Source organism: Salmo salar, chromosome ssa12 (genome assembly GCF_905237065.1).
Source record: "Salmo salar chromosome ssa12, Ssal_v3.1, whole genome shotgun sequence".
Classification (NCBI taxonomy): Eukaryota; Metazoa; Chordata; class Actinopteri; order Salmoniformes; family Salmonidae; genus Salmo; species Salmo salar.
In genome coordinates this window covers 49,079,890-49,224,068 of record NC_059453.1, presented here as the reverse complement: position 1 = coordinate 49,224,068, position 144,179 = coordinate 49,079,890, and the positions used below count along the sequence as shown (strand labels likewise).

The following is a 144,179-nucleotide window of genomic DNA, read 5'->3' as shown; positions in this document are numbered from 1 at the left end:
TAGCATATAATGTCACAAAAAAACAAAACCACAGCTAAATGCAGCACTAACCTTTGATGATCTTCATCAGATGACACACCTAGGACATTATGTTATACAATACATGCATGTTTTGTTCAATCAAGTTCATATTTATATCAAAAACCAGCTTTTTACATTAGCATGTGACGTTCAGAACTAGCATACCCCCCGCAAACCTCCCGTGAATTTACTAAATTACTCACGATAAACGTTCACAAAAAACATAACAATTATGTTAAGAATTATAGATACAGAACTCCTTTGTGCAATCGAGGTGTCCGATTTTAAAATAGCTTTTCGGTGAAAGCACATTTTGCAATATTCTGAGTAGATAGCCCAGCCATCACGGCTAGCTATTTAGACACCCACCAAGTTTAGCCCTGACCAAACTCCGATTTACTATTAGAAAAGTTTGATTACCTTTGGTGTTCTTCGTCAGAATGTACTCCCAGGACTGCTACTTCAATAACAAATGTTGGTTTGGTTCAAAATAATCCATTGTTATATCCAAATAGCGGCGTTTTGTTTGTGCGTTCAAGACACTATCCGAAGTGTAAATAAGGGTCACGAGCATGGCGCATTTCGTGACACAAGATTTCTAAATATTCCATTACCGTACTTCGAAGCATGTCAACCGCTGTTTAAAATCAATTTTTATGCCATTGTTCTCGTAAAAAAGCGATAATATTCCGACCGGGAATCTGCGTTTAGGTAAAAAGACGAAAGAAAATAAAGCATGGGGTCGACTCGGGCACGAGCCTGAGTCTCACAGTACTGTGACCAGCCACTATCCAAACGCGCTACTTTTTTTCAGCCAGAGCCTGCAAAGCCACGATTCAGCTTTTTGCCGCCTTCTGAGAGCCCATGGGAGCCGTAGGAAGTGTCACGTAACAGCAGAGATCCCCTGTATTGGATAGAGATAATCAAGAAGGGCAAGAAATTGTCAGACAGGGCACTTCCTGCATGGAATCTTCTCAGGTTTTGGCCTGCCAAATGAGTTCTGTTATACTCACAGACACCATTCAAACAGTTTTAGAAACTTTGGAGTGTTTTCTATCCGAAGCTAATAATTATATGCATATTCTAGTTTCTGGGCAGGAGTAATAATCAGATTAAATCGGGTACGTTTTTTATCCGGCCGTGAAAATACTGCCCCCTAGCCATAACAGGTTAAGAGGGTGTGAACAATGCTGAATGGCTGTTGACAAAGGGGAGTTCTCCAGTAGGTACCAAAATATTCAAAGGCCCTTTTCTCAAAAGTGAGTTTACAAGTGTATCAACTTTCAAAGTAGAAATACTTTCCCATTGTTCCTCAAAAATGCTGTGTATGATATTCCATTTTGTAGTTCTGAGTCATTACTTTTATCCAAAGTAAAAAAAACAATTTCAGATTTTGCTACATAACACCGAATCCAGGTGGTGAGTCACATATGTGTTATTTCATAGTTTTGATGTCTTCACTATTATTGTACAATGTAGAAAATAGTAAAAATAAAGAAAAACCCTTGAATTTGTAGGTCTGTCCAAACTTTTGACTGGTACTGTATATATATATATATATATATATATATATATATATATATATATATATATATATATATATATATATATATAACACTGCCCCAAAAAATTAAGGGAACACTAAAATAACACATCCTAGATCTGAATGAATGAAATAATCTTTAGATACTTTTTTCTTTACATAGTTGAATGTGCTGACAACAAAATCACACAAAAATAATCAATGGAAATCCAATTTATCAACCCATGGAGGTCTGGATTTGGAGTCACACTCAAAATTAAAGTGGAAAACCACACTACAGGCTGATCCAACTTTGATGTAATGTCCTTTAAAACAAGTCAAAATGAGGCTCAGTAGTGTGTGTGGCCTCCATGTGCCTGTATGACCTCCCTACAATGCCTTGGCATGCTCCTGATGAGGTGGCGGATGGTCTCCTGAGGGATCTCCTCCCAGACCTGGACTAAAGCATCCGCCAACTCCTGGACAGTCTGTGGTGCAACGTGGCGTTGGTGGATGGAGCGAGACATGATGTCCCAGATGTGCTCAATTGGATTCAGGTCTGGGGAACGGGTGGGCCAGTCCATAGCATCAATGCCTTACTCTTGCAGGAACTGCTGACACACTCCAGCCACATGAGGTCTAGCATTGTCTTGCATTAGGAGGAACCCAGGGCCAACCGCACCAGCATATGGTCTCACAAGGGGTCTGAGGATCTCATCTCAGTACCTAATGGCAGTCAGGCTACCTCTGGCGAGCACATGGAGGGCTGTGCGGCCCCCCAAAGAAATGCCACCCCACACCATGACTGACCCACCGCCAAACCGGTGTCATGACGTTGGCCTCTTTGAGTACAGGGAGGACAGTTGACCCCCTCCCCCTTGCACCATCCCCCAACCTACCTCCCCACACCCAGGCCCTGTGTGAAGGGGTGGTAAAATTCCAGAGAAGAATCTCCTGCCACATGGCCCATAGAGAGACACAGGAAATTCTTCCAACTCACAGAATTGGGGAACCGAGTGACATTTGTGTTCTGGAGAAGGTATGGAAGATTGGTGAAGAATCCAGCTACGAACTGGTCCGCTTGGTACAATTTTGTGATACTCAGAAGAGACAATATAGCCATATTACCATAAAACTGTTTATATAATAGCCTCAGCGATGGGACTTGCATCCAAATGGTTGTATAGAATGTATTAATAAGGATAAAGCTATTTGTAATACATTGAGATGCTATGTACTGATGTTAATGTGATAGAATTGTATTTCTGTACCAAGCTTAACTCAGTCATCGGCACGCCCCCAGGGACACAGACAGGATGTGTGACAAGCCTGTTCTATGTTCACTATAAAACTACACCCTGATTTACTTTCTAACAGACCAGGCCTCCACTCCATTGCGAGTTGGCCAATAGGTTTGACCATCCAATCCATCTACTGAAAGTGAACTATACCACGTGGTTAACTTTTAGACTATCGATATCGACAGAATAAGAACAAGTCTTTGATATTAATTAATAGTCTGCAGCTAGAAATTATATCATTGAACGCGAAGACAGACGAAACATCCATTCTATGACGACATTAATGAATGTCGCTTTGAAAGATTCATCCTAACCGAGAGAGAGAGAGAGAGAGAGAGAACTCTCCAACAGAACGACGCTCCAACAAGGATCCCGACGACACACTGAGCGTAAATATATATTGATTGCAATTGTTCCCGAATGAGTGAGCGTTCATGTGCAAAGGATTAGCATATCAATTGTTAATATTAATGAACTCTGTGTGCATCCTCAGCTGACCTTTTATGACCCATTGTTCTACAAGACACCAGCCATGCCTGTTTAGCCCACTAGGGAACATTCCTCTACCAATTCTTTGTGACGATAATTACTGTTTGTATGCTTTCTGTCAATTACTTAGTTTAGTAAATAAATGATTTTAAGACAATTGATGTATGGATGACTTTTAGTAAAGGCTGGGTTCGTGCAGATACAACAATTTACGACGTTTGGAATGAGACTGGATGCGAGGTAAAATACACCATTTAAACCAGAAGATAATCGGCCTATACTATAATAGAATATAATATATAATGTTATAATATAGGAAAGTTATATTAGGAAAATTATAACTTTGTAATCTGAATATTTTCCTTGGTGCCCCGATCTCCTAGTTAATTACAATTAAACGATTAATCAGTTTAATCGCGTGATAATAATTACAGGGAGTTAATTGATAAACATGTCTTCAGTTTAATGGTACCCCAAAGACACGACACCGGTCATGCTGGAGGATGTTGCAGGCAGCAGAACATTCTCCACGGCGTCTCCAGACTCTGTCACGTCTGTCACATGTGCTCAGTGTGAACCTGCTTTTATCTGTGAAGAGCACAGGGCGCCAGTGGCGAATTTGCCAATCTTGGTGTTCTCTGGCAAATGCCAAACGTCCTGCACGGTGTTGGGCTGTAAGCACAACCACCACATGTGGACGTCGGGTCCTCATACCACCCTCATGGAGTCTGTTTCTGACCGTTTGAGCAGACATATGCACATTTGTGGCCTGCTGGAGGTCATTTTGCAGGGCTCTGGCAGTGCTCCTCCTGCTCCTCCTTGCACAAAGGCGGAGGTAGCGGTCCTGCTGCTGGGTTGTTGCCCTCCTACGGCCTCCTTCACATCTCCTGATGTACTGGCCTGTCTCCTGGTAGCGCCTCCATGCTCTGGAAACTACGCTGACAGACACAGCAAACCTTCTTGCCACAGCTCGCATTGATGTGCCATCCTGGATGAGCTGCACTACCTGAGCCACTTGTGTGGGTTGTAGACTCCGTCTCATGCTACCACTAGAGTGAAAGCACCGCCAGCATTCAAAAGTGACCAAAACATCAGCCAGGAAGCATAGGAACTGAGAAGTGGTCTGTGGTCACCACCTGCAGAACCACTCCTTTATTGGGGGTGTCTTGCTAATTGCCTATAATTTCCACCTGTTTTCTATTCCATTTGCACAACAGCATGTGAAATGTATTGTCAATCAGTGTTGCTTCCTAAGTGGACAGTTTGATTTCACAGAAGTGTGATTGACTTGGAGTTACATTGTGTTGTTTAAGTGTTCCCTTTATTTTTTTGAGCAGTGTATATATCTTTTTTTTTTTTTCATTGTTAAGACTTTATGTCATCAAAACGAACATTTTCATCTAATAGCTCTGTCTATGAATTTGAGATTGGTTACATTTCTCCAACCCCATCAATGCATCAGCTGTTTACCAAAACAGTTCCTGCTTTGTTGTTGTTTGATTTGCAGATTGCCCCTTTAATGTTTCTCCTGATAATGTGTATTGGGCTACAAATTCTTGAGACTTAAGAATTGATGTATGACTTATGATTCCTAACCTCATACAGAGAACTTGGAAAGCAAAGGCTGCTGTGTAAACATTGTTTGAGTTGTTCCATTTAAACCACTTTATGTCAATGTCAATATTACAGAGTGATCTGTATTGCCATCTACTGTTGGCTTAGGGATGTATTCCCATCTACTGTTGGCTTAGGGATGTATTCCCATCTACTGTTGGTTTAGGGATGTATTCCCATCTACTGTTGGCTTAGGGATGTATTCCCATCTACTGTTGGCTTAGGGATGTATTCCCATCTACTGTTGGCTTAGGGATGTATTCCCATCTACTGTTGGCTTAGGGATGTATTGCCATCTACTGTTGGTTTAGGGATGTATTCCCATCTACTGTTGGCTTAGGGATGTATTCCCATCTACTGTTGGCTTAGGGAATTGCGTTTCATGGGACTGCATTTTGCGTCTTTAATCAAAATGTCCAAGGTTTTTCCTCAAAAGAGGCTCACTGGTAGAAATAAGGTATGAAAAGTGTTTGCCAATGTATTACATTTGACAATGCAACTGAACGATTTTAGATGCATCTACCCTCTTATTGGGGAAGACAATTAACATGTTATTTTACCCATTGGTCAAAATGTGCATTTTCGATTGGACACCCGACACATTGGCAAAACATCATCCTCCTCCCTCAGTAACTTCATGAATAGACTAGGGGTCAGCCTACTGAGCTAAACTACCCAGTAGTCTCCTCCATGTAGCATAGCGTAACACACACACACACACACCAAAACATGTTTTTTGAGCAGATTATCATGTTCAAATTGTAATTAGTATGCTTTGTTCAATCAATTAAACAATCTGTTTTGTACATATACAGACAGGTCCATAATTGTTGGCTGCCTTGATAATGATGAGCAAAAAAATACGAAAATACATAATACAAATACTGATCTATACTGTATACTACTTTTTGGGGGATATTATTTTATGCTCATGCAATTGTTCTGAGAAAGAGATTTTGTTTAATAACAAGTCATTTTAAAAAATCTCAAAGGATCAGGGCATCATGAACATTTCCCAGTAGAAGGACATCTTTGCCAAAAACCTGGTTGCCTCTGCCAGGAGGCTGAAACTTAGCTACAAGTGGATTTTCCAGCAAGACAATAACCTCAAGCACACAGCAAAATCCACTAGGAAATGGTTTATTGACCACAAAATAAATGTTTTGCAATGGCCATCTCAGTCTCCGGACTTGAACCGCATTGAAAACCTGTGGTTTGAATTAAAAAGGGCAGTCCATAAGCGCAGACAAAAGATATCAAGGATCTGGAAAGATTCTGTATGGAATGGTCTACAGTAAGAGCCATCGCAATGTGTTCTCCAACCTCGTAATTTTAAACTATATTTTTTTTAGTTCTAGGCCTAGATTCTATAACAGTAGTCACTGCAGTCAAATACATTCATTTAACTCAGGACTTTTTGCAAAGAAAGACTGTTCTGAACAGAGTGCACATTCGGAGTTTCAGGAAAATGGTGGCCTTTTTAAAAAACGCATTTCATGCAAAACTACATTATTTTAGACTGGAGACATTAGCAAAATCTTTTTATAAGAGTGTCAACATTACCAGAATGACAGGCTACTCTGACAGTGACAAACTGAGATCAATAAGAACAACCTCGTTTTGAATGCACCAATAGCCTAGGCCTATAAAAAGACGGGAGACAGACAGATTGTACAATATGACATCCATCTTGTCTGGTTGAGGAAGTTATAGTCCTAAAAAAAAAGACTTTCCAGAAGCATCTCACCCAATGGTAAAGACAGTGAAGGCTGGGATTCTGGGAATATGTGCACTCACCTGGGATGGATGTGCTCCGCTGGTCGCTCAATATTAGAAGTTAATAAATTATTTAGGTAGCCTAGCCACAGACAGATTAGAGTCTTCTCTTTTCAACAGTAACCATTTGATTTCCAAACTGTGTTTTTCCGTGATTGTATTTTAAAATATATGGTCAATTTTAGCTACTGTTCACTGAAAGCCTCAACTCCACAATCAGCTGTTAGATATAATGTACGAAGGGCTATATAAAAATAAATTTGATTTGATTTGATTTGATAACGCACGCTGCCCAATTTGCAGGCTGTAGCCTTTGCGCTGCACTTGGTGATTAAAAACAATTCACAGCTATTTTAAATCCTCTTTGGCAAAATTATCCTGTCTGGTGTAGTATTTTGAATCATTTCATTTATTCATGTACAAACAGGTTAAATTATATAATTTTGTCAATTTTACATTTACCAGGGGGTGCTGCAGCACATTCAGCAGCCATACATGTACTTACAGAGGTTATACAGGCGTCCCGCTAGTGGGAAAATATCTGGTGAAATTGGAGGGCGTGCAATTCAAATAAATAATCATAACAATTATGGATATTAAATAATTAGGTACATAGAAGTGTCTTAAATCGGTTGAAAGCTTAAAGTCTTGTTAATCTAACTGCACTGTCCGAATTACAGTAGCTATTACAGCGAAAGCATGCCATGCGATTGTTTGAGGATGGCGCCCCACAACAAAATATTTCTCCACCGGCACAGGTTTCATAAATTCACAAATAGCGATTAAATATTCACTTATTTTTTGAAAATCTTCCTCTGATTTGTCATCCAAAGGGTCCCAGCTATAACATGTAGTGTCGTTAGATAAAATCCTTCTTTATATCCCAAAAAGTCAGTTTAGTCGGTGCCATTGATTTGAGTAATCCACTTGTTCAACTTGCAGAGAAAGGAATCCGAAAATCTACACCTAAACTTTGTTTCAACAAGTCAAAATATGTTTCTATTTACTCCTCAGATACCCTAAAATGTAATTAAACTATAATATTTCTTAAGGAAAGAAGTATGTTCAATAGGAAACCAATTTTAGCAGGTGCTTCTTGTCTTCATGGCGCATGCAAACATGAATTTCCAAGACTGTCCTTCCACTAAAACTGTTATTTCTTATTCGTTTTTGAAGTTACAAGCCTGAAACCTTGAACATAGACTGCTGACACACAGTGGAAGCTATGGGAATTGCATCCTGGGAGCTAGAATTGAGTATGCCCTTATACTTTCCATTGGAAGAGCATGGTCTCTCAAAAACAAAATATTTCCGGGATGGAGTTTTGGATTTTCTCCTACCATATCTATTGTGTTATACCCTCCTACATTATTTTAACATTTCTACAAACGTCAAAGTGTTTTCTTTCCAATGGTACCAATTATATGCATATCCTGGCTTCAGGGCCTGTGTAACAAGCAGTTTACTTTGGGCACATCATTCAGGCAGAAATTTAGAAAAAAGGGGCCTAGCCCTAAGAAGATTTATGTAACCTCATGTTGCATCTAATGATGAGAGAAAACATTACTACTGGTACACAGAAAGCTACAAGCTACAATCTCAGTCATATTATAAGAATAAAAGTGGTTTAAAGCTGCAACATAGAAATGTGAGTTATAGATCTGTCATTCTCATTGAAAGGAAGTGTAAGAAGCGATAGATCTGTTCTAAGCGCACTCTCTCTATGCTTTCCGTTCTTGAGTTTTGTTTTTGCATCTTTTACTTTCGGTTTTGTACACCAGCTCCAAACAGCTGAAAATACAATATTTTAGTTATGGAAAATAATTTTCACAGTGGTTTCGATGGTATAACGATTCTCTACAGAATGACTGCTTGTTTTGTCACATAAACAGAACTATTAGAATTTTAGCAACCAGGAAATGGCGGAGCCATTTCTGCATATTGCACCTTTAATTATGAGTTTTAGGTCACATTTTATTTGGATAGTCCAGATTTTCTGTTGATAAGCAACTGCTTGCTTATCAACAGGGTTAGGTTTAGAATAAGGGTTAGAGTAAGGATTAAGGTTAGGGCTAAGGTAAGGGTTAAGTTTAGGGTTAGAATAAGGGTTACGGTTAGGGTTAGAGCTAGTGCTAGTAGATAGTTAGTTGAAATGTTACTGATAGCCTATGAAGAATCTACAGATAGACGTAATACTGAGTTTTATGACTACCTGCAATGACTCAAGATCCCGCCCCTGTTCTTCTCTCGCTCGCTGAGCTGCACCTGTTACACACACAATGTATTTCGCTTTAGCTGTGCATACTGCCTCAAAACCAAAAAGGCTTACACAGTGTGTGGAAACCATTCTCCTCATTTGGCATTTGGACGCTTAAAGTTTCAAGAGAGGCAAAACTGAGTGACAAGGTAAATAACTATATTCACTTTGTGTATCCTATTATTTTGTACAGAAAAGCTCAGTCTACATAAAAAGTTTACAGGACCTTGAAGTTTAGATAACTAATATTTTGGGGGGGGTTATAGTTATTAGGCTTATATCACATCTTTACCACAAAAAAATGTGTGTTTTCTTGTCCAAGAGCTTTAGCTACAGAACCTTTTACTGTTGGGCACTGTTTGGTTCTGAATTGGTACGTGAAACAAAGTGAGAGAAAGTGTTTATAAATATATTTAGTGTTTATAAATATGAACCAAGTAAACTAGTCCTTACACACACACACACACACACACACACACACACAACTCTGGAAATACTCAGCCTCAGGCACTGTCTGTCTTTATTAGTCACAGTCTTTTGTATTTTGAATTGTTAATATTTGCACTGTCTGACTTTATTAATCACAGTCTTTTGCATGTTTTATTGTTAATATTTAATAAAGGGTGTCACCACTGAGGTTTTCTTTGGTGTTATAATATTTATCAATTCATTTAGTCTGCTTAAGTGCAAGGAATTTCAACATTATAGTCGGTGGGAGTGTTAGGCAAAGTGGAGATGAGGCTCAAGCGACAAATATTGACAGTGCTTTCCTTTTTCATGTTCTCCACCATTTTGTGATTTTGAAAAGTTGTTTCTTTCGTATAAGGCATGGACTTTGAGTCAAATTGGTTATGTGATGCAATGAACGTGACTAAGGTGAGTTTAGTGGTGGCGTGATCACAGAAAACAGGATCCTTTTGTATGTGTGGTAGTGATCAGAGATGTGGCATGTCAAAGTAGACTTACTTTGTGCAATGCGTATAGGGTGGGAACAATACTAATGACAGTACCTACAATGGATTTGAATAGAGCTAAGTTATCTTGGAGCGATTTATCCAGATGTAGGTCCATTGTGTTTTTATGCTGAATTCACGAGTACCACTCACTGAGCTTACTACAATTGACCTTGTAATGAATTGCTAAACAAACCCTTCATTCAAATGACTATACTGAAAATGTTAATGTACTGGCTTTCTAGAATCACCACAATGTAATGAAAGCCAAAGCCCAAAGGGCGAGGTTCTAATAATATATTATATTACGGATATTTAATATTATTTTGTTCGTATCCCTAAGCCTCCTGTCATTCATGAGGTGAATTTTAATAAAAGGATAAATTTAATACCCCTCTTTTGCTGTACAATAGCCGCACTCAACATTTATTTTCTGAATAGGGGGCCTTTCTCAAATGGCTGGGAGTCTTTCAATGCAAGGTCAATTTCAGCTTTGTGTTAAACAGAGAGCCAGCATGAACCACTCATTATTTCTATTCATCTTTCAGATAACAGTGCAGTTAGGCCTGTACCATATATGACATTTCAACATGTCATATTGCCTATGAACACCAGTTCCTTCAAACACCAGTTCATGGCTCAGTGCTGGGTCTGTGAGCAAACACCATTATCTAGAGTAAATATCTTTGTGACACTCAGACTTGACTTCAGTTGTATATCAAGATTGTGTTCGTGAGATTTGAGCTGCCTCATAGAAACACCCTTACACATGAGTGGTTAGTCAGAGGATGGGCAAGGCTGGGCATATGTATCTAAATGAATACGGAAGTGACTCAGCCGCACGTCATTACTGTTATTCCCCAAATGAGGTAAGAGATCTGACTGCATCACCGGATAGACCTTGAATAAATTGCTTACTATCATAACAGATAAATTGCACTACATTTAGCGAAAGTTCAAAATGTGGCTACCTGGATCGAATTGAACACAATCGAACTGTGAGTGGACATGATAGTAGATTATACTTCGACTCTGATTAACTTTTTGGGGAAAATTGACTTAACTGACTTGTTGCCACCAATTTCCTGTTCTTTCTTAAGATTGCTCTTCGAGGCCCTGTGTTGAATGGGTGCTCTTCACAAGCCCTTTTCAATGTCAGTGTTCCAGGGGATACTTGGAGAGACAAATCAGTGGTGGGATTTTTTATGTACCTGTAATTGTTAATTTGTCTATTTTTCACTCAGCGTGTGGATTCTGCATCTACATTTTTGAAAATTGTTTTTGCTCTCACTGAGTGTAAATGAAAAGTGTTTTTGTTCCCCGTCTTTTCTTCAATGACTTTTGATTAATTTATGTTTTGTTAAAGGAGTACTCCATAAAGTGGATACAGGTACTCGGGAAGGTTATATCAATAATACAACTTTGGAAATTATTGTTCAAACGGGTTTTTGACACACCAAGCAATATGTTACAAAGTAGGCCAATGTATTTCACCTAGCAACAGGAAACAATACCCAATTTATTCCAAATAGGCTATTGCATTTCTTACCTTTATGCCTATCACCCTAAACTTTGACAGTGGCGTTAGTGGCTTCCCTATTTTGGAATGAATGTACTCCATGCAAGCAATGGCACGACAACTATTTCTTGGTGTCATCGACGCGTGTAAAGCTCCTATATGTAACCCAATTCACATGAAAATGTGAGTTATACTGTAGATCTGTTATTCTCATTGAAACCAAGTCTAAGAAGTGGTAGATCTGTTCTATGTGTGCTATTTCTATGCTTCCTGTTCTTAAGTTTCGTTTGTGCGTCTTTTACTTTCGGATTTGTACACCAGCTTCGAACAAGCTGAAAATACAATATTCTCGGTTATTTCAAAGGTATTTCACAGCGGTTTAGATGGTACAATGATTCTCTACACTATACATTGCTTGTTTTGTCACATAAACTGAAATTAGGCAAACTATTACAATTTTAGCAACCAGGAAATTGCGGAGCACATTATTAATGCCATGCACTGGTGTAAAGTACTTAAGTAAAAATACTTTAAAGCACTACTTAAGTAGTTTTTTGGGGCATCTATTTATATTTTTGGCAACTTTTACTTTTACTTCACAAAAAAAATAATCCTAGTTAAAAATCTATGAGGTTTCGGTCATATTGGCATTTATGCAGCACGTCGACAGTAGGTCAATTTGAACACTTCATTGTATTGATAAACGGGTATAACTTTACATGAACGCTCTGTCATAAAGCCTACATTACACTGTCATAATACTGACATAGATATAATAGCCATGACCCATGATTTCAATTTATGATAACTGACGTGGCCAAAACAACCACCCAAAATGTCAATTCGGGGCAAAAAAATATCTTTCAAATACATCAAGTAGGCAACAAGTCCTGCTCAGACTGAGGCTGTCCTAATATGGACACCGTACTCTCCATTTGACAATGTCTGTCCCAAACTCATTTCACCCATGATGGCTTTGGAGGGTTCGAAGGTTCCTTGGACGGAAAGCCTTTAAGCTCAGCACAAACACAGGCAGACAGGTGTGTCAGTAGAGCCTTTAAAGACATGCATACACAGGCCGTTGTGCTTTTAAACAGGAGACAACAGTAGATAGTGTCGTCGTTTTGTAGACTAATGGTAAACACACACACACACACAGACAAGTGCAGGCCTGGGTACAGTTTTCTGATACATAAATCAGTATAAAGTAGGTGCATCATGGCTTCAAAGAATGGCAGATATACAGTACCAGTCAAAAGTTTGGACATACTTACTCATTCAAGGGTTTTTATTTATTTTTGCTATTTTCTACATTGTAGAATAATAGTGAAGACATCAAAACTAAGACATAACACATATGGAATAACGTAGTAACCAAAAAAAGTGTTAAACAATTCAAATATATTTTATATTTTAGATTCTTCAAAGTAGCCACCCTTTTCCTTGATGAAAGCTTTGCACACTCTTGGCATTCTCTCAACCAGCTTCACCTGGAATACTTTTCCAAGTCTTGAAGAAGTTCCCACATATGCTGAGCACTTGTTGGCTGCTTTTCCTTCACTCATCCCAAACCATCTCAATTTGGTTGAGGTCAAGGGATTGTGGAGGCCAGGTCATCTGATGCAGCACTCCATCACTCTCCTTCACGCCCTTACACAGCCTGGAGGTGTGTTGGGTCATTGTCCTGTTGAAAAACAAATTATTTTCCTACTAAGCGTAAACCAGATGGGATGGCATGTCGCTGCAGAATGCTGTGGTAGCCATGCTGGTTAAGTGTGCCATGAATTCTAAATACATCACTGATGGTGTCACCAGCAAAGCACCCCCACACCATCACACCTCCTCCTCCATGCTTCAGATCATCCATTCACCTTCTCTGCGTCTCATAAAGACACAGCGGTTAGAACCAAAAATCTCAAATTTGGACTGATCAGACCAATGCACAGATTTCCATCGGTCTAATGTCCATTGCTCGTGTTTCTTGGTCAAAGCAAGTATATTCTTCTTATTGGTGTCCTTTAGTAGTGTTTTTTAGTTTTTGAAGCTATTCAACCATGCAGGCCGGATTCACACAGTCTCCTTTGAACAGTTGATGTTGAGATGTGTCTGTTACTTGAACTCTGTGAACCACTTATTTGGGCTGTAATTTCTGAGGATGGTAACTCTAATGAACTTATTCTCTGCAGCAGAGGTAACTCTGGGTCTTCCTTTCCTGTGGCGGTCCTCATGAGAGCCAGTTTCATCATAGCGCTTGATGGTTTTTGCGACTGCACTTGAAGAAACTTTCTCTTTGCTTTTTTGAGTTGTTCTTGCCATAACTTCTTAGGGCTAGGTGTCCAACTTCCGGTGAAACTGGAGGGCGCGCAATTCAAATAAATTATCATACATATTATGTATATTAAACATTTATGTACATATAAGTGTCTTAAATCGTCTGAAAGCTTAAATTCTTGTTAATCTAACTGCACTGTCCAATTTACAGTAGCTATTACAGCGAAAACATGCCATGCGATTGTTTGAGGACGGCGCCCCAGATCAAAATATTTTTCCACCGGCACAGGTTTCATACATTCACATATAACGATATATTCACTTATATTCACTTACTTTTTGAAAATCTTCCTCTGATTTGTCATCCAAAGGGTCCCAGCTATAACATGTAGTGTCGTTTTGTTAGATAAAAACCTACTTTATATATCTGTTTAGTTGGCGCCATCGATTTGAGTAATCTACTCGTTCAATTTGCAGAGAAAGGAATCTGAAAATCTACCCCTAAACTTTGTTCCAACAAGTCAAGTTTGTATTTACTCCTCAGATACCCTAAAATGTAATCAAACTATAATGTTTATTTCGGAAAGAAGTATGCTCAATAGGAAACCAATTTTAGCCGGTGCGTAATGTCTAATTTTCAATATGGCCTTTCTCTTGCTTTTCTATGAGGATGGTCTCTCAAAAGAAAACATTTATAGTTGGTTTTTCTTAGGATTTTTTTCTACCATATCTATTGTGTTATATTCTCCTACATTATTTAAACATTTATACAAACTTCAAAGTGTTTTCTTTCCAATGGTACCAATTATATGCATATCCTGTCTTCAGGGCCTAAGCTACAGGCAGTTTGCTTTGGGCACATCATTCAGACAGGAAGTGGAGAAAAAAGGGTCTTGCCATAATATGGACTTGGTCTTTTACAAAATAGGGCTATATTCTGTATACCAACCCTATCTTGTCACAACACAACTGATTGGCTCAAACACATTAAGAAGGAAAGAAATTCCACAAAGTAACTTTTAACAAGGACACCTGTTAATTGAAATGCATTCCAGGTGACTACCTAATGAATCTGGTTGAGGGAATGCCAAGCATGTGCAAAGCTGTCATCAAGGCAAAGGGTGTCTATTTTGAAAAATCTCAAATATAAAATATATTTAGATTTTTTTAACCCTTTTTTCACAATCTACCCTGCTTTTCTCTGCAGCTGTCTTGAACTTGTTTTAGAACACACCCTGTCGTGTGTGTGTGTGTGTGTGTGTGTGTGTGTGTGTGTGTGTGTGTGTGTGTGTGTGTGTGTGTGTGTGAGAGACAGTCAAGTGTGTGTAAACATTAGTCCTGCAGGCTCTTTGTTACCAGAGTCCCTCTGTGGTCTCCACAGCTGCAGACGGGTCGGCTCCAAACACACACACATGCAGACAGACACACACAGGTGAGGGACGGTGGCTCCTTTACTCAGACCAAACCCATGTTAGGCAACCATTGTGGCCTTCTAGAAGGCTTTAGTGCAGTTCAGTTGTGTTCAGTTCAATTCAATACAATACAATAATTCTCAATGTAGCTATTCACAACTTTTTACTTCACAATTTGAATGGCCCTATTGAACAGTAATATGTGACACTTTATAAAAGGGTGACAATAGCAGGCCCCTTACTGTCACGGTTGTCGTAGAAATGAGCGGACCAACGTGCAGCGTGTGTGTCGTTCCACATTTTATTTATACTGTGAAACTATGCAATACATAAATAAACTGAATGACAAAACAACAAACTGTGACACAGAGGTGAAACATACACTGACTCAAAGATAATCTCCCACAAACCCAGGTGGGACAAACACCAACTTAAATATGACCTCCAATTAGAGACAACGATGACCAGCTGCCTCTAATTGGAGATCATCTCAAACAAAGCCCAACATAGAAATACAAAAACTAGAACAAACCAACATAGAAATACAAAACTAGAACATAACAACATAGAAAAACTAAACTAAAAAACCCCCCTGTCACGCCCTGACCTACTCTACCATCGAAAATAACAGCTTACCATGGTCAGAACGTGACACTTACCCTGCTTTGCAAGACAGGCTACATCATTGTAGGCTGCAGCACAACTATGATTAGGATCATTAATGGGCATTTATAATTACCTTTATATAATAATTTTAATTTTTTTAAATTATTCAACCTTTATTTAACTAGGCAAGTCAGTTAAGAACACATTCTTATTTGTGACTGATTACTCCTACTAACTCAAAATTACAAAGATAAATTGATGAAGTTTAATTAAACGCTAAATTGATTACATTTAAGGGATGAGTCTAAAATTGTCTAAACGCATAGTCTTGAGTTACACTTCTTTGTCATTGTTAATTACCATGTCTTCTTTAACATTCCTGAGGATTTCTAAATGTTTCATATTTTCATTGATTACACACAATTCTGTAATTCATTTAAGCATATTAAGCACCAGCTGTCAGAGCAGCTCACAGATTACGGCACCTATACATAGCCCATCTATAACTTTGGCCCGAACAACTACCTCTTCCCCTACTATATTTATTTATTAATTTATTTTGCTCTTGTGAACCCCATTATTTCTATTTCTACTTTGCACTTTCTTCCACTGCAAATCTACCATTCCAGTGTTTTACTTGCTATATTGTATTTACTTCGCCACCTTGGCCTTTTTTTTGCCTTTACCTCCCTTATCTCACCTAATTTGCTCACGTTGTAACTCTGTGTAACTCTATGTTGTTGTATGTGTCAAACTGCTTGCTTTATCTTGGCCAGGTCACAATTGTAAATGAGAACTTGTTCTCAACTTGCCTACCTGGTTAAATAACCTCTCTAGTCAACAGCCAGTGGAATCCCGTGGCGCGATATTCAAATACCTTAGAAATGCTATTACTTCAATTTCTCAAACATATGACTATTTTACACCATTTTAAAGACAAGACTCTCGTTAATCTAGCCACACTGTCCGATTTCAAAAAGGCTTTACAACGAAAGCAAAACATTAGATTATGTCAGCAGAGTACCCAGCAAGAAATAATCAGACACCCATTTTTCAAGCTAGCATATAATGTCACAAAAACCAAAACCACAGCTAAATGCAGCACTAACCTTTGATGATCTTCATCAGATGACACTCCTAGGACATTATGTTATACAATACATGCATGTTTTGTTCAATCAAGTTCATATTTATATCAAAACCCAGCTTTTTACATTAGCATGTGACTAGCATGTGACTAGCATTCCCACCTAACAATTTACTAAATTACTCACGATAAACGTTCACAAAAAACATAACAATTATTTAAAGAATTATAGATACAGAACTCCTTTTCGGTGAAAGCACATTTTGCAATATTCTGAGTAGATAGCCCGGCCATCACAGGCTAGCTATTTTGACACCCACCAAGTTTGGTACTCAGATTTACTATAAGAAAAATTGGATTACCTTTGCTGTTCTTCGTCAGAATGCACTCCCAGGACTTCTACTTCAATAACAAATATTGGTTTGGTTCCAAATAATCCATAGTTATATCCAAATAGCGGCGTTTTGTTCGTGCGTTCAAGACACTATCTGAAGGGTAAAGAAGGGTGACGCGCCCGGCGCGTTTCGTGACAAAAAATGTCAAAATATTCCATTACCGTACTTCGAAGCATGTCAAACGCTGTTTAAAATCAATTTTTATGCGATTTTTCTCGTAAAAAAGCGATAATATTTCGACCGGGAGTCGTTGTTTTCGTTCAAAGACTGAAAATGTAAACATGGAGTCGTCTGATGCACGCGCGCTCCAGTCTCATTGTTCTCAGATCGACCACTTACCAAATGCGCTACTGTTTTTCAGCCATGGCCTGCAAAGTCATCATTCAACGTTCTGGCGCCTTCAGAGAGCCTATGGGAGCATTAGAAAATGTCACGTTACAGCAGAGATCCCCTGTTTTGGATAGAGATGATCAAGAAGGCCAAGAAATGGTCAGAGAGGGCGCTTCCTGTTTGGAATCTTCTCAGGTTTTGGCCTGCCAAATGAGTTCTGTTATACTCACAGACACCATTCAAACAGTTTTAGAAACTTTAGGGTGTTTTCTATCCAAATCAAACAATTATATGCATATTCTAGTTACTGGGCAGGAGTAGTAACCAGATTAAATCGGGTACGTTTTTTATCCGGCCGTGCAAATACTGCCCCCTATCCCCAACAGGAAAAAGGTGAAATAAATAAAATAAATAAATATTGCTGGATTGCCATTTATAAAGAGACATATTTACAGTAATAAAATAATGTCCCATTTCGCAGGCCCTTTAATCCAAAGTGATGTACAGTACAGTGAGTGCAAAATGTTTTATGTTGTCCCGATGGGAATCAAACTCCCAACCTTAGCAGTGCTAGCACCATGCTTTTACCATGCTCTTACCATCTCAGACAGAATCCGGTCAATTTCTAAAGAAATACAGGTATACAATATGCATTGAGTGGGTGTCAAAACCTTTAGAATATGCTACCTAGTGTTACAGTGGTATGAGTCTTCAAGAGTAGTGCTTTGCATGTGCTGGTGTATGGCAGTATAGGGGTATGGGTGTGCCTTGTATGTTTATACAATGTTTGTTCAGTATGTCAGTGTGTGCGTGTCTGAGTTTACCCACGCCAGGCTGATCCGTGTGTGTGTCTGTTTGGTGTGTGCGTGTAGTTGTGTGATTTCAATATATCATTTACGTTGTGGCAGGATGTGTGTGTGTACAACGTTTGTTTACTGAATTTGTATTTCTGTGTCTGCAGGCTACCTGGCAGTATGAGGTTGTCTGGTGTTTAGTTTAGTGTGTGTGTGTGTGTGTGTGTGTGTGTGTGTGTGTGTGTGTGTGTGTGTGTGTGTGTGTGTGTGTGTGTGTGTGTGTGTGTGTGTGTATTCAGTGTGCATCTGGCAGTGGGTGTGTTCAATGTTTAGTTTGGATGGGTCAGGCTGACTGGGCTCCCTATCTCCTGGACACAAACAATTGTGTTATTGATGTTTGAGGCCCCCGCCATGGTGGCCAGTAAATCTTGTTCATGTTTGTTGCGTCTGGACTGGACTGTTGCTACACTGAGGCTCTGGGTCCAGCCAAAATATCTACTGCATGCATCCCAAACCACAAACCACAGAGGAAGGGGAGTTGAGAGGTTGTAGATTGAGGGTGCGTGTGAGAGATAGAGAAGGAGAGAGGTATGGTGGCTGGGGTGGAAGAGTGAGAGTAAAGGTGAGAGAGTTGTTTCTGGGGCCAATAAAGCCTCTTGAATTGAAATTGAGAGTGGTCAATGTGGGTGTGACAGAAATATTAAGATAAGGATATAGAGTGGGACTGTTGAACAAGGAGAGAGAAACATGGAAACAAAGAGAGCAAGCAGAGGGGAAAAAGAAGAAAGTTGCATGCAGAACAGAGAGGGCGAGAGAGACTTGAGAAAATAGAGAGAGAGAGAGATTTTCACACCCTTCACATCTCTCGGTCAGGGATTAGCAGCTCCTCTCTGTTTTTAGAGGTGATAAATCACCAGGAGATTAGCAACTCCTTCCCATACTGCACTCCCTTCCTCAACAGCTGGCCTGGCAGGCCCTGTACACAGCCCACAACATACTACAATGGGGAGAAGGGACGGAGAGGAAGAGGGGGATAGAGGTGGAAAAGATGGAGATAGTGGGAAAAAGAGGGAGTGAGAGAGGCGAGGGCAGAGAGAGAGTCAGCCTGATACACCAACCACTAGATACACTGGGAAAAAGAGAGGGAGAGGCCCTGTCCAGACAACCCCTAGTATGGAGTGATTTCAGTGCCAACAGAGATTGTTTTTGAAATCTATCATTTCAAATTTGTATTTGGAAAATGAATTAGAATTTTATATTTTTGAATTTGTAATGCAGAAATTGAATCCATAAATGAACTTGTATTTCACATTTACATTTAAGTCATTTAGCAGACACTCTTATCCAGAGCAACTTACAGTTGTGAATGAATACATTTCAATTTTTTTTTTTTTTTCATACTGGTCCCCCATGGGAATCGAACCCACAACCCTGGCATTGTAAACACCATGCTCTACCAACTGAGCCACACGGAACCTGCACGATTTGACGATTTGAAACTGAATTGAATGAATATTGCATTCAGTTTTACAATTACATTTCAATTTAATTGACTATTCCAATTCAAAATGTATATATTCAGGTTCAATATGGTAGATATTGCATTCATTGTATGTGTGTCAAGTTTACAAAACCTAATTTCAAGTTAATCAAAGTTTCATACATTCAACCTTTCAGATGCATCCATATTCAGTTTTCAAATTCAGTTCTCTAAATTCAGATTCAAAACCAGAAACAACATCCTTGTACTTTCCCAGCCAGGAAAGGTACAGTAAAGCAGAACAAAGTCAATCAAACTGTCTCTGTGGTAAACAGAAACCTCTGGTCGTTTCACAAGCCAATGTGGCATGCTACATTTATTTTCGACCTATGAATTTGGCCCCCCAAGTTTTCAGAGCAAGTTATTATTATTATTTTATTGTTATTGTTGGACATAAAAGACTGTAAAAACACCAGGAAATCAACTCGAAGTCATTTAAATTGTTTATTTGTGTTCCCAAGTATTCTCACGCATAATAGAGAGACGCATGATCATATACAAATGTAAGCAAGGTTTGAACAGATTATGTTTTAGTCAAATATTATATCTGTTTTGGGCTTCTTGGGGTCAATTTGCAGTCTATGGATGATTTGTAATTGTGTTCTAATATTATTTTAATCGGCCCGTGGCTGAATATATAGTAGTTGATGATCCCTGCCGATGGCAATTGTGCACAATTATCCAGGCAGCCAGACATACTAAGTGTGGGGGATGGTGAGAGAAAGAGCGAGAGGGTGGATAGCGGAAGAGCAACAGTAGTGACAAATGTCTGATCTGCAGATGTCTAGAATACTTGTAGTGACTCAGTAGAACTTGTATAGGAGTGTTATTGTCTATGATTTCCCCAGTAAACAAAAACTCAATTTACTCATAAATCAATGTAATAAGATGATATATAAATGAACAAATATTCAGTTTTCATTTCAGTTACGCCTGTTTTTGGATGTTCTGTATCCACAAATATAATTATTGTAACATTATCCTTTATTTAGTGTTTGCACGTGCACGTGTGTGTGTGCATTTGTGTGTGTGTGAGTGTGTGTATCTGTGCGGGGGCATGTGTGCCGTGTGAGATTGACAATAAAGCTACAGTATTCTTCTATTCCATTTTACCCCAGGAGTTCCTGAGTCATCTTCTGTCTGATATTGAATTAGTAATAAGATAAACAGTCTCAGCACATCTTCAGATTGTTTGTATTTGGCCCGTCTGGGAGTAATGCTAACAGCATTTGTTGGGTGTGAGAAGGCTGTGAGAAGCACTGAGGCTGCTGCCCTTTAAACCCTTCACACCTGTTGCCCTCTACATGAACTAAAAACATGACTGTCTCTCACTAAGGTCTGTGTTTGGGCCCTGACTTTCCCATGGCTTAACAGCAGAGACATTGTGAAATATTTTCACATGCTGCTTTCCCAAACACCATTGTGTTCCCAGCTTTGCTTATTCAGCCCCAGTGCAGCTAGCAAGCATGTGCCTTCTTAGCTAGCAAGCTGAGGTCCTCTTAGCCAACTTCTTGGGTGTTCTGTTCAGAGTTTGCCTCAGCTCAATGACTGCACTGACTGTCCAAAGATTTTCATGTCATTGTGTAAGGCTGGTTAATCCGTTTTTTATATGACCACGTTTCCCAAAAACTATTAAATATCTACTCTGAATTAAGATTCACAGATCACTGCAGAAAGAAAGAGCCGAGAGAGGTGACATTAACTGGAGAGAGAGAAGAGAGAAAGGGAGAGAGAGTGGGTCCAGATGGTTTTCACACTCTTGCGTTGATCACCAGATGACAGAAAGAGAAAGAAAACAGTTATGAGCTGAACATAACAGTATGCCAGTAGCAGGTGACCTATGAATTCCCAAGAACTTGTTCTTAAGTGACTTGCCTAGTTAAATAAAGGTTAAATAAAAAATAAATAATAAACAAAATTGTTAGCAGCAAAAACACTAGCTAATTTGTAGGTCTAAACTTCACTTGTTACTTCTGTGAACTTTCATTATCCTCCCTCCTAATGAGGGACAGAAATTTGAATATTTCTTAAAGATATGTGGGGTTTTGGTAACAGAATGACAAGACACTAGGCAATATTTTCTTAAACTTGAATGTTGATATTAGTTGACAGGGGTCTTTACTTCAACATGATAGTGTTTTGTATTGCTAATATTTTAAGACTTTTTCTGGTAGATGTTTTCTAAGACCCCTTTTCCATCTGTTTGACCAGAAATCAAAGCTTTTGCTTAGTCCTAATGTTTTGGTTGAAAAAAGTATGGGAAAAAGTATATATGCCTAAATAAATAAAAATATATAGACTCTGCTTTCATTTAACAGGAAATGTTATATTCTTCTTTGAACTTCACGTTACTGCTCATGGGCCTTTTTACATGGAAATGCCCATATCTATCTCATGTTGTATTTTTCACATCCATGTTAAAGTGTCAAAGGAGTTTAGGCTAAGGAAATATGACCCATTGATTCAACTCGGCATGTGGCATTGATTTTATAAGGCTGTGCTCATTTGGAGTTGTATGGCCCGTCCGCATTTAGGAAAACACACTAGTTCGGAGGGTTATAGGGACATGACATGCAGGTGCACAAACACAGACACAGTTTCACACTAAGAATCATGTGTGGGTGTGTGTAGCGTGTGTGTGTTAGAGGGTGTGTGTGTGACTTCACAGTCCACTTTGTTCATTGAGGTGTTGTTTTATCTGTTTCTTAAAACTGAGTTTATTGCTTGCCAGAGTTACCTGAGGTGGAAGAGAATTCCATGTCATCATTGCTCTATACAGTACTGTATGTCTCCCGGCCTCTCTTCTGGACTTTGGGACTGTAAAGAGACCACTGGTTGCATGTCATGTGGGGTACGCATGGGTTTTTGAACAGAGAATTTGGTACTTTCAGCACATCAATACTTCTTACAAAGACCAGCAGTCAATCTGTCCTCCACTCTGAACTAGGAGAGACTGACATTCATGATATTGACATTGGCCCTCCATGTACATTCAAGGGCCAGACGTGCTGCTCTGTTCTGGACCAGCTGCAGCTTTTCTAGATCATTTTTTTGCAGCACCCAACCATACAACTGGGCAATAGTCAAAATCCGACAAAACCAGAGCTTGCAGCAAAACGGAGAACACCATCGTGTTCGTGAGAGTCTCAAAGTTTCATAGAGGGGTCATATAGGTTAAATGACCATATCGATGAAGATTCACTGACGCCCTGATGATGCACGTTTTGTCTACAAGGCCATGACTATGGTTATGGACAATGTCGTGAAGAATGTGGAAATGATTGTGCCTATTACAAATGTTCACTATTTCAGTGATGGCTGTGCTGGACAGTACAAGAATTGTAAAAAAATTTAAATAATGAATTTGTGCCACAATGAGAGTGATTTTGGAGTAAAGTGCCTCTGGTCTTTCTATGTGATGGAAAATCACCATATGATGGGATAGGAGGAACAATAAAATGTCTTACAGCAAGAGCAATCGAATTATTACTGCAAGACAAGTGTATGAATTTTGCACAGAGGAAATCAAAGTATATTTCATAGAACAGGACACAGAACCTTTGTGCATTGAACTCAGTGAAAGATATGGGAACACAAGAACTCTGCCAGGAACCACAGCATCCATCACTTTGTTCCACTCTCCAAAAGCCTCATAGGTGCAAAGAGTTTCCAGTGACACAGATTATGCCATTAAGTTTGACTTGGTCCTTGGAAAACCCATAGATGAGTATACAGTGGTGAATGTGGGAGCATCTGATTTTCTAGTTTGCTGCTATGATGAGGAGTACTGGATTGGAATTGCAGTTGCTGTGGATGATAAAAACATGGATGCAAAGGTGAAATTCATGCTTTCAAGTTATTCAGCAAGGTCATTTTCTTGGCCAAACAGTTATGTACCAAAAACAAGCATCATCTGCACCTGGTCGTCAATATAATTTGAGATGTAGCGACATCACTGCACTAGAAGAAATAAAGTGAAATAATTCAATGAAAAATTAGTAGTCTTCAATGCTGTTTTCATATGATTTTATTTTAGATGTATTCATACAAAGAAATTGTTGTAACTAACGCTTAAATCTACATATATAAATAATTATAATCTGAAGGTTACATTTTAAAATGACATTGGGGGAGGAATTCAAACTTAACCTCATGGCAGGAACAGCACCATCTAGTGGTCAGAATCTGATAATATCAGGTTGTATGATGGGCCATAAACCTAACGACTTCAATGACTAATTTCTCTGAACAGGAGAAAAAAAAACAGATTTACAGGAAATACATTACAAAGGATGAAGAAGCAATACTCCAAGCCACAGCTCCATACTACTTGTCAGACATAGAGAACTGATACTGGGACTTTGGTGTGGGGTGTGGGAGATCTGTGGGTGGTTTTGGGCCATTTCTTTGTATTCCTCATGTCTAACTCATTGTTAGAAAAGTTTGGTCCAAATCAGATGTTAGGTACTATACTTATTGAATATTATATGAATTCTATCAAATAAAATGGCCAATTTGGCGCAATCAATTAGCTTAATTTCTCAGAGATCAAATAACATTTCAACAATAATGTTTCAGGAATACTTATCTTATCTGTTTCTAACTACAGAAATGATTTCAGAACAATCTGAGAGGATGTGTGTTATGGCTTGCTGAAATGACATGGAATGACTCAAAACTTCACCTCTCCCACATTAACTTCACAAAATTATAATACTTTTCTTTTATTTATTAGGTATTTTTATGCATGAATATGATGGCTAAAAGCTTGTTGCCATCTAGTGCCTAAGTTTGCCAACTTTGCCAATGAAATAGTCATTAAAATAATTGGCAATGTCAAAAGATGGAGTTGAATTATTCTTTCTGCCAATAATTTAATTTAAAGTAATCCAAAGCTTTTTTTCCATCATACTTTCTATAATTATCTTAATTTCATAATACAATATCTTATTTTTGTTCAGTTTAGTCACATCATTTCTCAATTTACAATATGTCTGCCAATCAGATGAGCTGACAGACTTATTTGCCACTTTTGCTTCATTTCTCATCAGTCCAAGGGGCCTTAACAGTTTTAACAGTCAGTTTCTTAATAGGTACATGCTTATTGATAACTGGAAGAAACAATTTCATAAATGCATCAAGTGCTGTGTCTGGACGCTCCTCATTACAAACATCAGGCTAACAAATCTTCAACATAGGAATCACTACAAAACCTTTTGTATGATCTCTTATACGCTACTGTAGGCCTAGCGTTTCGAACCATGGCTTTTATGGATATAGCCACTCAATCATGGTCACTAAATCCAATGGGTGTGGATACACCTTTTGAACAACGTTCAGCACCATTAGCAAATATATGATCAATACACTTGAATTATGTAGTTCCTGTACTGTTTGTTAACACTCTGGTAGGTTGATTAATAACTTGAGCCAGTTTACAGGCACTGGTTACAATAAGAAGCTTCCTCTTGAGTTGACAGCTTGATGAAAATCAGTCTATATTTAGGTCACGCAGAAAATAGACCTCTTGACATCACACACATTATCAAGCATTTGACACATATTACCCAGATACTGACTGCTAGCACTTGGTGGCCTATATCAGCACTGATACTCATGCCCATACAAAACTCCTCAGGGACCAAAAATAGATGGAATAGCGTGTCTCACAAAACCTACCCCTGCATTAACCTACTTTAACACACATACCCTATATAAAATACCCATAAAGAAATGTGCGAAATCTCTCTCTCTCTCTCTCTTCCCAGCTATAGGAACCAGTATTCCAGAATGGGGAAAGTTTGTAATGTATCTAGTCTTCTTCAGCCAGAGCATGCATGCATGGTCCATTAATCTCTGTGTCAGATCCACCAAACTCATGCAGATTTCAGACAATGCTGCAAATTGGAATGGTTGGCTCTACAGTTTTCTGAAAGATCATCTTAGAAAAATAGAAAAACCAAGAATTCCACCAAACATGGTTTGGGGTTTCAAATGACATGAATAAAGTATAATAATAATTTATTATCCTCAGCATATATAAACTCTTGTGGAATTAAATATGGGTGTGATATGATACTGTACTGTATGTTGACAATGGATGTCATGGATTACTTATTGAGTCCTCACATATGCAAACAAACTTAGCTAGCATTCTTCAGTCATTTGAACCAGGTACTACAGAGACAACTCTTGCAAGGAGATGCAGTGCCTTCGACCACTGCACCACTCGGGAGCCCATTATGACGGAAAATGATGTTATGTATGATGTGTAAGTATAACGTGATCTATCTCTGCCATGGCAGACCTGAGATTCGATCTAGCATCCCAAACAACACACTCCGAAGCACTGTCCATGTCATTGACCCATAAAATCCAAGGCATTTATTGGTCCATGATGACAACTTAAAGTCTCAGGAAAGCCATGTCTCTGTGCAATGCTAACTTTGCCACGCGCCATATGCATGTGACATTTCTAAACAATGCATTATTTTATACTTCCTGTCATATAGGCTGAGCTCCCTGCCTGTGCCATTAAACCCCTACAACTCATCCAGAACGCCGCAGCCCGTCTGGTGTTCAACCTTCCCAAGTTCTCTCACGTCACCCCGCTCCTCCGCTCTCTCCACTGGCTTCCAGTTGAAGCTCGCATCCGCTACAAGACCATGGTGATTGCCTACGGAGCTGTGAAGGGAACGGCACCTCCATACCTTCAGGCTCTGATCAGGCCCTACACCCAAACAAGGGCACTGCGTTCATCCACCTCTGGCCTGCTGGCCCCCCTACCTCTGAGGAAGCACAGTTCCCGCTCAGCCCAGTCAAAACTGTTCGCTGCTCTGGCACCCCAATGGTGGAACAAGCTCCCTCACGACGCCAGGACAGCGGAGTCAATCACCACCTTCCGGAGACACCTGAAACCCCACCTCTTTAAGGAATACCTAGGATAGGATAAAGTAATCCTTCTACCCCCCCCCTTAAAAGATTTAGATGCACTATTGTAAAGTGGTTGTTCCACTGGATATCATAAGGTGAATGCACCAATTTGTAAGTCGCTCTGGATAAGAGCGTCTGCTAAATGACTTAAATGTAAATGTAAATATAATTACTTTCAGATATATTGGCATTGGTGGTATTTCTAAATGATGCATTCTTCTATACTTCCTTTCATATACATTGGCACATACATTGGTCCATAATATCTCTAAGACATTGTAATAGTAAAGGATAAACCAGAGTTTAAACCAGAAAAAATTATGTCTCATTATAGAAACAGAAGGGGCCGCGCAGATAAACCAGAACAGATGGGATATCAGTGTTGAATAACTCTTAAAACCTGTTATGGCTAGATGTTCCGCTAGCGGAAGCCCTCGACAACATCCGGTGAAATTGCAAAGCGCCAAATTCAAATTAAATTACTATAAATATTAAACTTTCATGAAATCACAAGTGCAATACATCAAAATAAAGCTTAACTTGTTGTTAATCCAGCCGCCGTGTCAGATTTCAAAAAGGCTTTACGGCGAAAGCAAACAGCGCCCATCATACAAATGCATAACAAATAATTTTCAACCAGGGAGGTGTGACACGAAAGTCAGAAATAGCAATATAAAAAATGCCTTACCTTTGATGATCTTCTTCTGTTGGCACTCCAAAATGTCCCAGTTACATCACAAATTATCCTTTTGTTCGATAATGTTTCCCTCCGTCAAGTTGCATACAAAATGAATCCCAAACGTTACTAATAAACTTTTCCAAACAAGTCAAACAACATTTATAATCAAAACTTAGGTATCCTATTTCGCAAATAAACAATACAATTTAAGACGAAAAATCGTTATTGTCTTTACCGGAAATGAACAAAAATAACGTGCACTCATCCATGCGCATAGAAACACTACAAGCCAAAATGGGAGCCACCTAGAAAAACTACAATTTCTGGGTTCTTTTTCCAAAAACCAGCATGAAACTCTTTCTAAATCAAATCAAATCAAATTTATTTATATAGCCCTTCGTACATCAGCTGATATCTCAAAGTGCTGTACAGAAACCCAGCCTAAAACCCCAAACAGCAAGCAATGCATGTGAAAGAAGCATGGTAGCTAGGAAAACTCCCTAGGAAAAACTCCCTAGAAAGGCCAAAAACCTAGGAAGAAACCTAGAGAGGAACCAGGCTATGAGGGGTGGCCAGTCCTCTTCTGGCTGTGCAGGGTGGATATTATAACAGAACATGGTCAAGATGTTAAAATGTTCATAAATGACCAGCATGGTCAAATAATAATAATCATAGTAGTTGTCGAGGGTGCAACAAGCACGTCCGGTGAACAGGTCAGGGTTCCATAGCCGCAGGCAGAACAGTTGAAACTGGAGCAGCAGCACGGCCAGGTGGACTGGGGACAGCAAGGAGTCATCATGCCAGGTAGTCCTGAGGCATGGTCCTAGGGCTCAGGTCCTCCGAGAGAAAGACAGAAAGTGAGAAAGAGAGAATTAGAGAGAGCATATTTAAATTCACACAGGACACCGGATAAGACAAGAGAAATACTCCAGATGTAACAGACTGACCCTAGCCCCCGACACATAAACTACTGCAGCATAAATACTGGAGGCTGAGACAGGAGGGATCAGAAGACACTGTGGCCCCATCCGATGATACCCCGGACAGGGCCAAACAGGCAGGATATAACCCCACCCACTTTGCCAAAGCACAGCCCCCACACCACTAGAGGGATGTCTCCAACCACCAACTTACCGTCCTAAGACAAGGCCGAGTATAGCCCACAACGATCTCCGCCATGGCACAACCCAAGGGGGGGGCGCCAACCCAGACAGGAAGACCACGTCAGTGACTCAACCCACTCAAGTGACGCACCCCTCCCATGGACGGCATGGAAGAACACCAGTAAGCCAGTGACTCAGCCCCTGTAATAGGGTTAGAGGCAGAGAATCCCAGTGGAAAGAGGGGAACCGGCAAGGCAGAGACAGCAAGGGCGGTTCGTTGCTCCAGCCTTTCCGTTCACCTTCACACTCCTGGGCCAGACTATACTTAATCATAGGACCTACTGAAGAGATAAAGAATAATCAAACTTTATTTGTCACATGCGCCGATTACAACAAGGTAGACCTTACCGTGAAATGCTTACTTACAAGCCCTTAACCAACAGTGCAGTTCAAGAAGAGTTAAGCAAATAAACTAAAGTAAAAAATACAAAATAATAAAAAGTAACACAATACGAGGCTATATACAGGGGGTACCGAGTCAGGGGGGTACAGGTTAGTTGAAGTAATTTGTACATGTGGTAGGGGTGAAGTGACTATGCATAGATAATAAACAGCGAGTAGCAGCAGAGTACAAAACAAATGGGGGGTTCAATGTAATAGTCCGGTTGCCATTTGATTAATTGTCTTATGGCTAGAAGCTGTTAGGGAGCCTTTTGGTCCTAGACTTGGAGCTCCAGCACCGCTTGCCAAGAAGTAGGAGAGAAAACAGTCTATGACTTGGGTGACTGGAGTCTCAGACAATTTTATGGTCTTTCCTCTGACACCGGATGAGCGATGGCCGAACAGCATAGGCAAGATGCAGTAGATGGCATAGAGTACAGTATATACATATTGTTTTTATTTTACCTTTATTTAACTAGGCAAGTCAGTTAAGAACAAATTATTCTTTTCAATGACGGCCTAGAAACAATGGGTTAACTGCCTTGTTCAGGGGCAGAACAACAGATTTGTACCTTGTCAGCTGCGGGATTCAAACTTGCAACCTTTCGGTTACTAGCCCAATGCTCTAACCACTAGGCTACCCTGCCGCCCCAAATGCATATGAGATGAGTAATGTAGGGTATGTAAACATTATATAAAGTGGCATTGTTTAAAGTGACTAGTGATACATTTATTACATCCAATTTTTAATTATTAAAGTGGCTAGAGATTTGAGTCAGTAAGTTGGCAGCAGCCACTCAATGTTAGTGATGGATGTTTAACAGTCTGATGGCCTTGAGATAGAAGCTGTTTTTCAGTCTCTTGGTCCCAGCTTTGATGCACCTGTACTGACCTCGCCTTCTGGATGATTGCGGGGTGAACAGGCAGTGGCTCAGGTGGTTGTTGTCCTTGATGATCTTTTTGGCCTTCCTGTGACATTGGATGGTCTAGGTTCTGGATGGCAGGAAGCTTGGCCCCAGTGATGTACTGGGCTGTACGCACTACCCTCTGTAGTGCCTTTCAGTCATATTTGTGAAACATGATAGATTTATGGAATTAAAATTACAGACTGCGTATATTTGGGAAACTTTAACTTCATGGCATATCACTCAAGTCTGGTTTTTAGATAGTTGACAGCAGGGGCGTCACGCATGGCAAAAATCTGAGGGGGCACAAAGTAAGTGAGGATGGCTTGGGGGTGGGTCAGCTTTTTCCTGCAATCTAGAGTCATAATCATTCTGCTTAATTTCATGTTAAAAAAACATGTTTATTGTTCTACATATCTAAGCATACCTCTTGAGCTGTCTGTATCCCCTTCACTGGTTGTTATTTTTTTTTTTAAGAAACTAAATATGCTTCTTTACTAAAATCTGGGTAAAAGATTGAAAGGAATGTCTTATTCAGTACATTTAGTACTGAAAAGCATTGCTTGGTTTTCTAAACTCTACCAGTCTTGCCAGCAGGCATGCCAGCTACAGTAAGACAGCTAGACAAGCTAGCTACTCTAACTTAAGTGATAGTCTGAAATGGCTTCTTGGTAGCTAGTTATGATTAAGAGGTTGGAAGATTGGAAACCTATCTGGGCTAGCTAAAGCCAACTTCATAACATTTCTAGGTGGCTTGTAATATTACAGAGAAACAACAAATTGAACAAAAATATAGTATTATTCATATTTCTAATACAGGACAAATCTGAGGGGGCACGTGCCCCTGTGCCCCTTATGGGCATGACACTTCTGGTTGACAGTCTACTATACCAGACTGAACAATGAAGTTATCAGGAATCAAGGTAAGACCCAGATGCAGATCGTGTTGAAGTAACAATGTTTATTACAGCAACAGGGGCAAAGGTACAGGAATGCAGGCAGGCTCAGGTTAGGCAGAGGTCGGTAATCCAGAGGTGGGGCAAAGGTACAGGACAGCAGGCAGGCTCAGTGGTCAGGCGGGCAGGTACAGGGTCAGGTCAGGCAAGGGTCAAAAACCAGGAGGATGAGAAAAGAGACTGGGGAAAAGCAGGAGCTGAATACAAAAACACTGGTTGACTTCACAAACAAGATGAACTGGCAACAGACGAACAGAGGTATAAATACACAGGGATAATGGGGAAGATGGGCGACACCTGAAGGGGGTGGAGACAATCACAAAGACAGGTGAAACAGATCAGGGTCTGACAGAAGCACAGGCACGCAAAGGCAGGCAGGCAGGCGCACATACATAAATGCAGAATTCCAGGCTGTTTTACTCAACCCTCAGGAATGCACTCCTTAGTGTTTCCTAGTACGACCTTTATAACCTATAAGAAATACAGCGAATGACACACTAGCAGTCCAAACAAGACTCTTAATCCTGTAAGCCCCTCTTAAAAGAGGTATGCCCCATGTGAATACCTCACACAAAATCACATCTGGAGTGAGGACAGATAGTAGACGACGGTCTGCTCTACTGCCTGCTGTCTGTTAAGAGAGAGAATGTAAGTTGGTTTTCATTATGCACCAAACGGAAGATAACGGACTGAAACAATTGCATTGTCCGTTGCAAACTTTTTGCAGTAGAGTGCCCTAATAAATACGACCTAGAAAGTCTAAATCACCACTATGACACCCCAGGCCAAGAAGGATATGATGTCATAGTCTATATAGCTGCTGATCTCCAGACAGAGCTAACAAGACACTCTGCCTGGGAAAAGTGAACTGAGAAGGGGAAAACAGATAACATCAGAGGAAGAGGCAAAGCGACAGGGATAAATGGGCCCAAAATCTTTCTTCTCCAGCAGGTGGCGTTTTTACTTTTTGGTATGGAGGTCAATGGGTGTCGAATTTGGTAAACAAAAATGTAATGGCTTATTTGCTACATGTGGCTTATTTGATCGAATACACGTTCCGTAATGATTAGGTTGTTACAAGTGTGCTGATATAGGTAAGACGTGACATCCTGACAACTTTGAGAAAAACCACTTTCAATCAGCGTTGTGCCTGGTCGTCACTAGTTACCACAGCTACAACATCATAAACCCTGCCTATTTCTACGTCTCCTCTTAAAGAGCGACTGCCTTTAAAAAGCAACACATCCATTTGAAAATGGCCTATGTGGCATCGATATGAGTCAGAAACAATTATTCTACTATCAAAATTGACAAAGTGTAAATAGGATACTTTTGGTCATAAGGTCCATGCTTCAGAACGGGTAAATTAAGGTTGGGTTTTGATTTGACGATGTCTATTTGCCTGCCCACTAACATGGGGTGAACAGCTGCGGCGATTGATCTCTATCCAATAGCATAGATCCTGAGACAGACTTGCCCAGCAGTTCCGACTTTGTTTACATACAGTAAGCCAACATGTCGCGCATTTTTTTACTTGAGAAATACTGGACCAAACACCGTAGTTAGATGTAAAATTGCGCAACTAAAACAACCTCGGCAAAAACTTAAGAATGCTGTAATTAATTGACGTTATCTTATATTCATTCTGGAGATTTTGAGGAAGTGCCTCATGGGGGACAAACGTCATTAACCAAATGTGGAATCGGGCAGGAAACACGCCTCCAAGACTAAAATCCCGTTTTTCAGTGGCTCTTTAAAATGTGCTTTTAAACCTAACCTTAACCACAATGCTAACCTTATGCCTAACCCTGACCTTAAATTATGACCAAAAATTACTTTTTTAATGGATTTTTACGTTACAGCCAATTGTGACGTTGTGGCTGTGGTGACTAGTGGAAACCAGAGTGCCTGTTGTTCACACGTGTACAAAACATGAAGAACACCTTCCTAATATTGAGTTGCACATTCCTTTTTGCACTCAGAACAGCCTCAATTTGTCAGGTATTGACACCAAAAGGTGTCAAGCGTTCCACAGGGATGCTGGCCCATGTTGACTCCAATGCATCCCACAGTTGTGTCAAATTGGCTGGATGCCCCTTGGGTGGTGGACCATTCTTGATACACACGGGAAACTGTTGAGTGTGAAAAGCCCAACAGCATTGCAGTTCTTGACCCAAACTGGTGCGCCTGGCACCAACTACCATACCCCGTTCAAAGGTACTTAAATATTTTGTCTTGCCCATTCACCCTCTGAAAGGCACACACACACAATCCATGCCTCAATTGTCTCAAGGCTTAAAAATCCTTCTTTAACCCGTCTCCTCCCTTTCATCTACACCAGCTATTCCCCAGGGTTACGCCCAATGCCGTCGGGGGTACGTCAAATAAAAGTGTGATTCACATTTTCAAACAGTCCATTTTGATTTTCCAATGGGGCTATACATTTGGGTGATGTTTTTTTCCTCGGCTGAGTAGCCTCGTTTCACTACCAAAAATGAAATTAAACCATCTGGTGTTCAGCAGAATAACAACACAATGTCAAATACAGGTAGCCTAGTCAAATAATTAACATCCAATCACATTAACCGCTACTCTCTCGCGGGAAACCTTGCACAGACGTTTAGAAACGAAACATGCCCATTTGAAAAATAAGCCACGGGAGTTTTTTTGAGCGAGAATTAAGATGACTTTCAAATAGTAAGACATGTATAAAAGCAACAGATACCATTAATAAGAAGGGGCTAGAAGCGTCTTATATGGTGAGCAACCGAGTGGCTAGGACAGGCAAGCCCCGTACTATTGTGGAGGACTTAATTCTTCCTGCTGCCGTGGATATGGTTGAGACAATGCTGGGTGAAAAGACACCAAAAAATATACAGACAATATCTTCATCAAACAACACTTTCACGACGCATCAGTGACATGGTAGGAGATGTTTTGAAACAATTACTGCTTCGCATACAAGCTAGTGAATTATATGGGTTACAGCTGGATGAGTCAACAGACGTGGCGGGCCTGGCACAGCTCCTGGTATGTGTCAGTTACATTTATGAGGGGTCAATTAAGGAAGACATCCTCTTCTGCAAACCACTGGAAACCAGGACAACAGGAGAGGATATTTTTAAAGTTCTGGACAGCTTTCTGACATCAAATGGACTTTGGTGGTCAAGATGTGTTGGTATCTGTACGGATGGCGCAAAAGCCATGACAGGGAGACATAGTGGAGTGGTAACGCGTGAGCAAGCAGTACACTGCAGCATTCACCGATAGGCTCTTGCTGCCCAGGGAATGCCTGACAGCTTGAAAGATGTTTTGGACACTACAGTGAAAATGGTTAACTTTGGTAAAGCATGGCCCCTGAACTCTCATGTATTTTCTGCATTATGCAATGATATGGGCAGTGACCATGGAACGCTTTTACAACATACAGAAGTGTGCTGGTTGTCAAGGTGCAAAGCATTTATATGTTTTTTTGAATTGAGAGATGAGCTTAAAGTTTTCTTTACTGACCATTTTCACTTGTCTGACCGCTTGCATGATGAGTCTCTCACACGAATGGCATATCTGGGTGATGTTCTCGCCTGAATGATCTGAATGTAGGATTACAGGGACTCTCCTCAACTATATTCAATGTGCGGGATAAAATTGAGGCTATGATTAAGAAGTTGGATCTCTTCTCTGTCTGCATTAACAAGGGCAACACACAGGTCTTTCCATCATTGAATGATTTTTTGTGTGCAAATGAACTCAAGCTTACGGACAATGTCAAATGTGATATAGCGAAGCACCTGAGTGAGCTGGGAACCAATTACCTATGTGAGAGTGGATTCTCGGCCCTCACTAGCATGAAAATGAAATATAGGCACAGACTGTGTTTGGAAAATTATTTAAGACAGAGACTCTCTCCAATTCAACCCAACATTGCAGAGTTATGTGCATCCTTTCAAGCACACCCTTATCATTAACCTGTGGTGAGTTATTCAACATTTTTTATGAACAAATAAGATTTTATATGTAAGATGGCTAATTAAAGGGCAAAATTATAGATTATTATATAATCATTTGTGCCCTGGTCCTATAAGAGCTCTTTGTCACTTCCCACGAGCCGGATTGTGACAAAAACTCACACTCATTCTTATGTTTAATAAATGTATCGTGTGTGTGGCAGGCTTACAATGATGCGCTGACCCTGGTGCTAGAGGGGGTACGCAGCTGGAGGTTGAATGTTTTAAGGGTTACTGGACTATAAAACGTTTGGGAACCACTAAGAATGAGTGATTTGAAGTGGATTTAACAAGTGACATCAATAATGATCATAGATTTCACCTGAATTCCCCAGTCTATATCAAGGAAAAAGCAGGTGCCCTTAATGTTTTGTGCACTCAGTGTATCTGATAATATGACTTGACTATTCCCTGATGTCTATCCTTTCATCTCACCTCAAGTTTTATACACACACACACACACACACACACACACACACACACACACACACACACACACACACACACACTCACAGGGACTTTGAATTGCAATTGCAGGGTATGGAAGGGAGGGGGTTATTTGTTTAAAGTAAATCACTGCAGGAAAGGGATGGAATTGGGGAGTGAAGGGTGTTTGTGTGTGTGTCTCAACCTGGTGTTTGTGTGTGCTCTCCTAGCTACGTGTCATCATCTGTATCTGGCTACCAGTATCGCTGCATGCGTTTGTCTTTCTCTGTGTCTACATTACGTCTGATTCAGTGCTTGTGTTGTGTGTCTTCATGTGTGTTGATGTCTTGTATATTTCCATGTGTGTCTGTGTGTGAAATGACTGGCCCAGCTCTGCCTCATCCCTCGCCGGCATGACCGTGGGGGGGATTTGAGATGAATGTCAGCTGGTGTGGCCTCTTTGATCCTGCACAGCCTGACCAGACAAGCATCTTTCATATTGGGCGACAGCACCAGGAGGGATCGCCTCCTAGCCGATGAGTGAAACCAAAACAAGACACAGACAACTTTCCTACATGTGCACATTGACCAGATCCATATTGAGGCACATTCAGTGAGTTAGGAAGTGCAGTGTTGAGGAATGTTTCGGTACAGAAGTAGAATGAATGGAATGGAAAATGGTTCACTGCCAGAGGATCTGAATCTTTATGGTGAATATGTACTGTGTCTTGAGCATTCCATGATGGCTTTTCAATATGCCCCCTGGTCCTTTTACCCATGCAGAAAGCTGACAGAAAGAGAGAGAGGAGGAAAACGGAGAGAGAGAGAGAGAGTGAACTTGAGATGTTTTAGAACCAGAGAGAAAACCTTTTACCTTTTAAAAAAAGCGGAAGGGAAGAAAAAGAGGTGGGAGTCGGAGTACAGTACCTGCTGGTTCTGTCGCTGGCATCCTAATCCCCTCTGCCAAAACATCTGTCCATTTAAAGGCCCTCTCTCCCCGAGTGACACACATCTGTACACACATCTGTGGAAAACCCACAAGCAGGCTCTTGTACTTCTCGGAACCAAAGATAGAGAGAGACAGCACCTGCATATTTCTACATTCCACATATAAAGTAGTTTCACCTATACTGATAAAAATGTAAATGCAACAATTTCTAAGATTCTACTGGGTTAAAGTTCATTTAAGGAAATCAGTCAATTAAAATAAATTCATTAGGCCCTAATCTATGGATTTCACATGACCGGGAATACAAATATGCATCTGTTGGTATACCTTTAAAAAAACATAGTGGCGTAGATCAGAAAACCAGTAAGTATCTAGTGTGACCACCATTTGCCTCATGCAGTGCAACATCTCTTTCGCACTGAGTTGATTAGACTGTTGATTGTGGCCTGTAGAATGTTGTACCACACCTCTTCAATGGCTGTGTGAAGTTGCTGGATATTGGCGGGAACTACAAAATGCTGTCATGCACGTTGATCCAGAGCATTCCAAACATGCTCAATCAATGACATGTCTGGTGAGTATGCAGGCTATGGAAGAACTGGGACATTTTCAGCATGCAGGAATTGATGAATGGGGACTCTGTTCACAACATTGACATCAGCAAACTGCTCGCCATCACAACGCCAAACACGTGGCGTGTGGTTGTGAGGCCGGTTGGACGTACTGACAAATTCTCTAAAACGATGTTGGAAGCTGCTTATGGTAGAGAAATTAAAATTGAATTATCTGGAAACAGCTCTGGTGGACATTACTGCAGTTAGCATGCCAATTGCACACTCCCTCAAAACATTTTAGAGGGGCTTTTTATTGTCCCCAGCACAAGGTGCACCTGTGTAATGATTATGCTGTTTAAATAGCTTCTTGATATGCCACATCTTTCAGGTGGATGGATTATCTTGGCAAAGGAGAAATGCTCAATATCAGGGATGTAAACAAATGTGTGCACAACATTTTTGAGAAATACGCTTTTTCTGAATATTGGAACATTTCTGGGATATTTTATTTCAGCTCATGAAACATGGGACCAACACTTTACATGTTGTGTTTCTATTTTTGTTCAGTATACACTACCATTCAAAAGTCTGGGGTCACTTAGAAAAGCACTTTTTTTTGTCCATTAAAATAACATCTAATTGATAAAAAATACAGTGTAGACATTGTTAATGTTGTAAATGACTATTGTAGCTGGAAACGGCAGATTTTTTATGGAATATCTACATAGGGGTACAGAGGCCCATTATCAGCAACCATCACTCCTGTGTTCCAATGGCACGTTGTGTTAGCTAATCCAAGTTATTCATTTTAAAAGGCTAGTTGATCATTAGAAAACTATTTTGCAATTATGTTAGCACAGCTGAAATCTGTTGTGCTGATTAAGAAGCAATACAACTGGCCTACTTTAGACTAGTTGAGTATCTGCAGCATAAGCATTTGTGGGTTCGATTACAGGCTACAAATGGCCAGAAACAAAGACCTTTCTTCTGAAACTCGTCAGTCTATTCTTGTTATGAGAAATGAAGGCAATTCCATGCGAGAAATTGCCAAGAAACTGAAGATCTCGTACAACGCCGTGCACTACTCCCTTCACAGAACAGCGCAAACTGGCACTAACCAGAATATATAAGAGGAGTGGGAGGCCCCTGTTCACAACTGAGCAAGAGGACAAGTACATTAGAGTGTCTAGTTTGAGAAACAGACGCCTCACAAGTCCTCAACTGGCAGCTTCATTAAATAGTACCCACAAAACACAAGTCTCAACGTCAACAATGAGGCGACTCCGGGATGCTGTTGCAAAGAGTTTCAAAGAAAAAGCCATATCTCACACTGGCCAATAAAAATAAATATTAAGATGGGTAAAATACCACAGACACCGGACAGAGGAACTCTGCCTGGAAGGCCAGCATCCCGGAGTCGCCTCTTCACTGTTGATGTTGAGACTGGTGTATTGTGGGTACTATTTAATGAACCTGTCAGTTGAGGATGTGAGGCGTCTATTTCTCAAACTAGACACTAATGTATTTGTCCTCTTGCTCAGTTGTCCACCAGTTTGCGCTGTTCTGTGAAGAAAGTAGTACACAGCGCTGTACGAGATCTTTAGTTTCTTGGCAATTTGTCGCATGGAATAGCCTTCATTTCTCATAACAAGAATAGACTGATGAGTTTCAGAAGAAAGGTCTTTGTTTCTGGCCATTTTGAGCCTGTAATCGAACCCACAAATGCCAATGCTCCAGATACTCAACTAGTCTAAAGTAGGCCAGTTGTATTGCTTCTTAATCAGCACAACAGATTTCAGCTGTGCTAACATACATTTACATTACATTTAAGTCATTTAGCAGACGCTCTTATCCAGAGCGACTTACAAAATGGTGCATTCACCTTATGATATCCAGTGGAACAACCACTTTACAATAGTGCATCTAAATCTTTTAAGGGGGGGGGTTAGAAGGATTACTTTATCCTATCCTAGGTATTCCTTAAAGAGGTGGGGTTTCAGGTGTCTCCGGAAGGTGGTGATTGACTCCGCTGTCCTGGCGTCGTGAGGGAGCTTGTTCCACCATTGGGGTGCCAGAGCAGCGAACAGTTTTGACTGGGCTGAGCGGGAACTGTGCTTCCTCAGAGGTAGGGGGGCCAGCAGGCCAGTGGTGGATGAACGCAGTGCCCTTATTTGGGTGTAGGGCCTGATCAGAGCAATAATTGCAAAATAGTTTTCTAATGATCAACTAGCCTTTTAAAATGAATAACTTGGATTAGCTAACACAACGTGCCATTGGAACACAGGAGTGATGGTTGCTGATAATGGGCCTCTGTACCCCTATGTAGATATTCCATAAAAAATCTGCCGTTTCCAGCTACAATAGTCATTTACAACATTAACAATGTCTACACTGTATTTCTGATCAATTTGATGTTATTTTAATGGAGAAAGAATTAGGACATATCTAACAAGGACATATCTAAGTGACCCCAAACTTTTGAACAGTAGTGTACATTCTTTTGATCTGTTTTTAATAAACACTATTATGCGATCTATCTATGCATTTTTCTCTCTCGCTCTTCATGACAATGTTTGCGGCATATAGTTGGGTCTTGAAGCCATATTGAACCAGATTGAGAAAGTGAACAGCTGAAATGCTCTCCATTCCACCAACTTAATCTGCATTCTTCCTGTGCGTTTGTCTGAGAGAAATAAACACTTTCTCACTTTTGTCTCCCATTACAAATGAAAATGTTTAAGGAATGCTGTTTACCGGCTCTCGAAACCATCGACTTGAGGGAGAGAGAGCAGCCATATTCAATTTCACCTTATTCTAAGTCCTTCACTTTAATTCCTTGTAGCTTTTGGCTGCTAGAAATAAACACAATTATCTTTCTCTCTCGGTCTCCCGCTACGAAATTGTTCAAACAACCCCGCCACTCACACACTAGCTCTTGGGTTTCATTCACCATAACCCTGCATTCCATCAGTCTGCTGTGGAAGAAGCTAGCTACAGCTAGCCTTGCACTCTGCTAATGTCCTGCTGGTGCCACGGGTCCTGTTCATTAGGAAACAAGTGGAATAAAACGGACTGAAACAAGGAGGGACTAGATGGACCTGGTCCAATAAGTTCAAAAATCAACATTCATTTTCAATGTCTGTTGCAAAAACATGACCCTGGATGAAGTGTTGAAACGCTGTAAGCCATTCCAAAAAGTCACCCTACAGTATTCCCTATACAGTGCATTCTTAAAATATTCAGACCCTTTGACCTTTTCCACACTTCGTTACGTTACAGCCATATTCTAAAATATATTAAATGAAACATCAATCTACACACATTACCCCATAGTGACGAAGCGAAAACAGGTTTTAAGTATTTTTTACCTTATTTACATAAGTATTTAGACCCTTTGCTATGAGACTCGAAATCCTGTTTCCATTGATCACCCTTGAGCTGTTTCTACAACTTGATTGGAGTCCACCTGTGGTAAATTCAATTGATTGTGCATGATATGGAAAGGCACACAGTTGACAGTGCATGTCAGAGCAAAAACCAAGCCTTAAGGTTGAAGGAATTGTCTGTACAGCTCCGAGACAGGATTGTGTCGAGGCACAGATCTGGGGAAGGGTACCAAAAAATGTCTGCAGCATTAAAGGTCCCCAAGAACACAATGGCCTCCATCATTCTTAAATGGAAGAAATTTGGAACCACCAAGAATCTCCCTAGAGTTGGCTACCCGGCCAAACTGAGCAATTGGGGCACCATCCCTACTGTGAAGCATGGTGGTGGCAGCATCATGCTGTGGGGATTTTTTCAGCACCAGGGATTGGGAGACTAGTCAGGATTGAGGGAAAGATGGACGAAACAAAGTACAGAGAGATCCTTGATGAAAACCTGCTCCAGAGCGCTCAGGACCTCAGACAGGGGCGAAGGTTCACCTTCCAGCAGAACAATGACCATAAGCACACAGCCAAGACAACGCAGGAGTGGCTTCAGGACAAGTCTTTGAATGTCCTTGAGTGGCCCAGCCAGAGCCCAGACTTGAACACGATCAAACATCTCTGGAGACACCTGAAAATAGCTGTGCAGCAACGCTCCCCATCCAACCTGACAGAGCTTGAGTGGATCTGCAGAGAAGAATGGGAGAAACTCCCCAAATACTGGTGTGCCAAGCTTGTAGCGTCACACCCAAGAAGCCTCGAGGATGTAATCGTTGCCAGAGGTGCTTCAACAAAGTACTGAAAATGGTCTGAATACTTATGTAAATGTGATATTTCAGTTTTTTAATTTTTAATTTACAAACATTTCTAAAAACCTGTTTTTGCTTTGTCATTAAAATATATTGTGTGTAGATTGATGAGGGATAAAAACAATGTAATACATTTTAGAATAAGGCTGTAACGTAACAAAATGTGGAAAAAGTCAAAGGGTCTGAATACTTTCCGAATGGACTCTATAATGCACTACTTTTGTCCAGAGCCCTATGGGCCCTGGTCAAAAATAGTGCACTATGTAGGGAATAGGGTGCCATTTGGGGTGCAGATATAGCCTGCAGCAGCCACTGGGTGTCTTTGGTGAAGAGAGTAAAGAGAAGAGACTCTAAAGGGGACTAAGCTATGAAGCTATACCCTACCCAAGCCCTAATGATTAAAATAGAGAGAAGGGGTCCACTAGAAGGAGGGGTTGGATTTTTCTGTTTTGTTCTCTCTGATGGTGGCTGTGTGGGGATAGAGTGTGTCTTGTAATTGTGTTGTGTGTGTGCCGACATTTGAATACTGATTTCACTTTAGATCTTAATACAGTATTCAAATGAATGTGTGAGGTGGCCCAGACACTCATTTAAATAATGTATTGAGATCCAAATTTAAATAAAGTTTTCAAGTGTGTATGTGTGAGCATGTGTGAATCCCACACTGGTCTGAAGCTGCTGCTGCCTCTGAAAAAAAGCCTGAAAAGCCTAGAGGGGATTTCCTTCTGAAAGGCAAAGCTTTTCTCCTCCCCCTTCTCCAGCAGTCTTTCCCTCTCTCACGCTCCCACTTGCTCCAAAAACACAGTGCTGCCAGAGAAGCTCAAGACTGGAGCCAGCGAAGCAACAGGAAGCAAGACACTTCATCGCTTGGAACTCAACTCACTCAAACTTGCAGAAAGTCACTAAGGGATGGGAACTTTCCTACTTACTCGCAGACCACTAACTGTCATGTGGACCTACCTTCATCAATGGCATTATCATGGCTAAGAAACATGAGAAGAAGACCTCGCTCTCACTAGAGTCAATTATCTGGACGGAATTATCAGGACAAAATGTGAAGAAACATTCTGCAGGATAGAAGAGATACTGTCAGAAAGATGGTAACTAATGATACTTTTTCTATTGAGCTGTCATGTGCTTTTGTCTCCATTGTCTCATTTTACCTCTTCCAGGTCTGTGAGTTGCGGTGCTCCACTGACCTACTGAGTGAATAACCTACGGGTTTGTCTTTCTCAGTGGCTTCTTCTGTAACGCATAAATGGAGTGTATCTTGTATGAATTTTGTATTCAAAGCACACTGTCTGCAAACTGAGACACAGAGTACATTACGGATTGCATAGATGAATAGCAAAGCAAAATACTTAATGACTTTTTAAAATGAGATTTAAATCATGGTAGCTAGCAGTTCTACTGCAGCAAGTACTGCATTTTGATATAGCCTTGATAATGTTGATTAAACACATTTATTTCAGATTAAAGTTAAGTCACTACAAGTATTGACCATTTTGCTCTCCTAAAAAAGTTACACATATTCAATATGTTGTCCCTAAAGCACAGTGTATGTTATTAGGGACACCGTTTCATGCAGCGAACTGAACACAGCATCTCAAGCCCCTCAAGTGTCCCTCCACTAGAGAGAAAAGAAGCTGCAGCAAAGAGTCTTTGTTTTGTTTGCAATGGCAATATGTAACTTTTTGGGCAATCCGACTAAATTCAAAAAGAAATGTCTGTCATTCTCATTGAAAGTATGTCTAAGAAGCGGTAGATCTGTTCTATGTGCGCTATTTCTATGCTTTCCGTTCTAAAGTTTTTCTTTTTTAAAAAAAAACTTTTTTAACTTTTACTTTCGGTTTTGTACACCAGCTTCAAACATCTGAAAATACAATATTTTTGGATATGATAAAGATATTTTCATAGCGGTTTAGATTTTACAATGATTCTCTACACTGTAGTTGCTTCTTTTGCCACATAAACTGAAATTAAGCAAACATTTATGGAGCGATTTCTGCATAGTGCATCTTTAATCATCGTTATTGTGTCAATAATCATCTACAAGTTAGTAGCAGGCTGCATTTCACACACCAAGTAGGATAGTGGGAAGACAGGCAGCACTTAATAAAATATATGGCCCTAGCAAGCAAAAAGACAGTACTAGACAACAACAGATAAAGACACAAATTATACTTATCACTCCTGGAGAGATCAGGAGTCCTCTAGCTATAGAATGAAGCACTCTTCCCAAGTTTCTGATCACGCTGCTCACACTGCTCTGATCTGGGGAAGGGTACAAAAAAATGTCTACAGCATTGAAGGTCTCCAAGAACACAGTAGCCTCCATCATTCTTAAGTGGAAGAAATCTGGAACCATCAAGACTCTTCCTAGAGCTGGCTGCCTGGCCAAATTGAGCAATCGGAGGAGAAGGGCCTTGGTTAGGGAGGTGACCAAAAACCCAATGATAACTCTGACAGAGCTCAAGAGTTCCTCTGTGAAGATGAGAGAACCTTTCAGAAGGACAACCATCTCTACAGTACTCCACCAATCAGGCCTTTATGGTAGAATGGCCAGATGGAAGCCACGTCTCAGTAAAAGGCAGACGACAGCCCACTTGGAGTTTGCCAAAAGGCACCTAAAGACTCTTAGACCATTAGAAACAAGAATCTCTGGCATAATGAATCCAAGATTGAACTCTTCGGCCTGAATGCCAAGTGTCACATCTGCAGGAAATCTGGCACCATCCCTACGGTGAAGCATGGCGGTGGCAACATCACGCTGTGGGGATGTTTTTCAGCAGTATGGACTGCGAGACTAGTCACGATCGAGGGAAAGATGAACTGAGCAAAGTACAGAGAGATCCTTGATGAAAACCTTCTCCAGAGCACTCAGGACCTCAGACTTGGGTGAAGGTTCACCTTCCAACAGGACAATGACCGTAGGCACACAGCCAAGACAACGCAGGAGTGGCTTAGGGGCAAATCTCTGAATGTCCTTGATTGGCCCAGCCAGAGCCCGGACTTGAACCCGATCAAACATCTCTGGAGAGACCTGAAAATAGTTGTGCAGCAACGCTCCCCATCCAACTTGACAGCGCTTGAGAGGATCTGCAGAGAATAATGGGAGAAACTCCCCAAATACTGGTGTGCCAAGCTTGTAGCATCATACCCAAGAAGACTCCAGGCTGTAATTGCTGACAAAGATGCTTCAACCAAGTACTGACTAAAGGGTATGAATGCTTAAGTAAGTGTATTATTTACGTTTTTTATTCTTAATACATTTGCAAAAAAAAATCTATAACCCAATTTTTTTCTTTGTCATTATGGGGTAATGTGCGTAGAATGATGAGGGGAAAAAACGATTTAATGTAATGTAACAAAATGTGGAAAAAGTCAAGGGGTCTGAATACTTTCCGAATGCACTGTATAAACTGGTTACCAACGTAATTAGAATAGTACAAATACATATTTTGTCATACCTGTAGTATACGGTCTGATATAGCATGGCTTTCAGCCAATCAGCGTTCAGGGCTTGAACCATCCAGTTTATATTTAATGGGTTCTAACTTAAAATTCTTTGTTAGTTTACAATTGTGAAATGTATGCTCCCTGCATATAAAAACCACAAAGACTGGATCCTAATTTCTATGACTCACACGGTGGAAGAACAAGTTGCCTATAGCCTACTGTACATGGTTTATTTTTGTATGGAAAATGGCTGTGAGGACTTTTTCTACAATATTCACAACATATTGACACAATTACAATCTTAATCAAATTAAAATCAAATTTATTAATTTACATAAAGAAATATGTATTTGACTGAACATAATAAACCAGCAGCAGATGAAACAGAAAGTGAATTCTCTCCTCCCTCTCTCCCTTATTTTAGCTTGCCGTCTAGCTGGCTAGGTTTCGGATATTTACTAGCCCATACCAGTGACAAACTTAGCTATGTTATCGACATATGGCAGTACACAAACAGAATCTATCTCACAAATTTTCTAGCTAGAGAGAAATAGCCACTAATTCATTCAGAAAAGGAGGAAGAGGATAGCTAGCTATAGCAAGCTAATGTTAGTAGCTGCCTCTTCAATAAGAAGCAACTCTGATAGCATTGATCCTAGTAAACTTTACCTTTGAGTAAAATCCACCCCTCCAAAGAAAGCATGGCTCTGGGGCTTCTCCGAAATGCCACTGCAATCACTCAGCAGGCTGTATAGAAAACTCCTATAGTAAGTACACCAGCATCAGCAATTAGCTACCAACAGCTGGCAGACATGTTTACATTTGGTTAGTTTCATCAGTGTTATTTAGATGGAAGAGTGAGATAAATGCGCAATGGCTAACTAACATTAGCATAGAGGTAGCAAGCTAGCTCTTTGACTTTTACTTACACGGCTGACTTCCATGGTCATTGAAGCCCATGATAATGCTTGGTCTCTGCTGGTGCTGCTGGCTGTTTCAGATGCTTTAAAGCCATATTGGTGGTAAAGACAGCATCCACTTTGAGATACATCCACTTTGAGAACTTCTTGCTGAAGCACTCCTTCCATTGTTGATAGCCGTTCCACTGTTTATGGGCGTTGTAGGATTTTTTCCGAAGTTAGAGCTGATTTGGAGAAAACCTCAAACCCAACTTTAAGAACATTATAATATTATAACGATTGATTTAAGAGTTTGTAATTTGGGATTGTTTTCTTGAGTTTCTCTAAATTACTATTATATGTGTTTCTGGCATTGATAAATAAATGCTACACTGCCTTTAAATGCATTGGGGTCATGCAGGGCCTATAGGTTGGCATGCTATCTCTCTGTATGCAGCTATTAATTAAGCCAGTGGTGCTTAAACTCTACTAAGCTAACATATGGAATTGTTTTAAGATGGTCATACCAAGGATAATTTAGCTATTTAATTTTAGGACCCCTTTAGGTATCAAAAAATCTAAAAATAAATAATTTGATGAAACATTGAATTTGGTCTTACTGCTATTAGCCCATAGAAATTCATTGAATAACAGATCAGATTCATACATGGAAAAACATCTTTCCATAAAGTGGTGAAACCATTCGGACACCACAGACGTTTTCATGAGAAGACCGACTTTCGGGATGTCTCATGGTCTGACAAACACAGGTGTAGCTAGACCACCTTCCACCACAGAGGCGGATGTGGTGGATTGAGACGTAGCCCATGCATGGGGATGTTTTTATTATGCCGATTAGATTTTTGCGGGGCACGGACATCGGCTCTAGTGGGTTAAAAGGCTATATTTGATTATTATGATATGTATTAAATAGCTGTTTAATATAATTAAACAATGTAAGTCATTACTTTATTCTTTAGACTTGAATTGTATTAATTGCATACATTTTTGTTTCTAAAGTATGTCATTTTGAGAATATTTTTTTTACATCTCAAAGTAACACTTTTAAGACAATTGTGTTCCAAAAGAGATATCAACCTGGCTACAGGAAAATGCTAATCTCTATTTTTGTAGCTTTCTTTATGCAGACTATCTGAAAGTAGCCAGCATATTGATAGTATGGTCAATAATGAAGGTTTACTTTTGTAAATCACTTTCTCTTTAATAAATAATCTCAATGAGAAGATTGATGGGCACTTATTTTTGCTCAGGACAGCTTTTGTGTGCTGTGTGAACGTAGCTATCAACTTCTGTACTGCTCAAGAAGAATGAACTGCCAATCGTATTGCTCAAATACGAATAGCACAACTTTTCTGTATGTAGTCATCAATGGTTTTCAAAGGCAGACTGCGACAGAGCAGGTAAATGTTGAAATGGAATACAAAAATATGCTAAGAAGTTACTGGCACAGTCGGTGCTGCTGCTTTGAAACTGGGGCAAATGCTGTCTCGCCACACGTTTTCCGACGGCTCTGCGTAGTATGCAATTTTCAAGGACCACTTTTGGCTTGTGAACACTACTTTCAGAACTACTGGCTAAAAAGTATACAAACGTACCGGAGAATCTCTTAAAAACTCTAAATTCTGTTACCAAATCTGTAACAGAATTTCTAAAAATCTGTAACGGCATTACTGCAGTTAGTAATTCATAGTCACAAACCACAGTTGGGCCACCTGCTACAGTCCTCCCACACAATAAAGTCGGGGACTTATTTCTATTGTGGTCCTCTTGAAACATTATGGCTAGGGAAGATCAAACACGGTATGACAGCAAGATAATAAAACAAAAATTCAAAGAAGAAGAACATCTATCTCATTGTTGCAGTTACATTATAGGGGTCATTCATACTGGCACAGAAGACAAACAGTTTTTTACTTTATTATTGAAACTGGCTAGAGAGGACGTCGTTTTTATGGGCAGAGGCAACTCATTTCACTCTGAGGCTCCAGTATACAAGAAAGTACCTTTCCCAGCATTACTCCTGAACCTGTATAAGCACACATTAGCAACACCTGATCTGGTGCTGTGATTGTGTGCATCCCTAACACAGGGAAAGTAATCAGATAGATATCTGGGCGCAGAACCTAGATACTAGATAGATATAGATACTCCTGTAAACCAAACCCAGTCTAATCTGGGACACCCTAGCCTCAACAGTTGAGTTCCTGAAAGCAGCTCCTGCCTATGTGAGTATGTGGACTCACCTTCAATACTACCCTGATCAGCTTATTCTGGGCTATCTGGAGCTTTCTAGACAAAAATGTAGTCCTGGCATTAACCTTCCCTAGCACTTTAGTGGCCATGCTCACACCTCCCAAGCTTCCGTTATGGATGCATACCAGGTAGCTAACAGAGGTTTTAGTAGTCAGCACCTCACCCCCTAACTCCACTGTGATATCAGAGGACCTACTCAATTTAAGTCTGGATAAAAAAATAATTGCCTCAGTTTTACCACAGTGCAGAGATAGCTTATTATCTCCAAGCCATTTACTAATGTTAGTAAGCTCTGTGCTCAGTATGCTCTCCAACAGAGTTTTACTTTTGTGAGACACCAGAAGTGTGGAGTCATCCGCATAAAGGAAAAGATGACAAGAACAGCATCTTTCATATTGTTAATATATAGTAAAAACAGTAGAGGCCCAAGCACGCTCCCCTGCGGAACGCCACAACTCATTAACCTCTACTACTTGCTCCCTACCTAATAAATAGGACTTTACCCAGCCTAGAGGGATATTGCTTAACCCCAGCGCCTTCAGTTTGAAGATTAGGAGACAGTGCTTAACTGTATCAAAGGCCTTTTGTAGGTCAAGTAGTACCATTCCACAGAGATTTCCTTCATCAATCTGTTTACTGATGAAGTCAGTCAAGTGAAGTAGACATGAATCAGTGAAGTATGTTTTTCCAAAACCCGACTGAAAATCATACATTAGACTTTGTTTGTTGACATATTTATAAATGCTTGAATAGATTCTAGAATCTCATGATTAAACCAAGGGCAAGACAGTCTTGACAACCCTCCCTTTCTCTCTCCCTCCCTCCAGTTAATGTCACCTCTCTCAGCTCTTACTGACACTTAGACATGAGCCACCTCTCTTTCCATTTACTGAAACCAGCATCCTTACCCACTGAGCACCAACACCGGACATCTGTGGACGTTGAACAGTAGTTGAAATTTGGTCAATCTACCCTTGCTTTGATTTCAAGGTCCACAGACATCATTTTTTGGTACAGTCCAGACTGGCTTTAATTTCGATGTCCACAGACTTTGATTTTTGTTGTGGTCCAGACCATCCTTGATTTGGCACAAACATAGACGTCCATGATTGGTTTAGATTTAGTCTAGTCTATGTTTCACAACTTTGGACAGCACAGAACAGTAGAGCACAGTAGAGTACATAAGAGTACAGTACAGTCCTGTAGAATATAGTTCAGTAATGTACAGTAGAGCACACTAGTATAATGTACTGTACTGAACTATACTCTACTTTACTCTACTCTTCTGTGCTGTGCTGTACTGTACTCTACTAATCTCTATTGTGCTGTACTTTATTGTCCAAACTTGTGAAACATGGACGTCTATGATTGGTTCAGCTTTGGTAGGGTCCGGACCAACGAAATTTGATATTGGTTGGGGGCGGTGTGTAGAATAATAACCACATATGCACAGAAGGATATTGCATTTTTCTAGCTTTGTGTCCCTATTCAGGCTATATCGACATTAAGAGAATGATATTCATATTCATAATTATGCATTTCTGTATATTACAGATCAGGGACCCATGATGAAATTCCGTTACTGTAATTCTGTTACCAGATGTCAATCCACTTCACTTACTGTAGTTCAATAACCCATTTTTTTTTTAAGTCAAGGCGTCATGTCATAGCTGCCACTGGTCACATAAACACATTTCTTTTAACCAAAATTCTGTTACCAAACTTTGCATCTGCATAGTTCTTTGAGTAACATTTTTTTGTAAAAATGTCAGTATAAGTTGTCAAGATTGGTCCTTGTGCATAGAGTTCAATGGTTTGTTAAACTTTGAAAATCAATGGTTTTTGTTTGACATACATTTTTAAGTCAAAAATCAGAGTCTCAGCAAAATGCCATTATTGTGGAATTGCCGTACCATACATTTAGGAACTCTTTCTTCTGCATGTGCATTAAGTTCTCTTTAGATGACAACACAATATTTGATTTACTGAACCAACCCTATTGGAGATACAGTATGTGAGAACTACTTTATCCATGAAGGATGTTTCACAATATCATGGCACAATACCACAACAGGATACCCATACAGTACATACTAGTAGACCGTTATTGTAAATAAGAATTTGTTCTTAACTGACATGCCTAGTTAAATAAAGGCTAAATAAAATAAAATATATTTTTTAAATACTGTAAATTCCATTATGAATGTAGTCAAAGAAGGTTTCCAAGATTCTCTACAAAGTGGCAAATGTGGCAATGATCCACATTTACAAATGCCACATTTCAGTGCAGTAACACGTGATAGGCTACATACAGTAGATCACATAATAGATGTACAGAAACAGACACACTGTGTGTGTGTGTGTGTGTGTGTGTGTGTGTGTGTGTGTGTGTGTGTGTGTGTGTGTGTGTGTTTCTGGATGCTGATTGTTCAGCAGACGTTTGAAGTGGTCATGGCATGTAAACAGCCCCGCCTGAGCCATCTAGGCCTACATCTCCCACCCCAGCCATTTGACAACTCATCGCATCTCAACAATGACGCTGTTTGTGTTCACTTTGGCAGCCAAGAGTTCAGACTACTTCAGTTCAGACCACAGGATGCATTCTATGTGTTGGCAGGGCTATGTGAAAACGTTACTAGCTGTGAAATCCTTCCCCCGTCCTGGTTTCCTGAAATGCTCTCAAAGCACACTTAAGAGGTCTGAGGGAGAAAGGGAGCTTGGATCCTCTCTTCCAATGAGCTTTCAGAGGAGTTGAGGAAACGAGTACGGAGGAAGCAAGAACTTGACAGCTAGTTTTCCGATTCAGTAAACCCATCTCAGCAGCTACAGATAAAAGTGTACAGGATGGGCATTTAGTGTAAAGTGTGTTATTGTAAAATGTGACTTTTAGTTGTCTTTCTGTTTAGCCCATTCACATAACTGACATAGGGTAGGGCAGAGTACTGGTGTTAATGTAGTGGATGGCTAAGTAAGTGAGCATCACTTAAGCCTTCCTGAAAACTGAAGAACCGTTGCCCCAGACCCAGAAATACCTTGGCTGGGGTTGAAATCTCGATAGACCATGTTATACCATGTTATATTCCAGATGTATAAACTGTATTCTACTGTATTTTGGTCAATGCCACTGCGACATTGCTCATCCTAATATTTACAGTATATATTTCTTAATTCCATTCTTATACTTTTAGATTTATGTGTATGGTTGTGACTTGTTCGATACTAATGCACTGTTGGAGTTAGGAACACAAGCATTTAGCTACACCCGTAATAACATCTGCTAAAAATGTGTATGTGACCAATAACATTTGATTTGATTAATACTACACCACTGGTGCAGTGTATTAAGGGAAAGGGGGTTACCTAGTCAGTTGTACAACTGAATGCATTCAACTGAAATGTGTCTTCTGCATTTAACCCATGGCCTCTGAATCGGGTTTACTGTCTCTAGTTCAATGTGGGTCAGGCCAGAGGAAGTCGAGACCGTTGTGATCTAAATTTACTGGCATCTATTCAGAGAAAGTATTAATATGTGGCAATAACTTTTCTAAGAGTGAGTTTCTCGTGTGAAGTCCTTCCAGGGACCGAGTGAGAGTGTAACGAAGTGATTTCCTGCCTAGACTGAGCATCAAAGGTGTTTATAGCAGTCTGTCTTTTCAGGAAGAGAATGATTGTAGGTCATTGTTGTCTTCTAAGCATACTGTGGTTTTTGCAATGGTGGGTCTTCTCCTTACTTTAAGTTAAAGTGATAGTTCACCCAAATTAGAATTTGACCTCAACTTATGAATATGTAGGAAGTCATAAACAGACCCCAAAAAAATTCAGGAGGAGACTCCATGCAACTTAGTGGTATACTTTATAAGGCCAGGACGATTCCAGTATTGCGATACTCGTTAGTATCGTGGCAAGGAAACAAAACACAAAGCTGATTTAACTTCTTTAAGAAAACAGCCTAATGTTGGAAACATACATCATTATGTTGTCATCCAGAGTCACATTTATTTATTTTCCAAGCTACAGCAGACAATATTTTACATCTAGGTTTTTAAAGGACCAGAGTTGGGTCTGCTTCGTGTTTACATTTTTGCCATAGAAAAAATATTGTGAAACTACTATTGTCCCGCCCCTAATACTTTCAGAGATGGTCGAAGTATCGCTGTCTATCCCAGTTATCAAATCAAATACATTTTTATTTGTCACATGCGCCGAATATAACCGGTGTAGACCTTACCGTGAAATGCTTACTTACCTTAACCAACAGTGCAGTGTTAAGAAAAATATGAGCTAAGAAAATATTTACTAAATAAACTAAGTTAAAAAAATTAATGATCAACAATGAAATAAACAATAACGAGTCTCTATACAGGGGGTACCGATATTGAGTCAATGTGCGGGGGTACAGATTAGTCGAGGTTATTGAGGTAATATGTAGGGGTAAAGAGACTATGCATAGATAATAAACAGTGAGTAGCAGGAGTGTACAAAAAAGTGGGGGGTCAATGAAAATAGTCCGGGTAGCCATTTGATTAGCTGTTCAGCAGTCTTATAGTTTGGTGGTAGAAGCTGTTAAGAAGCCTTTTGGACTTAGACTTGGCACTCCAATACCGCTTGACGTGTGGTAGCAGAGAGAACAGTCCATGACTAGGGTGGCTGGAGTCTTTGGTCATTTTTAGGGCCTTCCTCTGACACCGCCTGGTATAGAGGTCCTGGATGGCAGGAAGCTTGGCCCCAGTGATGCACAGGCCCATACGCACTACCCTCTGTATCTCCTTGCAGTCGGAGGCCGAGCAGTTGCCATAACAGGTGCTGATGCAACCAGTCACGATGCTCTTGATGGTGCAGCTGTAGAACTTTTTGAGGATCTGAGGACCCATGCCAAATCTTTTCAGTCTTCTGAGTAGGCATTGTCGTGCACTCTTCATGACTGTCTAAGTGTGTTTGGATCTTGATAGTTTGTTGGTGATGTGGACACCAAGGAACTTGAAGCTCTCAACCTGGTCCACTACAGCCCCATCGATGAGAATGAGGGCGTGCCTGGTCCTCTTTTTCCTGTAGTTCACGATCTCATTTGTCTTGATCAAGTTGAAGGAGAGGTTGTTGATACAGTATATTAGGCTCCAAGAAGGTCAAAATCAAAATCAAATTTTATTTGTCAGATGTTCCGAATACCAAAGGTGTAGACCTTACTGTGAAATGCTTACTTACAAGCCCTTAACCAACAATGCAGTTCAAGAAATAGAGATAAGAAAATATTTACTAAATAAACTAAAGTAATTTTTTAAATAAAAATAAACACAATAAAATAACAATAACGAGGCTACATATATATATATATATATATATATATATATATATATATATATATATATACACTTTTTTTATTTTTATATTTCACCTTTATTTAACCAGGTAGGCCAGTTGAGAACAAGTTCTCATTTACAACTGCAAAGCAGTGCGGCAAAAACAAAAACACAGAGTTACACATAAACAAACGTACAGCCAATAACACAATATAAAAATATGTACAGTGTGTGCAAATGTAGAAGAGTAGGGAGGTAAGGCAATAAATATGCCATAGAGGCAAAATAATTCCAATTTAGCATTAACACTGGAGTGATAGATGTGCAGATGATGTGCAGTAGAGATACTGGGGTGCAAAAGGGCAAGAGGATAAATAACAATATGGGGATGAGGTAGTTGGGTGTGCTATTTACAGATTGGCTATGTACAGGTACAGTGATCGGTAAGCTGCTCTGGCAGCTGATGCTTAAAGTTAGAGAGGGAGATATACATGTAAGACTCCAGCTTCAGTGATTTTTGCAATTTGTTCCAGTCATTGGCAGCAGAGAACTGGAAGGAAAGGCGGCCAAAGGAAGTGTTGGCTTTGGGGATGACCAGTGAAATATACCTGCTGGGGTGCATGCTACAGGTGGGTGTTGCTATAGTGACCAATGAGCTGAGAGAAGGTAGGGCTTTACCTAGCAAAGATATACACAGGGTACCAGTACAGAGTCAATGTGCGGCGGTACAGGTTAGTCGAGGTAATTTGTACATGTAGGTAGGAGTAAAGTGACTGTGCATAGTTAATAAATAGGGAGTAACGGCAGTTAAAAAAAGGCGGGGGGGGGGGGGTCAATGTAAATAGTTCAGGTAATCATGTTCAGCAGTCTTATATCTTGGGGATCTGAGGACCCATGCCAAATATTTTCAGTCTCCAGAGGGGGAAAAGGTGTTGTCGTGTCCTCTTCACGACTGTCTTGGTGTGTTTGGACCATGATAGTTTGTTGGTGATGTGGACACCAAGGAACTTGAAACTCTGAACCTGCTCCACTACATCAGTCATAAGTTAGCATGGTGTTATGGATCCCTATGTATCTTGTGCTCCATGTCTTGTGATACTCCAGCTGTTGGAGCAACTCCACAGCTCGCCCACTGTTAGGAACTTTTGCTCTAGGAACTTTTTGGCCTCAGAGAGAACTTGGCATGAGCAGAGAGTGACAAAAAACACAGCAACTGTCAGTGCCATTCAAATAAAATAAAATGTATTTATAAAGCCCTTTTTACATCAGCAGATGTCACAAAGTACTTAGACATTCGCTTACATAAACACACACACACACTACACCCCAGAGTCTTCACAACAGCATTTACACACGGCAAATCATTCACCGTGATATCTGGAGTGCCTAGGGTAAATGGGATGCCTTTCGGTCTAAGACCACCCCTATTGACGCTGCGTCCACTGCATTGGCCTACTTAACCTGGTGAACGGTACTCAGGGAGCCCAATACTACAACTCCCCAAAAACAAACAAACAAGTACTTTTCCTGATGTTTTTCCCGAAAAGCAAGCTCTGGGAATACTCGGAAGATGAGGAAATGTAATTGTTTTGTCATGCTAAGTGGGTCATCAGAGTTCAGCTGTAAGAAAAGTGCCATAAAAAAAGTTAAACATCTTAAAAGCTGCCAACTGTTGCTCTCACACTTGGGGCTTTTTCTTTGGGCCAGATTGCCAGATTTGAGGGTGAGGGTTGAGTGTTTGCATGCCAAACCTGTGGTGAGCCCAGTGCAAATCCTGCCCCACTTCCTGGCAACCCTGTGTCCCATTTGACCCAGTTCCACAGGTGTGCATCTATGTTGGGCATTGGTGATGGTGTTGAGATGTAAGGAGCTCACTTGGAAAGTTTTTTTTATCCTTCCTTTCTTCCAAGCAAACAAAACAGACATAATTGAATAGATGAAAGCCAGGTTGAGCTTTATATTACTTTCACCTACTGTACCATAGCATGACACTAAATTCAAGGACAGGAGAAAGGAAGGATGCAATTTCCACTATTCAGGATTCTGCATTTAAATCATAACCACTGCTGCTTTTGGCTAAAATATGACAGGGAATGCTCATCCAGAGGTGGCACTCCTTGCGGCAGGAAATCAAATCAATTTTACATCATTTCTACCAGCATGTCACCTGTGCAACTGGAGGCGAAAAAAACTCTAGATCACCTTTATTCCACAAACAGAGACACATAATACAAAGCTCTCCCTCACCCTCAATTTGTCAAATCTGACCATAACTATACCCTCCTGATTCCTGCTTACAAGCAAAAACTCAAACAGGAAGTACCAGTGATGCACTCAATACGGAAGTGGTCCGATGAAGCAGATGCTAACTACAGGACTGTTTTGCTAGCACAGACTGGAATATGTTCCTGGATTCAGTGACCATACAGTGACCATACGTATATATCCCAACCAGAAGCCATGGATTACAGGCAACATCCACACTGAGCTAAAGAGCTGCCGCTTTCAAGGAGCAGACACTAATGATTATAAAAAATCATGCTACGCCCTCCGACGAATCATTAAACATGTAAAGCATCAATACAGGACCAAGATCGAATCCTACTACACCGGCTCTGATGCTCGTAGGCCTGAAAACTATCACGGATTACAATGAGAAACCCAACCATGAGCAGTCCAGTGACGCGAGCCTACCAGATGAGCTAAATACCTTCTTTCTTCACTTCGAGGCTAGCAACACGGAACCATGCATGAGAGCTCCAGCTGTTCCGAACGACTGTGTGATCACAGATGGCTCACATCAACACCATCATCCCAGACACCCTGGACCCACTCTAATTTGCCTACCGCCCCAACAGAGCCACAGATGATGCAATCTTTATTGCACTCCACACTGCCCTTTCCCATTGGGACAAAAGGAACACCTACGTGAGAATGCTTTTCATTGACTACAACTCACCGTACAAGACTATATTGCACTCCAAGCTCATCACTAAGCTAAGGAACCTGTGCTGAGGAGTATTTCTGTCTGTAATAAAGCCCTTCTGTAGGGAAAAACTAATAGGTGGGCCTGGCTCCCAAATCGGTGGGCCTCCCAGGCTGGGCCAATTGTGCGCCACCCTATGGGACTCCCAATCACGGCCGGATGTGATACAGCCTAATTGACTGAATTACTTATTTGAACTGTATCCTAAAAATTCCTTGTCTTAGGTCAGTTAGGATCACCACTTTATTTTAAGAATGTGAAATGTCAGAATAATAGTAGAGAATGATTTATTTCAGCTTTCCTTTCTTTCATCACATTCCCAGTGGGTCAGAAGTTTACATACACTCAATTAGTATTTGGTAGCATTGCCTTTAAATTGTTTAACTTGGGTCAAACTTTTCGGGTAGCCTTCCACAAGCTTCCCACAATAAGTTGGGTGAATTTTGCCCATTCCTCCAGACAGAGCTGGTGTAACTGAGTCAGGTAACTGTAGGCCTCCTTGCTCGCACACGGTTTTTCAGTTCTGCCCACAAATGTTCTATAGGATGAGGTCAGGGCTATGTGATTGCCACTCCAATACCTTGACTTTGTTGTCCTTAAGCCATTTTGCCACAACTTTGGAAGTATGCTTGGGGTCATTGTCCATTTGGAAGACCCATTTGCGACCAAGCTTTAACTTCCTGACTGATGTCTTGGGATGTTGCTTGAATATATCCACATAATTTTCCTTCCTGATGAGGCCATCTATTTTGTGAAGTGCACCAGTCCCTCCTGCGTCAAAGCACTCCCACAAGATGATGCTGCCATCCCCGTGCTTCACGGTTGGGATGGTGTTCTTCGGCTTGCAAGCCTCCCCCTTTTTCATCCACCGGTACACCTCCAATTGACTCAAATGATCTCAATTAGCCTATCAGAAGCTTCCAAAGCCATGACATCATTTTCTGGAATTTTCCAAGCTGTTTAAAAGCACAGTCAACTTAGTGTATGTACATTTCTGACCCACTGGAGTTGTGATACAGTGAATTATAAGTGAAATAATCTGTCTGTAAACAATTGTTGGAAAAAGTACTTGTGTCATGCACAAGTCCTAACCGACTTGCCAAAACTATAGTTTGTTAACAAAATTTGCGGAGTGGTTGAAAAATTAGTTTTAATGACTACAACCTAAGTGTATGTAAACTTACGACTTCAACTGTATATAGTCAAGTTATCATTACCCATTGTGTATTTATTCCTCGTGCTATTATTTTTCAATTATTTCAATTTTTTTCTCTCTGCGTTGTTGGAAAGGGCTAGTAAGTAAGCATTTCACTGTTAGTCACCACTGCTGTTTACGAACCATGTATCAAATAAAATATGATTTGATTGAATTGTCATAAAAAGCAATCATCATGGTTTATGGTGCCATTTAATTACTCTAAGCCTATGGTCCTCAGAGCCATGGCACAATACTCACATATTTTCTGCATGACTAATGTTTACAGTACAGTAAAAGCCTATATTTTTCATCTGTAACTCAAGATTCAAATAATTTGTTTTTGAGTTGGAATCCCAGCACACCCACAGGGACCTCTTTTTAATGCTGGCCCTTCCGAGGACAAGGACAAAAAAAACATCAGACACCCAATACACTGTTTATGTGGCCTCTTAATTTCCCTAACACAGCCTGAGAGTCTTACAGGCCTGGTAAAACTAGTATTATACAGGCCCTGTCAAATCCACTTGTAGGCACCACACAAGACTTCGCAAAAGCAAGATAGATAGATAGATGAATGGGTGGAAACATGCAGGGGGCCTTGTCTTGTTGGGGTACTTTTTTATTAGGCGGTTGTGTGCCCCTTTGCCAAAGCCCTGAGCCGAGGTTTACAAGAGAGACTCAGACAAAGACATTACTGTCCCACCAACCAACAGGAGTAACCCTCTCCTGAAGAAAGGAGGAGGGGATGAGATGCTGAAAAGAGGGAAAGGGGTTGTTGCACGTCGGAAGCTGGAAATACAGGCCTTCTTATACCTTAATGCAGTCTGTTTTTGCTTCGTTTATTTATACATGTACTGCACATTTATTATACATGTCTTCACTAAAACAAGTATCTTGCCCTATATAGAGCCCATTTATATTATGCGGCGGTTGAAAGTAGCTCTACTTGCTGACACATGATGCATGAGGTATACGGTACAAGTTACACTATCAATCAATCAACCAATCAATCAAATGTATTTATAAAGCCTTTTTTACATCAGCAGTTGGCACAAAGTGCTTATACAGAAACACAGCCTAAAACCCTAAAAAGCAAGCAATGCATATATAGAAGCACGGTGGCTAGGAAAAACTCCCTAGAAAGGCAGGAACTTAGGAAGAATTGTTTTATTTAACCTCGATTTAACTAGGCAAGGCAGTTAAGAACAAATGTTTATTTACAATGACGGCCTACACTGGCCAAACCCGGAAGACACTGGGCCAATTGTGTGCCGCCCTATGGGACTCCCAATCACGGCCTGGAATCGAACGAGAGTGTCTGTAGCGACGCCTCTAGCACTGAGATGGAGTGCCTTAGACTGCTGCGCCACTCGGGAGCCCAAGAAACCTAAAGAGGAACCAGGCTCTGCAAAACCGGACAGGAAGATCACGTCAGTGACTGAACCCACTCAAGTCAAGTACAGCGAATGCGCACAAAAAGCTTATTTGTCTCAAATTTTGTGAACAAATTTGTTTACATCCCTGTTAGTGAGCATTTCCCATTGGCCAAGACAATCCAGGCATCTGACAGATGTGGCATATCAAGAAGCTTATTAAACAGCATGTTCATTACACAGGTTTTCCTTGTGCTGGGGACAATAAAAGGCCACTCTAAAATGTCCATTTTTGTCACACTACATAACATCACATATGTCTCAAGTTTTGAGGGAGCGCATGCAATTGGCATGCTCACAGCAGGAATGTCCACCAGAGATGTTGACAGATAATTTAATGTTAATTTCTCTACCATAAGCCACCTCCAACATTGTTTTAGAGAATTTGGCAGTCTGTCCAACTGGCCTTACAACAACAGTCCATGTGTAACCACACCAGTCCAGAACCTGCACAATTAGCTTCTTCACCTGCGGGATCATCTGAGACCACCCACACAGACAGCTGATGAAACTGAAGAGACATTCTGTCTGTAATAAAGCCCTTTTGTGGGGAAAAATCATTCTGATTGACTGGGCATGGCTCCCCAGTGCGTGGGCCTATGCCCTCCCAGGCCCACCCATGGCTGCACCCCTGCCCAGTCATGTGAAATCCATAGATTTTGCCCTAATGACTGATTTCCTTATATGAACTGTTGCATGTTGCTTTTATATTTTTGTTCCGTATATTTTACAATTCCCGTAAAAAAATGTTGAACCTTGAATATTTATTATCAAAAAATGTGTTAACTTGCATATGTTGTAGCATAGACCCTATTTTACATAATCTAAGGTGTTTGTGATGTGCCCACCATCGGTTGAGACACAACATGCTCTTGAATATAAGGTGTGAATGGGACCAAATCGCTATAAGCCAGAAATAATTTTAGATAGAGAGAAAGCATTGAAATACAATGCAATGGCATCAATACTAATGGAAACAAAGCAACAAAAAATGTATCCTCACTTCCCCTTACACTAAAGTATGCGGTTATTGTGGGCAGTAGGGTTTGCATTCTGGTTTCCTATTTTAGGTGATTTGCTATTGTTACCGAGTTGCTCATACCATCACATTCCATTTAATCACAACTAATTAGATATTAGATTTTAGAGTGCAGGTAACATAGCAGTTAAGAGCGTTAGGCCAGTAACCGACAGGTCGCTGGTTTGAATCCCTGAGGCACCTATGTAAAAAAAAAAAATCTGTCAATGTACCCTTGAGCAAGGCACTTAACCCTAATTGCTCATGTATGTCGCTCTGGATAAGAGTGTCTGCTAAATGACGAAAAGGTAAAGCTGCTCAAAGCCTGGTCCAAAGCTGGTCTAATTTAATGCTTAGCGTGTGGTCGGAGGCCAAAAAGGCTGCTATCAGAGCCCCATCAGAGAGATGGTTCCTTTATGCAAATACCTGACCCATCTGCCAACAAACACAACGTGTTTTCCCTGGGAAGAAGTCATGCTGAACTGCGCCTGGCCCTGGCCTGTTTAGCATGTGGCGCTGGCAGTTTGTCAAAGGTAATAGGATACAAAATAACTCATAACACCACCTCATCCTCACTCCACTTGGCTTAGGGGCAGTCTGAACTAGGTCCAGCTGCGGAGCTACACTATCTATACACAAAAGTATGTGGACACCCGTTCAAATTGGTGGATTCTGCTATTTCAGCCACACCTGTTGCTACCAGGTGTATAAAATTGAGCACACTGCCATGACATCTCCATAGACAAACATTGGCAGTAGAATGATCTTACTGAAGAGTTCAGTGACTTTCAACGTGGCATGCCACCTTTCCAACAAGTCAGTTTATCAAATGTCTGCCCTACCAGAGCTGCCCCGGTCAACTGTAAATGCTGTTATTGTGAAGTGGAAACGTCTAGGAGCAACAACAGCACAATGTGCAGTGGTAGGCCACACAGCTCACAGAACGGGACCGTCGAGTACTGAAGCGCATAGTGCGTAAAAATCGTCTGTCTGTCAATGACGGCCTAGGAACAGTGGGTTAACTGCCTTGTTCAGGGGCAGAACAACAGGTTTTTACTTTGTCAGCTTGGGGATTCGATCTTGCAACCTTTCAGTTACTAGTCCAACGCTCTAACCACTAGGCTACCTGCCGCCCCCCAAAGTGTTGATCCCATGTTTCACGAGCGTGCAATTGGCATTACGTCAAACCGGCTTCACAACCGCAGACCACGTGTATGGCGTCGTAGGGGCGAGTGGTTTGCTGATGTCAACGTTGTGAACGGAGCGTCCCATGGTGACGGTGGAGTTATGGTATGGGCAGGCATAAACTACGGACAAGAAACACAATTGCATTTTATCGGTGGCAATTTGAACGCACAGAGATACCATGACGAGATCCTGAGGCCCATTGTCGTGCCATTCATCAGCCACCATCACCTCATGTTTCAGCATGATAATGCATGGCCCCATGCCGCAAGGATTTGTACACAATTCCTGGAAGCTGAAAATGTCCCAGTTCTTCCATGGCCTGCATACTCACCAGGCATGTTACCCATTGAGCATGTTTGGGATGCTCTGGATCAACGTGTACGACAGCGTGTTCCAGTTCCCACCAATATCCAGCAACTTCGCACAGCCATTGAAGAAGAGTGGGACACCATTCTACAGGCCACAATCAACAGTCTGATCAAATCTATGCGAAGGAGATGAGGCAAATGGTGGTCACACTAGATACTGACTGGTTTTCTGATCCACGCTCCAACCTTTTTTTTAAAGGTATCTGTGACCAACAGATGCATATATGTATTCCCAGTCATGTGAAATCCATTGATTAGAACCGAATTAATTTTTTCCAATTGACGGACTTCTTTATATGAACTGTGAATCTTTATATGAATCTTTGAAATTGTTGCATGTTGCGTTTATATTTTTGTTTTAGTGTAGTATGAAAAAGGGAAAAACACAATGGTGTGTCCCCACCCCTGTTTCGATAAAAAGCTGAGGGATGGGTCTGGATAAATGTTACCACTCTCACATTCATAGACAAAGCTATGGATGCAAAGACTGATCATCCATGATATCAAAATTATTGTTTTAACCATGTTTTGAGGCTATATGCTGTTTGTTTACATATACTTTGTTTATAAACATTGGGTACAACAGGTTAGGGCAATTGAATGCAATGTTTTAAAAATGTTCACAAAAGATTTTTAAAACATTTCTAGCCTGTCTATCCGTGGAGACCCAGGGTTTACGTGTTATACTTCAACCACTCAGTTGTCCACCACAAAACGGCCAAAAAGAGTAGAACCAGCCCAGCTGCTTTTACACAATGATTTGACTATCAAATGTTTATTTTGTAAAACATTTGTTTAAGGAGTAGTTTCACCATATTAAAATGAGAGATCAGTTCACGTACTAGGTTTGACCTTAAAATGAGGGGCAGGTTATTTTTACTTGAACATGAATCACTAAATCACATGAAATAAATAATGATCTTCAGCAAATGCCTTTGTCAAGGCATCATTATAACTCGGGCTTTAGAATGGTGAAAACTTGGATTAATGTTGGGGTGAAGTGGGCTAAAATCTTACTGTAAGTCACAGAGGGTGCATGGATGGACATGTCAAAATGCCGAAATTTGGCATATTAGCAAGTCTTTATTCATAGAATAAATATATTGAATACTCCATGTGGTCTATATTAAAGGGCACTTCATTGAATATAACAGGCTTTTAAAATGTAAAATTGGTGCACAATTTCTACATAAAATATCAAAGGGACACAAAGGGCACTCATTTCATGGAACGACCCGATGGACTTTTGATTTTGCGTGTAACATCCTTTTCAACCTCTTCCCAAATTGCTTCCGTATGTTTTGTTTGTACTATTCTCCACAGCTGGTCGAAGTAGCAGAAACCGGGGCATAACCACAGATGTGACCTAGTTCCTATTGCCATGACTATCTGAAACAGACATGTGTAGCCTAGCATATATGTAGTAAACACTACCATCATGGATGACTTAAGCGCACAATGGTGTCCTTTTATACAGCCTTCTTTCTACAGGGACTTGTGATGGAGACCGTACATTTCTTCTTTCTCTCGCTCATACTTGTCCGCTTGAATCTGATCAGAACCTCACCCTTCCCCAGCTTGAAGTATACCAACTCAAATGAGGTGTATCTTGGAAGTACATGAAACACTCACAGAGGACAGAGCATATCCAGAGCACGGCAAAGGCTTTCTGATTAGTTTATTTCACTCCTCAAACAGAAACCTTGATCTTTCCAAATGTCTGTTTTTTATTTCCCTCTTGAACTAAGAATGAAGATATAGACTGAAATGTTTACATTTTAGAGGAATTTTTTGGTTTTGGGGACATTGTTCCTCCTTTGCAGCATTAAAATCACTTTTGTATGATGTGGATGTCTATGCTGAACATGAAGACAACTGAATGCTACAAAGCCCCCAAAATCACATCTGTACTGTTTACTGCACAGCAGTGGAGGCTGGTGACTTCAAAAAATGAGGAGGATGGTAGACTCTAAGTTTAAATAATATTTATCTCAAAACTGTGATTCCTAAAAAGAAATTGTCAACTCCATCAGATTTGTCTAAAATCCTGAATTAATCAGGAATGAGCAGGGGCAGCTATACCATAGTGACCCCTTCTTCATGTCCTCATTACATGTAGTGCAACAAGACCACTCATGGTCTGTAACGTTCTCTACTTTTGATAGATTTAAACAAACAATATTGAAATCACCATGGTCACGATCATAAACTGTCAACTCCAACTCCCTGATAGATTAAGAAAGGATTTTCATTTTGGTTCAAATAGGTTTATTTTAAATAGGCTTTAGAGTCATAAAGCAACTGAGGGAAAAAGTAAATTGATACTTTGTAGCTCCGTAAAACATTGACTCGGTCAGATTTTTGTCTAACGTCAACTCCGTCAGGGTGCTAAAAGATCTGATAGAAAGATTATTTAGCTATATATTTATTTTTATTAATAATAATTTTCTATATTTTACAAATGTTAGTATTGAACTTTTATTGTTAGAGACAAAAATATGTCTGTTTTGAGTTTTTGTTGTCAACTCCATCAGTGGCATGTCAACTCCGTCACTGATGGCTATCCCCCATAAGATCGATTTACTTGTAAATATAAAAAAATATATATTTTAATCACTATTCTGCAACATTATATATGCTTAAACTATTGACGTATTTGCTGTGCTGGTCTAAGGGATAATCTTTGCTTTATAAATGTTGTTTTATGTTCTGAATCTAGAAAAACATGCCAAAATGCTAACGGAATTAGCCCTGGAGCATAATATAGCGCTATAAAATAAAACCCCAAAAAGTTTGGATATTGTTATTACATATTTGAATAATCTCATGTTAGAATCAAACAATCAAGGCCTTTACACTTGTTGGACAATAGATTTAAGAATGATATCCCTTTTATGGTGTCTGATGGATTTTACATGAATCCAGTTAGTTGCGTTTTATGAAAAAATAATAAAACATTTGGAGGTTGTTCCTTTACATGGTTTGATAGCTGATAATTTAGTCTATCAAAATAGAGTATATCCTGTTAGGGCTAGGGGGCAGCATTTGCACGTCTGGATAAAAAAAATGTACCCGATTTAATCTGGTTACTAATCCTACCCAGTAACTAGAATATGCATATACTTATTATATATGGATAGAAAACACTCTAAAGTTTCTAAAACTGTTTGAATGGTGTCTGTGAGTATAACAGAACTCATTTGGCAGGCAAAACCCTGAGACATTTTCTGACAGGAAGTGGATACCTGATGTGTTGTATTACCTTTAAACCTATCCCATTGAAAAACACAGGGGCTGAGGAATATTTTGGCACTTCCTATTGCTTCCACTAGATGTCACCAGCCTTTACAAAGTGTTTTGAGTCTTCTGGAGGGAGATCTGACCGAACAAGAGCCATGGAACGATGATGTCCCATTAGACACCTGGCGCGCGAGTTCATGTTGGGTACCCTCGTTCCAATACGTTATAAAAGAGTATGCATTCGTCCACCTTGAATATTATTCATGTTCTGGTTAAAAAGGCCCTAATGATTTATGCTATACAACGTTTGACATGTTTGAACGAACGGAAATATATTTTTTCCCCTCGTTCATGACGAGAAGTCCGGCTGGCTTAGATCATGTGCTAACAAGACGGAGATTTTTGGACATAAATGATGAGCTTTTTTGAACAAAACTACATTCGTTATGGACCTGTGATACCTGGAAGTGACATCTGATGAAGAGAATCAAAGGTAATGGATTATTTACATAGTATTTTCGATTTTAGATCTCCCCAACATGACGTCTAGTCTGTATCGCAACGCGTATTTTTCTGGGCGCAGTGCTCAGATTATTGCAAAGTGTGATTTCCCAGTAAGGTTATTTTTAAATCTGGCAAGTTGATTGCGTTCAAGAGATGTAAATCTATAATTCTTTAAATGACAATATAATATTTTACCAATGTTTTCTAATTTTAATTATTTAATTTGTGACGCTGACTTGACTGCCGGTTATTGGAGGGAAACGATTTCCTCAACATCAATGCCATAGTAAAACGCTGTTTTTGGATATAAATATGAACTTGATAGAACTAAAAAATGCATGCATTGTCTAACATAATGTCCTAGGAGTGTCATCTGATGGAGATTGTAAAAGGTTAGTGCATCATTTTAGCTGGTTTTATGGTTTTGGTGACCCTGTCTTTGACTTGACAAAACATTACACACAACTCTTGTAAATGTACTGTCCTAACATACTCTAAATTTATGCTTTCGCCGTAAAACCTTTTTGAAATCGTAAAACGTGGTTAGATTAAGGAGATGTTTATCTTTCAAATGGTGTAAAATAGTTGTATTTTTGAAAAATTTGAATTTTGACATTTATTTGGATTCAAATTTGCCGCTCTTGAAATGCACCTGCTGTTGATGGAGTGCACCACGGGTGGCACGCTAGCGTCCCACCTAGCCCATAGAGGATATAATTCAAATGTTGTTATTATTATTAAGAAAAATATTTGTGGAAAAAGTTGAGATTGTCCCATCTTTCAAGATCTTTTCAAGTTACTGGTCGACTATGGTATTTTTCCAAACATGAGAGGGCTACTTACGCATGGATTGAATGACGTATGAGACATGAGTTGAGGTGTTCAGAGGCTTGACTTCAGTGCAGGACAAGGTTTGAGGTGTTCAGAGGCTTGGCTTCAGTGCTGGACAGGCTCATCATGGATGGATGGCGTTTGAGAAGAGCTCAACTCTTCCACTGAGGGCGGACAGAATTTGACTGGGAAGACAAAAAACAATGACACAACACAGTTAGACAAAATAGCTAAGAATGAGTTAGTCCAAGCAAGAAGTAAAATTATCTTGATGTGTAATAATGTGATTGTTTGTGTATGTGATTGACTCTACATGCAGTATTAAGAGAAAATCGACTGGGCTACTCACAGTGCTTGGAAAGGAAACATGAATTGCGCCAGTGGATGAGAGGGCACATGTGACATGGCTTTAGTTCATGTCAGGAGAAAATTGACACTGGGAGTGGAGCGGTCAAATACAAATAGCAGATGCATTGAGTTGCAGAGGCAGAGGATCAGGGGCTTCAGTTCTTCAGAGGGCCTTGTGTAGACCAGGAGGGCAGAGGACCAGGGGCTTGAATCTCCCCATCACAGTAAAACACTTGCAGCTCTGTTTTCAGACATGAAAAAAATGTCAAAAGGTCTGCGATAGGCTTGTCAAAGCATCATCTGGGAACTCTCTCTTGAATTAATAAAATGTACTACCATCTAACAACTCGAGGAATTGCATGGTGTCCAAGCTTTTGTACCTCTGCTATCTGAGACTTGATGTTATCGTGAATTGAGTCATACAGTGCATTGTAGGTGTACATCATCCTGAGTGCCGTGCCGATGCTTTCCCTCTGTGCATGATCTCTGGAACCTCTGTCATGCTTGCTGCCTTCTCATATGTCGCTGAATAAATATTTCATCAAAAGTGAGAAAATACAAATATCTTCCAGCTTTGCCTTGAACTCATCTGCACATGACACAGTATCATCATCCATGGTAGGGTGCTCTATAAAAGAGTGACGGTGTCCTTCAGTTGCTCACAATCTTTCGCAACAATGTTGATAATTCTAGAAGTGAAATTCCAATGCGTTTGTCCATTTTTCGTCAAGCATGCACATCCATCCTGTTCAAGCAACATCACCCTCTTGGTCGACTTCCCCCCCAAAAAAGTGGTGAAGCCGCCAAGTGTCACAAAGAAAACCTTATCTTTGAGAATGTATAGCAATGCACAAAGGTGGCCATTTAAGTCAGAAGCCATTACAGAAGCACCGTCATAGGTTTGGGCAACAAGTTTCTCCATGAACTTAAACTCTGACCTCTCAGATTTCATTAAGTCAAACACAGACTGCACATCTCGCCCACTTGACACATGAAAGTAGCCCCAAAAAAACGCTCCTGAATAAATCCCTGATCGTCCACATACCTGATGATAACTGACCACTGCTAGTGACTGCTGATGTCTGTGGTTTCTCCATTTGCCATGTGAGAAAAGGCACTGCGTCAACCTCTTTTTTTTAAATCTCTCTTTTAATGGATGATGCGATGGAAGCTATCAAATCATTCTGAATTGACTTCGACAAGACAGTAGAAACGTCCATATGGTCAGTAACTAAAGCATCATAACATGCAACTACCTCTGCAAGTTCCTTGTAGTTGCCCTGGTTAGCGGAACTTTCTCTCTCATCGTACCCCCTAAAAGCCAACTCTTGCTTGCCCAAAAATGCAGTAGTGTCGATAAGACAACACCCGTTTCTTACCTTTTTGTTGTGTTGCACAGGTGGAATACGCAGACCCCTGTCCATTACATGATCAATGCCGCTTTTTTTCCAGAAGCTTGAATCTGATGTGGGCATCTCTTTCTGTGTACTCCAGAGAATGAAAAGGGTTCTTCAACAACAACAATTCACTGTACTATTCACTATCTCAATCTCAATCTCAATCTCAATGTCAATCTATCCAACTCACCACGCTTCTTAATCACACATGCGTAGTATTAGGTTCCTTCTCTGATCCTTTGATTGGATGGACAACAAGTTAGTTCCTACTGCAAAAGCTTTGATTGGTTGGAGGACATGCTTCGGAAGTTGTCATAATTGAGGGGGTGAGGAGCACGAGCATCCTAGGTTTTGTATTGAAGTCAATGTAGCCAGAGGAGGACAGAAACTAGCTGTCCTCCGGCTACACCATGGTGCTGGCCTAGAGTGTGTTGTTGAGACTACTGTAGACCTTCATTGTAAAACAATGTGTTTTAATCAGGTATTTGGTGACGTGAATATATTTAGTATAGTTTTATCTAAAGAGGATATATTTGTATAATGTTTCAGAAAAAAAATCTAAATCGGTCCTCCCTTTCCTCCTCTGAGGAACCTCCACTACCGTACAGTACTTCAAAGTTCAACATTTGTTGGTTGCAGATGCTAAAGTGATTTGCTTAGAGACATTCCAAAGGGCCCAGTATAGGGGTAAAGGCCAAGAAAAATAGCTGTCCCGTGGCTTGACATTTACCGTGTGTTTATATTTTTGGACGTTCTGCGGTTATGTTTACTTTCTTCAAACAAAGTGGTGCTGTCAACACCAGTGGAAGTGAAAATTGACACTGACCTCTGAAGCTATTCACACACACGCACACGCACACACACACACACACATTCACACACACACGCGCACACGCGCACACACACACGCTCATATTTGCACTCTGGCAAACACACTTGCATTCCAATTTCTGCAATGGAAAAAAAGGGTCAGGGTACAATTACATTGTCATTCACTCTTTGTTCATGCTCTCCTATCTTATATGAAAGTGAAATTAAATAAAAAGGGACTTGTGTGAACATGTTAGTTGATGTGGGAGGTGACTTGAAACAAAAATATCTCTTCCGCCCCGTCCCTCAGAACCCAGAATCCCTGGACACGTCCATCCAGAGTGCCCTGTCAGCTCTGTTCCCGCCCTTTGAGGTCACAGCGCCCACCGTCCTCAGTCAGCTGTTTAGGACCATCGAGGAGCGCTTCCATGGTGACGCCCTGCACTGCTTACTGGACTTCCTCATCCCGTCCAAACACCTCTTGGAGAGTGTGCAGCAGGCGGCGTGTGTGAGTACACAGAAGCACTCACGCATGCGCACACACGCACACAGAATAGATGGAGCAACTTAGTAACAGTAAAACCGCAGAGGTTCACATTGTGGTTCTAACTGTATTGAAAAAAAGACATCAACAAAAGGTTTACTTGTCTGTTGCGGGATATATCCAGGCTGTTGTTTATGCTTTATGAATTTTCTGTGGATCCTAGCCAGACATGCAACTGAGCTGACATCGCTCAGCAAAGGATCACATTTTATTGTTTCTCCTCAAAGTGTTCAATAGAAAAGAGAAAACACAGTCTAGGATTCCATTTGTCTTTGTTTGAGGCTCAAGAAAAGTTGGGGTTAGGCCAGAATCTGGGGTTCAGTTTTTCATAACCACAGCTCAGCTATGAAGATGAATTTGAGTTATTTATCCTTCCCTCATTGCATTCCAGTCTGTAAAATGCAATTTAAAGTAAAAGTAAGCCTGATATGTTTTAGATTATAGTCTTCTCATGTCACATAATACATAGCTGAAGAACACCCCTAGTGGGAACCCCGGGAATTTAAATGTTGGATCATTTAGTATTTTTTTCTTAAAAGTCCAGCATTAACTCACCATATTAAACTCATCAAGGGAGTTGATGATTGGTTAAGATCAGTTGAGCTGGTGCTGGGCTGGAACAAAAAAGTGCCATCCTACTGCAGTACTCACGATGAGAAACTCTGACATAAGGGATCATAAATCCATGCAACTCACCCCCTCTCCAATCTCTCCCACCCCCTCCCCAGGCTGCATACTCGGATGTGCTGTTCCGTTGTGAGGGCTGGCCCCTGTGCCTCCATGACAGGACCGTGATCCAGCTGGCCCCCCTCAACCCTCTCCTGCTGCGCCCCGGAGACTTCTACCTGCAGGTGGAGCCCTTTGGCGAACAGGCAGCCCGCATCGTCCTTAAGAGTCTCCTGGAGGAGGGCTGCCACGAGGTGGAGGAGACCCCCATCCCCGACACCACTTACCCCTATATCTTTACCCTTGATTGGCTGAGGGAGGTGAACGATGGCCGCCATGGCACCCCGCTGTCCCACTGCCTGCTTTCCACCGACCAGGGAGTGATGAAGGTGCCCTGGGCGCAAGTGGCAATCCCCGAGTTTCTGGTCAAGCACAAGATCATGACTAAATCAAGTGTTACCCGGGACGTTCCGTTTGAGTCACGGCAGTTGCAGATTCCATCCTCTTCCGACTCTACCTCTTCCACCCTTTCTCTGGAGACCATGATCCTTCCTGCCAGGGATGGGATATCTGTGTCCTTGCGACTCATGGACGGTACCTCGAAACTAATCAAGGGTGACCATGAAAAATCTGTCACCAAACCGCATGTCAAACCACTAGTCAAGCCTGTGGGCTGGGTGTCGCCCAACACCTGGGACACCAGCTGGAACTACTGCGAGATTGAAGGTGACTATGTGGATTTAGTGGAGTTCTCCAAGGAGAAAGAGTCTCCTGCGGGACACAGTAGGACTCCCAAACCTTCTAATCCTCCCCCTTTGTTCAAACCGGTCAGGCCCCCTCCTCCTATACCACTTGGGAGCAGCACCCCCTGTGGGTGCACCCTCAGGTTTTCGGAGGAGCCTTGCACACCATGCAGCCAGAGGAGGCTAGGGCAGGAGCCTAGTGGACATGAACTAAAGTGCAGGTACAGGGACTCTTACCTAGCAGCACTGCGCAACCCAGTTCCCTTTGAGAGGGGGAGCGTAGGACTGCTAGCTGCTCTGGAGGAGTCCGGCCTCTGCGGAGGGGAGGAGTCGGGCTTCAAGGGTCACGCCAGAGGTCTGGGTCAGGATCACTGGGAGTGCTGTAACCACTATAAGGAGCCTATTGTAGGTCACGAGCCACACCAACATGGGCACTTTGCTAAGGAATCCCCAAACCTAAATCACATACCACGCAAATCTATCAAACCTGCCATAACTCACAAACCAGGAAAACATACTAAAGAACCTCAAGTCATTCATAAACTCTGCCAAGTCGAACCCCATAACCAGGCACTTCAAACAAACCACAAAGCCCATCAAACAGGACCTGACTCAATGCTAATGTTACCTCCGGTGGGCCATCATCAGGGCGCGGTTGATGCCTTTGACTGTGACTTCACCTCCAAGCCAGTTTGGAACCCGGAGGCAGTGAAAACCATTGGTAAACACAAGGCCAAGCCCAGGGCACTCTCCACTGTGTCCGAGACTGCCAGAGGAAGTCCTCTGGTCCATAAACTGAACAACAGGAGCCACAGTGACATCTGTCCAGAGATGACCCCCGTCTGTGTCCAGGTGGTGCAGTGTAAGAAAATCAATGCCTTCGGCCTGGTGTCCCCCAAGCTGGAGAGGCGGCAGTCTGCAAAGAATGGTAAGAGGGACTTTTGTTCCCTTTACACACTTTTGTGCTGACCTGAACCATACAGTGATGTCATTGGTATTGCAACAAAATTGCAACATAGACTAGTATTGTTGTACCCCATCCAGCTTACTGTCTTGCGTCATAAATAGTGCATGTTTCAAAGGGACACTGAAACCATCTCTGTGAACACCAATTAATTTAAACTCAACCTCGGCTCCGTTTTGCTGAAGGGAGTGTGCTGTGTTGAAGGGGGCCCTTAGGCCAGTGGCCATTGGCTATGGTAGTAAACATGACATTCCTTTTATAGAGAGAGACAGGGGGTGAGGGAGGAGAAGGCACTGTTCCCATTCCCTACACCCTCACACAAGGGCACTCAAGAGGTCTAGCAAGGGGCTAGGGAAGAAGGAGAGGGGACTGTCCCCATTCCCTATTAAACCCTTCCTCCCTACACCCTCACAAGGGCCCTCTGAGGACTCAAGACTATTGGACTGGTGAGGGAGAGGGAGCACAGACGAGCCTTTGTTGGCTCTAGAAGAAGCCAATTAGGATGCTAGAAATCAAAGCCATGCTTAACAGCCTGGCAGTGTTTGGTTACAGGGAGACAGCATGTGCAATGTTTAAAGGCTTTACATAGTGCAACTGTGGCACGTAAGGTTAAGGTTTGTATGAAAGACAGCCATTGAGATCTATGTCCAGAAAATAAATGCTCCCAGTGCTAAAAGGTCAAATCTTGACCAGGAAGACTTTACAGTAGAGCGTTGTTCTTCAATCCTGGTTAGTGAGAAATATATTATGCGTCACTGATGTCTCCTTCTGTGTTTATCATTTTAATCAACTTAATCAGTATTGTTCAAGACTGTGAGCAGGCTTTTGTTTTATCCCAGCACTAAAATACAGTATGTGATGATTAGTTGTTTAGTTGGATGCGATGTGTTGGTGTTAGTCTAGAACAGTCTAAGCACAGTCTTGAACAACATGGATTAAGTTGATTAAAATTATAAACACAGACATAATCAGAAGATGCAATAAATGACGTGAACACATTCACTTTCTGGTTGGTCAAAAGTATCTGTCATTTTTTTTTAGCTCAAGATCCCTCGCCTGGCAAAGTTGAAACGCAAGCTACTGCACCCTCCATCGGACCTGACACCAAACTCCAGAGTCCAAAGACCAAGCCCTCAGTGCCCCCAATCCTACCCCCCTCCCACATACACAGAGCTCCTCCATATCCCCCCTCCCAAGACTCCATCTTCAGAAGTATCAGTGGCCTACTTCACCTGGGCTTCGTCAGTCTACCAGGTATTGTGTTTCTTCTGCATGCCATCCAGTGTTACCCAGTGTTGTCCAATAACAAACACAAATGTAGCTACGGTGTTCCCTTATGAATACGCCCCTGGTCCACACTTGTCTTTATCTAACCTCTCCATGACACCCTCTACTGTCCGCTCCACCCCCAGGTAGCAGAGACAGGGTGGGCAGGGCCGTGCTGGAGGTCCATGGGAACAGGCAGGCCTGGATGTCTCCTCTGCTGTCTGCCCAGGAGGTGTGTAAAGTGCTACTTTACCTCCACTCCATCCCCAGGTAATACCAATCAATCCCTAAACATCTTCGGTGATAGTTAAAGGGAGTTTATTGTATGTGATTTTGTATAGGGTGTAGGTGATCAACTGGTTTGGGCCCAGTTTCCCAAAAGCAATGTTACTAAAGTTCACTATCAATACAAAGTTGCCAATGTCTTTGTAACTGTTTCAAACAAGCAAAGGATTAAAACATTTTTGGAATGAAACCGAAATGACTGCATTAATAGCCTACAGTTCTGTTTTGCAAATTGTAAGCTGCACTGTCTGTTATTTTTTACTCAATACACACTGATCAAAAATATAAACGCAACATTTAACAATTTCAAAGATTTTACTGAGTTACAGTTCACTGTTCCCCGGACACTGAAGACGTGGATGTCGATTAAGGCACCCCTTCACACCTCCCTGATTCAGAGGGGTTGGGTTAAATGCGGAAGACACATTTCAGTTGAATGCATTCAGTTTCCATATAAGGAAATCAGTCAACTGAAATAAATGAATTAGGCCCTACTCTATGGATTTCACATGACTGGGAATACAGATATGCATCTGTTGGTCACAGAAACCTTTTAAAAAAATGGTAGGGGCGTGGATCAGAAAACCAGTCAGTATCTGGTGTAACCACCATTTGCCTCATGCAGCGTAACATCGCCTTCGCATAGAGTTGATCAGGCTGTTGATTGTGTCCTGTGGAATGTTGTCCCACTTGCTTCCCACACCCTGTCGTACACATTGATCCAGAGCATCCCAAACATGCTCAATAGGTTACATGTCTATTGAGTATTCAGGCCATGGAAGAACTGGGACATTTTCAGCTTTCAGGAATTGTGTACAGATCCTTGCGACATGGGGCCATGCATTATCATGCTGAAACATGAGGTGATGGCGGCAGATGAATGGCATGACAATGGGCCTCAGGATCTCGTCACGGTATCTCTGCGCATTCAAATTGCTATTGATAAAGTGCATTTGTGTTTGTTGTCCGTAGCTTATGCTTGCCCATACCATAATTCCACCATCACTATGGGGCACTCTGTTCACAACGTTGACATCAGGAAACCACTCGCCTCTACAACGCCATACATGCTGTCTGTCATCTGCCCGGTACAGTTGAAACCGGGATTCATCTGTGAAGAGCACACTTCTCCAGCGTGCCAGTGGCCATCGAAGACGGTGGAGAATGGTATAGAAATTAACATTAAATTATCTGGCAACAGCTCTGGTGGACATTTCTACAGTCGGAATGCCAATTGCACGCTGCCTCAAAACTTGAGACATCTGTGGCATTGGGTTTTGTGACAAAACTGCACATTTTAGAGTGGCCATTTATTGTCCCCAGCACAAGGTGCACCTGTGTAATGATCATGCTGTTTAATCAATTTCTTGATATTATCTTGGCAAAGGAGAAATGCTCAATAACAAGGATGTAAATAAGCTTTTTGTGCGTATGGAAAATTCTGGGATCTTTTATTTCAGCTCATGAAACATGGGACCAACATTTTACATGTTGAATTCACATTTTTGTTCAGTATATTTCATGATGTGTAACAACATGTCTGCAAGGATGTGCCAAATCTGTGATTTCATACATTATTATTGGTTAAGCATTAGAATACGCTTCCTCAATAGTTGCAGCGATATAAGCCTGGGGGATTATATTTCTCTGATCCGAGAGCAGCAATGCTGTTTTTTTGATGATATCAGTATCAACAACACATTTAGCAAACGTTCTTTCATTGTGGTGTTTTGGGAAACACGTTACATATTCGGACATTGTAGGGATGATGCATCGTTAAAACTCTCATAAGCCTAAATTCCATCGCTATCGGGAAACCGGGCCCTGTTCTGTCCACTCTTACCTTACTATAATTGTGATTGATGCATTTTTTTGTGTGTCCTTGTAATACATATTATGAACACACTATGAAATGGAAGTAAATATTCTACATTGTTTGGAAGTCATTTAGGTAATCCTCTCATCACTTTTTAATGCATGCTGTCAAAACATTTGACATGGATTTGTGGCTATACCTTTTCACCACAGGAGGGCAGTGAAATATCACCAATCTTATGTCTCACGCAACCCTACTATGCCCTTTTCGAATACTTTGATAATGCATCCTTCCTTCCACCCTTGCTTGAACTTATCAGCGAAACTGACATGGTTTGTTGTGAAATTGTTCAGTCATATCAGTGATTACTCCAATGGAAGAAGGAAGGAAGGAAGGAAGGAAGGAAGGAAGGAAGGAAGGAAGGAAGGAAGGAAGGAAGGAAGGAAGGAAGGAAGGAAGGAAGGAAGGAAGGAAGGAAGGAAGGAAGGAAGGAAGGAAGGAAGGAAGGAAGGAAGGAGTTGTAAAGTATTTGAACAGGGCCACAGTCTCCCACTTCTAAAACGGATTAACAAATAAAGACATGTCATCCACTGTGTTCTCAGTTACCCCCAGCTGACACTGGTCTCGCAGCCAGAGCTGTTTATAAGCCAAACGTCCTCATAATACACATTTTACAATCTAATCTCTTTACACAGCTTTAATGGACACACATTGAAATTCAAGGCGACGGCCGTCTTGTTTAAACAGATTGGCCCTTTAATGTCGTCCCCGGAATGTTCCTCATTTAACCTTTTAAGAGGCATCCCGTCCTGACAAACCACAATGACAACACTATTGCCCACAGGCCTTAGGCTGACTGCCAACTGTCTGGTATGCAGGTTTGTAAAGAACAGCCAGACCCAACTGGTAACCTAAGATAGAGCAATTACGGTGAGGCGTGTGTGTGTGTGTGGGGGGGGACTTGGTGTGCATGTGCGTGCATGAGACGGACAGACACAGTCAGTGGGAGAGGAGAGGTGAAACCATTAAAACTGCTCAAATAACACTATCGATCTGATAGTGAGAATTCCAGGACAGTGTGAACAACTTTTAAATGTGCCCCAACACGCTTCCCTGTTTTTTCTTTTCTAGAAAAGAGGTCCGGGACCTGGGAATGACAGTGGTGATCAATGCCAGAAAGATGCACCCTCCCTCCCTCTTCTACAAAGCCCTAATGATGGTTCAGGTTAGGAAAATATGAGTCATCACATCGCAATAAGTCAACTCTTAAACTATAATCCACACATTTAGATTTGGAGATAGAGAGCTGATTGTGGTATATCTAGTTACTCACCGTTGAAATGCAATATGGGGGCAGGTCAAGCAGTTCATCAGTTCAGATCAGTTTAGTTTGCGTTATTGGCTCTTGCAAGATTTCTCTTGCATTCACAAGAACTGAGGTAAAAAAGACTATCAACATAGACAACATGGCATAGATGACAACAGGTCATACAACAGAGCCATACAACACAAGCTATTGCTCTGAGTAAAGTAAAGCATTGTTGCTGCAGTTCATGATAGTTTGGGGATTGCTGTGGCCTGGGAAGTCCACAAGGAGATATTGGTTGCTGCACATGACTGACTTCACCAAATGTATCCTTTATGAATTCATAGGGATTTCTGTCCACTGCACAGTAGTAGTCAATTATGTCATTGACAATGATCTATCACTTTCTATCATAGATATTTACAGACCATTTAAACACATCTTGGGGACACATACACATGTGAATCCCTAGAGTGAAGAACACATTATTATGACCTTGCATGATGCCTTGTCCTGACATGTTTCCTTATTGGTCGGCCCCAAAGGAACAAGCCCTGAATGCAGTCCATAGTGTGCTGATACTGGTGGATAAAGACACAAGCCCTCGCTCTGAAAGACACCCTGGGCTACAGGTCAGAAAGCACCTACAGTACCAGTTAAAAGTTTGGACACACCTACTCATTCCAAGGTTTTTCTTTATTTTGACTATTTTCTATATTGTAGAATAATAGTGAAGACATCACAACTTTGAAATATCACATATGGACTCATGTAGTAACCACAAAAGTGTTAAACAAATCCAAATATATTTTATATTTGAGATTCTTCAAAGTAGCCACCCTTTGCCTTGATGACAGCTTTGCACACTCTTGGCATTCTGTCAACCAGGTTCATGAGGTAGTCACCTGGAATGCATTTCAATTAACAGGTGTGCCTTGTTAAATTTAATTTGTGGAATTTATTTCCTTCTTAATGAGTTTCAGCCAATCAGTTGTGTTGTGACAAGGTAGGGTTGATATACAGAATATAGCCCTATTTGGTGAAAGGCCAAGTCTATATTATTGCAAGAACAGCTCAAATAAGCAAAGAGAAATGACAATCCATCGTTACTTTAAGACATGAAGGTCAGTCAATACAGAACATATCAAGAACTTTGAAAGTTTCTTCAAGTGCATTTGCAAAAACCATCAAGCACTGTGATGTTACTGGCTCTCATTAGGACCACCACGGGAAAGGAAGACCCAAAGTTACCTCTGCTGCAGAGGATAAGTTCATTAGAGTTACCAGCCCCAGAAATTGCAGCCCAAATAAATGCTTCAGAGTTCAAGTAACAGACACATCTCAACATCAACTGTTCAGAGGATATTGTGTGAATCAGGCCTTCATGGTCAAATTGCTGCAAAGAAAACACTACTGAAGGACACAAATAAGAAGAGACTTACTTGGGCCAAGAAACATGAGCAATGGACATTAGACCGATGGAAATCTATCCTTTGATTTGAGGAGTCCAAATCTGAGATTTTTGGTTCCAACCACTGTGTCTTTGTGAGACGCAGAGTAGATGAATGGATGATCTCTGCATGTGTGGTTCCCACCGTGAAGCACGGAGGAGGAAATGTGATGCCGTGGGGCTGCTTTGCTGGTGACACTGTCAGTGATTTATTTAGAATTCAAGGCACACTTAACCAGCATGGCTACCACAGCATTCTGCAGCATTTCACCATCTCATCTGGTTTGCAGTTAGTAGGACTATCATTTGTTTTTCAACAGAACAATGACGCAACACATCTCCAGGCTGTGTAAGGGCTATTTGACCAAGAAGGAGAGTGATGGAGTGCTGCATCAGATGACCTGGCCTCCACAATCCCCTGACCTCAACCCAATTAAGATGGTTTGGGATGAGTTGGACCACAGAGTGAAGGAAAGCAGCCAACAAGTGCTCAGCATGTGTGGGAACTCATTCAAGACTGGTGGAAAAGCATTCCAGGTGAAGCTGGCTGAGAGAATGCCAGGAGAGTGCAAAGCTGTCATCAAGGCAAAGGGTGGCTACTTTGAAGAATCTCAAATATAAAATATATTTTGATTTGTTCAACACTTTTTTGGTTACTACATGATTCCATATTTCAAAGTTTTGATGTCTTCACTATTATTCTACAATATAGAAAATTGTAAAAATAAAGAAAAACCCTTGAATGAGTAGGTGTGTCCAAACTTTTGACTGGTACTGGCACATGGCAAGCACATTCACAAGCACATATACACACACACATAATCCTGTTTTACAAGACACAATGGCTGTGTCTCAATAGTCTAATAGTCAATGTCTCCTCTCCATCTTCTCCTTCAACTAATCTGAAAGCAATTGGAGGGATGAGTCTTCAAGTATGCTATCTGTGACTATTGAGACACGTCCACATTGTCAGGCCCTCTATCTGAAATATGACTGACCCCTCCCCTCATTGTGGGGTGGCAGGAAGCCTAGTGGTTAGACATTCGGACTAGTAACCGAAAGGTTGCAAGATTGAATCCCCAAGCTGACAAGGGAAAATTCTGTCATTTTGCCTCTGAACAAGGCACTGTTCCTAGGCTGTCATTCAAAATAAGAATTTGTTCTTAACTGACTTGCCTAGTTAAATAAAGGTAAAATAATAAAAATGCCTCCTGTCAATCAGATGGAAGTGGTGACCTCTCTGAAAGCCCTGCACAAGACGGTGGAGGGACAACAGCTGACCTCTGACCTAGGTGGGAACTTTCCCTACAGCCACACTGATTGGCTGCAGTTTCACCAGGTGCAGTATAATATTTATAAATGGCTTTAGTGGGCAAGAAATCGGTTTGGAAGTGAAATTGTTTGCAATCGTGTGGCTGTTGTCTTTACTATTCTGAAGCATCAATCCACCAAATCTATTGTATCGGCCTTGTTTTGGGAAGAGTCTGGATCCTAAAATCATTTGCCTGTGTTTCAGAAACTGGTTTCCTTTGTGTCGGACTTGCAAGGGGCAGCCCATTTACTACATAGAGCAATCAAGAAGATTGATGCTAATCCAAAAACGGACACCGCCCAGGTAGCTCATTAAAATTATAAATTAAAAGTCTATAGCATAATTTTTTCGGAGCTGATTTTATTTATTTTTTACATTGGGTTGTTTTTGGTTCAGGATGTTCAGCTATCTATTCAAGATCAGAAGACCTCAATGAAAGAGGTGCTGCAGGATGCACGATTGGTCCCTTTACAGAGAGAAGGTGGGGCCATTCTGACCAGAATGAGGAGGGAGGAGTTTCGATTTACCAAGTCTGACGACTACAGGTACTGCTTTTTATCTAATTCGTAAATGGTTGCGATTAACTGTGTGTAGCACCCTTAGAGATGGAAAGAGAGCACACCTATCTTTGCCATTGATCGCTTCTATGTCCCACCTACCCAGTCGACTACTTGCCCTCCGTTGCATTGCCCATTCTAAAACAGGCTTCTTGGCAAGTGAGCCCTCTATGGTAGCAAACATCTGTGTCAGGGGTACTCAATTCTTACCCTACGCAGTCCGGAGCCAGCTGGTTTTCTGTTGTACCTGATAATGAATTGCACACACCTGGTGTCACAGGTCTAAATCAGTCCCTGATTAGAAGGGAACAATAAATAAATGCAGTGGAACTGGCTCCGAGGTCCAGAGTTGAGTTTGAGGGATCTAGGTAATATCAAGGCAGCCTTTTTCTGCCAGAACACCACTGACCACACATAATCTATCAAGTTGGAGAGGTAAGGACTGGAGTGAATGTTTGACAACGTCCACCTCTCATTACAGGGATGCCTTGGAGTCAGCGACGGTCCTATATAACCAGGTGGAGGAGAATGTTCACACCCTGGTGATGAAGTCCAATGAATCACTACAGCATCTGGACTTCCTGCTCAAACTCAGGGAGGCGGAGTCAAATCTTAACACAGTAGGTCAGGAGGTTCTAACCTTACAGAACATTCAGCTAGAAGTACTGTATATTGTGTAGTACATACCTTCTTCCTTATTACTAAGGAACTGTGCCTGCTTGCTCTTACTAAATCAAGCACACCTAACATTATTGAAAGAAAACGAATACTCTTTTCCCCCGGGTCTGTTTGTATGCCTTATGATGTATAATTCCATATCTGAATTTGTACCTTGTAGGCCAAGGCATGGTTTGATACAGAAGGAGAGCAATGGCTGAACTCCTCCAACTCCACTGAGGACACACTGGAGAGTGTGAACCAAGCCCTTCAGCACTTTGACACCGCCCTCACTCAGGCCAAGGTACAGTTGGGTTGGGGGTTAGACTATAAAATAAATAATACAAATACTGAGCTATATTGTATGCTAAGAAAAATGGGGAAATTTATATTATTTTATAATACAATTGCTCAGATAAAGAGATTTTGTTCAACAAGTAATATTCTTTTTCTCCAAAAAATGGGGGTAAAAATGATTGGCACCCCTGTTTTCAATACCTTTCAATACCTCACATTGCGAGGACAATGGCACTGAGCCTTTTCGTAAATGGTTTTAGAATATTGGAGAACACATTAGGGATATTAGACCCTTCTTCCATACAAAAGCCTTCCAGATCCTTGATATCTTTGATCTGCACTTTTCAATTCAAACCACAGGTTTTCAATGGGTTTCAAGTCCGGAGACATGCAAAATGTTGATTTTGTGTTAAATTAACAATTTCTTTGGTGATTTTTATGTGTGCTTGGGGTTGCTGGAAGTTCCACTTACAGCCAAGTTTCAGCCTCCAGACAGAGGCAACCAGGTTTTTGGCTAAAATGTCGTGGTACTGGGTAAAGTTCATGATGTCGTTGACCTTAACAAGGCCCAAGGATCAACGGAAGCAAAAGAGCCCAATTACATAAAAAATCTGGTGTGAGGTTCTTTCCTGTTTATGCATCCTTATTTCGACACCAAACCCATCACTGATGTGCATAGCCTTAGAGCTCTATTTTCATGTAATTTGACCATAGCACCGATTACAATCCTAGTACCAATGCCGTTTAGCAAACTCCAGGCTTTTACATTTGTAGGATGACATGAACTTAGAGTTCTTTGGCCATGCACACCAGTGGTGGGTTTAGCGTTGAAATAAGGGTGCATGTGCAGAAAATAACCCTACTCTAAAATATGATGGTGGAAATGTTGACATCTTTTGTTATTCATCATAGGAGAAGAAACAGAAGACCTTGACTCTGGTGATGGAGGTGGAGAAGATTCTGGGTTCCACCAACTCCAACCCCGAGACTGAGGTTTTTAGGACTGTGATGAACACCTTCAAATCTAATATGGCCGACTTTATGTTGCGAGCTGAGCAACGGCGTACCGAGCTTGACAACATGGTGTATGTCTACCGCTTCTGTGAAGAGGTTAGTTGAGGAAGACCCTGGTCCTGTCAAAATACTCTGAAAAATAGTCCATTCCTTCTCTTCCTTTCTTAAGTCCTTAGCTTCTTAATTCCATTTAAATTCCTCCCAATTGCAAGAAATGTATCTGACTTTTATGGAGGAATGTCAACTAATTCGAATTGATATGAAATTGACCTTAACTCTGCTTCATTTCTCCAACCATACTTTTACCACCATGCTGTTTGTTGTATCTCATATCACGTATGAATTGAGGAACTGAAGGAAGGATTGATACATTTTTACAATATACGGACAGGCCACCTCTTTAACCCCTAGCCACAACAGTCATCAATATTCCCATCAATCTTTTCAGAACCCTGACTCCCCATCCAAGATATACACAAATAAAAACACTTCTAACTTCTCTAACACTTCTGAAATAACACTGATCTCTGTACTGTTTTCTCTAGGCTGCTGCCCTTGCCAAGGAATGCAGGCAATATCTTGAGCAGCTAGAGACAGGGCGCTATCCTGCCAAAGCCTGTCTAAGCATGCTTAAGACCTACGAGGAGAGATTGGGTGACTGCTACTCGTCCCAACACTTCCAGAAGATCAAAGCCAAAGCCTGCAGCGTGAGGGGCTCTAGGGGGATGAATTTGTGGAATGCAGCCTGGATCCAGTGCCAGGAAGTCAGCCAGCGGCTGGGGGAGAGACTGCAGCAGCAGGGAAACGCAGCCAACAAATACCAGCAGCAGCTCACAGCTGGCGGAGCTCAAGTGAAGGACAGGGTGTTGGAGACATGGAAGGAGAGGGAGAAAGAGGAGGAAGACGAGGAGGAGGAGGTGGTTGTGGCCCCTTGCTCCCTAACGCAAGCCTCAAACTCCCCTCCAGGGGTGGCCGATATGGCCAATAACTCAGGGAGGGCCTCCGTGGAACAGATGGAGAGCAGAGACAGCCGTGCTAGGTACAGCGCTAACGTCACGCGTTTTAACCTCCCTTTCAAAGAGGACTTGAAAGAGAGCAAAGGAGCCAAAGAAGCATCCCAGTTGGCCAAATCCCCAGGCGTAGAGGGGAAACTGACACCAGCGGTGCCCCAAGATGGAGAAGGTGGACCAGGAAGGCACCACAGCGAGACGGACCTCAAAACGGGGGATCTGGTTGCTGGGTGTGAGGCGTTTCCATGGAAACATGGCACTTTGGGGGGATCCCTGAGTGAGGGTTCCTGTATCAGCTCTCCCCTGTCCTCAAAGTATGGCTCCTCCCCCTTGTCGGCAAGACACTCCCATAGTCAGCCCTTAGTAGTGGCCCTGCAGTCCCCCCAAAACACTTATGATATCTCCCATAATGGAAGTTTCTGCTCCTGCAACTCCTGCTGTAGGACAAATGGGGAAAGGGACGATGACAGAGAAGATGGTGACCCCATAGAGGTGTCTTCAGTGTCGTTCCTTGACCCCTGTGACCCCACTGGTGACAGGACCCAGAAGGTCTCATCATTGGCCGACACACAAGCTGAAGATAATGGCAACAATGTTCTGTGAGTGATGCACCTCCCCCTTCTCAACAGCTATGAGAAAAGCAATCCCAAAATGACATGCACATGTTTCCCCAGAAATTCCAACAAAACCAACATGCCAACAGTCAGAGAGTTATTAACATTCTGCAATTCAGACAAACAAAATAGCATTGTTATTGAAATGGTTCTGGGAAACAAGTCTTGATATCATGCTTACTGGCAATTTAAATAAACAAATGAATGACAAATTACATTTACAGCATGCAGTGTTAGTAGAAGGGCAGCATAGAGATGGTTTTTCTTTGGGTCTTTGTTAGATTTCAGATGAAGATTATTTGCCTGAAACGTTGACAATAACTACACTAAGTATACCAGTCACACTTTATTAGGATATACCTACATGAAAAAATACTATTGTATTCTATAGTATAAACAATATAGTATTCACTGTAGTGTTTTTGCAGGCTAAAGTCTCCAGACACTACAGTGAACACTGTAGTATGTACTGTATTATACTGTAGTATTTACAGTAAACTATAATATACAGTGCATTCGGAAAGTATTCAGACCCCTTGACATTTTCCACATTTTGTTAGATTACAGACTTATTCTAAAATGTATTAAATATTTTTTTCCCCTCATCAATTTACACACAATACCCCATAATGACAAAGCAAAAACAGGTTTTTAGAAATGTTTGCAAATGTATTAAAAATAAAAAATGTAAATTACATTTACATAAGTATTCAGACCATTTACTCAGTACTTTGTTGAAGCAACTTTTTGCAGCGATTAAAGCCTCTAGTCGTCTTTGGTATGACGCTACACGCTTGGCACCTGTATTTGAGGAGTTTCTCCCATTCTTCTCTGCAGATCCTCTCAAGTCAGGTTGGATGGGGAGCATCGCTGCACAGCTATTTTCAGGTCTCTCCAGAGATGTTTTGGCTGGGCCACTCAAGGACATTCAGAGACTTGTCCCGAAGCCACTCCTGCATTGCCTTGGCTGTGTGCTTAGGGTTGTTGTCCTGTTGGAAGGTGAACCTTCACCCCAGTCTGAGGTTCTGATTGCTCTGGAGCAGGTTTTCATCAAGGATCTCTCTGTACTTTGCTCCAGTCATCTTTCCCCTCGATCCTGACTAGTCTCCTAGTCCCTGATGTTGAAATACACCCCCACAGCATGATGCTGCCACCACCATGCTTCACCGTAGGGATGGTGCCAGGTTTACTCCAGATGTGACGCTTTGCATTCAGGCCAAAGAGTTCAATCTAGTTTTTTTGGCTTATGCCAAACGGACTGTCATGTGCTTTTATCTGAGGAGTGGTTCAGTTTGGCCAATCTACCATAAAGGCCTGATTGGTAGAGTGCTGCAGAAATTGTTGTCCTTCTGGAAGGTTCTCCCATCTCCACAGAGGAACTCTGGAGCTCTGTCAGAGTGACCATCGGGTTCTTGGTCACCTCCCTGACCAACACCCTTCTCCCTCAATTGCTCAGTTTGGCCAGGTGGGCAATTCTAGAAAGAGTCTTGGTGGATCCAAACTTCTTCCATTTAAGAATGATGGAGGCCACTGTGTTCTTGGGGACCTTCAATGCTGCAGAAATGTTTTGGTACCCTTCCCTAGATGTGTGTCTCAACACAATCCTGTCTTGGAGCTTTACAGACCATTCCTTCGACCTCATGGCTTGTTATTTGCTCTGACATGCACTGTTAACTGTGGGACCTTATATAGACCGGTGTGGGCCTTTCCAAACCATGTCCAATCAATTGAATTTATCACAGGTGAACTCCAATCAAGTTGTAGAAACATCTCAAGGATGATCAATGGAAAGAGGATGCACATGAGCTGAATTTCGAGTCTCATAGCAAAGGGTCTGAATAGTTACATAAATAAGGTATTTCTGTTTTTTATTTTTTATAAATTAGCAAAAATGTCTAAAAACCTGTTGTAACTTCGTCATTATGGGGAATTGTGTGTAGATGGATGAGGAAAATATTTAATTTAATCAATTTTAGAATATGGCTGTAATGTAACAACGTGGAAAAAGGGGTCTGAATACATTCCAAATGCACTGTATATGTGCATACTGTAGTAAAATAAAACTGTAGTATATACTGTAATAAATGTAGTGTTTTTGCTGATTGAGGTAAAATGTAGTATTACTGTAGTGTTTTTGCAGACATTACTGTAGTATTTAATATAGTGTTTTTGTTTTATTATCTTTGGCTCACAAGTGGAAGTGTTCACCTTGAGAAAACCTACTGGTGAAATACTAAAAGAGCACATTTTCCATAACCTGTAGGTAGGCAGGACTGAACGGACAGCTTCTTTTCTTTTCTATAACCTGTATGGAATGCAATATATGGTCTATATTTGGCATGTATGTTTCTTAATGTTGGGAATGCTTTGTATAAATCTTTAATAAAATCCCTATTCCATGTTTCTTGCGTGGACAGGAAGTTGCAGAGGATCATGGAGGAGCTCTTGTTGACTGAGAGGGAGTATGTACGATCTCTAGGTTATGTCCGAGAGCACTACTTCCCCGAGCTGGAGAGGCCTGACGTGCCTCAGGACCTAAGGGGCCAGAGGGGGAGCATTTTCGGCAACCTGGAGAAACTCCATGACTTCCATCGACACCACTTCCTGAAAGAGCTGGAGGGCTGCCTCCGAGAGCCCTTCAGGGTGGGACGCAGCTTCCTACGACATGTGGGTTCCCATAGTTATGTGCCTTAACCGCTTGATAACTAACCCTAACCTTAAAGGGATATTTCACACAAAACAATCTTTCATTATTTTGTTCATAAGTCCACTGTTATTACAACAATTGTTCTATAGTTTTCAAGATCAAAAACTGTGATGATGATGCGTTTAAGTGAAGGACGGCACCCTTTCCAGGGTAGTGTCCCCATCACTTCACAGAGAAGTTAAAAGGAAAGTAACACTGGTATAACAGTATCTTGTAATCCAACTGCTCTTACACAAACAATCAACAGCAACTTATTGGGGTGAGAGACGCTTTAGTCTTTTTATTGTATCTTATCTGTGATCTGCAATCACCAACAAGTGATGTGGACCGCATGCCACAAGTCAGTTCAACTAAAATCTTGTTGAATCAACAAGCAGGTAGTGTCTACCACTGTCTAAAATATTCCAGATGTGCACACTGGTGATTAGACAGAGTTCCTGGGAATTTCCTAAGATTTTTATCCCATTTCCTGTTTTCCCAACAATACGAAAAACGGGGATATTTTCTGTTGTCTTTCATTTCATTGTTTTTCCTCTATCCAGAGTGAGAGCTTTGGTCTGTACGCCCTCTACAGCAAGAACAAACCCAAGTCAGACAGCTTACTCATCAACCACGGCCATGACTTCTTCAAGGTGAGGACTTCAAACATCCCTCACAGTACACTGATATTAGATAAATTAATTTGTTGTGGAAGTGACACTGGAACAACCGGTTTTGCAAGGAATTATGAGGCCTTAATAGTATATTTTAACATGCACTTCCCAATACTCATGCATTTTCATAATATTTTCCTATTGTATGACATTCCTACTAAGACGCTGTTGAAGGAATAACTTGCATGAGCAAAGGCCTAACAAATCAATACTAAAGTAGGGTACTGATGTATTGTATCTACCATAAATCTATTGTAACCTATAAAGTGCATTCGGAAAGTATTCAGACCGCTTGACTTTTTCCACATTTTGTTACGTTACAGCCTTTACTAAAATATATTAAATAAATGTCCTCATCAATCTACACACAATACCCCATAATGACAAAGCAAAAACAGGTTTTTAGATTTAAAAAAAAAAATGTATTACAAACAAAAACAGAAATACCTTGTTTACATAAGTATTCAGACCCTTTTCTATGAGACTCGAAATTTAGCTCAGGTGCATCCTGTTTCAAATTGATCATACTTGACATGTTTCTACAACTTGATTGGAGCCCACCTGTGGTAAATTCAATTGATTGGACATGATTTGGAAAGGCCCACACCTGTCTATATAAGGTCCCACAGTTGACATTGCATGTCAGAGGAAAAACCAAGCCATGAGGTCAAAGGAATTGTCCGTAGAGCTCCGAAACAGGATTGTGTCGAGGCATAAATCTAGGGAAGGGTATCAAAACATTTCTGAAGCATTGAAGGTCCCCAAGAACACAGTGACCTCCATCATTCTTAAATGGAAGAAGTTTGGAACCACCAAGACTCTTCCTAGAGCTGGGTGCCTGACCAAACTGAGCAATTGGGGGAGAAGGACCTTGGCCAGGGAGGTGACCAAGAACCCTATGGTCAATCTGACAGAGCTCCAGAGTTCCTCTGTGGAGATGAGAGAACCTTCCAGAAGGATAACCATCTCTGCAGCACTCCACCAATCAGGCCTTTATGGTAGTGTCCAGACGGAAGCCACTCCACAGTAAAAGGCACATGACAGCTGTGGTGGAATATTCTAATCAAGTGAGAGAGACTTTGTCATTTCTTCAAACAATCATCTTTATTCAATATTGATTAATTATTGCAATAATGAGACAGGCCGAATAGCCTAACTGAAAATGAACGAAGATATTATATTGGACCTAAAAATGCTTAGTCAGGGCTGGTTCAACCCCTCCCATAAGCCACCTTGGTCCATCTCCTGGTTATCTACACGGGATGTTGTTTTACCCCCAACCCAGCTTAGTTTCCCAGATTTGAAGAAGATGAGACAATGAGAGATTGTTCTAAACTCCTCCAGACTATCTCTATCTCTGGTCACACACACCAACATCTTGTCTATGGATTGCCAGCTTATGTTTTTATCACCAAGTCGTTGTCAGCTCAAGCTATCTCTAGTAAAAACCATTTCCTTGACCCTCTGTCATGTCTGGAGGAAACCTGGCACCATCCCTACGGTGAAACATGGTGGTGGCAGCATCATGCTGTGGGGATGTTTTCCAGCGGCAGGGACTGGGAGACAAGTCGAGGGGAAAGATGAACGGAGCGAAGTACAGAGAGATCCTCGATGAAAACCTGCTCCAGAGCGCTCAGGACCTTAGACTGGGGCGAAGGTTCACCTTCCAACAGGACAACAACCCTAAGCACACAGCCAAGACAACGCAAGAGTGCCTTCGGTGGCCCAGCCAGAACCCAGACTTGAACCCTATCAAACATCTCTGGAGAGACCTAAAAATAACTGTGCAGCGACATTCCCCATCCGACCTAACAGAGCTTGAGAAGATCTGCAGAGAACAATGTGAGAAATTCCTCAAATACAGGTGTGCCAAGCTTGTACCATCATACCCAAGAAGATGCAAGGCTGTAATTGCTGCCAAAGGTGCTTCAACAAAGTACTGGGTAAAGAGTTTGAATACTTTTATTTATATGTGATATTTCAGTTTTTATCTTAAAACCTGTTTTATCTTTGTCAGTATGGGTATTGGGTGTAGATTGATGAGGGGGAAAAAACTATTTAATCAATTTTCGAATGAGGTTGTAACGTAACAAAATGTGGAAAAAGTCAAGGGGTCTGAATACTTTACGAATGCACTGTATATCTCCCCAACACTAGCAAAAACAGACACAGCTGGGCGACAAGATGGATCTGTCATCGTACCTGCTGAAGCCGGTGCAGCGGATCAGCAAGTACAGCCTGCTGCTGCAAGACATGGCGAGGGATTGCGGGCCCCACCGGGGCCGCGAGGAGGCCGAAGTTCAGCGTGCCCTTGAAGTCATCCAGTTCCAATTGCGCCATGGCAACAACCTGCTGGCCATGGACGACATACAGGACTGTGATGTGAGTGTTAGGGGGTGAAGCCAATCAATCAAATGTATTCATGAATCCCTTTTTTAGTGGGGGTTATCGGCAGTTGTCACATGTGCTTTTACAGTAACCTGGGCTAGACCCTAAAGAGCAAGCAGAGGCAGAAACTCCATCTTTATTCCATATATACTACCGGTCCAAATTTTAGTACACCTACTCATTCCAGGGTTTTTATTTATTTTTACTTTTTTCTACACTGTAGAATAATAGTGAAGACATCAAAGCTCTGAAATAACACATATGGAATTATGTAGTAACCAAAAAAGTGTAAAACATATCAAAATATACTTTATATTTGTCACGGATTCCCCCGGTACTGCTGCTCATTCCGTTCAGTTCTAAGTCACCGGCCTTCCAGGCATCACTGAACTCGATCATTACCACCAACCCCGGACTGTCTTGTCTCATTACGCACACCTGGTTCCCATTCCCCCTGATAAGCATGTGCCCTCTGTTCCCCATTGTTCTTGTTGATTATTGTTCCATGTCCATTGGTCTTGTGAGTACCTGTGCTCTGTTGTATAGGCTTGCTTGTTATTGTGCACTTGTTATTACGGGTTTCGTCCTGTGTATTTATTAGAGGTTTACACCTCGCTCTTTGTTTGGGTTACAGCCCTGTATTGTATTATATATATATATATAATATATATACAATACAGGTTTGGTTTGAGCTTCGTCCCCGTCATGTTCATGATGTACTCTATTTTGAGTAGAAGAATAAAAAACTATTTCGTATTCCTGCTCCTTTCTCATATCATTATACAACGTGACAATATTTGAGATTCTTCAAATAGCCACCCTTTGCCTTGATGACAGCTTTGCACACTCTTGGCATTCTCTCAACCTGCTTCACCTGGAATGCTTTTCCAACATTATTGAAGGAGTTCCCATATATGCTGAGCACTTGTTGGCCTCTTTTCCTTCACTCTGCGGTCCGACTCATCCCAAACCATCTCAATTTGGTTGAGGTCGGGGGATTGTGGAGGCCAGGTCATCTGATGCAGAACTCCATCACTCTCCTTCGTAAAATAGCCCTCACACAGCCTGGAGGTGTTTTGGGTCATTGTCCTGTTGAAAAACAAATGATAATCCCAGTAAGCGCAAACCAGATGGGATGGTGTAGCTCTGCAGAATGCTGTGGTAGCCACGCTGGTTAAGTGTGCCTTTTAATTCTAAATAAATCACTGACCTTGTCACCAGCAAAGCACCCCCACACTGTAACACCTCCTCCTCCATGCTTTACGGTGGAAAATACACATGCAGAGATTATCCGTTCACCCACACCGCGTCTCACAAAGACATGGAGGTTGGAACCAAAAATCTCAAATTTGGACTCCAGACCAAAGGACAAATTTCCACCGGTCTAATGTCCATTGCTCATGTTTCTTGGCCCAAGCAAGTCTCTTCTTCTTATTGGTGTCCTTTAGTAGTGGTTTATTTGCAACATTTTGACCATGAAGGCGTGATTCACGCAGTCTCTGAACAGTTGATGTTAAGATGTGTCTGTTACTTGAACTCTGAAGCATTTATTTGGGCTGGAATTTCTGAGGGTGGTAACTCTAATGAACTTATCCTCAGCAGAGGTAACTGGGTCTTCCTTTCCTGTGGCGGTCCTCATGAGAGCCAGTTTCATCATAGCGCTTGATGGTTTTTGGGACTGCACTTGAAGAAACTTTTATAGTTCTTGAAATATTCCATATTGTCTGACCTTCATGTCTTAAAGTAATGATGGACTGTCGTTTCTTATTTGAGCTGTTCTTGCAATAATATAGACTTGGTCTTTCACCAAATGGGGCTATATTCTGTATACCCCCCATCTTGTCACAACACAACTGATTGGCTCAAACACATTAAGGAAAGAAATTCCACAAACTAACTTTTAACAAGGCACACCTGTTAATTGTAATTCATTCCAGGTGACTACCTCATGAAGCTGGTTGAGAGAATGCCAAGAGTGTGCAAAGCTGTCATCAAGGCAAAAGATGGCGACTTTGAAGAATCTTGTTTAACACTTTTTTTTGTTTACTACATGATTCCATATGTGTTATTTCAAAGTTGTGATGTCTTCACTATTACAAAATAGTAAAAATAAAGAAGAACCCTTGAATGAGTAGGTGTTCTAAAACTTTTGACCGGTTGTGTATGTCCCTATCTAAACATTACGTTCCTACACATCCTCTTCTTTCTGGGTGTACCGTAGTAGGCATGTTGGGTGGGGGATGAGGTCCTCTGAGAGTAGAGGAGAGGACTGGGCAGGACAGGACTAGACTGGATTGTTGGTTATTCATTGTTGTAGTGTTGGATAGGACATACTACTCCCGAGGCGACTTTATCCTTGGAACAGTTGTGTGTGTGTGTGTGTGGAATGCTAGTTGTCTGTCTCATATCAGTTCCAATATGTAAGAACGTAAACTGTAGAATAGATAGGAAATTAAGATGGATTGGGGTACAGAGGAGTGGACAGGAGTAGTTGGTAGTCCTATATTGTTAGTTTAAAAAAAAAAAAAAGTGCTCAAAGCCGTTTTCATTGTGGCCCAGGGAACTCACTTCATCCACTACCAATGTTCTAGCACCCATCCTGGTTTTATGACAAGACATACAAAAGCAACATTTTTATCCAATATTATCTCAGCATGGGTATAATATTGAAATGTAACAGAGTACAGCTTGTATTCAAAGGATGGAATGAGAGGGAGTGGAATGGAAAGCAGAGGTATGTTGAGTGTTATTTATTCAGATTTAAAGTGTTTGTGATAAGACAGACTATCGAAGCAACATTTCTATGGATGTTTGTTCATGGGCTACCGGTTGTCCATGTCAGTGGTTTTCAAACTTTCTTTCAGAAGACCCACATTGGAAATATGATTTACCAACATGACACACATAACTATCTGTGAACCACATTTACATTTGACATTTTAGTCATTTAGCAGATCAAATCAAACTTTATTTGTCACATGCGCCAAATACAAGTGCAGACCTTATCGTGAAATGCTTACTTACAAGACCTTAACCAACAGTTAAACTCAAAAAGAGATATATATATATATATATATATACTGCTCAAAAAAATAAAGGGAACACTAAAATAACACATCCTATGTCACGGCTGTCTAGGACCAGTGGAGATGTGGAATCAGGAGCAGGAGACAGAGGGCCGGAGCAACTGTGTTTTAATAATAATAGCAACACACAATAGCCGTAGGGCGTGTGGCGAAGTCCGCCAGGGGAAAAACACCTTCCCAAAATAAGCGCACTGAAAAGAAAAAAAGCGCACGGGGCGCAGCCCGGCAATATAATAGACAATAACAGTTTTCTAATCACAACTGTCCTGAGTGGACAATAAACAATCCCGCACGAGAACCCCAACTGAAAATACACACTAAATAACCCCCCACTAATGACAAACACAAAACAGGTGCGAGATACAGACAAAACCAAAAGACACAGAAACAACGATCGGTGGCAGCTAATAGGCCGGCGACGACGACCGCCGAGCGCCGCCCGACCGAGGAGGGGCGCCACCTTCGTTAGATACTGTGACATCCTAGATCTGAATGAATGAAATAATCTTATTAAATACTTTTCTTTACATAGTTGAATGTGCTGACAACAAAATCACACACAAATAATCAATGGAAATCCAATTTATCAACCCATGGAGGTCTGGATTTGGAGTCACACTCAAAATTAAAGTGGAAAACCACACTACAGGCTGATCCAACTTTGATGTAATGTCCTTTAAAACAAGTCAAAATGAGGCTCAGTAGTGTGTGTGTGGCCTCCACGTGCCTGTATGACCTCCATACAACACCTGGGCATGCTCCTGATGAGGTGGCGGATGGTCTCCTGAGGGATCTCCTCCCAGACCTGGACTAAAGCATCCGCCAACTCCTGGACAGTCTGTGGTGCAACGTGGCGTTGGTGGATGGAGCGAGACATGATGTCCCAGATGTGCTCAATTGGATTCAGGTCTGGGGAACGGGCAGGCCAGTCCATAGCATCAATGCCTTCCTCTTGCAGGAACTGCTGACACACTCCAGCCACATGAGGTCTAACATTGCCTTGCATTAGGAGGAACCCAGGGCCAACCGCACCAGCATATGGTCTCACAAGGGTTCTGAGGATCTCATCTCGGTACCTAATGGCAGTCAGGCTACCTCTGGCGAGCACATGGAGGGCTGTGCGGCCCCCAAAGAAATGCCACCCCACACCATGACTGACCCACCGCCAAACCGGTCATGCTGGAGGATGTTGCAGGCAGCAGAACGTTCTCCACGGCGTCTCCAGACTCTGTCACGTCTGTCACATGTGCTCAGTGTGAACCTGCTTTCATCTGTGAAGAGCACAGGGTGCCAGTGCCGAATTTGCCAATCTTGGTGTTCTCTGGCAAATGCCAAACGTCCTACACGGTGTTGGGCTGTAAGCACAACCCCCACCTGTGGACGTCGGGCCCTCATTCCACCCTCATGGAGTCTGTTTGTGACCGTTTGAGCAGACACATGCACATTTGTGGCCTGCTGGAGGTCATTTTGCAGGGCTCTGGCAGTGCTCCTCCTTGCACAAAGGTGGAGGTAGCGGTCCTGCTGCTGGGTTGTTGCCCTCCTACGGCCTTCTCCACGTCTCCTGATGTACTGGCCTGTCTCCTGGTAGCACCTCCATGCTCTGGACACTACGCTGACAGACACAGCAAACCTTCTTGCCACAGCTCGCATTGATGTGCCATCCTGGATGAGCTGCACTACCTGAGCCACTTGTGTGGGTTGTAGACTCCGTCTCATGCTACCACTAGAGTGAAAGCACCGCCAGCATTCAAAAGTGACCAAAACATCAGCCAGGAAGCATAGGAACTGAGAAGTGGTCTGTGGTCACCACCTGCAGAACCACTCCTTTATTGGGGGTGTCTTGCTAATTGCCTATAATTTCCACCTGTTGTCTATTCCATTTGCACAACAGCATGTGAAATTTATTGTCAATCAGTGTTGCTTCCTAAGTGGACAGATCAATTTCACAGAAGTGTGATTGACTTGGAGTTACATTGTGTTGTTTAAGTGTTTTTTTTAGCAGTATATATATATATATATATATATATATATAATAAAATTAAAGCAACCAAACCACCTCACAAACTCGTTATCTCTCTCAGAACGATCTTCTTGACCCTAACCAGTCAGGCTTCAAGGCAGGTCACTCAACTGAGACTGCTCTTCTCTGTGTCACAGAGGCACTCCGAAAGCACCTGGAACCCTGGTCATCGTCAGCCATTTGCTAATCTGATCTGGGGCCTTGGATCCTCAGCAAGGAGAGTCATGACAGATGATATCAGAGTGTGTGCAGAGCCTGAGACGCCCAGCCCTGAGAGGGTGGAGAGGAGGATCTGATGGTTCACAATGTCGAAGGCAGTGGATTGAGCTTGGAGGATGAGAACAGAGGAGAGGGACAGTCAGCTCTGGCAGTGCTGAGAGCCTCTATGACACAGAGAAGAGCAGTCTCAGTTGAGTGACCTGCCTTGAAGCCTGACTGGTTAGGGTCAAGAAGATCGTTCTGAGAGAGATAACGAGTTTGTGAGGTGGTTTGGTTGCTTTCATTTTTTTTTTAAGATAATAAGCTTGTTTAACCCTTTCACTCCTTTTAGACCTGTATACTGCCCATGCAGTTGACCGCACTCAGTCCACAACTCTTGTTATCTCTGAACTTCAAGGCACCACTTGGCTCTGATCTACTGTGCATTGGCAACTGACCTTGCGGTCATACGGTATAGTGCAGGGGTCTTCAAACTTTTTTTCAGGTGACTCACTTTGGCATAATGATTTACCCACCTAACCCAAATAACTATTTACCACATTTGTGAGGTTGTTCAGAACCTAAAAAAACGGGGTGAACACAGTATAATGTCAAATATCAAGGTACTAAAAATGGTTTATCTTACCATAGAAATATCCTGACAGAATACAGCCCGCCCTCAATGTCATCTTTCTTTGCCTCTAGGTCAACCTGAAGGAGCAGGGGCAGCTGATTCGTCAGGACGAGTTCCTGGTGTCTTTCAGGAAGAAGAAATGTTTCCGCCACATCTTCCTCTTCCAGGACCTCATCCTCTTCAGCAAGACCAAGTGGACTGATGTGGGCAATGACACTTATGTCTACAAACAGTCATTTAAGGTATGCAGACAGTAAACAACATAGCTACTTCCATTGGCTTTCATTGAAACACATGTTTAAGTTATAAAAGGCCTTGTGTGACATGAGAGAGCATTATCTGGAGTTTCCCATTTGACCTAGCTGCACTCCTAAAGTTTCACTTCCTCTATTGCTTAGAAAAACTGTATATGATACATTAAAAAATACCCTACTTTAAAATGGAGAAGGAAAACTGTGCACTGCAGATGACCTCGTCTGTCTAGGGCAGGGGTTTCAAACTCATTCCATGGACGGCCTAGTGTCTGCGAGTTTTGGGTTTTTCCTTTCAGTTAAGACCTAGACAACCAGGTGAGGGGAGTACTTTACTAATTAGTGACCTTAATTCATCAATCAAGTACAGACTCTCGGCCCTCAGTGGAATGAGTTTGACACGTGGTCTAGGGTGACTAATTTTTGCTTAGAAATTAAAGACGAAGTTGTACACAGTAATATCCATAAAGTGTAGGCCTTTATAGTCTTTAACGTTTTTGAAGACTTCATAAGCCTTACAAGTTGTATTTAGGTAAATGCCATGTTGTCTATTTTGACAGACCTCTGACATTGGGATGACCCATAACTCGGGGGACAGCGGGCTGTGCTTTGAGATCTGGTTCCGAAGGAGGAAGTCCCAGGACACGTACACGCTGCAGGCAGGGAACAGTGAGGTGAAGGATGCCTGGACCAAAGACCTTGAGCGCATCCTCTGGGAGCAGGCTGTACACAATAGAGGTCAGAGGTCACCCAGCCAATCAGGTCTCTCAGAATCACCAGAAAGAGTCCTCAGGTGATCTGGTCTGTGTCGGAAAACATTACTAAACGTCAATTGGGAATTGAGGAAAGAAGGACGGTGGAAGCAAGGATTTGAAAGCTACAGATGTAGAATCTTAATTGGATCAGTCTTTTGTTGCTGAGAATTTTCCCTTCCCGAAGGAAATGTAGGTTCATGATTCACATAAATGCACTGAAAAAAAATGCAACAACACACGGTTATATGAACAGTATTCCCCTTTTCATGTAGCCTAATTTTGGACAGCTAATAGCCTTACCACCGATCAAGCAACATTATGGACTAAATTATAAAATCCTGTTTCTGCAGATGATTTTGCTGCTACAATACTGGTCACAATAAGATCCTACACCTGTAGTAACATTTTCAGAACTGTCATACATTTATGTGCCAGAAGTGATAGTAAGGATGTTGTAGTGGTAGTAAAGATGTTGAATCTTAATTTGACCTGTACTGCAAAATGATCCTGCAGCAACAAGATTTGAACGTTTAGTCCATAATGTTGCTTGATTGTTGGTTAGGCTATTAGCTGGCCAAAATTAGCTTACATGAAAAATGCAATACGGTTAATATAACTGTGTTAATGCATGTTTTCAGTGAATATATGTACATCTTGAAGCTCAATCATGTGGTGCAGGAACATTTTAACCAACAATAGAGTGATCAAATTAAGATCCAACACCTGTAGGTTTTATTGGTTTCTAGCAGTCATGTAGTATGTCATTCTCTTTCCTGCATTCCCCCTGATGTGAATGGAATTGATGGGTGAGTGCAATGTGATGTACACCAATCCAACACTTTCAACTGTGATCATTTGGTCAGGTGGTTATGAAGGAATAGAGGCAAGGCAAATAAAAAATGTCAGGCTTCTGGCATATAGCTCGCCTTGCCATTACTATTAACCTGGATTTTAAGTAGAAGCAGAAAGGGTCATGACGGGAAGCTCTTGCAACAAAGTAGTAAATTAAAGCACTCTACCTGATGCACTGTTCAAATACATATCTTGGAATGAGACTAGTACACAGCCATAGTATTTCTTGGGTCAATGTTTGAGTTTTGTTGTTGTGTTCCTACCCTTATAAGTCAATTACTTACTAACTAAATCCTTTTCATTCCCTTGTCACATACGTAAGGCTACAATTGTATCCTTCCACTTCTTTCTGTCCATGGTAATATGTTGTGCCTTGCTCCAAGAAAAATGTATCTGTCAGCTCATCTCTCAAAATAGGTCAATGTTTAAACGGTATTATGTTTGCTATATTCTAGAGATTCGTATGCAGGAGAGGGTGTTCATGGGTATCGGGAACAAGCCCTTCATGGACATCCAGCCTAGCGATGAGGCCATCAACGACAGGGCAGTCAATTGTGCTCTGATGGGAAGAGGTACGCACCCGTAATAGAATATTTAAATTAGACTACAATTGGAATGGTTCTTCTTAGTAATAAATTAACACCATCATAAATATGTTTTTCCGAGGTCCTGGTTGATCCACCTTTGGAATTTAAATTTTTGTCTCATTCATGTCCCGTCTTATACAATTTGATTTCATCTGGCCCTCCCAGAATCCAAGGCTTTGGCCTCCTCGGGGACATCTAGCTCGCAGGGCGGGTGTCCTGTGCTGCGGCCTAACTCCATTGGCTCGGGTAGCTGTTCGTCGTCTTCCGGCAGCCACTGCTCTTCGTCCTCTGGGAGAGGGTCCCTGTCGTCCGCCGTGGAGGGGTACCTGTGTGGCCCGAAGCGGAGGGGGGCGGGGGGTCACGGGGGCTACTCCCCGCCGCCTGGGGTCCTGGAGGAGGATGACATGGACCAGGAGAGCGGAAGTCAGAATCTACTGAGTGAGTGGATATAATGAGAAGGGTAGCTAATTTGGGGAATATACACTAAAACATGCTAATTTGGGGAGAAGTTTGCATTTGGTTTTGACAGTAGCCAGGTAAACAAATCCAAAGCATGAATTGCTGTCTCCTTGTCCGAATACTGTTTACAGGGTCAGACGCTCTTCCTATGATTCCTATTTGTTGTAAGACACAGCTACTGTTGAGAGAGGCTAGGTGGTTCTCAGAAATGTTTGTGTTATGAGTGACCCAGCCACCAAAAATGGTGGGGATTTTTCTGTGACCCCAGAAATTAAGAGAGAATGATCTATTTCTAGAGAGGACCAAATCTCATACCACAGCCCAAAATTAATCAGCCATGATCAAATCAAATTTTACTGGTCACATACATGTGTTTAGCAGATGTTATTGTGGGTGTAGCGAAATGCTTGTGTTTCTAGCTCCAACAGTACAGTAATATCTAACAGGTAATATCTAACAATTTCACAACAATATACACAATACACAAAAATCTAAGTAAAGGAATGGAATTAAGAATATATAAATATATGGATGAGCAATGTCAGAGCGGCATAGACTAAGATACAGTGGAATAGAATACAGTATATACATATGAGATGGGAAATGCAAAATATGTAAACATTATTAAAGTGACTAGTGTTCCATTGTTAAAGTGGCCAGTTATTTCAAGTCTATTTATATAGGCAGCAGCCTCTAATGTGCAAGTGGTGGCTATTTAACAGTCTGATGGCCTTGAGATAGAAGCAATTTTTCAGTCTTTCGGTCCCAGCTTTGAAGCACCTGTACTGACCTCGCCTTTGGGATGATAGCGGGGTGAACATGCAGTGGCTGGTGTGGTTGATGTCTTTGATCTTTTTGGCCTTCCTGTGATATCAGGTGCTATAGGTGTCCTGAAGGGCAGGTAGTTTACCCCCTTTGATGTGTTGGGCAGACCGCACCGGTTACGGGAGGTGGTTGCCGTACCAGGCGGTGATACAGCCCGACAGGATGCTCTCAATTGTGCATCTATAAAAGTTTTAGGGTTTTAGGTGCCAAGTCAAATTTCTTCAGCATCCTAAGGTTCAATCGGTGCTGCTGTGCTTTCACCACACTGTCTGTGTGGGTGAACCATTTTAGTTCGTCAGTGATGTGTACGCCGAGGAACTTGAAGCGTTCTACCTTCTCCACTGCTGTCCTATCGATGTGGATAGGGGGGTGCTCCCTCTGCTGTTTCCTGAAGTCCACGATCATCTCCTATGTTTTGTTGACATTGAGTGAGAGGTTATTATCCTGGCACCACACTCCCAGAGCCCTCACCACCTCCCTGTAGGCTGTCTCGTCATTGTTGGTAATCAAGCCTTCTACTGTTGTATCGTCTGCAAACTTGATGATTGAGTTGGAGGCGTGCGTGGCCATGCAGTCATGATGGTCCACCATTTGGTCCCCAACCCAACATTTGGGTATCAAAAACTGACATGGGATAATTTACTTCATAGAATAAGTCATGCACACAACCCACTGGGAAAAAACTGGTTGATTTAATGTTGTTTCCAAATAATTTTCCAAGTCATTTCAACCCCAAAATATCTGATGACATTGAATCAATGTTAAAAACTGTAAATAAATGTAGTCTTTTTTTCCCCCAAAACATTTTACTTAAATCCACAGGGCCAGATTAAGAAATCACAGGTGCTGGGGCTTTGTTTTTGTTTTTTTGGTAGCCCCCCTTCCCCAACCTCCTGTCACACCATAATTTTCTGTAAACAAATCAATAAAATTCCAATCAGCAGATGCCACAAAGTGCCTATACAGAAACCCAGCCCTAAGAGCAAGCGATGAACAGTGGCTAGAAAAAACTCCCCTAGGAAGGCAGGAACCTAGGAGGCCAGTCCTCTTCTGGCTGTGCCGGTGGAGATTATAAGAGTACATGGCCATTAAAGCGAGATCATTCTTCAAGATGTTCAAGCATTCATAGATGATCAGCAGGGTCAAATAATAGTCACAGTGGTTATAGAGGGTGCAACAGGTCAGTGCCTCAGGAGTAAATGTCTGTTGGCTTCTCATAGCTGAGCATTCAGAGGTCGAGACAGTGAGAGCGAGAGCCCCCCCTCCCTCCCCCAACGGGCCTGGGCCCAGATTCTTCAGCTGGGGTAAGCCCCTGCATTAATTTGGCCCTGTAAATCCAATAACACAGTGACATGTTTTTTTGTTGATTTCATGTTGAATTTAATCCACAAAAGAAAATGACCAAGGCTATTTTACGCCCTCTTCCAAATGGTAGCTTTAAAGGCAGAAAAAAAATGTTTGAAATGTGTTTATAAAAGGACACTTTTTTTCATGCAAAGAAAGGAAAGAAACTTACAGTATCTGTTATAACCTAGCCTAGGTCCACACCCCTACTCGCTGCTGTCTTTTCTGCAAATAGGGATTGAGTTATGTTATTATCTTAAATTATGAGCTTCCAATTTACTCATTACCTTAGCAATAGTAGCCTATCTTACATAAGTCTGCAAATGCGACGATGAATGGAATGCTTTATTATAAAGGTCAATTTGTATGGTGAAAATATGCTTCGCAAACTTGAGTCTCACTGCCAGACAGATAACTAATTGCATTTGCGAATGCTTTATTAATATCATAGAAAATCTATTTTATAATTTATGATTGAACTAAAGACAATGTGTATAAAGAATCTGTCATTTAAAAGCCCTGAGCCCATATTTACTAAGTGTCTAGTAATGTAGGACTGCTGATCTCAGATTAGTTTTGCCTTTTGAGTCACAATGAATAAGAGGTGGGACCTGATCCTAAATCAACAGTCCTCTGAGCACTCCTTTCAGGTTAGAATGTGGACAAGTCTTACGGTTTCCCCTTCCTATTCCAGTGAACAGCTCAGAGTCTTCAGGAGAGAGCGTGAGCGGCTTCAGCAGCTCCAGCCACAGCTGTCACTCCGCCATTGGTAGAGAGGCGGAGGACGCCTCCTCCGTGTGTGCCTCCGTCATCAGCCTGAAGGAGGTGCTAGCCCACAGACCCGAAGCCAACCTCCACAAGGCCAAGAGTCCCACCCGGTCCACAGAGAAAACCACCTCGCCCTCGCTCCCACACAGACCACCAGCCATGACTAAGGATCCACCTAAGGTGTGGGTTGAGCGTAACCATGAGTTGTACAATTTCGCAGGATTATAATACTATTAGGATGAATTCTAAATCAAATGTTAACCTAGTCATGCATTGAGGTGGTGTAGAGCCCGTGGTATAGTGGAAACACGGCTGGCGCTGGTATGCCTCCCCACCGAAGACCAGGCCGCCTTACCTCCTGCGTCGCCCTTCTTTACCTCCTGCATCACCATCTACTTCTGCACTGTTTGAATAAAGCATAAAAATGACTAAAAATAACAATATAAAAAATAAAGTCATACACTGATGTCAAAGGGAGGCTAAGTGAAAATTCACCTCTTTGTGATCTGGTAAGCTATACAACATGAAGTGATGTTTTATTATTTTATTTTTTCCACCACAGGTTCAAAATGTGGCCATTGGAATGTCAACTGAGGTTTGAGCTCTGAGTTTGGTAAGTTTGTCTGTCATAATGAGGTCACTATTCACCATCTATAGTTGGCCTGTATTTATGTCTGGGGATTTATAAAAAAATATATAATTCCATATGTTTGTTTTGTATGTAACTGTATGTACTGTATTTTACACATGGATGTTTCATGCTTTCAATCATTTTCCCTAAGTTATCCAACTACAATCCTATATTGTCTCTCCTCACAGAATTGGACCTATCGACAACAGAAGGACACCATGAACTGTGTCACTGTATAAAGGGGACTATTATATGACTCTTATATGACAGTTACTGTACTCTACTTTTTCTATTCCTTTTTTATCTGACCACTAAAATGTACTGTATTTCACATATGTTCTTATATTGTTTTGCAATTTAAACATGTGCGTCTGAATTATGTTTGCGTTGTGTAAGACAAGTACATTCAACATGTAATTAACCTTAGTGTTATCTCAGATTCATTAGATTACAATACAATACGGTCCCTCTTTAAACAATCTACAACTTAGCCTTTATGTAACACATGACATTACTTTTCCTATCTGGGGCCTTTCCTTAAGACTAGCAATGTCACATACATGTAATGTCATCATATGCATTGCACAATGTCACCCTATATAAAGCACAGCTTTTTAGGGGATTGACAAAATAGGTTATAGTGAATTGCAAAATGTGACAAAGGAATTGTTGCACGTGACGCAACCATCATACCTGTCCTTGAGCGTGCTCTGACCTGGAGGGGCAGGTGTGAATGTCATCCCAGGCCAAGAGAATGTTTTCTGCCAAGCTAAACCAATAACCCATGACCTCAGTAAACTGTGCAGGTAACCTTTTCATAAATACAGTGGTGAATCAATCAATGAATCAACTTCAACTGTCTTTTTATGTATACTGAAAAAAATATATAAACACTGTGTAAAGTGTTGGTCCCATGTTTCATCAGCTGAAGTAAAAGATCTGAGATTTTCCATATGCACAAAAGCTTATTTCTCTCAGATTTTGTGCACAAATGTCTTTACATTCCTGTTAGTGAGCATTTCTCCTTTTCCAATATAATCCATCCACCTGACAGGTGTGTGCGTGTGTGTGATATCAAGCAGCTGATTAAACAGAATTATCATTACACAGGTGCACCTTACATTTTTACATTTTACATTTTAGTCATTTACCAGACGCTCTTATCCAGAGCGACTTACAGTAGTGAATGCATACATTTCATACATTTTTTTTTTTTCGTACTTATGCTGGTTTTGTCACACAACACAATGCCGCCAATGTCTCAAGTTTTGAGGGAGCGTCCAATTGGCATGCTGGCTGCAGGAATGTCCACCAGAACTGATGCCAGAGAATTTCCCTACCATAAGCCGTCTCCAAAATCATTTTAGAGCATTTGGCAGTACGTCCAACTGGCATCACAACCGCAGACCACGTGTAACCACTTACAGCCCAGGACCTCCACATCCGACTTCTTCACCTGCGGTATCATCTGAGGCCAATCACCCGGACAGCTGAGGAGTATTTCTGTGTGTAATAAAGCCCTTTTGTGGGGAAAAACCAATTCTGATTGGCTGGGCTGGCTCCCAAGTGGGAGAGCCTATGCCCTCCCAGGCACACCCAAGGCTAGGCCCTTGCTCAGTCATGTGAAATCCATAGATTAGGGCCGAATTGACTGATTTCTTTATATGAACTGTAACTCGTTGAAAATGTTGCATGTTGCAGTTATATTTTTATAGATATGTTATTTTTTTTTTTTTTACATATGCTCTTATTACATGAAATATGCAGTTCTGGCATGACATTACATTTACACCTGCCATGCTTCAGACCAGAACTACACCCGAGGTATGGTGCATCACGTGCAATAACAATATTACAATAGCCAAAACTTTGATCGACAAACATTGTATCAAATGTGCAAGACCAAACATCTTTTAACAGCAGAACCATAAATTGGTTCCATGCCTTCCATGCAGTAGGAGAGCCATGACAGGATCTGTCCATGATTTTAAATCTCATGTTGAAGAGAGCTTATCAACTAAATTACATTAACGTTAACTGGTGCTTGCTTGTAATGTGTTTTATTGGATTTTATTAGTACAATTATAAGCACAGTATTGTGGCTAGCCTCGTAACAAGTTCATAATGCTGTCCGAGACTAATGAACGTTTCTCACTTTGATTCCTCAACATTAACATCTTTTTACTCTTATTTCCATGTTGTTAGCTCAATTTTATGTATTAAATTATGAAACTGGTCAAAATATTTACGCTTTGTGTGTTTGTATTTTTGGTTACTTTGATAAGATAACAAAATATTTAATTTCATTCCAAACGGAAATTGATTTGTAAAAAATAATGTGATACAGTGCCCAACATTTTAAAGGAATTAATCATCAAATAGGTAGTTTATGAAGAAAAATTAGATGTCATAGAAATTACAGTGCCTTCGGAAAGTATTCATACCCCTTGACTTTTTCCACATTTTGTTACGTTACAGCCTTATTCTAAAATTGATTCAATTGTTATTTTCCCCTCGTCAATCTACACACAATAGCCCATAATGACAAAGCAAAAACACCTTTTTTAGCATTTTTTTGCAAATGTATAAATAAATATAAACTGAAATATTAAATTTACATAAGTACTCAGACCCTTTACCCAGTACTTTGTTGAAGCACCTTTGTTGAAGCACCTTTGCCACTCCTGCGTGGTCTTGGTTGTGTGCTTAGGGTTGTTGTCCTGTTGGAAAATGAACCTTCACCCCAGTCTGAGGTCCTAAGTGCTCTGGAGAAGGTTTTCATCAAGGATCTCTCTGTACTTTGCTCAGTTCATCTTTCCCTCGATCGTGACTAGTCTCCCAGTCCATACTGCTGAAAAACATCCCCACAGCATGATGTTGCCACCACCAAGCTTCACCGTAGGGATGGTGCCAGGTTTTGTTCAGATGTAACGGTTGGCTTTCAGGACAAAGAGTTCAATCTTGGTTTCATCAGATCAGAGATTCTGGTTTCTCATGGTCTGAGAGTCTTTTGGGGCCTTTTGGCAAACTTCAAGTGGTCTGTCGTGCCTTTTACTGAGGAGTGGCTTCCGTCTGACCACTCTACAATAAAGGCCTGATTGGTGGAGTGCTACAGAGATGGTTGTCCTCATGGAAGGTTCTCCCATCTCCACAGAGGAACTCTGGAGCTCTGTCAGAGTGACCATCGGGTTCTTGGCCACGTCCCTGACCAAGGCCCTTCTCCCCTGATTGCTCCATTTGGCCAGGCGGCCAGTTCTAGGATGGTTCCAAACTACTTCCATTTAAGAATGATGGAGGCCACTGTGTTTTGGGAACCTTCAATGCTGCAGACATGTTTTGGTACCCTTCCCCAGATCTGTGCCTTGACACAATCCTGTCTCGGGAGCGCTATGTAGAATTCCTTCAACCTTATGGTTTGGTTTTTGCTCTGACATGCACTGTCAACTGTGGGACCTTATATAGACAGGTCCTGTCCGGGGGTATCATCGGATGGGGCCACAGTGTCTTCTGATCCCTCCTGTCTCAGCCTCCAGTATTTATGCTGCAGTAGTTTATGTGTCGGGGGGCTAGGGTCAGTCTGTTACATCTGGAGTATTTCTCTTGTCTTATCCGATGTCCTGTGTGAATTTAAATATGCTCTCTCTAATTCTCTCTTTCTCTCTTTCTGTCTTTCTCTCGGAGGACCTGAGCCCTAGGACCATGCCTCAGGACTACCTGGTATGATGACTCCTTGCTGTCCCCAGTCCACCTGGCCGTGCTGCTGCTCCAGTTTCAACTGTTCTGCCTGTGGCTATGGAACCCTGACCTGTTCACCGGACGTGCTAGTTGCACCCTCGACAACTACTATGATTATTATTATTTGACCATGCTGGTCATTTATGAACATTTTAACATCTTGACCATGTTCTGTTATAATATCCACCCTGCACAGCCAGAAGAGGACTGGCCACCCCTCATAGCCTGGTTCCTCTCTAGGTTTCTTCCTAGGTTTTTGGCCTTTCTAGGGAGTTTTTCCTAGGGAGTTTTTCCTAGCCACCGTGCTTCTTTCACATGCATTGCTTGCTGTTTGGGGTTTTAGGCTGGGTTTCTGTACAGCACTTTGAGAGATATCAGCTGATGTACGAAGGGCTATATAAATAAATTTGATTTGATTTGATTTGAGGTGTGTGCCTTTCCAAATCATGTCCAATCAATTGAATTTACCACAGGTTGACACCAATCAAGATGTAGAAACATCTCAAGGATGATCAATGGAAACAGGATGTACCTGAGCTCAAATCAAAGGGTCTGAATACTTATATAAATGAGGTATTTCTGTTTTTATTTGTATTAAATTTGCTAACATTTCTAAAAAACTTTTTTTGCTTTGTTGTTATGGGGTATTGTGTATAAATTGATGAGGGCATTTGTTTACTTAATCCGTTCTAGAATAAGGCTGTAACGTAACAAAATGTTGAAAAAGTCAAGGGGTCTGAATACTTTCCGCATGCACTGTACATAACATGCTATTGGTTGCAATAATTTAGTACAATCATTTAAACTGAAAAACTCTGAGTTTTGAATCTGGTGTTGTATTGTATATCAGTTCATCAACCTGAAAATAGCTGTGCAGCGACACTTCCCGTCCAACCTGGCAGCTTTTGAGAGGATCTGCAGAAGCTCCCCAAATACAGGCATTATGGTGTATTGTGTGTAGATTGATGAGGGAAAAAAACTATTTAATACATTTTAGAATAAGGCTATAACATAACAAAATGTCAAGGGGTCTGAATACTTTCCAAATGCAGCTCTGCAGATTTTTCTACAAAGAGACAGAATCAATAGATCATTTGTTTTGGTCGCCATTCAGGAATGGCTGAAGAATTGCAACATTTACCTGGAGCTAACTCTGCAAATGGCACTGCTGGGTGTCTTGAAAAGCCATAGTCAATCGATCAATAATATTCTAATACTCAGTAAAAATGTTCATCTTTAATTTACAATCTGTAGAACTATGAGAATATAAAGGTTCAGAACATTTGTGAAAAATTGCAGCACAGTAGAAAAAAATATATGGCAATTAGAAATCAAAACTGGATGGTTTTGAGAGATAGATGGGAGGGGTTAAGGGTAGCTGAATGGTGGGAATAAAAACAAAACAAAAAAAAAAGTAAAATATACTGTGTCTGTAAAATGTATATAGTATATATAACAGTGGCGGTCGGTGCTGTTTAAGATTAGGGAGGATGCACATTTGTTTTTTATGAGCATGGCCTTATTTCTGTTACAGCATATTGGATGACTGTCAATCATATTCCATGTAACATTGATAGGTTTACGCTACTACATGATACTAAAATTTTCCCTTTACCCATTTCATGAGGTTGCTACAACCTAGCCTATATGAATGAAAGTTTACAATGTAGGTGCACAGGTTGAGAGAAATGTAAGTAATCAAGGTGAAAGAAAGTAACACATTCAATACCGCCTTGCACACTCTTGCCTGCATCTAGCTGATCTAGGTTGTAATCATTAGTCCAACAGTTGCAAACAAAATCAAGTATGTTAATCTCAGTTTCTTTCCATTTGCCTCCGTTTAATATTTTTCAACAGAATCGGCGGAATGAATACACCCCTGACCACACTATCACAACTCAGGATAAGACCCAGATACAGACAGTTCGAATAACAGACATTTATTATAAAACAGGGGGCAGACAAACGACAGGTCAAGGGTAAGCAGAGGACGGTAGTCCAGGGCAGAGTCCGTAAGGTACAGAGCGGCAGGCAGGCTCAGGGTCAGGGCAGGCAGAGGTCAGTAATCCAGGGCAGTGTCAAAAGGTCCAGAACGGCAGGCAGGCTCAGGGTAAGGGGGCAGAATGATAAAAACCGGGATAACTAGAAAACAGGGCTCAAGAAAGCAGGAGTACGAAAAACATGCTGGTAGGCTTGACAAGACGAACTGGCAACAGACAAACAGAAAACACAGGTATAAATGCACAGGGGATAATGGGGAAGATGGGCGACACCTGGAGGGGGGTGGAGACAAGCACAAAGAGAGGCGAAACAAATCTGGGTAGCTCTGTTGGTAGAGCATGGCGCTTGCAACGCCAGGGTTGTGGGTTCAATTCCCACGGGGGGCCAGTATTTAAAAAAAAAAAATGTAATAAAATGTATGCACTCTACTGTAAGTCGTTCTGGATAAGAGCATCTGCTAAATGACTAAAATGTAAATGGTTGTGACACACACACAACAGTTCACTTTCAAAGCAGCCACATACAAACAGCATGATCACTTTGATTGTTCTAGCTATAATTCCTTCTCTCATCTACGCACTCTCCTCCTCTCACCTTTCGCTTGTGGACTTCAGTGCACAACACATCAGCTGTCTATGACCAGGCAATAAAAACTTTCCAAGCCAATCCTTCATAACATAACTGCTAACCGCTACACACAGCCTACATCGTTGTCACCGTTATAAGCTGTCATAGTCAACATAGCTACAAGAACTAATGCGTTAGTAAACCCGCTACAATCATGCAGTACAGTGTACAGTCAGCAAGCAGTTTAGCAGTTACACCAGCATGCCCCAGTGGCAATACATTTATGAAACCAAAAGCTTATCTTGACTTGGAAGAGTTCCAGTGTTGGATACCCATACCCAGGTAGCTAACATAGCATCCATCTCTGTTTGAGCCATGTGTTTGAGTAGACTAAACTAGCTAGCTGCATTCGCTAGCTAAGTACGTGTGAGAGAAATAAAAAATACTAAGACATTTCTCTCTCTCTCTCTCTCTTGCTTCTCCTTCATTATTGAAGAAATTCATTTGTTCAAAACTGTTTAACATTTTTCTCTCTTTGAGTCAACTACTCACAACATTTTATGCACATCAGTGCTAGCAAGCTATAGCTTATGCTTTCAGTACAAGATTCATTCTCTGATCCTTTGATTGGGTGGACAACATGTCAGTTCATTCTGCAAAAGCTCTGATGAGGGTGAGAACCATGGGCCTCCTAGGTTTTGTATTGAAGTCAATGTATCCAGAAGAGGGCGGAAACTAGCTGTCCTCCGGCTACACCATGGTGCTAGCCTACAGAGTGCTGTTGAAGCTATTGAAAACCATTGCAAAACAACGTTTTAATCAGTTATTTGTTGACATATATTTAGTATAGTAGTTTAATCTAAAAAGGATGTTTAACTATTTTTATTTATATGAAATTCAATGAGGAGGATGGTCGTCCCCTTTCATCCTTTGAGGAGCCTCCGCTGATGTAAACTCAGCAAAAAAAGAAACGTCCCTTTTTCAGAACCCTGTCTTTCAACGATAATTCGTAAAAATCCAAGTAACTTCACAGATCTTCATTGTAAAGGGTTTAAACACTGTTTCCCATGCTTGTGCAATAAACCATAAACAATTAATGAACATGCACCTGTGGAACGGTCGTTAAGACACTAACAGCTTACAGACGGTAGACAATTAAGGTCACAGTTATGAAAACTTAGGACACTAAAGAGGCCTTTCTACTGACTCTGAGAAACACAGAAAGAAAGATGCCCAGGGTCCTTGCTCATCTGCGTGAACGTGCCTTAGACATGCTGCAAGGAGGCATGAGAACTGCAGATTTGGCCAGAGCAATAAATTGCAATGACCGTACTGTGAGACGCCTAAGACAGCGCTACAGGGAGACAGAATGGACAGCTGATCGTCCTCGCAGTGGCAGACCACGTATAACAACACCTGCACAGGATCGGTACATCCGAACATCACACCTGCGGGACAGGTACAGGATGGCAACAACAACTGCCCATGTTACACCAGGAACGCACAATCCCTCCATCAGTGCTCAGATTGGCTGCAATAGGCTGAGAGAGGCTGGACTGAGGGCTTGTAGGCCTGTTGTAAGTTAGGTCCTCACCAGACATCACCGGCAACAACATCGCCTATGGGCACAAATCCACCATCGCTGGACCTGACAGGATTGGCAAAAAGTGCTCTTCACTGACGAGTTGCAGCTTTGTCTCACCAGGGGTGATGGTCAGATTTGCGTTTATTGTCAAAGGAATGAGCTTTACACTGATGCCTGTACTCTGGAGCGGGATCGATTTGGAGGGGGAGGGTCCATCATGGTCTGGGGCGGTGTGTCACAGCATCATCGGACTGAGCTTGTTGTCAGTGCAGGCAATCTCAACGCTGTGCATTACAGGGAAGACATCCTCCTCCCTCATGTGGTACCCTTCCTACAGGCTCATCCTGACATGAACCTCCAGCATGACAATGCCACCAGCAATACTGCTCGTTCTGTGCGTGATTTCCTGCAAGACAGGAATGTCAGTGTTCTGCCATGGCCAGCGAAGAGCCCGGATCTCAATCCCATTGAGCATGTCTGGAACCTGTTAGATCATTGGGTGAGGGCTAGGGCCATTCCCCCCAGAAATGTCCAGGAACTTGCAGGTGCCTTGGTGGAAGAGTGGGGTAACATCTCACAGCAAGAACGGGCAAATCTGGTGCAGTCCATGAGGAGGAGATGCACTGCAGTACGTAATGCAGCTGGTGGCCACACAAGATACTGACTGTTACTTTTGCCTCCTTTGTTCAGGGACACATTATTCCACTTCTGTTGGTCACATGTCTGTGGAACTTGTTCAGTTTATGTCTCAGTTGTTGAATCTTGTTATGTTCATACAAATATTTACAGATGTTAAGTTTGCTGAAAATAAACGCAGTTGACAGTGAGAGGACGTTTCTTTTTTTGCTGAGTTTATAAGCTGGAAGTAGAAGCCTAAGTATTTTTGTCCATTAGTTTACTCCAATTAGTAGTAAATAATAAAGAAAGAACAAATATTTAAGAAAACATATGGTCAATTGGAAATGATAGAACCCACAATCTATCTGCAATATTAAAGCTGATCTACCCCCTCAAAAAAACGAACATAAAAATAAAGTAAATCTGGCGACTTCTCAGTCATGCCAAATGGTTTTCCTACTAATTATTTGCCTCCTTTTGAAATGTCATCATGTTTCCAAGCCACTTTAATGCACTTTAGACCATTTTCCTCAGCGCCCATTGAGAGTGCACTTCAGTCAGGCATCAGTCCTCAAGAGAACGTTCAAAACAGCAATGTGATGAAATGTGCAGCACATGAAGAGTATGTGCATCTGTCCAAGAGAGATTCGCTTTCTTGGCCTCACGGTTCATCCATAATGACTGGCATGCTCACACGAGAGAGGTAATGCCCACACAGACAGGATGTTATTCGATAGGAAACTGCCCAATAAGAACTGGCTATGGTCTACTTAATCCCCAACCCCCCTCGCTTTCTCTTCCATCTTTGTTTGTACTTTATAAAACGGGTGGGTCTAATCTGAATGCTGATTGGTTTAAACCACATTCCAGCCGGTGTCTATTCCAGAAGTTGCCACTGGCTAAATTTAAAATGCCTATTTACTCTGTTCCATCTGACTGTGCAATCCACTGTCTCATCAGCTCAGCCAGGCAATTTATGAACTTGATCTCCACTATAAAAAGCCTTTAGACATTATCTCACATTTCTTTTAGACTAACTGTTAGTTTTCAACGGTGGAAATTTGTATAAACCTTTCTTTCTGACTCTCCGACATTTGCAACATTGTTTCAAAATTCAAATTAGATCCCTAGCTCTCCCATAGAACGTGTTGGGGGTCGAGACGAGACAAACAGTCAGGCAGCGTTTCTCAACCAGTTCGAAATCATGAATCAGTTGGAATAATGTTTATGGATATATATAAAGAAACTGAAAAAAGGTCAAACAAAACTAAGTGCAGCTAGGGTTCAGTCTTTCCAGCTTCAGTTTTGAAGTGATTGCAATGGACTGTTTTCTGATCAAGAGAAGAGTGCGGGTAGAAAATGACAATCCAGACCAAGACCCTGTCTCCGAGGGGGCCAAAGAGGAAGATAAGAAAGATGAGTCAAAGAGAGAAACATGACGTGAGGGAGCACCAGAGCAGTTCGTCGCTGCTAGCTGCTCCACAGCCAACGTTAGCTGCACTGTTAGCACACTGTGCTAAACATAGCCACCGCTCCCTCTGATTTAAGTCAGTCACCTTTCGAAGAACCAATGCACCCTCTTCTTCGATGTTATCCAGCCACAAAAGTTGGACAGCAGGATCGCTACTTCAATCATAGATGGTATGAGGATTACAAATGGCTGGAATATTCTATTTCAAAGGACTGTGCTTTCTGCTTTGCATGTCGTCACTTTCAACGTCCAGGAAACCATGGAGAGAAGGCAGCATTTACACACTATGGCTACCAGAACTGGAAGAAGGCGACAAGTTTGTTCAAGACACACAATGCTAGTGTGGAGCATAAATATGCAATGACAGCGTGGAATGAGTGGACTACTCAGAAAGAGTCTGGCTCAGCAATACGCAATGCTCTATAAAATGGACATAATAGTCCAAGAGAACAGAGCGTATATGAGAGCAGTTGTGGAGTCATTGCGTTACACTGCATACCAGGGACTTACACAGACAGAAGACATAGAAAACGACATGGCTGTCAACCTATGACCTGTACTTTTACAGGTCATAGGCAAATTTGACATAACAGTTGCACAGAAAATCTCAGATAATCCTAGAAATGCTAAGTACACGCATCATGATATACAGAATACTAGACATTTTGGCAAATATGTGACTCACCACCTGGATTCAGTCTTATTTAGCATCATTTGAATTTCATTTTTTTTTTACATTAGATGAAAGTAGAGACTCAGAGCTACAAATGGTAAATCATACACTGCATTTGAGGAAACAATGGGAAAGTTTGAAAGTTGATCAACTTGTAAACTCACTTTTGAGAAAACCGTCTTTCAATGTTTTGGTACTACTATTGGAGAGCCCTTCTTTGTCTACACCCATTCAGCATTGTTCACACCCTCTTAAGCCTTAGCCCTACATTTCACATTTACATTTTAGTCATTTAGCAGACGCTCTCAGAGCGACTTACAGTAGTGAATGCATACATTTCATACATTTCATAAATGTATTCTCCATACTGGTCCCCCGTGGGGACTAACTTGCCAGCTACTTCCAAACATCTAAGAGAGAGAGAGAGAGAGAGAGAGAGAGAGAGAGAGAGAGAGAGAGAGAGAGAGAGAGAGAGAGAGAGAGAGAGAGAGAGAGAGAGAGAGAGAGAGAGAGAACAGCTCACCGAACATACTCACCTTAGCAGTGCTGGTTAGGCTGGTATATTATCCAGAGTGTTGGTGACTGCAACTGTGCTGTCAGAATGTCAGTTTGTAAATTCAGAGCGTTTTGCGTTCAGAGCGCACACTGGATGCTCTGGACAATAAGTAGGGTTGTTCCAAAAGCTCTGACCTCACAACGACAGTCAAGCACCCAAGCTAACTGGCTAACATTGGCTAGCTACTTCCAGACACATAATGAGAGAACATCCCACTCTGACCATTTTACTCCCCCGAGCAGAGCCGGTTAGGCAATTTTCATGCTATCCAGAGCGTTGGTGACTGTAACTGTGCGGCTGGCAACAATTGAATTATGCTTTGTTTCCGACGTTTACTGACACTGGACATATTCAACGGGTGTTGAGCATTCAAAAATTCATCAGTTATTCTGCGCTCTGGCACACTAAGATGAGAGTCTTTTGTTAAGAAATGTAGCTAGATAGCTAGCTAGGTAAACAATGAATCCCAATGCATGATGTAACATTAGTTAGCGAGCCAGCCAGCTAACGTTAGCTAGCTAGCTAACAGTACACTAACTTGAAATGAAAATACTTTGTCAAAATTAGAGTGGAGTCTTTTGTTAAGACATGTTGCTAGCTAGCTTAACAATGCACCATAATCACAACTCATGACATTATTACCCTTCATGAATCAGCAGGTAGCTAACCATCCAGGTTCTATGGCTATAACTAGTCAAGCAAATCTGAGATACGGAGAATAAGATCATACACAATGTAAGCTAGCGACTCAGACAGCTAACGTTAGCTAGCTAACAGTACACTTGAAATGAAACCACTTTCTGTCAAAATTAGAAACGTGTAATATCTGAAAATGTAGCTAGCTAGACTATCTTACCAGTATACATCATGGTTGGATGCGTCTCCTGTCTGATGCCATGCATGGTTGCCCTTAGTTTGACGATGTAATCCAGACTGGTGTTTTCTCCATACTCGAATTCCACTGATTTCAAAACTCGATCCTCCAGAAAGTGGAGAGCATACACATAACATTAGCTAGCGAGCCTGCCAGCTAACGTTAGCTAGCTAACAGTACACTTTAACTTGACATTAGGTTTATGCAGTTTTACTACTTGATACATTTTTTAAAAGCTGTTTTTGACACAATTATCTAGACATACTGACCAGCTCCAATAGACAGACGTGTATTATATGGCAGACCAATCCAAACTCATCTCTCGGCATGTCCAGCCCACTCATTATCTCAGCCAATCATGGCTAGCGGGAAGGTTGCTCACTTTTTCTGTGGCTAAACCAACTAGGCTTATAATTTAACAATTTTATTTGTATTTACAGATGGTAAACTTTGTTAAAACAAGTCAAACTACGTTTCTATTTAATCCTCAGGTACCCTAAAATGTAAATAAACTATACTATTTAATACGGAAAGAAGTATGTTTAATAGAAAAGTAAAATTAGCAAGTGTGCGTCCTCTTCGTCGCACGCCCACAGACTGATTTCCAACTGTGACTCCTGGTACCAGGAAGAAACAAGCCTGAAACCTTGAACAAAGACTGTTGACATCTAGTGGACGCCATAGGAATTGCAATCTGGGAGCTGGAATTGCATAGGACCCATAGCTTTCCATTGAAAGAAATTAATTCCTGTTGGTTTTTCTTTGGATTTTCGGCTACCATATCAATTGTGTTATAGTCTCATACATTATTTTAACATTTCTACAAACTTCAACGTGTTTTTTATCAAATTAGACCAATTATATGCATATCCTGGCTTCTGAGCCTGAGTACCAGCAAGTTTACTTTGGGCACTTCAATCAGGTGGAAATTCTGAAAAAAAGGACCCTAGCCCAAAGACTCCTTTGTGGACATCTATACACTTCTGCATATCTGTCACACTACCAGTAACTTCTGCGTCCCGTGAGCACAGTTTTTCCTTCATGCCGTGTGTAAAAACCTACCTGAGAAACACAATGGCTAACCCCGACTCAGCAACCTTGTCTGCCTGTCCATACACATAGAAAGAACCAAGGCCCTGGATGCCCAGAAGATTATAGACTCATTTGCACTGAACCACAACAACAGATGCATCGTCCTTCTATAAAACTACACTTAGTGAGTAACTGAAAGGCCTTTTATTTATTGACAGAGCGCGCCTGTCCGGTGGTGGGAACATGATTCAATCGCGCTGATCTGGATCTGGATGGAACAAGAAGACACATTCATATTGTCGGCCAGTTGGCCTACAAGTATTTTTGTAATAGAAATAGAATCGCTAAGATTGTGATGATAGCCAGCTCGTTTTACACTATGTCTGCACAGTTGACAGGCATAGGGTAAGTGCACTTCTCGTGCACTTTGGATATTATTAATTTCATTTCTGACATTGTGATACCCATTTTATCCTAAACATTATTACCAATGCACAGTTGTCTGATTATGCATATGGATTAAATGTACTTATTGTTGTTGGCACATTTTGGATGTATTGTGTTGTTATTGCTGAAAGACTTCAGCACCAGACAGCGCCCGCGCTTAAGTCTTTCACCTTTGCACGTGAAATACTTTTTTTGTCATTGCCTTGTGGTCACTTGTATTAGCCTTAAAGCTATTTTGTTGAATATTTTTTGGCCAAATTCATTTAAAAACTACATTTATATTGAATGTGCTGTGTGTCATATCTGCTTTTATTGAAAAAACGAGAACTTCCTTATAACTCCTAAGTCATGAAAATCAACTATTTTCTTAGCACCACCACGTATTGGTCAAGCTCCCCCTTAGCACAGGGAGAGAAAAAATCCTGGCGTCGTTTTGTGATCCAACCATGTTGCGTTGCTACCATGTTGTGTTGTCATGTGTTGCTGCCTTGCTATGTTGTTGTCTTAGGTCTCTCTTGTCGTGATGTGTGTTTTGTCCTATATTTATATATATGTTCTTGGTCCATTACTGTTCACTCTCTACATAAACAATATCGGTGATGAGATAAGAAAGTGTCAAATTCATTTATATGCTGATGACACTGTCATGTACTCTATCGCTTCAACGGCTGATCAAGCATTATCACTATTGGAGACATATTTTAAGATATTACAAGGGTCTTTTATACAAATGCAAAGAAATGCAAGGAAAACACATTTTATGTGTTAGGTTCAAAAAGTTGGATGAAAATACACTTGCATTTACGAGCTTAGATGGTTCTCGAATTAATCAGGTCTCTGCATATAAATACTTAGGGACATGGTTGGCTGATACACTCTTTTAAAATGCATATTGATGAACTTTGTAAACGGCTAAAAATCAAGCTAGGCTTCCTCTATAGAAACAGGACATGTTTGTCCTCTACAAATAGAAGACAAATTGTGCAAGCTACTTTTATGTCTGTTATAGATTATGGCGATATTATTTACATGCATGCTACGGCATCAACACTTAAATCGCTGGATGCTACTTATCATTGCGCACTTAGGTTTATTACGGGTGCTAGCTACAGAACTCACCACTGTGTTTATTATCAAAATGTGGGTTGGACCTCGCAGTCCGTGAGACAAGAACAACATGCTCTCGTGTTTGTCTATAAAGCACTTCTGAATAAACTACATTCTTATTAATCATCACTCATCAATGTTATAATTATAATTCCTAAAACCAGGTCTCAAGCATGGATTAGACTTTAAGCCTATGCGATTTCCACAGAGTTGGGTATGGCTTGCCTTTTCCTGTTACGCTCCTTGCTTATGGAATAGCCTGCAGAGTAAACTTAAACTTGAGACTCTTGTCCCCCTTGCCCATTTTAAATATTTATCGGAGGATTTTTATTTTTGTATTGCTGTTTCGGGTAAATCACGGTTTGCCTGCCCTCGACTTTGTCTCGGGCCTAACAACACACGTGCCAATATATCCTCCAAACACCAGCTTCTCGGGCATTATCACTTAATTAATACTCACACAATGTTTACATTAACCCTCAAATTCACGACACATTTTATATACATTGATTAACAACGTGGGTCATTTTGACCCCAAGAAGAAACTATTGGATAAAGCATGAATCACAGCAAAATATCAAATTATTTCTTATCAAAACATCAACCGGTCAGAGTCACTCCTACATTTTATTCATTAAAGTATGTCTACACATACATGAAAATGACTTCCCTATTCCCTATTGTCACACAAATTAATGTAGTAAATTATGCAACTATAGGTGGAGGTCTCAGTGGAGTGTGTCCCGTGTGTGTGTGTGTGTGTGTGTTTACTGTGCGCGCGCACCCTTTCCATGCATGTGAGCGCGCGTATGCGGGGGTTCTTGGAAGCCCAATCACTCCCCAACCGAAATTATGCATTATGCTGTCGCCTTCTGCAATGTTTGGTGCGCTGCAATATGGCAAGAGTAGCCTACAGATCCAAGGAATTTCGGTGACGCGCATGACCACTCCAAATAAGACCTCCGTTCAGTCTGAATAGCCCGGCACAGTGTAATAGACACAGTCATTGAGAATAACCTACATCCAATATCCCCTGCCAGCCAGCATACCCCAGACTCTTGCCCGGCTGTAGATCAACGCGATCATGGCTCAAGGTAAGATTTTAATAACAAGACTATTTATAATGTTATATTGAAAATATTGTATATCTGCGAATCTTCTTCTGTAGTGCTTGCATCACCCAATTTACTGCTTATTTGAACATAACTTTGAACTTGATAGCGACTATGAATTACATGTTTTTGTTTCATAAACAGTATGCTAAAACAACAAATGCATTTTTTGCAATATTAACAAAAATGTAGACTCTACACAGTGGCAGACTTTGTTTGTTTCTGACTCATTCTCTAGTAACATATCCTACTAAAATAGCGCATGTTATGTTATTTCTTCCAAAAATAAATCACTCCATACAGGGCTGAGCCACAACTTGGTACCTAAATATTTGAAGAATTTAGAGCATTTCCATATTGCCTTATAAGGCTATTGGAGAATAATTGCTCTGTTTAGAAAAAACGCTAAAAACTGAAGAGACAAAGTGAAATCTGACCCATCCCCCGCCATAGACGAATTATGACAGCAAATAGCTTTGCTGGTTGTCATTTGATGACCTAGGATATGCTATAATGGTGTGAAAGTGGAGCAACAAATATTTTCCTATGGCCAATGCTTAAACCATAACTACCAACTTAACATGGTGCATACACTGTAGACATGGCTATGAGAAGATGGTTTGAGTTTGGGGGGGGTAACATTTTTCTCTAATAACGCAGTCTGTCATCGCATTTGCTAGTGTCATACAGTCCAGCAGAAGCGTTTTTAGGATTTACTAACATGTGGATTTTTAAGGTCCAGAAAAATGTGGCCATTTCATGCAATTCTAAGTCATTTAGGCTTACATGACAGGAGACATTATAATAATATTTTTTTCTACTACCCAAATGACCTAAATGAGTGTCTCTGACACTGTCAAACAGATCAATAAAAACAACCTTGTCTTGACCTGGTCCAGGGTCAATAAAAAGAAGGGAGATACAGATTGTACAATATTAAGAGTACATATAGGCTACAGTAGGCTACTCAATCAACTTTCCAGTGGCACTGACTTACACAATGATGAAGATAGCATGGATATGTATAGCCTAGGCTTCTCACCATACCGGTGATGGTCTCAAGATAGGCAGGAGCTACTTTGAAAAACACTGGTGTTGAGTTGTTGAGAAACAACATTTTCACGTCTAGTGTACTGACAGATTAGTATTCTCATTTTAGCAGCGGGCATTTGCTTTCCAAACGTATTGCCCACAATTATAATTTGAAACTTGTGAAAGGCCTATTAGCTATTCACTGACAGTGTGAAGAGAAATAGAATCCATAAAAACGGAATCCAGAGAATGACTGTGCCCATTCAAGTCCGGACTGGCAGCCATTTTGAGCATACCTATGAGTTTACCAGTCAAATTGCCAGGATGAGAGGCCACAACAAGCTGTTTGGTGTGTGTGATGCCCAAATTCAGTCAGTGTTTAGACAGGAGTAATTATATCATTTTGGCAAAATTATTTCAATTCATCAGGGGGTGCTGCAGCACCTTCAGCACCCCTACTTCCCATGGCTATGCATATAGATCATCATTTGATTATTATAAATATAAAACCAACATTTCATTTTTCTGAATCACCATTTCTGATGACACTAATGATGATGACACTAATGATGACACTAGCAGCTGTAAATGCAACCAGTAACTGTCCCACACTACATTTTGTCCTTGGAATGAGTTTGACCCATGCCTAAGCCTAATATATTTGCATATACACTGAGTGTACAAAACATTAAGAACACCTGCTCTTTCAATAACTTAGACTGACCAGGTGATTCCAGGTGAAATCTATGATCCCTTATTGATGTCACTTGTTAAAGCCACTTCAATCAGTATAGATGAAGTGGAGGACACAGGTTAAAGAAGAATTGTTAAGCCTTGAGACAATTGAGACATGGATTGTGTATATTATGTGCCATTTGAACAGGGTATGATAGTAGGTCCCAGGCCCAAGAGTTTGAGTGTGTCAAGAACTGCAACCCAGTGCATTTGGAAGGTTTTCAGACCCCTTGACTTTTCCCACATTTTGTAACGTTACAGCCTCATTCTAAAGTTGATTAAATAAATTTTTTCCATCATCAATCTACACACAATACTTCATAATGACAAAGCAAAAACATTTTTTCAGATTTTTGTTTTAAAGGAAATATCACATTTACAAAGTATTCAGACCCTTTACTCAGTACTTTCTTGAAGCACCTTTGGCAGTGATTACAGACTCAAATCTTCTTGGGTATGATGCTACAAGCTTGGCACACCTGTATTTGGGGAGTTTCTCCCATTCTTCGCTGCAGATCCTCTTAAGCTCTGTCAGGTTGGATGCGGAGTGTCGCTGCACAGCTATTTTCAGGTGTCTCCAGAGATGTTCGATTGGGTTCAAGTCCGGGCTCTGGCTGGGCCAGTCAATGACATTCAGAGATTTGTCCCGAAGCCACTCATGTGTTGTCTTGGCTGTGTGCTTAGGGTCGTTGTCCTGTTGGAAGGTGAATCTTCGCCCCAGCCTGAGGTCCTGAGGGCTCTGGAGCAGGTTTTCATCAAGGATCTCTCTGTACTTTGTTCCGTTTATCTTTGCCTCGTTCCTGACTAGTCTCCCAGTCCCTGCCGCTGAACAACACCCCCACATAATGATGCTTCCTTCACCATGCTTCACCGTAGGGATGGTTCCAGGTTTCCTCCAGACGTGACGCTTGGCATTCAGGCCAAAGAGTTCAATCTTTGTTTCTTCAGAACAGAGAATCTATTTCTCCCCCGATTGCTTTGTTTGGTCAGGCAGCCAAGAGTTGGTGGTTCCAAACTTCTTCCAGATTGATGGAGTTCACTGTGTTCTTGGGGATCAAGGATGATCAATGGAAACAGGACACATCTGAGCTCAATTTCGAGTCTCATTGCAAAGGGTCTGAATATTTATGTAAATAAAGTATTTCTGTTTTTATTGCCATGATAGTACAATGAAACATTGTTAAATGCCTCTAAGCTTAAGCTGCATGCTGCATACTACAGCATTCGCTCATCTTTTGGAGCCATGCAGGGCAGTTTGGTTCAATGTGCTTTAATTAAACAGTTAGGGAATGGGGAATAAGTGTCACCTGTTTACAATGTGTCTCTCTCTACACATGCACAAAGTGCTCGATTATGATGACTCCCAGGAGTGCACAGCTCTGACGGTATGAGGGGAAAAACTAAATACCACATTTCCAACAGAGAGTGGGCCGGCATTTGTGACACAGTGTTGTGTTTTTACAACTGTCAGAGGAGAGAGAGAGACCTGCTTCATTCATGACTAGGCTGGGTAAGTTGCTTGTAATAGCTGAGAGAATGGAATTCATTTTTCCTGGGATTTGCTGTACCTGCCTCTGTAAAAATGTTACTGACTAGGATCCTTCATAGCCCTGACCTTATTGAATTTATGCTGGCCCAGTAGTTCTGATAGGCATATAGCACGGGCCTTGACGTGGGAGTGGTCAAGGTTAGTCGACTGGAAGCAAAACAGGGGAGGGTAAGCCAAGAGTGATGGCATGATGGAGATGGCGACCTCATAGTAGTACTGTTGCTTCACTCAATGGGGTTATGTGACAACCCAAATGGGAAGACACATGCCCTACACACATAGCTTGTACTAATCTTTGTCAATTCATTATTTTTAGCAGACTGTAATACAGTGATATCATTGATTCACAATTAAACAGTGGAATAATCCAAAACAACAATAACTACACCCTACCTACAGAAACCCTTTCAATTCAGATGGCACATTATCTTTCATACCACAATGCTAGAGTGGCTAATAAAAATGTATTTTATTTGACACCAATGATGTAATGTGATTATGACACGCAGCAATAAACTGCAGTTTACCATTACATTGATTTAGCCATTGCCTGTGTTGTCAAAAAACAACATTTTGGTTCACCATCTCTCATCTGCTATTAATCTTCGTAATGGTCTCCAGATTATGACATTGATAGATCCATTTTATAGGCCTGTTGCCTCTTGGTGTGCAAAAGCACAAGCTCCGGTATACTTTATGGCTCAGTAAAATAGGGTTACTGCCAACTATGTTCCTCTTTAGGATGAGCTAATAATGCCCCAGAGTTGGACTGACGACTGGAGTTTGTCTCCTTTAAGGCCCACCTTTCAAATACGAAAAAGTATGAAAATGTATGCACTCACTTGTCACGTCCTGACCAGTAAAAGGGGTTGTTTGTTATTGTAGTTTGGTCAGGGCGTGGCAGGGGGTGTTTGTTTAGTGTGTTTCGTTTTTTTTGGGGCAATGTTCTATGTTGGTATATTTCTATGTCTGTGTCTATTTAGTCTATTTCTATGTTCAGGGTTTTTGGTTTGGCCTTCAATTAGAAGCAGCTGTTCTTCGTTGCTTCTAATTGGAGGTCATATTTAAGTAAGGTTTTTTTTTTTGTCACTGTGTTTGTGGGTAGTTGTTCCAAGTGTAGCTGTGTGCCTCACAGGACTGTTAGCGGCTTCGTTTGTTATTTTGTTTTCTGTGTTCATGTTTTCTTCTCAATAAATAAGAAGATGAGTTTACACATTCCCGCTGCGCCTTGGTCCCATCCTTACGACGAACGTGACATCACTACTGTAAGTCGCTCAGGATAAGAGCGTCTGCTAAATGACTAAAATGTAAGCGTAAACTACAAGGTGTGAAACATGCTGTGGGTAAAATGTAGAAGATGTACTATCCAGATGGTCTTAAACTCCATAAATGTTAGCACCCTAACATTCTTCAAGAAGTAGCACCCTGGCAAGCAGAGTGTACAAGCACCCTAGAGCAAGCAACCTTAAGTTTGAAGAAGACATCTCTGATTGTGTAATATGGTTAATGTAACTTCATTTTCTTAGCTGTTTGTGTGAAAAAGAGATGTTATGTTGTCCTATAGGCAATTAGGATGGGACCCAATATAGTGTGTTAGCTTAACACTTGAAATGTTAAACAGTGGTCAGTGTTAAAACACCAAGCTATAATGGACCATGTAAATAAAAACAAATATACAGAAACACTTGTCAGTCAGTGTTTAAATGGGCATAACCTTTGGCACTGCACGTTCATTTTCCATCAAGTTTTTTTCAATGCCCAAGATTATTTAACAACACCCTGTCTTGTCTTGAGGAAGCAGGGGGACTGTAGTTCTTCCTACTGTATAAACAGGAAGTCAAAATGTGGGACTTTAGTCACACCGAGGCCGGGGGATAAGGAGAAGTACAATATTTGCTTGCGCACTTCGCCTAGCAGGCAGTGACAGAAAATGTACGTTGTCTCATTTTCTCTCTTGTGAAAAATGTCCCTTTTTTTAAATGAATCAATAAAAGTGTTGAGATGGGGGAGCCAGGAGCAATTGGAAGAGTCAAGTTCTCAGCCTATGGCTGAAGACATAGAAAGCCTGGATAGACCCTACTGTCCTAAAAGCAAGGGGAGGGTTGGTCCACCACTGAGGCGCCAAGATAGTTATTCAATAAAATGTTATTTCTATAGCGCTTTTTACAAACACATGTCAGAATGTGTTAAACCATACTATAATGAAGGTGGGCCTACAGTATACCCTCAAAGAACAAACAGAGGAACTTTCGAGCAGAATTCTGTTCCCTCGTAACTGGCTGGGTAGATGTTAAGAGGTCATTCCACTCACTATGCCTCTCTCTCTCTCTCATCCATCTCCCAGCATTGGAAATTGCCAGATGGGACCTGGAGTGTGAGTTCAACAACACAGACCACCGTACGGAGCTCAACGGGGTGGAGCAGCTGATCGTTAGAAGAGGCCAGCCGTTCACCATCAACCTGCACCTCCGCTCGGGGGAATACCAGCCTGGCGGCAGTGCACTCAACCTCACCGTGGAGACAGGTAACTGTGTTTTCACTGGGTTGTTAGCTGACATCAATTCAGTCTGAAAGGTGCTAGCTCAAAATAAAAATCATAGGTTAAAACAATAGAAACAAAAAGAGCATAGTCTGTTGTTATGGTGTTACACACTAAGGAGCAGCGCATGCATGAGGTATTTTCAAATTTGCAGATTTAGACTTGATCCCCACTGAGCAAAAACTTGTTGAATCAATGTTGTTTCCATGTCATTTAAAAACTATTGAAACACAGAAAACCAACTTTTAACCTAAATCCAATGTCATGGTGACAGGTTTTGTTGATTTTACGTTGAATTCACATTAGTTGACAACTCAACCAAATGTAAATAAAAAATGTACGTTGAACTGACGTCTGTGCCCAGTGGGGAGATGTTGCTGCCATGCCCAATAGACTGTTTTAATTTAATCAAATAAACATTTAAGCAGGTATTCACTGAGGCTATTTAAAAGTCCTTACATATTTTGGAACTAAGTTTCTGTTTAGATTTTGAACAGGGAATGGAGAACATTCTTTAACTGGGTCTTGTCTGTCAGGAAATGTCAAAGGTACTATGGAAATGCATAATTGTGTGTTTCTATTGGCACTGGGACCTTGTTGATTCTCTCCAATGGCAATTGTGATCTAGAAGACAATAAGGAAAAAGAAAAAAGATGATGGTGATGTTGTTTCAAGGAAAGGGAAACTGTTTTAGCCTGGTCCAATTGTCAGTGATACCAGTATTGAGCAGAATAGTTAGTTGCCTCCTCTACCATTATTTACCCTCAGGGTAAAATTTTTCAGTCAAATCTTTATCAGTAACATAACTTTTGGATTACTCAAACTTAGTAATGGAATCTGATAAGTTTCCGTTACTTTTGGATTGATTACTTTCCCTTTTAGAGGCAGCAGAAGACAAAAAGCATCCATAAAACGAATTTGGTGTGTGATCATAGTGGTCTCTGACTTGTGGTCAGACTCGCTCAGATGGAACCAACTTAAACTTGCACCTATTTTCAATGTTGAATTGAATGTCATTGAGAAACAGAAAGGTGTCAATGTATTATTTTTCACAAACATCAGTTCTGTGTTTCAACGGTTCCTATTCCATCCCTATCCCTTCCTCTCCTCCATGTCCTCTTCCAGGTCCCCAGCCCAGTGATCAGTATGGCACACGGGCCTCCTTTGGTCTGACTGACCAAATCGACACCTCCCGCTGGAGTGCCGCAGTCACCAGTCCCCCCGGGTACATGGTGTCCCTGTCCATCTGTTCCCCCCCGGACGCGCCTATCGGACGGTGGCGCTTGACCCTGGGTCAGGGGGGCTTGGTGGAGTTTGTGCTGCTATATAACCCTTGGTGCACAGGTGGGTAAACATTCCTTGAGTCATGCTGTCTGCAAGTGCATCCATTCAGTGTAGTGGGGCCTATGTACAGACGATACCTTATTACTGTATTATTTGTATGTCTCTTGGCAACAGGCGATGTGGTGTACATGGACAGTGAGGAGAAACTGACGGAGTACGTCTTGGCTCAAGATGGTATTATTTTCCGAGGCAGCTGGAAATACCTCATCCCTACACCTTGGAATTTTGGCCAGGTACCAACACCAACACAAGTGCTATCGGCTCCACTTTGGCCCAAGCTTACCCCAATAAGGAAAAATTGCCCGTTATCAAAAAATGTGCTCTTAACCACTTTCCTACTACTGTACTGTGTACTTTCAAAATAGAGATAGTGTTGCCTATATACTTATCAGTGGCCTGACAAGTGTGATAAAGGGAAAATAGGGTTCAGAGGAACTTGTGATGGATGGGACATCCTGTCAACTGCTGATTGGAAAAATCCACTTCAGGCTGATCGATTTCCAAATCTAGACACTTCCATTGGTTCAATCAGTGTATGATTGACAGATCATGATAATCCCACTGTGAGATTTTGAGACATAGATTCCATTGTTGATACAGCTCTGTATTTAATGGGTGTGTGTCATAGTTGCATACTGCTTATGCATGTGACTGGTATCCAGCTTTACTAAGCATTTGCACCTGTTATTTTCAGGAGGGAATCAAAGTCAAGAAGCAAACTTCTAATCCTTTGATCATTATTTGACCTTTTGCTCACTCTTGCATGTTTAGTTCCATTTAGAAAATATATACAGTACCAGTTGAAAGTTGGGACACGCCTACTCATTCAAGGGTTTTTCTTTATTTTTACTATTTTCTACATTGTAGAATAATAGTGATGACATCAAAACTATGAAATAACACTTATGGAATCATGTAGTAACCAAAAAAGTGTTAAACAAAGTAGCCCCCCTTTGCCAAGATGACAGCTTTGCACACTCTTGGCATGCTCTCAACCAGCTTCATGAGGTAGTCACCTGGAATGCATTTCCTGTACTCTGGGGTATCAGTTTGCGTGTTGCCGTGTGCACTTGTTATTACGGGTCTCGTACCTTGTATTTATTAGAGGTTTACACCTCGCTTTTTGTTTGGGTTACAGCCCTATAATATATATACAGTTGAAGTCGGAAGTTTACATACACCTTAGCCAAATACATTTAAACTTAGTTTTTCATAATTCCTGACATTTAATTCATGTAAAAAATTCCCTGTTTTAGGTCAGATAGGATCACCACTTTATTTTAAGAATGTGAAATGTCAGATTAATAGTGTAGAGTTATTTATTTCAGCTTTTATTTCCATCACATTCCCAGTGGGTCAGAAGTTTACATACACTCTATTAGTATTTGGTAGCATTGCCTTTAAATTGTTTAACTTGGGTCAAACATTTTGGGTAGCCTTCCACAAGCTTCCCACAATAAGTTGGGTGAATTTTGGCCCATTCCTCCTGACAGAGCTGATGTAACTGAGTCAGGTTTGTAGGCCTCCTTGCTCGCACACACTTTTTCAGTTCTGACCACAAATGTTCTATGGGATTGAGGTCAGGGCTTTGTGATGGCCACTCCAATACCTTGACTTTGTTGTCCTTAAGCCATTTTGCCACAACTTTGGAAGTGTGCTTGTGGTCATTCTCCATTTGGAAGACCCATTTGCGACCAAGCTTTAACTTCCTGACTGATGTCTTGAGATGTTGCTTCAATATATCCGCATGTACAGATGTAGGACCTTAAATTGGACCTACAGGACAGGTATATTGTCATAGCAAAATAATCCTGCAGCAACAGGATTTGAACATTTAGTTCATAATGTTGTTTGATTGGTAGTTAGGATATTAGCTGACCAAAAGTAGGCTACATGAAAAGTGCAACACTGTTAATATAACTAACTGCGTGCTTGTGTGGATTTTCAGTAATTTTTTGTAAATCACAAAAATAATCTGCATTTCCTGTGGTGTAGGAAAATTTGAGCAACAAAAGAGTGATCAAATTAAGATGCTACATCTGTAGTCCATCTTTCCTTATTTGTTTTGTCTGTGTTGTGTAGTTTGAGGATGGGATTCTGGAAGCTTGTCTGAGAATCCTGGAAATGAACCCCAAGTGCCTGCGTAACCCTGGGAAAGACGCTTCAGGGAGGAAGAACCCAATCTATGTGTCCAGAGTTCTCAGTGCCATGGTGAGATCATATCAAATGGGTTTCCCATCCTGTCATGCACTACATTACACACTACAGTGCATACAGGAGAATAGTTCAACATAGATGGCAAATGGCACCTCTCAAAATAACAAAGTAAATTTAATGTGAAATGAAGAGCCTGACCATTGTTGTCCATGTCCCTCAGGTGAACTGTAATGACGACAAAGGGGTCTTGCTGGGCAGGTGGACTGATGACTATGACGGTGGGGTGAGCCCCCTGTCATGGAAGGGCAGTGTGGAGATCCTGCGGAACTGGGACACAAATGCCTGTCAACCTGTGCGCTTTGGCCAATGCTGGGTGTTTGCAGCAGTGGCCTGCTCAGGTTAGACATGAACGCATAGAAATGCTAACAGCACGTTTACATACTGTATCGTGATGTAGGATAAAAACATTTTGTTTTGCACAAGACACATTAAGTAGCACATTCTATGAACTACTTATGTACAATGTATTTATAATGCCATATGTTAAACCTGAAGTAGAATAGTTCATGAGTAGTACTGGCTAACTGTACATTATTTCTCTGCCCTATCAGTTTCACGAGCCCTGGGCATCCCTTGTCGAGTGGTCACCAACTACAATTCCGCCCACGACACCAACAGTAACCTGGTGATAGAGCGCTATGTGGATGAGAACGGACAACTTGTTCAGAAGTCGAGAGACATGATATGGTGAGAACTCAGGACTATCAAATTGATGAGTGACAGAATTTCCACTCAAACAAATTCAACACAGCTAGAGGATGTTGTACAGTATATAGTCGGAAAATACTGTTTTTCACTGTAAAAAATGAATAAATAAAAAACCGGTCAAAAGTACGGCAGCGCAGGGTGCCAAACATTAACTGAAAAAAAAACATCAAAAGACGTCAAATCTTAAAATTACAGACATTTACATTAAGAGTCAGAGTGACAAAAACGGTAACAGATATCAACTGCTTTGGCAGGCTAAAATGACAGAAAAAAAACAGTAATTTCTGATTAAGGTATGTGTTTTAAGATGTATATTAACTGAAACGTATTGTAGAAATACATTCTAAATAGTACAAGTTTGGGGTAACTTATTGTATATTTACAGTTTTCAATGGTTATTCTATAGAAATACAAAATCAAAATGCAGTCATTTCTGATTTTAAGATGAAAATCGATTAAATTTACTCATGCCTTTTAGACAACAATCTGGAAATAGTCAAAGCATTCCGGAAGATGAACAAATGAACAAATGTCCTGCTCTTCTGCCAGACAGCAATCTGGAAAGGTCTATTATCCTACCAACGGGACATTAAAAACTATAATATCTTATGTTTCACTGAGTCGTGGCTAAACAAAGACATGGATAATATAGAGCTGGCTGGGTTTTTTGTCCCTCAGCAGGACAGAACAGCTATGTCTGGTAAGAAGAGGGGTAGGGGTGTGTGTCTATTTGTCAATAACAGCTGGTGCGCGATGTCAACACCATAGTACCCTCAAAGCTCATCACTAAGCTAAGGACCCTGAGACTAAACACCTCCCTCTGCAACTGGATCTTGGACTTTCTGACATGCCGCCCCAAGGTGGTAAGGGTAGGAAACAAGAAATCTGCCACACTGATCCTCAACACTGGGGCCCCATAAGGGTGCGTGCTTAGTCCCCTCCTGTACTCCATGTTCACCCACGACTCCAAAACCATCATTAAGTTTGCTGACGAGGGAGGAGGTCAGAGACCTGGCAGTGTGGTGCCAGGACAACAACCTCTCCCTCAATGTGAGCAAGACAAAGGAGCTGATTGTGGACTACAGGAAAAGGAGGGCCAAACAGGCCCCCATTAACATTGACGGGGCTGTAGTGGAATGAGTCGAGAGTTTCAAGTTCCTTGGTGTCCACATCAGCAACAAACTATCATGGTCTAAACACACCAATAAAAGTTCTATAGCTGCACCATCGAGAGCAACCTGACCGGTTGCATTACTGCCTGGTATGGCAACTGCTCGGCATCCGACCATAAGGCGCTACAGAGGGTAGTGCGTACAGCCCTGTACATCACTGGAGCCAAGCTTCCTGCCATCCAAGACCAATATACTAGGCAGTGTCAGAGGAAGGCCCCAAAAATTGTCAAAGACTGTTCTCTCTGCTACCACACGGCAAGCGGTACCGGAGAGCCAAGTCTAGGTCCAGAAGGCTCCTTAACAGCTTCTACCCCTAAGCCGTAAGAGTGCTGAACAATTAATCAAATGGCCACCCAGACTATTTACATTGACACCCCCCAACCCTTTGTTTTTACACTGCTGCTACTCGCTGTTTATTATCTATGCATAGTCACTTTACCCCTACCTACATGTACAAATTACCTCAACTAACCTGTACCCCGGAACATAAAGCCTCGTTATTGTTATTTTATTGTGTTACTTTTTATAAAAATGTTGACTTTAGTTTATTTAGTAAATATTTTCTTAACTCTTATTTCTTGAACTGCACTGTTGGTTTGTAAGTAAGCATTTCACGGTAAAATGTACACCTGTTGTATTCGGCGCATGTGACAAATACAATTTGATTTGATTTGGCTGTTGTGTCCTTGTAGGAACTATAAAAAAAGAAATAAAAATATACACATCCAACTTATCAGTTGCAGGACAGAAGCGAAAAGGAACATATCAAAGCAGGAAGGAACGTCCGCAACTCTGGTGTGCTCCAACTTGGATCGAAAGGTCGTCTTTTTTGTCCGTCTGATTAATTCACCATGAGAACATACCAGAGTTGGTATTTTTTTCTTTGTAGGAACTACCACTGCTGGGTCGAGAACTGGATGACCAGACCTGACCTTAAACCAGGTTTTGATGGCTGGCAGGCCATGGACCCCACACCACAGGAGAAGAGTGAAGGTAAGGCATTGAGAATAACACCAACTATAATAACCCCAACAAATACAGAATAGCCCATAAAAGGGCCTGACCCCAATTCAAATGTGTATTGATTCCCGTGATACGATTAAAGTTACGTATTGGGATTTGGTGTAGAAAGTTACGTATTGGGATTTTGGTGTAGAAACTGCTAAATCGCTAATCGTCATATTTTACTAGTAGAGATAAAGATATGCCTTAAGATAAGACTTAAAAACATGTCATTTTCAGTTCTCTCACAGATTGTATGACTTTTTCACTCACTCACTATCCCGTTCTTTCAGGAGTTTACTGCTGTGGCCCTATCCCACTGAAAGCCATCAAGGAGGGCGAGCTCACCTATAAATATGATGCCCCATTTGTGTTTGCGGAGGTCAACGCTGACGTGCACACATTTATGAAGCACAAAGACGGCACCACAAAGAAGATAATTAGCTCCGTCCAAGTGGGCCTGAAGATCAGCACTAAGAGTGTGGGCAGTGATAGGAGAGAAGACATCACACACCTGTATAAGTACCCTGAGGGTAGGGAGCTTCGCTACAACAAACAATAAGGACCCCCAATACTTGATAAAAATTTGCAGCGTGGCAATAGGGCCAGGCATGGCTGGCATCCTATTATGTCTGGTGACCAACAGAGTCAGACAAGTGCTGACATGAGGTGCATTCAACAAGGGAAATTGGTTGCGAACGTTAGCTAACATATACCATTTGTCTTGTGTTAGCCGTGACCGTTCACTAATATTAGTGAACAGTCTGAGAAGGTAGTGTGCAGCGAACATAAGTGTCTGTTTTGGTCTAAACGGCTGCTACAAATAATGAAGTGACCATGTAGGCTTTCTATTACATGTAGTAGGAATGTTTGAATATTGTTGCTAAAAAGCCACAGTAATCCTTACAAAAAGTAGCTGTTTGATGTTTCACCATAACATTTTAGAATGTTAATTCAAATCGTTCAACTGAAATTGTTACTCTGGCAACATTTTCGCCGCAACAGAAGCCTTGTTGAATTCGCCTCAGGTTGTGAGTGAAAAGGCGAGGATATAATAAGGGGAAGGAGAGGTAGGAAACGGGAAGCTTGGGTTCGATGATATATACACACCACTGCATCACACTGACTGAAAATGGACAAACTAACAAACACACCACTGTAACATGCCATCAGTACACACTAATGTCACATTACACCACGATATGCCACCAAGACAGCAGATAGGAAAATCACATATTATGTATCAATATTTGTAATAGTCTGTTCACTATATGTACAATCCAAGAACGTATAGAGCAATTTGTGGTGAAGGACACTAAGGACTACTCTGGTTTGGAAACAAGTTCTTATTCTTCCCTGAATGTGTCAGGGTTGATCAGAGGCTATACACAGTATGAAAGCATGTATAACTTTTAGTTTTTTTGTGCCCCCAGGTTCTGACGAGGAAAGGGAGGCCTTTACAAAAGCCAACCACCAGAACAAACTTCTGCAGCAGCAAGAAAATGCTGGCCTGCTTATCGCTATCAAGGTTTCTGCGGAGATGAGGAAGGGCTGCGACTTTGACGTGTTCGCCGTGGTTACGAATAACACACCGAATGGGAAAAAGTGCCGTCTGGTGTTCGGCTCCAGAGCTGTGTCCTACAACGGCATTCTGGGAGAGAACTGTGGGTTCAAAGACCTGCTCAACGTAGCGTTGGCACCTGGAGAAGGTCAGTTGGCTTTGTAGAATGGAGTGTTCTGTGTATAAATGTATGAGTGTGATATACTGTATCTGGATTTGATTATCATTTACACCTAGCTCTTTTAGAGTATAAGCCTGTGTACAGATGTATCTCTTCATGTTCTTTCATTGTCTAATGCTAATTGTGTGTCTATGTCAACGAATGCAAACTGTCCAGTGCTTTGTGTCTCTGCTTATGTCAATGTGTCAACATGTTTTAAGTTGTGCTTTTGTGAGTGTCACTTTCTAAGCTTTTATGTCTCTCTCCAGAGAAGCGAGTACCTCTGAGAATGAACTATTCCAAGTATGCCGAGAACCTCACTGAGGACAATTTGATCCGGCTGGCGGCTCTGCTCCTAGACTACGGCACCCGAGAGGCCTACCTCGCTGTGAGGAACGTTGTACTGGAAAATCCTGAGATCAAAGTCAGGGTACGGTCACTACTATAACACTTTACAAACCAAGAATAAAGCATACAATAAAAATGTGTAAGTGCAATCGTTAACATTAATAGTTTATTAATTAATATATGAATAAAGCATAATCAGCGGGGTAGTCTGACTTGGGAATCAAAGTTTCAAACATTTGGTCCCAAGCCAAGTAGACTAACCACAGTTCCAAGAAAACAAAGTTGCCTGGAAGTACTCATGCTAGGACAGAGGTCACAATATTCATTTGAAAATAAATGGTTCTAGCTGGCATTGCAAGCTTGAGTCAGATTTGTATCGATGGAACATTTCTCTTGCCGATGAAATGCAACGTCTCAGAGCATTAAGTGATGTCCCTTACGTTGTAGATTCTTGGGGAACCCAAAGAGAACCGTAAGCTGGCGGCTGAGATAACTCTACAGAACCCTCTGCCAGTACCACTGCAGAACTGCTGTTTCACCGTGGAGGGTTCCAACCTCACTGGAGGACAGATCATCACTGAGAAGTAGGACAACCATGGCAGTGTGACATCTACATTATGTCCAATAACCTCTATGGGCTAGGCGGGACGAATTCGTCCCACCTACGTAACAGCCACTTGAAGCCTGTGGCGCGATTTTCAAAACCTTAAAATCCTATTACTTCAATTTCTCAAACATATGACTATTTTACAGCTATTTAAAGACAAGACTCTCGTTAATCTAACCACACTGTCCGATTTCAAAAAGGCTTTACAACGAAAGCAAAACATTAGATTATGTCAGCAGAGTACCAAGCCAGAAATAATCAGACACCCATTTTTCAAGCTAGCATATAATGTCACCAAAACCCAGAAGACAGCTAAATGCAGCACTCACCTTTGATGATCTTCATCAGATGACAACCCTAGGACATTATGTTATACAATACATGCATGTTTTGTTCAATCAAGTTCATATTTATATCAAAAACCAGCTTTTTACATTAGCATGTGACGTTCAGAACTAGCATACCCCCGCAAACTTCTGGGGAATTCGCTAACATTTTACTAAATTACTCACGATAAACGTTCACAAAAAGCATAACAATTATTTTAAGAATTATAGATACAGACCTCCTCTATGCACTCGATATGTCCGATTTTAAAATAGCTTTTTGGTGAAAGCACATTTTGCAATATTCTAAGTACATAGCCCAGGCATCACGGGCTAGTTATTTAGACACCCGGCAAGTTTAGCACTCACCATAATCATATTTACTATTATAAAAGTTTGATTACCTTTTGTTGTCTTCGTCAGAATGCACTCCCAGGACTGCTACTTCAATAACAAATGTTGGTTTGGTCCAAAATAATCCATCGTTATATCCGAATAGCGGCGTTTTGTTCGTGCGTTCCAGACACTATCCGAAATGGTAAAGAGGGTCGCGCGCATGGCGCAATTCGTGACAAAAAAATTCTAAATATTCCATTACCGTACTTCGAAGCATGTCAACCGCTGTTTAAAATAAATTTTTACGCCATTTTTCTCGTAGAAAAGCGATAATATTCCGACAGGGAATCTCCTTTTCGGCAAACAGAGGAAAAATCACAAAGGCGGGGGCGGTCGGGTCATGCGCCTAAGCCCAGAGTCCCTTGATCGGCCACTTGAGAAAGGCGATAATGTGTTTCAGCCTGGGGCTGGGATGACGACATTCTGTTTTTTCCCGGGCTCTGAGCGCCTATGGACGACGTAGGAAGTGTCACGTTAGAGCAGAGATCCTTAGTAAAAGATAGAGATGGAAAAGAAGTTCAAGAAATGGTCAGACAGGCCACTTCCTGTAAAGGAATCTCTCAGGTTTTGACCTGCCATTTGAGTTCTGTTATACTCACAGACACCATTCAAACAGTTTTAGAAACTTTAGGGTGTTTTCTATCCATATGTAATAAGTATATGCATATTCTAGTTACTGGGTAGGAGTGGTAACCAGATTAAATCGGGTATGTTTTTTATCCAGCCGTGTCAATACTGCCCCCTAGCCCTAACAGGATAAGGACTGATAACAGATCAAGTCCATGGATATCAAACACTAACAACAGGACATGTGCTTTTGTGTATACAGTATAGGACATGTTAGTAAAGGTCAAAGCGTATAGCCATTTAGTGTAGTTTGTCAGGTATGTCCATAACCATATGTAATTCATACACATATAATCATCTAGTCACCGAGTGGTGTATGTCCATGCTTTGGTAGTTGGAGTCAATGATAAGAGTAATGTCTGTAGCAGACAATAACGCTTACATGTCAAAAGCAGAGTAACAGCCTTATTAGGGCTAAGATGGATATTGAATTCCCAGCCATCTACAAATCAAGCAGACTAAAATTTTCCAAGTGTCTTGCCAAGGTCACAATTCATGAAGCTTCTCAAAATAGTGTTTTGATTGGAAAAGTAACACTTTCACATCAAAGACTAAGGAGTTGGCTAGACAAAAGCAAGATGTTTCACCAGTTAATTAATGTTTGTCCGGATTTATTCACTATAAATAAAATAATTGGATTTTGAGAGCATCGCTTTGTCAGAGTTGGATCTCCAAACATTCAGATGCTGGTGACGATAGGGTTTGGTTGACTTGCAATTCCCAGATGTTTGGCTCAATGTGGTGTTACGCAATCGAGACAACTGCCTAGAGGCAGAGAATATGAAGGGATTTGATTATAAAGACAGTTTTGAATGAGTTTGAGAAGCTCCTATGACAGATTTATATATCCTATACGGATATATGAATATGGTTATTTAGCAGATATTTTAATCCAAAGTGACATCTAGTTCACACATATGTATATGGCTGGTGGTGTAGGATGAGAGCATACTGTAGACAGTGAAGCAATACATACACAGTCCTAGCTGGTCAACTCAGCAAAATTATTACAATCACACTAGCTAAAGACATCCATTGATAGCCAAGGCGTTCATAAAAAAATATAAACTGTCTAAACAGTTATGCTGAGAATGCTGAGCATGATAGAGTGTTCCAGAGTATGTCGATAGAGTAACTTCTAAATATGTACCTTCCTTAGACTTAACTCCACGGTGGAACCCGGGCAAGATGCCAAGGTCAAAATCTACTTCACGCCAACCCACTCAGGCCAACGGAAACTGGTGGTCGACTTTGACAGCAATAAGCTGTGTCACGTCAAGGGCTACAGGAATGTCATCATCGGCAAATAGAGGACCCACCCTGAGTCTACACTCCATATAACCCAGTGAAGACAAGGATATACAGCTGTTTCACAATCTATGCATATTTCTATACTCCAAGATCTCTTTTATCACCTATAGATAAACAAATTCTCTTGTTTGTTAGGATTACACAGTGCCTTCGGAAAGTACTCAGACCCCTTTGACGTTTTCCAAATTGTTGCGTTACAGCCTTTTTCTCATCAATCTACACACAATACCCCATAAGAACAAAGCAAAAACAGGTTTTCAGATATTTTTGTAAATGTATAAAAACAATAATAGAAATACCTTATAAGTATTCAGACCCTTTGCTATGAGACTCAAAATAGTGCTCAGGTGCATTCGGTTTCCATTGATCATCCTTGAGATGTTTCTACACCTTGATTGAAGTCAACCTGGGGTAAATTCAATTGATTGGAGATGATTTGGAAAGGCCCACACCTGTCTATATAACAGTGCATATATGACAGTGCACGTCAGAGCAAAAACCAAGCCATGAGGTCGAAGGAATTGTCCGTAGAGCTCGGAAGCCGGATTGTGTCAAGGCACAGATCTGGGGAAGGGTACCAAAACTTCCTGTAGTATTGAATGTACCCAAGAACACAGTGGCCTCTATCATTCTTAAATGGAAGAAGTTTGGAACCACCAATACATTCTAGAGCTGGCCGACCGGCCGAACTGCGCAATCAGTGAAGAAGGGCCTTGGTCAGGGAGGTGACCAAGAACCCGATGGTATCAAAAGTATCAAAAGTAAATGCAATTACTAAAATATACTTAAGTATCAAACGTAAAAGTACAAATCATTTCAAATTCCTTATACTAAGCAAACCAGATTGCACCATTTTCTTGTTTTTATTTTATTACGGAAAGCTCAGACATAATTTGCAATCAAAGCATTTGTGTTTAGTGAGCCGCCAGATTAGAGGCAGTAGGGATGACAAGGGACTTTTTCTCTTGATAATTGTGTGAATTCGAACTCTTTGGCCTGAATGCCAAGCGTCACATCTGGAGTAAACCTGGCACCATCCCTACAGTGAAGCATGGTGGTGGCAGCATCATGTTGTTGGGATGTTTTTCAGCGGCAGGGACTGGGACACTAGTCAGGATCGAGGCAAAGGTAATGGAGAAAAGTACAGAGAGATCCTTGATTAAAAACCTGCTCCAGAGTGCCAAGGACCTCAGACTAGGGTGAGGAATGGAAGAAACTCCCCAAATACAGGTGTGCCAAGCTTGTAGCATCCTACCCAAGAAGACTCGCTGCTGTAATCGCTGCCATAGGTGCATCAACAAAGTACTGAGTAAAGGGTCTGAATACTTATTGTCACGTCCTGGCCAGTATAAGGGTTAATTGGTATTGTAGTTTGGTCAGGACGTGGCAGAGGGTATTTGTTTTATGTGGTTAGGGGTGGTGTTTTTCTAAAAAGGGCATTTGATTTAAGTATTCCGGGGTTTTTGGGCACTGTTCCTTGTTTACGTATTTCTATGTTGATCTAGTTAGTTGTATGTCTATGTTTGGTTAATTGGGGTGGACTTCCAATTGAAGGCAGCTCTGTGGTGTTGCCTTTGATTGGACGTCCTATATTAGTTGGGTGTGTTTGTCTGTTTAATTGTGGGAGATTGTTCCGTGTATAGCATCAAGCCTTACAGGACTGGTTATTGTCGGTGTGTTTCTTTGTATACGTGTTTATTTTGGGTTTTCCTTCTTTCCATGTAATAAAGAAGATGAGTTTACACATACCTGCGGCATTTTGGTCCTCCTTAACCGACGACAACCATGACACTTATGTAAATGTTATATTTCAGTTATGTCTTTTTTATAAATTTGCAAAAATTCTAACAACCTGTTTTTACTTTGTCATTATGGGGTATTGTGTGTAGATTGATGAGGGGAAAAAAACAATTTAATACATTTTAGAATTAGGCTGTAACGTAACAAAATGCGGAAAAGTCAAGGGCTCTGAATACTTTCAAGTAGAATTCTGAGTATGTGTAAATATACTTGGCAAATAAAGTAGTTTCTGATTATACATTATTTGCATGCAAAGCTTTGAAATGTAGGACTTTTATATTTTTGCATATAAACCTTTCATCTGTGATTTTACAATGAGAAGAGCAACATTACCAAATGTGGCTTGCTATCAGTAATCCTTTGGCAAATACTGAGCATTTTGTTAGGGAGGACAAAAGGTTCACTTCCATCTTCTTGACAAAAATGAAATAGTAAGACATTGGATTATTGGACGAAGCTAGAGATACAAATCATTCCACAAAACTGATTCAAGACATGAGAACGCACATTGGCTCCATGTAAAAACTCCCTGTACCTGGAAACTGGTCCAGTCCATCATGAACGGACAAAGCACTGTGGTAGAATTAATCTTGAACACTTAGCACACAATGGAATTATTTATACAACTAGTCCCTTCACATTGAACAATCCACAGGTATATTACCGTTCAAAAGTTTGGGGTCACTGAGAAATGTCCTTATTTTCCATGAAAATATACATGAAATTAGTTGCAAAATGAATAGGAAATATAGTGAAGACATTGACAAGGTTATAAATAATGATTTTTAATTGAAATAATAATTGTGTCCTTCAAACTTTGCTTTCTTCAAAGAATCCTCCATTTGCATTAATTACAGCCTTGCAGAACTTTGGTATTCTAGTTGTCAATGTGTTGAGGTAATCTGAAGAGATTTCACCCCATGCTTCTTGAAGCACCTCCCACAAATTGGATTGGCTTGATGGGCACTTCTTACGTACCATACGGTCAAGCTGCTCCCACAACAGCTCAATAGGGTTGAGATCCGGTGACTGTGCTGGCCACTCCATTATAGAGAGAATACCAGCTGACTGCTTCTTCCCTAAATAGTTCTTGCATAGTTTGGAGCTGTACTTTGGGTCATTCTCCTGTTGTGGGATGAAATTGGCTCCAATTAAACGCCGTCCACAGAGTATGGCATGGCTATGCAAAATGGAGTGATAGCCTTCCTTCTTCAAGATCCCTTTTACCCTGTACAAATCTCCCACTTTACCACCACCAAAGCACCCCCAGACCATCACATTGCCTCCACAATGCTTGACAGATGGCGTCAAGCACTCCTCCAGCACATTTTCATTTTTTCGGCATCTGACGAATGTTCTTTGTGATCCAAACACCTCAAACTTAGATTAGTCTGTCCTTAACACTTTTTTCCAATCTTCCTCTGCACAGTGTCTGTGTTCTTTTGCCCATCTTAATCTTCTATTTTATTGGCCAGTCTAAGATATGGCTTTTTCTTTGCAACTCTGCCTAGAAGGCCAGCATCCTGGAGTCGCCTCTTCACTGTTGACGTTGAGACTGGTGTTTTGCGGGTACTATTTAATGAAGCTGTCAGTTGAGGACTTGTGAGGCATCTGTTTCTCAAACTAGACACTCTAATGTACTTGTCCTCTTGCTCAGTTGTGCAACGGGGCCTCCCACTCCTCTTTATATTCTGGTTGGAGCCAGTTTGCTCTGTTCTGTGAAGGGAGTAGTACACAGCGTTGTACAAGATCTTCAGTTTCTTGGCAATTTCCGCCTTGGAATAGCCTTAATTTCTCAGAACAAGAATAGACTGACAAGTTTCAGAAGAAAGTTATTTGTTTCTGGCCATTTTGAGCCTGTAATCGAACCCACAAATGCTGATGCTCCAGATACTCAACTTGTCTAAAGAAGGCCAGTTTCCAGCTGTGCTAACATAATTTCAATTAGCCTTTTAAAATGATAAACTTGGATAAGCTAACACAACGTGCCATTGGAACACAGGAGTGTTGGTTGCTGATAATGGGCTTCTGTACCCCTACTGTATGTAGATATTCCATAAAGAATCTTCTGTTTCCATTTACATTATAGTCATTTAGCAGACGCTCTTATCCAGAGCGACTTATAGTAGTGAATGCATACATTTCATACATTTTTTTTTCTGTACTGGTCCCCCGTGGGAATTGAACCCACAACCTTGGTGTTGCAAACACCATGCTCTACCAACTGAGCCACAGCTACAATAGTCATTTACAACATTAACAATGTCTACCCTGTATTTCTGATCAATTTGATGTTATTTTAATGGACAAAAACAAGGACATTTCTAAGTGACCACAAACTTTTGAACGGTAGTTTACATCTTAATGTCTTCCATTGAATGATGATGCCATGAAGAATTGGGGTGCCATTCCGCCATACTGCCAATGTGCATTCTGATTAAAAAACAGGCCCCCGGCCTTGGCTCAGTTATTTCAAGGAGTTTTAACCTCATTGAGAAAAACTAGTAATCCATAATTTTACATACCATGCAAAATGCTAACGTAAATCATATCCAGGGGTAAAATGCAAACAAATGCAATATCTCATTTTGAGCAGGACATCTGGATGTAATGGTCTGGTTCTGATTAGGTTCTGATAGTTGGTTCTTACAAATGAACCTTGTGATAGAAAAATTATGTATTCACCTTATTTGGTGGATATTTAATTTTTATTTACTTAACAAACAGTAAGGTATTTCTGTCCTGCTAATGCTGAGTTTTATTGTGTCAACTCTAGCTTCCTGCAGCTAGTCTGGGTGTCAATGACATGGGTTTTACTAGAAATGGCTTGAAGCTGACAATTGATTGATGTCTTGGTGATAAGAAACCAAACAGCCACATTCCATTCTATGATTAGTGGTGCATGTGAGACATATGTCTCTGTTCTGATTGAGCCAGCATTCCATAGACAAGATATGATGTATGTTTAGCTGGGATAGAGAGGAGTAGAACAAAGGTCTCAGTGGTCCTTAGACATCCTGGCCTGGGAAATTAGGCCGGGGTCAGGGGTTAAGATAATGCCAGGGGCAGATAAAGACAGGATGAGCCCAAAGTGGCTCATGGTGCCCCCCAATCTATCTGGGAAGGGTGGAGCCAGCCATGGTTGAAGCATTTTTAAGTTTGGTATATAAAGACACGGTATTCTCTGTATGATTCAAGCACTCGGTCCGACAGTCAAGACTGTTGAGCTGAGGGTTTCATTATTGCAATAATTAATCAATATTAAATAAAGATGATTGTTTGAAGAAATGACCAAGTCTCTCTCAGTACTGAATTTCCATGACAACCTCCACTTTGCTGTGCACAGAAAAGTTAGCCACAGGGACATTCTAAGCCCGGATTTTTCATTTCATTGTTGACTTTGAAAAAACATTACATGTTATTCATTAATAGATGTTAAATCCCACAAATGGATGTGGATGGATGTGGGGTGCAGGAACTCAGTCCGACTTTTAAGGAACTCAGTCCGGCTTTAAAATTACTCTTGACAGTTGTAATAGTAGAATGCACAAGGTGCAATTTCGAAATTGGGTGGTCCATCATCAGTCCCTCTTGTCATGTTAATAATTGCATACCTTAGAGAGCTATTTATAACTTGTCAGAAATATCCAGATCAACTAGCCCAGCTAACATTTTCTTATTTAGGGTTTTTAGCCCAGAGATGTTGTTGTAATATTTTAGTCACTCAAATATCACATGAATACCTATTAGACATGGCAAAATGTAGAATTGCAAGACAGAAGCTTTAAATCTGCTGAATTCTCTTCACCAACAAGACAGGTGTGAACAGTTTGTGTCATGAACAGCGCTTGTGCCCATAGAAATAGACGTAGCGCAAAAAGTTTGGGAACCTCTGCTTTAGAGCACCACAGTGAACTAGCTCTGCTGAAATGGAACATGTCTCCTACCATCTGAAGGAACCTGAACTGCCTCATATCTGTGTAAAATACCTCACACACATAAACAAAGGCAATATGGTTCCCCCTTATCTAAGATAATTTACTTTCACAGCAGATACTTTGGCATCAGCATTAACTCAAACCAAAACCTTTTGACTAGGGTTCATGGTGCAACCTGGTTTACATGGTCTGTGACAGTAACATCACTCCACTGAAAACTGCACAAGAGTAGTTATTGAGAAAGACGTTTTCAAAGGGATAAGTAGTCTAAAAAATATGTGTAATGGTTTATGGTTAGAGTTTTTCCTGGCCCTATAAGCTTAGCAGGGAAAGCTCAGGTCCTAGTACAGTCAGCAGGGGATAGGCTGGTGTAACACTGACCTCTACTGTTTAAAGAAGGAAGTGTAAGTAAGCAGGCTGAAGAGCACCCGGTAGTTGTAGTTCATTGTTAATACTGTGTGCGGCAGTAATGCACTGTATCTCAATCTGTATTGATAAGTACGGTGTGAGAAGAATGATAAAGGCTGTGTGTAAAACGTCCTATTCCTTTGTTGTATCCCCAGACCAACTAAAGGGGCCAATTTTATTTTTTATTTAATTTTATTAAAAAGACCATAATTGTTTTGTGTATCCTAAAATATTTCCCAGTGGCAGTATAGCCTTGTGTATGTTGCATCCCTGCTCTCCTTTAAAATGTTCAGAGAGTATGTAACTGTAGATACATACTCTCCTTCACCCACTTTGCTCTAATTGTACAGTGCCTTGCAAAAGTATTCATCCCCCTTGGCGTTTTTCCTATTTCATTGCATTACAACCTGTAATTTAAATTGAATTTTATTTAGATTTCATGTAATGGACATACACAAACAATCCAAATTGGTGTAGTGAAATGAAAAAAAGAACTTGTTTCAAAAAAGAAATAGAAACAGAAAACTTCAGCATGCTTAACTATTCACCCCCCCAAAGTCATTACTTTGTAGAGCCAACTTTTGCAGCAATTACAGCTGCAAGTATCTTGGGGTATATCTCTATAAGCTTGGCACATCTAGCCACTGGGATTTTTGCCAATTCTTCAAGGCAAAACTGCTCCAGCTCCTTCAAGTTGGATGGGTTCCGCTGGTGTACAGCAATCTTTAAGTCATACCACAGATTCTCAATTTGATTGAGGTCTGGGCTTTGTCTAGGCCAAGACATTTCAATGTTTCCTCTTAAACCACTCGAGTGTTGCTTTAACAGTATGCTTAGGGACATTGTTCTGCTGGAAGGTGAACCTCCATCCCAGTCTCAAATCTCTGGAAGACTGAAACAGGTTTCTTTCAAGAATTTCCCTGTATTTAGTGCCATCCATCATTCTCTCAATTCTGACCAGTTTCCCAGTCCCTGCCGATGAAAAACATCCCAAAAGCATGATGCTGCCACCACAATGCTTCACTGTGGGGATGGTGTTCTTGGGGTGATGAGAGGTGTTGGGTTTGCGCTAGCGTTTTCCTTGATGGCCAAAAAGCTCACTTTTAGTCTCCTCTGACCAGAGTACAGTCTTCCATACATTTGGGGAGTCTCCCACATGCCTTTTGGCAAACACCAAACATGTTTGCTTATTTTTTTCTTTAACCCTTTCACACGTACCATCACATGGGTGTGATCACTCTACAGTGGACCCTGAAGCGTACGATCACACCTGTGTGATTAGAACGTTTATTTAGAATGGACAGTTTCGAATGACGTAACATTCAACATTTGAGCTGGCCACACTTTTTTCAGAAACTATTTACACAAACACAGTCCTTACAAAATTATGTCCAGAATGTGAGCAGTTTACTTTTGGATGCAATGTTCAGACATTCACAGAAGTATCTACAGCATAACTCAATCATCCAAACCGGAAAAATGTAGGCTACATTTGTCCTAGCGCTAATTGAGGAAAGATTGACGTAACACAAGCGGTCAAATTTTATAACTATCAGCTGACAAACTACAATATGAATTAGCTAATAGCAATAACTGCTTATAATTAATCACATCATGGGTGAGCTCACCATTGATCTAAATAATTGAGTAAAACACTTCCTAGAAATCGAAAGTAATCCAACGATTAGTTTCAGCGCGCTGCCATGCTTTTTTTCCTCACAGAAACCAAAGATAAGAGAAGACAAGATGAGTTTGCTCTGTTTATAGTATACATGTTGAAGGGGTGTGTTGTCTACCATTGTTCACATCCCACCATTCACTTCCTGAAGTTCTCAAAAAATGAGTGAACCCTTACTCACCTCATTTCGTTATAGCATCTTTGGTCCGACAGACAATTACGTGAAACCCAGAATGCATTGTATGTCAACAAACATGGCTCCACACATAGCTGGATTTAGCTTAGCTCATCATAATCTGTACAAACTTCAAAAAATTGGAATGCATGGTTTATTACAGGTACTTGAAAAATGTGAATAAAACAGTAAATATCAATAATTACCACACAAAACATTTTATGATAGTGATTTATTGATACAAATGGCACATGCAGGCAGTCAATCACGTAACCTCTCACTCCCACTCTGAGCCATTCAGTGTTGTTGTGTATACATGTAGCTAGTGAGCTAAGCTGTAGCATTAGCAATGTCTTTCAAAAGGAGACAACTCACAAAAGCGGAAATTCTGGAGATATTTTACAATTCTGACAATGAGTCTGAAAGTCAGGAATCAGATTCTGACAGTGACAGTGAGGAGCTGCCCCCCAGCCATTGAGGACCCGGAATATGAGGACCCCTTGTCCACTGACAAAGTCACAGTTCCCTTTGAAGATGGTGGTGGAGGCAGACCGACAGTGGATGTAGCACAGGAGTTCTGTGGTAGCGGGAAGGCTGACAGCCATTTCACCCCTCCTGCCCTGCTGTTTGCTTTGATGAGTCCGAGTCTGGAGTGCAACGCCCCTTGCCATTTCCATCTGAGACAGAGTGCTTCAAGTTGTTTCTGACAGAGGAGCTGGTGGGAGACATTGCAGAGACTAATCGCTATGCCTTGGAGCTACAGGAGAGGAGAGCCAGGAGTGGGGTGGGGGGGACAACCACAATTAGTGAAATGTGTACCTTCCTGGTGACAGTCCTTCTCATGGGGATAGTGAAGAACTCCCTAAGAGAATACTGGAGCACAGATCCTATGTTTGCAACTCCCTTAGTTCTGCTGCTATGACTTCTGACGCAATTAGCATTGTTTTGCAGAGGTAATAGAAGAATGTAGCTAGCTACATAAGCACGGTTGAATATAACACCATAAAGGTTATGACATGAGTACCGTTACCTCATGTGTCCGCAGTTATAAGGAATATACACAAATATTATGCTCCATACACAGTGAGCTACAGTAGAAACGGTATAACACGACATACAGAAACTATTATCACATAATAAGGCACTTACTTTGATAGAAACGCAGTCTGGATTTGAACCTAGGTGTCTGTAGTGATGCCTCTAGCACTGAGACACTGTGCCTTAGACAGCCACTTGGGAGTCATAAGGCCAGGGTAGCTTCAAAATACAACACAAGCTAATTACTCTGACTCAATTAGCATAGTTTTACAGAGCTAATAAAAGAATGTAGCTAGCTACTTAAGCATTGAGTATAACACCATAAAGGTTATGAAATTAGTAACATTACCTCGCATCTCCGCGGTTATAAGGAATATACACAAATATTATGCTACAGTAGAAACGACAACACGACATGCAGAAACTATACTGCTCAAAATAATAAAGGGAACACTTAAACAACACAATGTAACTCCAAGTCAATCACACTTCTGTGAAATCAAACTGTCCACTTAGGAAGCAACACTGATTGACAATAAATTTCACATGCTGTTGTGCAAATGGAATAGACAACAGGTGGAAATTATAGGCAATTAGCAAGATACCCCCAATAAAGGAGTGGTTCTGCAGGTGGTAACCACAGACCACTTCTCAGTTCCTATGCTTCCTGGCTGATGTTTTGGTCACTTTTGAATGGTGGCGGTGCTTTCACTCTAGTGGTAGCATGAGACTGAGTCTACAACCCACACA

General features: G+C 41.2%; 2 protein-coding genes and 1 non-coding gene across 4 annotated transcripts; 2 read left to right on the top strand and 1 right to left on the bottom strand.

The window, feature by feature from the left end:
- Nucleotides 1-19,748: 19,748 nt before the first annotated feature.
- On the bottom strand, nucleotides 19,749-19,824 carry trnav-uac (transfer RNA valine (anticodon UAC)). The gene has a single exon. It is a non-coding gene; the product is annotated as a tRNA-Val (tRNA).
- Nucleotides 19,825-41,839: 22,015 nt separating this feature from the next.
- Nucleotides 41,840-103,224, top strand: LOC106565223 (uncharacterized). Its single transcript, XM_014132102.2, has 24 exons — nucleotides 41,840-42,171; nucleotides 68,632-68,829; nucleotides 69,594-71,202; nucleotides 72,280-72,492; nucleotides 72,651-72,774; nucleotides 75,737-75,830; nucleotides 76,457-76,543; nucleotides 78,584-78,700; nucleotides 78,878-78,976; nucleotides 79,070-79,218; nucleotides 79,712-79,850; nucleotides 80,069-80,191; nucleotides 81,097-81,294; nucleotides 81,744-82,807; nucleotides 85,240-85,489; nucleotides 86,072-86,161; nucleotides 88,340-88,564; nucleotides 94,580-94,750; nucleotides 95,320-95,497; nucleotides 96,822-96,938; nucleotides 97,119-97,391; nucleotides 100,276-100,529; nucleotides 100,912-100,962; nucleotides 101,169-103,224. The coding sequence occupies exons 1-23, from the start codon at nucleotides 42,169-42,171 to the stop codon at nucleotides 100,948-100,950; spliced, it is 5,814 nt and encodes a 1,937-aa protein (XP_013987577.2). The 5' UTR covers nucleotides 41,840-42,168; the 3' UTR covers nucleotides 100,951-100,962; nucleotides 101,169-103,224.
- A 13,249-nt stretch (nucleotides 103,225-116,473) lies between these two features.
- On the top strand, nucleotides 116,474-134,427 carry LOC106565224 (protein-glutamine gamma-glutamyltransferase 2). 2 transcript variants are annotated; one of them, XM_014132103.2, is made up of 13 exons: nucleotides 116,474-116,740; nucleotides 122,419-122,598; nucleotides 123,739-123,957; nucleotides 124,072-124,190; nucleotides 126,040-126,168; nucleotides 126,335-126,512; nucleotides 126,726-126,861; nucleotides 128,944-129,047; nucleotides 129,350-129,589; nucleotides 130,490-130,765; nucleotides 131,047-131,207; nucleotides 131,573-131,709; nucleotides 134,241-134,427. In XM_014132103.2, the coding sequence occupies exons 1-13, from the start codon at nucleotides 116,731-116,733 to the stop codon at nucleotides 134,389-134,391; spliced, it is 2,040 nt and encodes a 679-aa protein (XP_013987578.2). In that variant the 5' UTR covers nucleotides 116,474-116,730; the 3' UTR covers nucleotides 134,392-134,427. The 2 variants fall into 2 exon arrangements, with proteins under 2 accessions (XP_013987578.2, XP_045547393.1); XM_045691437.1 differs by lacking the exon at nucleotides 116,474-116,740 and adding an exon at nucleotides 120,008-120,035.
- The last annotated feature ends 9,752 nt before the right edge of the window (nucleotides 134,428-144,179 follow it).

Excerpts from the sequence above, each read along its gene's own strand:
- LOC106565223 (XM_014132102.2), top strand. Across the intron at positions 75,831-76,456 it reads AAGCCCTAATGATGGTTCAG|GAACAAGCCCTGAATGCAGT; the intron begins GTTAGGAAAATA and ends TCGGCCCCAAAG. Across the intron at positions 100,530-100,911 it reads TGACTAAGGATCCACCTAAG|GTTCAAAATGTGGCCATTGG; the intron begins GTGTGGGTTGAG and ends TTTCCACCACAG.
- LOC106565224 (XM_045691437.1), top strand. Across the intron at positions 122,599-123,738 it reads CAACCTCACCGTGGAGACAG|GTCCCCAGCCCAGTGATCAG; the intron begins GTAACTGTGTTT and ends GTCCTCTTCCAG. Across the intron at positions 124,191-126,039 it reads CACCTTGGAATTTTGGCCAG|TTTGAGGATGGGATTCTGGA; the intron begins GTACCAACACCA and ends TGTGTTGTGTAG.